A 112,294-nucleotide genomic window follows, 5' to 3' on the forward strand; every position below is an offset into this window, starting at 1 on the left:
TGTATACATTGAGTTGTGTGTATGGGGGTAGGTACATATAGGTTTATACTCCTTTTCAAACATCTAACGAGATATAAACGTAAATGTGAAAAAAACTATCTATTTATCAATGCTTTTGAAAATCTGGCAAAACATAAATCAGCCTTATATGCAACATAATAGCACACAATGTGATATCATACTGCTGTGGAGTATTAGGGCCACATTGTTTTTCTGACTTTAATCTCACTGATTTTTTAATCTCAGAATTCAGATTTTTCAATCTCAGGATTCTGATTTTTTAATCTCAGAATTCTGATTTTTTAATCTCAGAATTCTGACTTTAATCTCAGAATTCATGCTGTTTCATAAAATGCGGCGATATTGGATCTGCTCAGACCTTGAGCGGTTATTTTTGAATAAACACAATCATAGGAGAGACATCTTTTCAGTGTTTTTACAATTATTATTTAATAAATGTAGCTGAGTCACTGAAGGTTGCATGTTTTTCCTTTGTTTTATAATGGAGTAACACTCCATGCAGTACTGTAGAATGAAAATGCTCAGTAACTACACTACACTACATAACAGGTTGGTACTGTGTTTTGTAAGATATCAGGTAAAATATAGTAAATATTAGGATCAAATAAGTAACATCCTAAGTAACAAGGATTAGCTTTTAAAGCCTCCACTCTTCTTCTTCTGTGTTTTGATCTAATTAGACTGCAAAAGCCTGTGCATTATTTGCGGATCAGCTGTTGTGACACTGACATATCCTGGTCAGCCAAAATAAAAGGCCTTCCAACAATGGAGCCAAAATAATGCCACCCTCTTCTCCTGAGAGTTTTTACGTCGACGGGCTTGTGCGAACAAGGACATCAGCGCGAAGACTCGAGCAGGAGGCAAGAGGAGGTAATTAATTAACAATGGAGAGCATCATGCGTACATTGTCTATAATGAGCACACATGACACCTATACCCACTCACACACCTATGAAAACATTGTCCATGCAACTTTCATTATCTGAGGATATTTCATTTTCCACTCACCGTGAGCCACAGGTGATCGACACCTGCTTACAGGTGTTGTGTTCCCATGACTTTTCATGATGTTAAAGCAGAGGTGTCAAACTGGCAGCTCGTGGGTCACATGTGGTCCCCACAATCAATTAAATTAATCTAAAGCTTTGGTTGTAATATATATATATGTATATCTATATATATATAGATATGTATATCTATATATATATATATATATATATATATATATATATATATATATATATATATATTACAACCAAAGCTTTAGATTTATTTCCGTTTTTGTATAACTAGATTTATTTGAAGTATGCATCATTTCACACTTTTACTTTGAAACTCTGTGGAATATGATCAGGAATATCTTTTATTGCGATATCATGACACAATGTTGTGCTATAATTTTAAGCTCATATTGTTTTTTTCCCCACTTTTCCCCCCCCAGACCTCCCCCTTTTGACCAGACTGGCCCACAGGTCATTTGAGTTTGACCCCTCTGTGTTAACCCGGAGTGATCACGTGACACAGATCTGTGCTGCAGGTGCACCCATGGTAATTTGCAGTGAAAAGAATACACAACTCCTTATATGGATATCCTGGGAGTGTGTGTTTATAGGTCACATATTCAGGCTTTAGAAAATGTGGCTTTTTTGTCTTCTTATGTGTTGTCGAGTTAAAGTTATGATTCATTTTATATCGCATTTTTGGCAGTGATATAGAGTAGCAATAATTGTGCAAACATCATAAAATAGAGCGTTTTTATTTTCTTTTTTGTTCATAAAAACTACTGAAAGCGAACTGTGACGTATTCCCAAATTTCACAAGTTCAATCTGATTTCAAACATTTTGAGTACTTTTTACTGTGTTTATATAGTTGGTGAAAATTCCCATCCAATTGTCTATAGTTTGTGCTGAAAAAAAGTTAATAAGACACCATGTCGCACATTCTTATAGCCTCTGTATAGGCTGTAGGTTTTAACACAGTAATGGAAAAAAGCAGCCAAAATGCTCCGTGTTTTAAGGGTTAATGCAAACATTTTCCTAACTATGAATTTTTTCTCTACACTACTTGCTGTTTTCATCATTTTTATTCAACACATCATTTTAGCCTTTTTTTTTTTTATCCCACTCATCCTAACATATTAAGGTTGGAGCATCTTCCCAGTTTTTATCACAGTGTGTGTCTTCTTCTCGTGTTTTATACTCTTCCAGACACCTGCTCGAGCGCTTTTGTTGCGTATCCATAATGTTTGTGGATGAAGACATAAAAGAGCACAAGGCCTGGATCAAAACAGATGAGCATGATTTGCTTACGCGACCCCAAGACTCATCACACCTCCAGTGACGGAAAACACAGTTGAGGGACAAAAGCGCTAAATCATGCAGATTTTCAGGACAAAAGATGTCCAGCTGGTTGTGTGAAGGGAACAAATTATCTTGATAATAGTGATGGACCTGGCCACTGTGTGTGTGTGTGTGTGTGTTTGAGCTCAGCACATCCTTTAATCTCTTTTAAGTCATGCTGCTTAAAAAATAAAAGCATGTAAAGTAGTGAATAATTAAGCAACGAATTAAACTGTTATTACTCTTATGCCACATGTAATTTTTCGATAAAAATTATAATCAAAAGTCTATTCATAGAAAGCAATTTAGAGGATGAATGATTGGACTGATTGGTGTCTGTTCATTCAGACCTGATTGTGTAGAACAGCCTATTCTTGATATAAATGTGGCCTATATTTATTTTTCTGTTTAGATCTTTTTTAAATGATGATTAAAGTATAGCTAAGGATTTGAGATTTGATTGTCATTGACCTTCTAATGTCAAGCAAAAGGAGCCTGAGGCCCTGATGAGAGGTGTGTTGTTGTTTTTTTTATTTATTTATGTTACCATCTGTTTGTTTATCTCTTCTTTAGGTAAAGCCAAAGGAATAGGGTCTTGACGCACGCTCCAAAAGGTCATTTGTCAACAGCTATACACTTAAGGAAGAAATGTGCAATTTCAAGCAAAACCATCTTTTTGGAACCCTTCCTGACAAATGTACATTTAAGTAAATGTGTGGGTGACACCTAATGGACAAGACAGGAATTACACTCATATACAAGTGCAGTCCAAACACAAACCCAGGTCAAATTAAAGGTCACTTAGTTGTGTGGCATGCATAAAAATGTACAGTACAATATTAGTGATGACATAAAGAAACCAGTCACAACATATAAGTGTGGGTGACTTTAACAAAACATGTGACAAACTAAAAACTATTTAAATAGATTTATTACCTTGGTCTATAAAGCAGTGACCTAATTTAGAATAAGAATACATTTTGTGGTTTACTTTTTTTTCTTTCTTTTTTTTAAAAGAAAAGCAATTAACTTAAATATATACACCTATCAAAAGTAACAGTATATAATAGAGCTGGGAATACTTTGCTGTCTCAGCGTCATGTGCATAATATTCTACATTCTACTGGACAGGACATCAGGTTTTTTTTTTTAATTTAAACATTGTTGATAGCCATTGAGATATCAATGATAAATAATGGAATGTGAAGATAGTTATTTCATCAGTTACACTATCCTTGTTATTCTCAGGAGGCAACAGAAGAAAGAAGAAGAAACTATACATGTACTTTACAGATCACAGCATGACAGCAGAATTCTCAGGAGTGTTGAGAAACGTGCCGTCATCATTGTTGGGATGGACAGTGAGTCTGATCGCTGGTGTCTGAACATTCTACCTCCACGGGCAGATGGCTGCTTGGGATACCTACCGGAGGACGCACCTTTCTGATTGGGCTGAAACCGCGAGGAGATGAACCGGGGGAGTGAGCAGGTGAGCGGACTGGGCGTAGTGGAGGGCCTGGCAGGGGCTGTGGGAGAGGTTGTGCCAGTGGAGAGGGGCTGCGGGGGTACCGGCGTGGAGCGGACCAGACGGGCCGTTCAGTTCTGTTTGAGGAAGGGGGAAGGACCGGAACATACGAAGCAGGGAAACTGATTTCTGACTGGCTGGCAGCACTGCCCGAACATTCTTCCAAATGCTCCAATGTCTCCTGAAATAATAAAAAGGAACACACATATTACAATCTTTTATTTCAGCTTCTTTCTCTCTAGGAGTCACCACATACTTGATTGCCGGATAGAACCCACACATTTTATCCAGGATAGGGAGCAGCAGTGGGAGTACACTGGATGTGGCCTCACATGGCTGGGGTCAACTCAGAGTGTCCAATTAACAATGAGGATATAGGTACCTTGCAAGCGGGGCCAAAACCAGCAACCTTTCAGTCACAAGCCAATTTCCCTTTCCACTTGGCCATGGGCTGCCCACATATTACATTCATTTTTAATTTAACATTTATTTCAGGGTATCTTTTGTACAAGCTAAGTTGCTTTGTCACCAGAAATACATGTTTCTGATTTCTATGATTTCTGCTGGGACACTGTAAAAGGGGGTAGGAAACACAGACAATTCCCTGGGGGTCTGAGCTGAGTGGACGGAACAACAGCTTTGACAATTTTGTGAAAATCCCTTTCCCCATCTCTGGCATTAACCGTGTACAGGAGAGAACAACAAAACACCAAGGGGTGGGTGAGACACTCAGTGCCTTTCCATGCATGGTGGCTAGTTTGTCTCTGTGTCTCAGAATCAGAATCAGCTTTATATGCCAGGTATGTAGACACATACAAGCAGTTGTTGTCTATTATGTCATAATAATAATAACAAATAAGCAAAATGGAACTCAGCCATCTGTAATTTGATTATTTCCACATGTGGTTTTCTTACTGTGATCTGTCAAAATGGCTGCTGTGCAAATTTGTAGCCGCAGAAAAATGGGTTTATTGTCAGTTATAAATGCTAACAATTGACAGTTCATCAGTTTCTGTCTCGAGTGGTGGGGGTGGTGGTGGGGGGCGGGGTGTAGAATGGTGAAGGGCCCTCAGATTTTGGCTCCTCAAAACCTTTGAAATGCCACTGGAGTTGTGTAGCTGCACAGAACAGCTTGTTCCAGTGTTGTAACTCTGGTAGGGACTTACATCTTCATTGAGAACATAAAGAGGCATGGGGCTCCTTCTTCCAAGTGTAGTTGGTTTGGGCACAACATCAACTGGAAAAATAAATCATATATTCATTTTAGAAAGTGACATTCTGATGAGTGGTAGTAGTAGTGAGCGTGTGGAGTGGCTCTTTGAATGTTGTGTGTGACATTGACTTTAAGAGACAAACAGCTCACCGTCGTGGCCATTTTCACTCTGCTCTACATAGACAGGAGCTCTCTGAGGGACGGGTCGATGCTTCTTTCTACAGCAAGTAGCAAAACAAAACACTTATCTAACAAATAACAACAACAATTTCCCAATAAATAAATGTTCAGAGCAGTAGAGAATGCTGTCACTATTGAGCTACTTGAGATTCTAGTCACATCCTTAAGTGCAATATCTAAGCCAGAGAGGGAGGGGGAGAGAGACAGAGAGAGGGATGGGAGGTAAGAGAGGGGAAAGCAGAAAGGGTGGCTCTCACTTGGAAGGTTTCCAACAGGCACACACTGTCACCAGGGTGATGAGGAGGAAAATGCCCCCGGTGGACAGGATGATGTATAGCGAGCTCCGTCCTGAACCAGGGAGAGTGATACAGAGAGGTATATAAGGAGGGAGGAAGGGAGAGAGAGAGAGAGAGAGAGGGGGGGAGAGAGAATGAAAGAAAGAAAGGTTTGTGTCAGTAAAAACATTTGATTTTTTGTGTCTCAGCCACAACTTTTGCAGGAGTTGCAAGTTGTGTCTTTGAGGCAGTTAATTGTTTTTTCCTTCCTCTTCTTTTTAGACTGAAACTTGGCCACTGTGAGGAATGAGCAGAACATTTGGGTTTCCCCCCAAAGTCTTTAGAGTGTGCTAACATGAATAAGGTGCAGTGAAGTAGCACATTGGGCATTGAGTCACTTTGAGCTTGTGAGCAGCGCTCCTGTCCACGCAGTGGGAATAGAAATAGAAAGTGGGAACAGTACAGAGTAAATGTTAAATGTCGCAGTGTTAAAGTGACAGTAAGAGTGAAACTCAAATACACTCTGGAATAGTGTTAAATGTAACTATGAGTGTAAAACCAGTGTTGCGCTAGTTACTGAAAAATTGTAACTTGTTACTTTGTAAAAAAAAAGTAACTCAGTTAGTAACTAAGTTACTTAAACCAAAAAGTAATGCGTTACTGAGAAAGTAACTATTTAGTGACTGTAAAACGTTTTTCCAATGCTCCCATTAAATAAAGGTTGGTTGATTGAGTTCCCCTCTATACTGATTTTTTCCACTACATATCTGAGGGGGAAAAAACACGTGCTTTTATTTACCATTGGACTCTTGGAATAAAAGCCTGATATTGCTAAAAGAGACCAAAATAAACAATTAAACATACCGTGCTATTGTTTTATCAAGTTGTGCCTGGCTATGGGTCCGTCTTTCGAACTCCAACCGCTGCTGCTTGGGTGGAGTGTGTGTGTGTGTGTGTGTGTGCGTGCTCGCTGCTGTGACTCTCGGTCTCGGATGCTGCGTTAGCTACCTTAGCTGCCGCTTCTCCAGGTGCTTAAGCAGGTTGCTGTTGCTGTTGTTCGCCGTAGAAAGTATTTTTGAACCGGGACACCGTCTACAAGTTACCGAAATGTTGTTTTTCCCTCTGCTCTCCAGTTGAAAATAATGTGAAACTCATCTTATCTTCCCAGTCCTCTTCATGGCGCGTGTTTGTTTACATGTGGGACGCTAGAGGGCGACAAGTGCTTTGTTTTTCAATTCAATTCAACTTTATTGAGAACTGTAAAACCTCACCAAAAGGAACGGAGTAGCGCAGCGTTTGGTAACGGAAACGGAGTTCGTGAAAAACAACGCGTTACATTATTAGTTACTGAATAAAGTAACGGCGTTACTAATAACGCGTTACTACCCAACACTGATGTAAACACTAGAAGAGTTAAACTGAACACTGCTTCAGAGTGAATTTGGTCTCTGATTTACTCCTGTGTTGCTACTTTAACACTGCAAAGTGTACTGGGTAAGGAGTGTGGGGACCTGTGGCTGTTTCTTCATGCACTATATCACACCACAGCCATAATGAAGTCAGGATTACTGATGTCCACTGAGGCAAAGTGTCCCCCCCCCCACACCCCCCACCTGCTTTCGTTTTCTGCTCCCTTCTCATAAATAACTGTCCATTCACTGGATTAAATTGCCTGTTCCTTGCTCTCTCAGCCTGCCATGTGGTGCCCATACTGGCGCCCAGTAACAGCCGCTCTGAGCCAACTCTGCCGCACTTACAGCGCGGATTTTAACTAGTTGTATACAACAGTGTCACAGAAGCAGGCATGCGTGCTTTGTCGGGATGAGATCAGAATTCCTGGCTGACTGGTGAGATGAACACTGCTACATTATCATAATCAGATTTATTGTTATTGCAGGAGAAAAAAAACTTAGTCCAATTTTGTTAATGTTCATCTATTTTATGCTACTTTTTTTAGTGTTGTAATATAAAGAAGTGCAAATACTTTGTCACTGTACTTAAATACAAAATTGACGTATCTGTATTTTACTTTGTTATTTATATTTCTAACAACTTTTTACTTTTCACTATAGTGTTTTACATTTTCAAGTTTATAGTCTTGTGTGCAGCTTTATGTGGTTTTATTCTTTTTATTCTTGGGTACAGTTTTCTTTTATTTATTTTTATTCCAATCTACTTAACTTTTTATTTTATTTACCTTTATTTCTATCTTTATCTAAATTTAGATTAAGAATTTTGTCTTGTTTTTAGCACAATAGGGGCGCGACACAATTTTCATTTCACTGACAATGTACCTTGTACAATCTCGGGTGACAATTAAAGAAATCTTTCACATGCTGCAACATCTTGCTTAAGGACACATATAGACTAGCAGAGCCAGGAATTGAAGCCACTTTTACTTCTAAAACTTTAGTACATTTTATATCAGAAAATTACTTTTGATTAGATAATTTGCAGATTAAATCTGTACACATAAAACACATCAGATTCTCATGTAATGTATGTTAAACCTGTGTAACATGCCACCTACTGTAGACAGTGATCTTGACAGGTGTGCTCTTCATGCTGCTGATGCTGTTCTCCACCGTGCAGGAGTAAACATCATCGTCTGAGACCAGGACACGTGCGATGGTCAGCACCTTTTGGTCGTGTGAAAGCAGCAGGCGCGAGTCGTTGAGCATCACCTTGCCTCCTTTCTGCCAGCTATAGATTGGCTTTGTACCGTTGTCATGGGAGCAGTGCAGGTGGAAGTACTCACTGTACTCGAGGACAGACGATGCTATCATCTGGATGTAGGGTTTGGACACGGGAACTGAGGACGACAGAGCAAAGGTCAACATTATGCTCTGATTGATCATTCATTCACTCATCTTCTACCGCTTTATCCTCCACATGAAGGTCGCGGGGGCTCTGGTGACAATCCCAGCTGACATAGGGCAAAAGGTGGGTGTACCCTGGACAGGTCACCAGTCCATAACAGGACCACATTCACACTTATTTAGAGTATCCAATTTGACCCAAATCTGCATTTTCTTTTGGACAGTGGAAGGAAACTGGACAACTCCACACAGAATCCAGGTCTTCTTGCTGCAAAGGCAAAGAGTGCTAACCACTACACCAACCGTGTGGCCCCTCTAATTGATCATATTGTGTTCACATATGTTTAAATATGTGAAGAAAATGAAAATACTTTACTTAAAAAAGTATATTCATTGTGCATACCATCCACAGTGAGCTCAGTGTGGTGCTCTCCAGTGAAGCTGTCATCAGTGATGGAGATCTCCACTTCGTAAGCCCCTTCATCTGAGAGCTGCAGGTTGTGAAGCAGCAGTGACCCATTCTCAAACACCAGGATGCGGTTGCGGTACTCGGGCTTCAGGTTCCCTATGATGTCCGTTCCTATGGACTGCACGACAGTGATTGGTTTCTCTTTGTTCCTCTTTAGCTGCCACTTTATCACAGGTTTGTCCAAGCTGCTGCTGGAGTAGCTGACTGACAGCAGGGCTTCTTTACCCACTGTGCCTCTCACCACCTGGGCTTGGCTGGTCACATTCACTCCTGTCACTTCACCTGGATAAAATGCAAAGAGAAAGAGAGGCTCAATTCCAAAAAGATGGAGAGCACACAGAAAGGAATGCAGGGGATACAAGTGCAGGGCAGCTTCGGAGGGGGGGGGGGGGGGGGGGGGGGCAGTCACTATGCGTCCTTTGTTGCTCTGCCACACTGAAACAATCGAGGAAACATGTAAATACGCACTAATTACTGCAGCACTAATTACTACTCTTGCACTTCCAAGTAGAAACAGAAAGGAAACCTCGGAGCAGTGACAGTGACAGGGGCCTGGATGCCTTCATCAGAGATAATAGATAACATGCTGATTCAATGACCTATTATTTTACATTCACAATCCTGTTTTTAATTGTTTTAATTACATGTAAGATATTGAAGTGTATTTGAAGTATGTCACATGCAACTCTTCAGTTAATAATAAGTAAATAATAAATAAGCTATATAATGAGATTTTGTTAGACTTTGAACTCAGCTCCAAAAAGGTTTAGTGGTTTTAAATATTTAAAGTAGTAATTAAGTGTGTGATCAATTATGTCAATAATGTAAAAAATGATTAGCTAAACATTTGGATTTTACCTGCACATGCAGATGTTCCCTCCATGTTTTGAATCAACACTGTAAACCTTTTCACATTAGATCTCACAATTACTACCCTATGTGGATGAAACAACTGATTCATTATGTAAACATCACATTTTCATGTCTCAAATTCTAAAACTATGAACTACAGTAGGATGCAAGCTATACAATATTTCATATATTGCAGCGTTATATGACTTAATTAAGTTCATTTTGACACTTTTTGAAAGCACCTCTTGTAATCAGAGCTTTATCCCAGATGTTCCTCAGGTGCAGTCTTAACAAATCGAAAAACATTTGTACCTTAAAGCCTTTAGTTTGCCTCGACTGTACACAGAAACACACACGCTGCGCGTCTTTCACCCTACAGTCCAGGATGTCATGTCTTAATCACTAATCTCCCGAAACCCCCCAGGATTTTCTCATGACCCCTCATAGAAAACAAGTAATAACTAATTTTGACTTGTGCTCCAATGTTATCGCGCCCCTCCCTCAGTGTTATAGGAATAAGGTATTTACAGTGTGAGCCACATTTCAGCCTTTATGAAGGACTCCTGTCTTGGAAATCAAACACAACAAAGCTATTATGTTCACAGTGGAGGCTCCTATAACTCAGCTGTGGCCGGACACATGGAGGTCTGAACATGGGCTGTGAGGGGCATCACTGAGAGAGAGAGAGAGAGAGAGAGAGAGAGAGAGAGTCTGCACTGTTCACTATTCTTTGTAGTGAGGCAGTTAGCAGGGCATCGCCTCATTGCCGTGGTAACCATTTGGTCCGCCTGACAAGGGTTTCCAAGGCGATAAGACAAAGAGCGTGATTGTTGAAACTAGTTTCCTCCATTGAAAGGAGTGAGTGAGAGAGAGAGAGGGTTAGGGTGGGAGAAAGAGGGAGAGAGAGAGAGAGAGAAAAAGTCTTTGTCACTGGCGAAGCCGGAGAAATACACAACATCCAGTGATTCTTTCTGCTAAAAATGACCCGGTTGGGTAAACTGGACCCTTGGTACGGCCATGAAATCAGATTGCACATTTTAAAAATCAAAATCACTGTGTGCTAAACCTCTGACATCCCTTTTCCACTCAAGTTAACTTGTCATGCTCAGTTCACAAACCATCACAATTAACCTGTGCATCCCCTCCTTACACCCACACACAATAGCTACTCCAGAAGAAGTCATTTATGGGGAAAGAAGCCCCACCCATGACAGAATCGTGTCGGAACAAAAGGGGAAAAAAAACCTTGGACTAATTCAACTGGATTATTAAAAAAGATGGGGCTTGACAATAAACAATTAAAACACAATCTGCTTGTTTGCCGTCGCTGTATAGTCCAGTAAAGGTTTGGACTTACCTGTGAGGAGGAGGAGGAGGCCACAGAGTCTCAGTAGTGCAGGAATGTGCGTGAAAGTGTCACTTGTAGAAGAGGTCTTCCTCTCCACCTTCATCTTGTGTCCTGGGCAGAGTCTTTCTCCCACTTTGTGAGCATGGTTTATCCACCCTTGGCACGTCCCTGCAGCTCCACAGTCCTGCACTGCCTGCAACACTGGCCTCTGCCTGGTCACACTGAGCCCCACTCTCCTCACAGCACCCCAGTCCGAGCCAACAACAGCCAACTGTGTGTGTGTGTGTGTGTGTGTGAGAGAGAGAGAGAGATTGTGTGAGACAGAGACCATTCCACTATATCCACTATATCTAAGAGGAGCTGAAAGAAAATAGTGTTTGAAGTTTAGTTCTCCTAATTTGTTTTAAACTGTTAAAATCATTAGCTTTTTTTTCCTCCTGCAATTTAAGTAAATAATAAAATAGTTCATTGCTTACTGCGAGGACTCACTGTGCTTTTAAAACTGCACGCTGTGAGAGAGCTCACTTAAAGGTCTACAATTTCGGATTTTAGGACGACAGCTCGCCTCCCCTCTCGTTGGCCCACATTTGTCACTGTCCCAACTTCTTTCAGGCCTGAAAGCCTCACAATAAACTCACACTTTGTCGGTCGGCAGCCAGTGCTGTTATCGACCCACACAAAAACATCAAAAGTCTTGAGGTGTCCTATCGCTGGTACAGTAGCCATCAGGTGCATGATCCATACAACCTGGCCAAGAGCTGCATTAATAAAGACATCAAATGGGATTTAAAAAAAAAGAAAAAAAAAAGAGTTGTACCGATTTTGCCCTCTAGATGGTATTGGAGTTACACCAAGACACTGAAATGATGGAGATATACTGAAAAAAGATGTTTTGACATATGAATAGGATTTTAGTGCTTTACCATTCACTTCACTGCCTGTAGGTCATCATTTCCTGTAAACTGCAACATGTCACATCTCATTAAATCCACCATCAGCAACTTTCTGCAATGTTTTGATGTTTAAAGGCATGTTTTTGTTCACAGATGAGTCATTTTAGCTTCATAGTTTGGGAGGAGAGTCTTTTGTTGTTGTTTTTTTTAGAGCGTTTTTTGACTGACAACAAAGAGAGGGTTCTATGCAGTGTGGAGGATTGATGAAAAACCTTCAGGACTGTGGGAACAGCTGCTGCTACTTCCACGCCGCACTCGCCCCAAAGCTCAGCATCCTGCATAGTCAGCCATCAAAGCCAAACCTCTCCCCTCAACCTCTGCCCTCACTAAAAAGCAGCAACTCCCTCTTTCTCTCATCTTCTGACATGCTTTAAATCAAGGGTGACGGGGGGCGACACTTTTCCAGCCAAAAGCGTAAGTGAAAGACTGCACAGACACAGTCTGGGTGCATGTTTTTGTGACAGACTTCAGTGTCACATTTAATCCACAGTCAGACTGCAGCCATCCTGTGTGACTGAGACAAATGGAATAGATTTTCACCTGAACGCTCACATCATTCCATTGAAATGGTGTTGTTTTACACACAGTAATGTATCAGGTGTCTGTGCAGCTGTGGCAACAAAGCCCACTCATTTATATCCTCACTGTTGTTTAGTGTGTTGGAAAAAAAAAAAAGAGTAAAAAAAAGATGGCACAGGCATTACAACAGCAGAGCTGGCGCCCCCTGCTGTTTGGCCTGGCATATTCATCTCTAATTATCACCCAGGAGACTACAGTAGATCTTTTCTCACTGACATGCTGTCTGAGGGAGAAAACCAACCAGCCGAGCATATCTATCATATGATGCACTCCTAAAATAGTCCGCTTAAGCTTAACACGTTGAGAAAGGGAGGAACAGAATTATAATTCGTACTTTTAAAAGCTAGTGTGAGACGCTTCACGCCCCTGAGGATCTCACACAAACCCTCATGTGAGTGAGGAATCTCTACATCTTCTTCTTTGGTTGAAAACATGTTCCATCACTCTCTCAGAATTCCATCTACAGCACCAAGTGGGTGTTATGTGCTATGTTTGGAGGAGAGCAGAATATCGATTGTTCACCCACAGTCATTAAAGAGACAGGAGAACATGGCTGTGGCACCTCTGGGACTGAGTAGGAGAAAAAAAAAAGAAAGAAAAAAAGAGTCCTTATAAAACCCATACAGAATGTTTATGAGAGTGTGGTGGAGGAGGAGGAGTGTCAGCCTGCGAAGGAAGTGCTTTGAGAGCAAGACCCATGTCTGCTGTCATTTCTGCAGCTGTTGACAGAGGCATAAACCTGTGTTTGTGTGCGCACGAGTGCGACAATGAGAGACTTCTGCTCTGTGCGCCGACGTAGAGGGTTGTGTTTTTCCTGTGTGAAAATGTGCAGTTTGAGTCTGTGCTGTGTGGCTCAGATGTGCGTAGGTGGGCTGAGTGGGAACATTGGGAGACTGAAGATGCTCTAGCCTGTTTCTCATTAAGTGAACAAGACTGCCAGGGCAAACCAAGCAAAATATCTTGTTATTCTTTTGTGATATAAACAGCGTTCTTGCACTGACGCGAGGCCATTTACTGCTTAATATCCGACAGAAGCACGCTGTATGATGTGCTTATGATAATGCACTTTTATGTTTAATCATTAAAAGACTGTAGTCGTGCAGAATTGCATTACCCTTGTGTGTTTGTAAATATTAGTAAACTTTGTGTTTTACTTTACATTGCATAACTTGTATCACTTGAAACAATCAGATTCTTATCTTAAATTAACAGACAGATAAAAGCGTATATTTAAGGTGGATTTATTTGTGTAATGCCATACCTTTACAGCAAAGTTCAACAGGGTACTATTTAATTAAAGCTAATTAAAGCACAAAAGCTCTGCAAACTCTGACAATGTAATTTTCAAGTCCTTAAGTCAAACCTATCAACACAACGACAGAGCACATTGAACCAGGGTCTCATCAGGTGAAGCGGTACCAAATGCATCTAGAAAAAGAGTGATTACTGCATGCTTACTGTTCTGGAAGATCAGATTTATAGAAAATGCTTTAACAGGTGAAAAGAGAGCTTACGTGTGATCCAAACAAAAGAATCAATGTAAATGCAGTGGAATTAATAGAACAGTACATAGCTAATTTTCCTTTCATAGTTGCAATGTTTTTAATTTGTTTGTAAGCAAGTCAAATAGTAAATGGTAACAATACAAGCACACCAGAAAACAAGGCAGAACAGGGAATAATTTAAGCCACAAATTACTCACTTACAGATGAATCTAATGCGGATGCATAAAAGGTTTGTACACAGATGGCATGACTGTATCCATCCCAAAAAAGCCCCGTTTGCATTTTCACATTCACAGATCATCGTCTAAAAACTAGCACACTACCAGAAGTTTCACAAGAACATGCAGCGAGTTGCAAATTCTGGGTCAAAGACATCCGTACTGATGAGGCTGCTGGAGAAGCAGAGGAGTGTTAAAAGTTCACAAAATTCACATAACACGCCCTCAAAACTGTTCATTCTCTACTGATAATTTGTGTTGGAAAAAGAAAATGACTCCTGGGGTAAAAAGGTGTGTCTGTAAGACAGACCAGTCAACATATCAGGCCTCCGTCAGCCATCTCCCGCTCTCATGCTCCCACTCTTTCTCTTCATCCAGGTCAGGACAGAGGTGTCACTGTTCTGGCACAGATGTGTCATCGCTCTCTACTGCCCCCGATCCTCCTGTCGCTAGAAAGAGAAAATAGGCGAAGCTGTAACCGGTGCAGTCGTCGAGTATAAAAGACAGTTACAAACTCTACTCTTACGTGTGGGTGGAACATTCCATATTGGACACACATATAAACTTGCAGCGAGAACATACTTTACTAAAGTTTTCAAGTCTTGTGTGAAAACTTTCCTTGTGACGGCTGACATAAATGATGACCTCAAAACTCACTTTTCACTGTTGAGAAAAAGGGGGTCTCCTCCAAAGGGAGGTACTTAGGATGCTCGGTTCCAGTCTGACAGGCCCATTAATTCTGCTCTGAAGCATATGTACAGTGTACCTGAAGCACCTGGAGCTATAAATATATCTCCTACATAAGCATCTAAGGCAGCCAGCAAGTGGGTTAGGAAGAGGCTTTGACATAGATTCTTTGTCTGAGCCACTTCGCCGAAGAAAATTTACAAGGGCTGGGTATCGTAAAGTCGCCTCTTATATATCAGAGAACCTCTCAAATTCACGTTCGGGTAAAAGAGAAAAACATGATGCGACTGGATATTTGAGGTAAATGTGTGTGGTTATGTGTTTTTTAGAGTTTTTGTTTCAAGCACGAAAAACTTTGCCCGAGTTGAAATGAGTGACGGATTCTGAACTCTTTCCTCCTCCACAGTTACATAAAATGTTGTGAGAATGTGACTTGACCCTTTCAAGGTAAACCAGCCGTTTCCGGACATGTTTTCTCTCTCCTGGGGCGATTGAATGAGTCACTTGGTTTCGTATGTGGTATCAACCATAATGGGTGTGTTTGATTATGTTTATTTATTTTCTCTGTGTGTGTAAATGGCGATTTAGGCAACATTTACTCGCCTATGAAATTTAGAGTATCAAAAACTCCACATCTTACACTCCCCATAACTTACCGTACGTGACCTGTTGGTAGCTACAGCTCCTGATGGGAGCATCTCTTATCATCCTTACAGTCGCTATCCTTAAAGCTCTCTTTGCTGTCATTATGTGACCTGGTCTTAGCCCTTGTTCTACACCACTGACCTGTGGCCCCCTCGCTGCCGTTGAGCACATCCCCGGTGCTGCTCACCTCCTCCCCTTCTGCTTTGTCCTCTGGCTTCATCTTCTTGCGGGTCATGTGACCACGGAAGCCAGCCTGGATCTTGGCGGCGGCCCTGTTGGCCTCTGGGTCGTCCAGAGGGATGTCCATGATGTCCTCTTCCTCCTGGGGCCGACTGCACTCCTCCTGCTGAGACAGAACACATCCGTGGTGAACTTTCACATTTTTAAACGAGCATACAAGAATGTTCTCTTCTTGAAACGCTGTTGTCACATTTACATTTATTGTATGATCTCACTTTCAGTGACATTGTCCAACTTCCTGTATTTGGTCATCATATAATCTATACTGCACTATTGCAGAAACCATGTCTAAAAAAAAGTTTCCCTCCATTGAACAATAATTATAATTACTTACTTAAAGTTGTGTTTCCTTCATTACTGATTTAAATATAAACTGGAGCTCAACTTTTGCCACAGTCACACTGCAGTCAGCACCAGCAGCTCATACTGGAAACATGGGGTGAGCAGATGCGAAATTCTGGCTTGTCACAAAGTGACAGTATGAACAGTGCTGAGGCTGTCGACAAGTTATGTAAAGAGCAATTCAGATTGTGTGGCGAGCACATACAGTGTCGGCTACACCCTGAGCTGAAACAGATTGACGTTACACACAAAGGCAGCTCGCAGAACAAGCCCACTGTCATCCCACTTCCATGGTGAAGCGGCGCTGCATGTCTCCAGTGAAACCCCTCCAGTGTGGGAGTGTGACCACCCACCTGTTCAGCCAGTATTCATTAGCCTCTGTGTCTGACTAGAATCCAGCTCCTGTGCAGCAGCACACATACAGGGCAGCTTTACACCTTCCCAGGTGCTTAATTCAACAATGTTGTACTCTTCTGGTGTAATCTTGCATTATCCACTTATGAAAGTAGCTTAAAAACATTTTCTTTTAAGAAAAAAAAAAACAAAAAAAATACAGCTTCTCTGTAGAGAACCATCTATCATTTTAGTAGTATATGCACAGAAACATCAACAACACTGGCAGTGCACAGTGCGAGGACAACCACACAGCAGTAAAAGGCCACCACTAACTAAAAATTGATAAAGTGAAAGAAAAAAAAGTGAATCGGAAACTTTTACTTACATTATGACAGTCCATGTCTCACTCTCAGAGATGACTTCAGTCTTCAGGGGAGCTGACCTAAGTCTGACTTTGTCTGCCTCAATTCTCTATGTGCACCAAGCGAAGCTCTGTTTGAACGAGACTCCCGTATAATACAGATGCCTCACTGGCTAACAATCACTGTACACTCAGGAACACCCGCTCAGACACAGAGTAAGAGAGAGAGAGCGGGAGAGAGGGAGAGAGAGAGAGAGAGAGAGAGAGAGAGATAGCAACAGACAGAGGGAGGGAGAAAGACAGAGGGAAAAAAGAGAGAGATACCTCCTACAAACATGACAGCATGTGTTCCATCTTTTCACTCTCGTTAAAGTTGCTGACCTTCTGTGTTCACATCGTTGTTACCCTCCTGGAACCAGGCAGCGACATGAAGCAAGCACTGCCATAATCTACTGAATATTGTGCATTAGACTATTTCACGGATTTCACCGTTTTGAAACAAGTGATGTCAGTATTCACTGTTGATATTAGTAAGGAATATGCAAAGTGACCGAGCATCATAAAAACTTCACGAGCTGCACCGTGTTACACTGATAAACACCAAAAATAACAAGGAAAACAGATGACTAACATGGAAATACTATGCAAACGCCAGATGGCCATGGAACAATAACTGCTGACTTTCGAATCCTACTAATCGTGTGAAAATAAAAAAGTCTAAGCATCTTGGCCTGTTTTACACTAGGAGGTGTTATAAATTTATTAGAGGCAGAGCGAGCTAACAGCACTCTCCATCCCTCTGATCCCAGCTGGTAGGGCCACCCACACTCCTCTGCCAGCCTCAAAGACAAGACGGAGAGGGAGAGGAACAGAAAGTATCCATCAGTATCTGAGTTATTTATCCGACATTAACACTCCCCTCCTGATTTCCATCTCCATTCAGACAACATGTTACACTACCCTTATGGCTAATTCCAACAAGCAGACTCGCTTTATTAGATGGCTTCCCGCTGTTAATTTGCAGTTATGATAAGCACAGTAATTCAATTTAACGCAATTAATCATAACAGCTGCTCCCATTAGCTTCACCATGAGTGTATCTAATGCTGCATTTATCCACCTAAGATGACAAGAACAGCCTGTGAACGTGCTTATAAAGTGAGAGTTAAAGGCATTAAAGTTTGTTCAAACAAAAAAAAAGACTAGAGATGCTGTAGCTCGGTCAGTGTTAGAATAAAAAGCATATTCACTTCTTCTATCACTGAGTTAACAACACTATATATAGAGTAAAAAAAAAAATGCTGTTTTACGGTTTAATCGGTCAGTTAGAAACTGCTATTGAAGGTACATTATTGATACAGATGGTGCCTAGCAACTATCTGCATCATTAATTCCATGACGGCGCTCAGAGAGAGCTGGATGGTGAGGGGTTACCATGGTAACATTCTTAGTACCCCTGCCTACAATCCCTCCCTGAGTGTGTGTGTGCATGTAGCCCTGTTGGTCCACATCAGACAAAGCTAAATGTGACAGCAGTAGAAAATGTTAAAGGCCCTAATTCACGTGATAAATAGTTCAGTCGGTCTTTCATGATGTCACAGTAAGCTGTGTTACAGTCCGGGCTTTGCAGAGCAACTATGTCTTGCAGAAAATAAAACATTGAAGAGTTTGTTAGGCTACCTGAAACCAGAATAGGAACAGAGAGTGTTCAGACTGTAGCCTGGTTAGAGGCACTGCTCTATGATAAATGTATGAATATAGATCCTCAGCCTGCTGATGAACGTCGGTGAGTTCAGTGAGTTCTAACTGCCTCCATTGCTTTCAGGTCATTCACATCAATAACACATCACCCAAGCGCACACACAGATATTTACCTCGTCAGTCCTCTTGTTCTTCTCTTGCTGTGTGGTGTCTGGTTCAGACACAGGTGGTGCTTCCTCTACGTGATGACGGTCAGCAGCCGTCCCACCTGCAGTACGAGTGAGGCCGACGCTCTCCTCTTCACACACTTCATCACTTTTCTCTTGGGCCTCAGATTCACTTTGGGCAACTTTCTCTTCTTTTTCTCCCAGTGTATCATCTGACTGTAAATCCACAAGTGCTTGTGATGAACGGGTTTCTGCAGCACCATCGCTGTCCTCGTCCTTCACCTCACTGTCACTCGCTGCATGTATGTCCTCGTTGGATTCTCCAACTGTGTCTGCTGTCTCGTCGTCGTTAAAGTCAGAGTCGTTTGCTTTTGTCTCCTCCTCAGAAAAAGGATCCTCTCTTGTCTTCTCATCTTCATTTGTGTGACCACTTACTTCCTCTGGGTTCGTTGTGTCTACTTCAGTGGAAGGCTGATGGGATGAGCTGATACTTATATCATCTTCAGCCCTGTCCTCGTCCTGGCGGTCATTTAAACTAGCGTAATTTGTGACCACATTCTCTCTCATTATATCAGATGCCCTGAGTTGACTTTCTATTTCCTCCCTTTCAGAGTAAAATTCCTTTACAACTTCCTCTGTCTCAGGTTCATCATGCTGTAGCATACCAGATATACTATCAGTAACCCCCTCTAAGCCAGACTCTTCCTCGTGTTGCATTTCTTCTAATAGCTCAGTCTGTAATACATCAACTGAGCCCTTTCCCTCTGGCTGTTTCTCTTTAACCTCAGTAATCTGCTGAGCCTCTGGAACATCTTCAAAGCTAATCTCAACCAATGAATCCTCCTCAGGTGTAGCATTAAAGTCTAAAGCACTCTCATTATGAGCCAGACCTTCATGTGTTTCCCCAGCAGAGGCTTTAGTATCTGTTTCATCTTCCTCCTTGGTGTTTCGTGCCTGATCTTCTACCTCTTGTTGATTGCCCTCAGGTGTCTCAAACTGAGCCAGTGGTAATTGTACAATAGCTTCTTCTGGTTGGGGTTTAAAGCTTTCCTCCTCAATGCTGTGTGTATCCTTATCACCAGTGACATTCTCCGTTTTTCTTTCTGTCCCTCCCAGCTCTGTTGCACAAATGTCCACATGATCAGCTAGGCCAGAATGTGGAACGACCGCTGATTCTTTCACTTCACTGTTTTCCTCTCCCTCCATCTCTGACTCTGACATGGCACTTTCTTGTGTATCACTTCCACCATCTTCCGCTGTTCCTAACTCCTGAGCACACACATCTAGATTTGAAACCCCACTGAATGATAGCCTGTCAGTGGACACAGACACTGACACATCTCGCTCTATAGCAGAACTGGTATCTGTTTCTTGAGCTGCCCTGTCGGATTTATCAGCTTTATATATCGTCGGGTCTTTCTCGTCCTCTGTCCCACTCAGTTTATCTGATTGCACGTCTGCAGTCAGGGGGAGTTTGATAGATTCCTCTTCGCAAAATCCCTTCTCCGCTGAAATATTGTGATTTTCTTCTGCTGTGCTTTCAGTTAAATGATCCTCCTCAGAGAAATTAGGTTGAGTGGTGGGAAGTTGTGAGGCTTCTGCTGAATTACTTGTTTCATTTTCACTTGTGGACTCATTAGATTTTCCTCTAAAAAAAAGTACCAATCAGAATGAAAGATGAAAAAGGTGAGAAGAGATGTTCAGTATCACATGGAGGGGATTTTAGTGAAAAAGTAACTGTATGTGTATGTGATGCTTGTCAAAAACCATGCAGTGGCCTCTGCGACACTCATCTGGATCCTGTCATTGTCCTGCCTCTTGTTGATCTGTCCTGCTCTCCTCCTCTCACTCATGACACTGCAAACCTAATTTAGCACATACCACTGCAGTCAACTGTGAATTGTCCTACCGTTTGGAATATAAATTAACATGTTTGGGTCTACAGAAAACATCACACCAAACAACTTCTGAATTATCAAGGTTTTTAATTAATTTATTAATTGATTAATTTCTTCCTAATGTATTTAATCTCTTTATTTCTTTTGACTCATTTTACTTCTTTTGGCAGTAATTCCTCTTCTTAATCTTTTAATGTCTTGTACACTCTTTTTAACAATTCCTTGTTGTTGATTGCATTTCGTGACTTTGCATTTGTGTCTCTGTTTCCGTACAACACCTTGAATATCAAGTGTTTTCAAAAGAATGTCTTGCATTTTAAAAATAGACCTAAAAAGACGCATTGTCATCATCTCTTCTTGGAACTATGCTCTCCCTCATGTTCATCCTCTCCCTTTCCTCTCGATCCTGGCAGTTGGTAACACGAATGAGGGAAACTCACTTGGACGTTCGGATGTCAGACGCAGACTCTTCTCCAGCACTAACCTATGAAAGGTTAAAAACAACAACAGAGGTGAGGAAAGACTCAGAATCATATACAGAGGGAGGCTTATAGGAACTGTATATCACTTCAATCAATTCAAAACACTCTGTTTGTCCCCGAAAGGGCAATTAAAAGAGAGCACTACAGTGTAAACATGTATAACATCAATGTAAATGCTGTTGCACTGTGGGTTGATTACATACCCTACTATCTTTGAATGCATGGGTCATGCTACTTTCCTGTTTCGCAGTCCACTCGGCATGGTCCATGCCGCTCTCTACAAGCAGAACAAAATAAATAAATATATGTTTGACATGAGTCGTTCGTGACGTTTGGTGCATTTTGCCAGAGAGAATGCGTGAGTTGCTGTACCTTCTCGTTGTTTGAAAAGCACCTCAAAGTACTCAGCAGCAAATTTAGGGATGTCTTCCGGCTGGTCTCGTAACACTTCTTTGGCCAGTCCCATCAGGAGTTCAGCAAATCCTTCCGGGATCCGCAGGTGAGTGTTGGAGAATGTTGCCATTTTTCTTTTAAAAAGGATAATCTTAGATGTAGTCTGACCTGGAGAGGATGTTTCCCTCTGTAGTTAATGTACACTCTTCCTTTATTGTCTTCCTTGCTTTACAACAAAAATAATGAAAGATTATTCCAAAAAATAAATATAAGACATTTGATAAATGATACTTTGATTAATAAAATCTATACATACTTGAGGTGTTAACAATAAAACTGTGTGGAATCATTAGTCTACTTCTTTCCATCCATTGAATTTTAATTATTATTTTCAGGAGTATCTCGAAATTTTGGCTTTATTTTTATACTTAATATATTTTTTTTAAATTTCCATTTAGTACAGGCATACAGTATATCCAACATTCTTTTTTAAACAAACCAAAATAAAGGAATGCAAGCTTCCCAGTTCCCAGTATATTGGGCATATACAGAACAGTCAAATAGGTGAGTGTACTTAATTTTGTGGCTATTCAAGCAAAACCGAAACTTCATGGCTAACGGAACGACATCCTTTTAAAACGGGACACTCTGCCATAACATTTGAAACACTTGCCTGTTTCAGCTACGTTTAACTTGGTAACTTCTTCTTCGTGGGTGTTTTTTACGACAGTTGTCACCGTAATGTCACATTATTGCTTGACGTTTGTAGTTCTAAGAAATATTCGCTAGTCGCCACACGCCACTTAAACATAACCCAGGACTTAAAAGGCACACAAAATAAAATAAAAGTTACCTCGAATTACTTGCAACTCGTGTCCACCATTACATTAGCTTTTGTCGTCATGTGTTTCCAAGCAACGGTTGAAACTACGGATGCCGACAAAGCTCAAGCTCAGTGACAATCAAAAGGCACTCTTTATTGATTATGATTGAAGGTCCATTGCAAACACAGCACACGCAAATCAAACAAATGGACACAGTAACATAATAACTGTACATTACATTCACCAGCCACTTTATTAGGAAAACATGCATTTTTGTAAACAGTAATATGGCAGTAACTTAATGCATTGAGGCATGTATACAGTAAAGGTGACCTGCTGAGCTTTTAATTGAGCTTCAAAATGTTTAAGAAAGGTGATTTTGGTAGAGCTCCCGCCACATGATGAGGCTACAGTCCTCACTGCAGGCGGCCCCGGTTCGAATCCCGCATTGGGCAGCCCTTTTCTGCTTGTCATTCGGCTCTTTCACTGTACTGTCACTACACACAGGCAATAGAAAAGCCCAAAAAATATAATAAAAAAAAGAAAAGAAAAGAAAGGTGATGTGCTCCCAGTTCACAGATATTATTGATTATTTTTATTTATTAGGTACACCGTGTAATTGAGTGATATAGGCTATGAGTGTGTATAACATTATGGGGTGGGGTTGCTTTGGGTAAAAGTGTCTGCTAAATCACATGTTATGTAATATTAAAACAGGGGGGGAATAATATTAACAAAAATATGATGTTTTCCTTTATTCACTTCTCTTAGGCATATGTGATAACTGCATATTCCGAATTGGTGCTCATCTTGCGGCTGACCTCTCTGGGCAGGAGCACATGCAGTCTGTCAGCTGACCGTGAGGCCTGCAGGTGAGACCTCGGTTCATCTCCCCACCACTGGAAGCAAAGCAAAACAAAAACTCATGTTAAAGAGGACAAGATATACATATATATATATATATATATATATATATATATATATATATATATATATATATATATACATATATATATATATATAGATAGATAGATAGATAGATAGATATTTACATATATATACATATATATATATGTATATACATATATACAGTTGTTGTTCCCATTGTTATTGTTGTTGTTTTCCATTTCTCCTCCCAACTGTGTTCTCACCCACTCTTTCCACTCTCCAACCACCCCTGTTTGGCCTGGTATTCTTGCTTTTCTCCCAGTGATAAATAAAATAGAGATTCTGCATTGGGAGGCTTGTGCTGAACACCTCCTCCACAGAACAACAAATATCACTGGCACACTGAATATCTAAGATGCAGGACATGACAGATTTAATTAATAAGTAATAATAATAATTATTCACCAATGTGAGTGATGCTCTCCCTCTGATTTGAGTGTACTGCTGTTCGCTTTTACTTCAACTGGCTTTAACCGGGCTGCTCGTTTCCATTATTATGTTAAAACTTACAGTGTATACAGAAGCTATACGAATGTGCAATATAGATTGTCTTATGTCCTTTTTTTTGCAGCACAACCAAGGCAATCTGATGAAACATTTTCACCAACTATTTAGACACACCTGAGCAAAAATTACTCAAAATGTTTCACATCTGATTGAATTTGTGAAATTTGGAAATGCGTCACAGTTCAAAGTTCACTTGGCACGTTTTTATGAACAAAATGAAAAGAAATACGGTCTATTTTGTGACTTCTGCACAAATGTGGCTACTTTATATCACTACTAAAAGATGTGACATAAAATGAATCATCACTTTGACTCAACAACACATAAGAAGACGAAAAAACATAGTTTGAATATGTGACCTATAAACACACACCCTCAGGATGTCCATATAAGGAGTTGTGTATTATTCCCACAGCAGTTTACCATGGGTGCACCTGCAGCATAGATCTGTGCCGCGTGAGCACTACGGATTAAAATACAGCCACTCATGTGTTGTGTTCATCACGCCTCATCTGTGATAGAAGCGACAGCCTTGTCCCTCACCTCTTTCTGATCTCCAGGAGCCAAGTAGCCAATCTGAGTGAGCTCCGGTGTGCTGACACCTCGGACAGTGATCATTATATCAGCGTATGGAACTTCAGTGTCACTCCCATTATCTGAAAAATAAAAAATATACAACCTATCACTAAATGTCAAAACACTGACGCTGTCATTGCGAATGTGTGGGAACTTACCTGGTGTTGGTATCCTCAAAGCCACTCTTTCACTTGGTGCTGACGCTGACCCTGAAGAGTTAAAAGAATGACAGGTCTGCACTTTCAGGCTAAAATTGTTGCATTTTATATTTGATATTTTACACTATTATTTACCCATCATTAGTGAGAGGGAAGCAGGGGATGGTAGTGTTGAGCTGTAACAATAATATATTAAGAAACACATTTACATTTACAAAAACACATATGTTTATCTAAACAGGGATTTGTGAATTGCACTCACCCAGACCTTGACACAGCTAACTCCCCTAGAATGTGAGAAACACAATGATTTAGAGATGTAAATTGCATTTTTTTTGTACCTTTTTACACTCTGGGTATGTTGATGACATAATTATGTTATAATCACCTTTGCTGTGCCTGCTCTGTTTGTTCCGGTTCAGACAGAGGTAAGCAGCCAGTGCTGCCAGCAACAAGGCTACAGCAACGGTAACTGTTGCTAAAACCTTCATTCCGGTAAATGTTTCTGTTCACATTGAGCAACAACAACAGCATTAACTTGTGTAGAATTGGAATTAAAGCATAACTTTTACTTGAGATGCACAGAACTGTACAAAAAGGCTCACATTCTCATGCATTAGTTATATTAATAACCTTAATATTCTGCATTGTCTCACCTCCACTTAGATCTTTTGGCTTAGCGGGAAGAGTTGCTGAGGAATTAAGAACAAAGTATAAAAATAAGAAATATTTTCAACATTTTAAATCTGATTTCTTAATATTCTTAATTTTAAAAGTCCCCACCATTTTTTGTTTCAGTTTGGGGGGTAAGTGTCCAACGGGGAAAGCTTATATGAACTGAAAACAATTAAATAAAATTAATATACAATAAGATATCCATTCTATATTGATTTTCATACAGTAGAATGTATCTACCTTCGAGTTGCAGTGAAACAACACGCTGGGTTATTTGTGTAAAATGAGGGTCTTCTGTATTCTCTGTGTAGCAAGTGTAACTCTTCTGGAGGTCTTCAGTGGACACATTTGACAGATGAAGGGACACTGTGCAAACGCTGCTTTTGCTGAAGGTCCCGTGGCAGCCAGAGTTGTCCGGTGTTGTGCTCCAGCAACCACGGACAAATCCGGTGGAACAGTTGTAGGTGCAGTTTAACGTCAGAGAGTCACCTAATGTTGCTGTCAACAATTCAGTGCGCATCTTTATGTCACTGCAGCTCACAAGATCTGCAAAGAGACAAAGCACGCTTTCACAAAAAAATAATGCACCATTGAAAGTGCATTTCACATACATCACAATAAAAAATGACAATTAAACTTTACCTTGTGTCAAACAAAGTAACAGCAATGGGAAGTGCAGTGAGATCATCCTTGTGGCCTCTTGTTTTTCTTCGCTGCCTTGAATAACAAATATCTTGTGCTCTTTGTGAAACTTGTGCAGAATAGTACTAAAGTAAAACCCACACACATGCGACAGCTTTTGGATAAGGGTACAGGAAGTGGTAACAACAGGATAAGTTTCCATTTATTGCACTTGACTTCCTGGAAAATCAAAAATGATGTAGAAAGCATAGTATTTATTCAAAAATATTGACACACTAACATTTAAATTACCTACATTCATGTGCACTTTAACACTGCCAATACTAATTTTTGCACCTGGTGGCATCAGGGAAAGATACAGTGCATGATAATGTGGTTTGCACACATATTTGCAGGTGCATCCCTGCAGCTGCAAAAGCACTCTCTGCTTGCACAGAGGATGACAGACATTCAATGTTAGCCTGTGAAGACAGAAGGGCGATGTGTTGTGAAAATAAATTACTTTTGTTTTAATGTTATTCAGAGTACTGGAAATGAACCTTCTTTGTTTAAACTTTCCCATATTTAGTTTGTTATAACCACATACAATGGCATACGCTAAGTGAATAATGAAAACGATCCACTGACAGAGTCAATAACGAGGCTAGCACGAGCACTTACTCATACATTATGAAAGTGGAAGGTTACAGTTACAGAACATCATTGTACACCATTACCGACCAGGGTATCACATTTAGGGCTTTTGTTTCAGGTTCAGTGACTGTAGGACTCTCACTTTCATGCCTCTAAACACTCAGTCATATTGAGTTGAAACTGTTGTGGATAAAACCATACAAACAACTGAGCCAGAGTGAATTTGATTGGAAATTCGATGATAATGTTCCAGCGTAGAGCGTTGCATCTGTTTTGTTTTTTAACTTCATGGATTTTTCTGCCGCTGACACCCTCTGGACTTGCCTCAGGTAAGAATAACTGTTAAAGGGCATGTCGTTTACAAATAAGCACATTTAAGAAGGATTTATGACAGACTCCTATACAGCCGGTGTTTTATTTTATTTTCTTTGTGATAGAATCATTTGAAGGGAGTGCAGAGCCCCCGGTCAGCAAAGAGACAGACCTTGGTCTGTGCCCAAGAGGAACATACTTTTCTCACCTGCTGTGTTTAGAGTGTCCCTCAGGCCATTTGTAAGTCATCAACAATCTTTGAAATGCTTGACTTGTCGCTCCTTTGAGGTGTAAAGAATTAATTGAGAATGTTTTAACAACTCATTTTAAGACCCGTTGTTAATGTCTGTTGTATAGTTGTCTTGGCAATGTATCTGCACCTCAGAGATGTCCGTCAGGAACATTCAACCTCTACACGGGGAAAAGCAGCATCAGCGACTGCAAGGTAATACACCATTGCTGGAACCACGTAATCGTCCAGTTCAGTGCCTCCTAAACTCATCACAAGGCCACTTCTCTCATGATCTGTTTGACCGTTTGTCAAAAACATCTACTTTCCCAACATCATAAAGCTGACACACTTCACTACTGCGTTTGACGTTGTCTGTTTGTTGCAGCCATGCTTTCCAGGCCTGATCAGTTCAGAGGACAGGGTGGACTGTCGGCTGTGTCCTGTGGGTTTTTCATGTGACCCTGTCAACGGGAGCCTCTTTTTATGTCCTCCCGGACAACATTCTCCTGAAGGTGTACTGCAGTGTCTTACTTGCCCTGTAGACTCTGTCTGTTCCTCTGGATTCCCTCATAAGGTAACAGAATGATTTGCAAATCCTGAGGCAAAACATTTCTGTATCTTCATTCAAGAAGATACGATTGTAGTTTGTAATTATCAGAGAAATGAAATATGCCTTTTCTCCTTCTTTCTTTGTTGATTTCATCTCGATCTCATGTGTGCATCACAGTGTGGGCCTGGCGAAGAGCCCAGTGAAGATCACACTGTGTGTAATGACTGTGCCCCCGGCTTCTATTCCACTGTATGTACTATCCAGTGTCTGCGGTGTCCACCAGGTAATGAAAGCAACATTAAATGACTATGTGAAAGCAAAAATTATAAAATGATCCACAAATAAAAGTGTCCTCTTGCTGTAACAGGAAGTTACTGCCCGGATAATGGGATGTCACAGCCTCTTCCTTGTCCTCCTGGCTGGTCTTCCACACCTGGCCAGATTTCCTGCCACAGCTGTAATGATACATCCTTTCTGTGTGCGGGAGCTGTGGCCACCCGCTGGAACCAACCAGTGCACAGATCTACTCAACCCATCGCCTGTCGACCAGGAACATACAAAGACAGGGAAGAGTCAGCATGTGTGGTCTGTCCAGTAGGTTAGTTACTTTCATGTAATGCTTACTGTATTGGTGAGAATTATTTTTCTTTAATTTTTCTGTAATTTGCATACACACCATTAGTGATACAGAATTTAACCTCTGCATTTAACCCATCCTTTTACACACCAGTAGTGAACTCACACAAGTCAAAGGTGGTTGGGCACCTTGCTCAGGGGCACCCCAGCCCTTGAAATGTCCCAGGATTTGAACAAGCAAGAGCATATGTATGTATTTGAGTTTTTTCCCCCCCTCCTTCATCCCTCCAGGTCATTACTGTGTAGGAGGTGTAGCTCTACCTTGTCCTGCAGGGACCTACGGCGCTATGGAAGGTCTGCAAAGGCTGAGAGACTGTACTATCTGTCCTGCAGGTGGGGACCAACACTTCAGTTTCCTCCTATAAACCTACCCACGCTGCTCTGGCTTCTCAATATGTGTCTCAATAAGTAGGGTACTCATGTACATTTAATATCAATGAAATAATTATAAAAAAAATTGACAGAATATATAGAAAACAAACATAAAAACAAGTGCAAACACTAGGTAAATATGCACATAGTTGAAGGATCAGTTGAACTCTTGGTACATAGTAAAATAAAACACATATAACACAATCCACATAGACCCTTTTAAATGAAATCACAATCTATTTTGGTCAGTAAAAAAAACAGTAGCTATTTTATTAACATACATACATACAAGTATTTTGTATACCATTTCCCAAATGAATTGACCCATTCACTCTTCTTGAAAGTGGTTTATATGACTTTACCACACGTCACATTTTGCAAAAACACGATGACCTAACTTATAAATGCACTGTGTCTGTAGGTTTTTACTGTCTGGAGGGCAGCTCACAAAGACCCATCTCCCAGTTCCTGTGCCCACAAGGATATTATTGTGAAGAAGGCACTGCCACCCCTCATGGGTCACCTTGTCCTGCTGGTACAGCAGGGGAACAACTGGGTCAGACAAGTAGGGCAGCCTGTAAGAGGTGTAGAGAAGGACGCTTTTGTCCTGCAGGTAAGTCCTAGCACTGATAGACTGACTTCAATGCAGGCGCATTTTGTTGGACATTTATTCTGTTTACTTCTTCCGTTTTCTATACCTTGGGTTTTTATTTCTGTTTCTGCTTTCCTGTTTTATTTTGTTCTTCTTCCTTGTGTGTGTGCAGCTTGTTAAATCCGACTTCCTGTCCTGGCTTCCTTGTTGATTGTCTGCCCCGCCCTAATGTGATTCACCTGTGTCTAATTTGCCTCACCTGTGTCTGATTATCCCTGCCTCTCTAATATATTTAGTCCCCTGCTCCCCACTGGTTCATTTAGTTTGTCTCAGTGCACATGCTCCTGTTTTCTGTTCCCAGAGTTGGAGGTATTTTTCTACTTCAGCTTTTCTTTTGTCTTTTCCTCTTGCTTTTAGTTTTACTATTTTTTATTTTGTGTTTTTGATCTATTAAAGGCGTTTTGTTTGTCTCCAGTCTACATTTGGGTCCTCAATTTTTGTAACGACCTGTGAGGGAAGCACACAGCAAAGTAAAATACAAACATGGGAATTAAAACATGATTATGGTCGTGTGTCGGGGTGAAGTTGGTGTCAGGAGGTTTGAATAAGAGCATATTTCTGATGTGCACATTTCTGATGTGCAAAAGTCACTTGTAGGACTTATTTGTTACTTAACCTTTTAAGAAAGAACATGGAATAAAGGTCAATTTCAGCGGTAAGGTTACTGCAGGATGAACTATGCCCTCTGTCTCATCTTCTGTGTTGTGCATTTTTCTGTATTTGTGTGAGACAGGCTCATCAGGTCCTGGTTTGCCCTGTGCTCGCGGGAGATATTGCCCTGCCGGCACCTTGACGGAAGTGATATGTCCTCAAGGCACCTTCACCCCTCACCAAGGGGCAATAAGTCAGTTTCTGTTCTGTATTATTACTGTTTTTACCCTCACTACTACTCAAGTAGTTTTTAGTATTTTAAAATAAATTCACCATCAACATTTGGAAACTACTCCCTCAAGCTAAAACTAATACAGTGTTATGGAGGCGGCCATGCCTCAGTGGTTGAGTGGGTTGTCTTTCAACTAGAAGGATGTGGGTTTGAGCTCTAGCTCTGCTCTATACGTGGTGATGTGTCCCTGCACAAGACACAGATGCACTGTATGGATGTTTAAGAGAATGGGTGAAAGGCAAATCTGTGGCGTAAAGCAGCCGTGAGTGGTCATCAAGATTAGAAATGCACACCATTTGCTATTGCTGTCTAACTATAGCTACGATGATGAAGTGGAATATACAGACAAGAAGTAGAAACAGATGGGGGCCATTAGGGCAAAGAGAGGGAGAGTCCAATTTAGCAATAAAAAGTAGATGGACAAGCTTTGCCAGCATAATAAGGATGTATCACAAACTAGGTGAACAAATATTTAAGGCATCTTAATAAAGCAGACCTGCATTGTTTTCTAATTTTACACTCATACCATAACAACAACGTTTTTTATATCTGTTTTCCCCAGGTGTGAAAGATTGTCTCAAATGCCCCGCTGGTTTTTACTGTCCTGAGGGAAGGAGCGACCCTGTGCCGTGTCCACCAGGCTCCTTTAACCCTTTAGAGGGTCAGGATGAGGTGGCTGATTGCAGAGAGTGCTATGCAGGGAAGGCCTGCACACAGGTAGCTCTTAAAGCCCCTGATGTGGACTGCATGCAAGGGTAAGTTACCTCATCCTGGTACGGCAAACTCTTGTTTTTAACTCTTAACTCTTTGTTATATTTTCTGTCATATAATCCTGTTATTCCAGCATATTGGTTTTCCTGAATCCATTAGGTTTGTGTGTCCTCCTGGTTCCTCTAAACCCAATGAGCCTACCAACGCCTGTCCACCAGGAACAGTGAGCAACCGCACTGACCTCACCGACCGCTCACAGTGTCAGCAGTGCCCGGCACGATACGCTTGTCTACGAGGTGACAGTTATCTTTCACACATGTTCATCTTACCTTTTCTTTCTGTGGACACAAAGGGTGCATTGTGGTTATATTACGTTGGCTGCCACCCTTGCTCTATAGAAATTAACAATGAATATCTGTCCCAATTTCATAACGATAAACAAATATTACTTAGAATTTACTTTCCTAAAAGATTCTCGGTTTGACATTCTTTCATATTGGGAATCATTTCCGAAATATTGTCAAATTATATCAGCAGTTTTCCACCTTGATAGCCATGTTATTTACACTTTTCAGGAACTGGTGGTATCCAGAGACCTCCACTCTCCTGCTTTGCGGGGCATTACTGTCCCCCTGGAACAATGTTCCCCACACAGTACAAATGTCCTGTGGGGACATGGAACAGTCGTAGTGGACTGAAGGCTGAAAGCGAGTGTCGACCGTGCCCTCAGAGCTGGTACTGTTTGGCTGGGTCTGGAGCCCCGTCAGGTCGCTGCAGCTCTGGACACTACTGTCCTGAAGGTACATGAGCGTGACATGAGTGGTAATATACAGTAGAAACGCACCAAACCTTTTTTAATTGGATACTTTACTTTTCAAACTAAAGACTAAAAACAGCTTTTCATAAAAAATATTCATAAATGATAGGGTTGCTTCTTTTCCAGACCTGTGAAAATGAGTCATTCCTGTAGATATAACTGTCGATGTTGCATCACCAGGGACCGCATATGGCACCCAGTTTCCTTGCCCTGCAGGCACCTACAGCCTGAGAATGGGTAACAGACACAGAGATGACTGTCTGATTTGTCCTGAAGGCTCATTTTGTCAGCAAGGCACCTCCAAACCTTCACCATGCCCACCGTAAGCAGTAATTGTGTGCTGACTCTCAGCAGGAATGTTACGAAAGGGATAAAGTTAACAAGGATAATGATATGGAAAGAAATTGCTACATGGAATGAATTCATGGATTTAGCTGGTGCTATCTATCCACTTTGTCCTGTCTTACTCCAGCTCCACATTTCGCCGTCTGAAAGGTGGCCAGATGTTGGAGGACTGCTCTACTTGCCCCGCCGGATATTTTTGTCCCCTCTCAGCCACTGTCAACCCCAGAGTGTGCGGAGCTGGCAGCTACTCTGTAAGGGCCCCATGTATAACAGTATGACTGGTCAAATGACAGAACCTGTGGAGAGAGCATATTATGTTATAGTTTTGTCCTTCCATAAGCCATTCTGATCGTCCTGTTTTTAGATCAGCACCTTCCATCCACAGTGGTATTTATAGTCTTACATTACATGCTCTGTATGTGCAGTACATCTGCAAAAAGAGAAGGTACATTTCCATTAGATGTCATTTTTGGGACTCCACATTGAATGTCAGTGTTTTTTTCCCCCTGCATCGTGTTACCATCTCCACGTTTTTCTGTGCCCCCCCCCCTCCATATTATAGTTGTCCTTAACTTCAACCCGTCAACCCTTCACGTTCTCTTGTGTTTAGGATGAGGGCTCTGTGGAGTGTTCTCCATGCCTGCAGGGCCATTACTGCAGTAATGAGACCACGAGTGAGGAAGCCATGCTAAGTGTCATGGTGTGCCCCGCAGGCTTTCTCTGCTCTCAAGGTTTGGCTCGGGACCCCCAACGTTCAGCCACCCTCTGCCCTCGAGGTTTCTACTGCCCTGGAGGGGGCATTGTAAGTCGGAGAGTGATACATAAAGCAACAGAGGGAACATTTTTATTTAATATGTTCTGATTTCATACATGTTTGATGCACTTTTGATCTACTAAACTGTACCTGTGACTGTTACCTCATAGGATCCCAACCCCATTCCATGTCCCAATGGTACCTATAGTGAATTTCCAGGTCTCCGTGACATAAGCGAGTGTGTCCAGTGTCCTGAGGGGAAGTACTGTTACTCTGAGCAGCCTGAAGAGCAGTCTCTCATCAGACCTGTAAGATAATAAAGAAATAGTTTCATTTAATTATCACAGTCTTTAGTTTTCTGTGTCTTTTAGAACCTTATCATCAGTAAATATTATTAGCTAAAATATTTAATTCCTCACGGTTTAAATTACAATTTGGTGTTCCCTTTATACTTTTAGCTGTATATTTATTTGTTATTAACGTCAATTGTAGCGTGAACAATCTACTGACATAATTACTTTGTGTTCTGTGATGTTTCAGACGGGAATATGTCCTGATGGGCATTATTGCCCCACAGGGACTGGCGACCCTTATACCCACCCATGCCAGACAGGCCGATACAGGAACAACACACTTGGTCACAGTGGAGAATCATGTGTTTTATGTCCATCCAGGTATTACTGTGCCATATTGGGAACTGGCACACCTTTAGTCTGCCCTGAGGTACATTTAAAAATATCTTTTGATTTCATTCCATTGGCAGTGAAACTTTTCAAAACATATATAGAGTCTCAGGTAGAAACTGTCTGTGTCCTTCCCCTTGTCTGTCTTTGTCTGTGTCACATTATGCACAGGGTTTTTACTGTCCAGAGGGTATTTCTGCTCCAGAACCTTGTCCCGAAGGAACCTTCAGCTACCGCTCTGCTCTCAGTGATAGGTCTGAGTGCTCCTCTTGTGGCGGAGGCCAGTACTGCACCGGTGTGGGACTCACCGAGCCTTCTGGAAGCTGCCGAGAGGGCTTCTACTGTAGAGGGGGAGCCACGTCTGCTGTATGAGAACACTGTCTCATTAGGTTACTGAATAAATGTTGATGTTATTAATAATTAATAATTTTATATACACATGTTGATCCCCACTAAATTCCATAAACTGGATTGCCAGTCTCCCTGAGTCCACAAGTAACATTCACTTAAGTTAATGATAACATCTGTAACACCTGCAAAAACACCAGAGGGACTTTTTATGTGTGAATAATGTCAAATTAAGCCACTTTACTCTCATAATTGAATGCATTTTATGAATGGAAGTATTCACTACAGTGCATTTCGGATTATTTTCCACATGTGCACTGATCCAGACCCCAGTTGATGGTCCGACAGGAGGTTTATGTCCAGCAGGAAGTTACTGCCCCCTGGCTTCTGCCACTCCCCGCCCTTGTCCCCCTGGCACCTTCAGCAACAGCACTGGCCTCATTGGACCTGAGGAGTGTGTCAGCTGTCCACCAGGGTAAAATCAATCCTTTTTATTCTTTGCAATATGATTATGCTGATATAAACTGGTGGAGTGCGGTTTACTCTAAGTCACAATACTGTATTTCTCTCCTTGTCAGTTTCTATTGTTTAGGTTACAACAACACCTCACCCTCAGGCCCCTGTTTTCCTGGTTATTACTGTACTGGTGGCTCAGCTTCACCCATTCAGCATGAAGTAGACAAGGGTTATTTTACCTTGGAGGGAGCATTTAGAGCACACCCATGTCCTCTCGGCACTTTTCAAATGGTAAGAAGTTGCACATACATAATACTAGTTCCCCTTTCCTCCACTGACAATATGCTGTTGAAATTAAAGAATGAGATAATGCCACAGTCAAGTTTATTCCCTTGTCCATAAATCCTCCACAGCAGCGAGGCGCACAATCATGTATGGCGTGTCGGGGGGGCAGACTGTGTAACCAGACAGGCTTGTTCCAGGCACCGCTTTGTCCCACAGGACATTACTGTCCTCCAGGGTCCTCGGTTGCTCACCCCTGTCCACCAGTCAGTATTTGTATGAAAATGTGTCTGTGTGTATTTTCAGCAGCTCATCATTATTCTCAAGTCAACCTTAGGGGGGCCTCGAAACCTTTTTTTTGTGTGTCAAGTACAATGTTGCATGTTACATTTTTAATCAATTGTTAATAAGACATAATATTATGTGTTGATGCATTTACCACCAAAGTATAACAATCCATTTCAAAAACAGCTCTCCGTCACATTCTTGTCACATGATGGTGCATGTTGCCTTCATTAAATTATACATTTATGTGATATTTAGGATGTAGGATTACTTGTCTTTTACCCATATCTGATCCAGTGATTTTGGCTGGCATTATACCAATACTGATTCTGACTATTCCTCATCCCTTTAATACTTATCAGTGTATAATGTTTCATCTCCCCTCTATGAAAATCATTACAGTAATAGGTCAAATAATAAAATGATACTGTGTGATTTTTCAGGGTTCTTACTCTGACCAGCCTGGTGGTGATGCTGTGCAGCACTGTCGGCCGTGCGAGGCTGGTTGGTTCTGCAGCAGAGTCGGTCTCTCTGCTCCTCAGGGTCTCTGTGATCCAGGACACTACTGCACCTCTGGAGCCACCACTGCCTCTCCGGTAAGACACTTTATAACAACTCAGAAAACTTGCCCATAAACATTAATCGATTTTTTATAAAGTGGTCTGTATGACAAAAACGATTCACTTTCATGATTATGAAACATGGCTGTGCACAGTGCATCACCGACATATAATCATAAATGTGCTTCTTGTATGACACAAAACAATTAGTATTCATATTTCCCCACTTTTAAGTAATTTGATGGCAGGATTGTAATGCACAACAAACTGACTGCATAGCACAAGCATAAGTAATGTGTGTGAAATGAATGACAGCTCACTGCCCACATAAAAAAAGGCCTAAACTTTTCAATATCTTAGTAGAAATTAAAGCCAAAATGATAAAACTTGTTTATGATAATCAGATCATCACTGCAACATTGCTACAGGTGGCTGTGGCCTTTGGTGGCATGTGTCCTGCAGGCTACGTTTGCCCACAAGGGACCAAACACCCACAGCAGCAACCGTGCCCTGCAGGAACCTGGAGCAACACAGTGGGAGCCGAAAACCTGTCCTCCTGTATGCCGTGTCCTCCGGGACACTACTGCAGCAGTACAGGACTAAATAAGCCCACAGGAATCTGTGATGCTGGTATGTGTATCTGAGACATTAGTTGATGAAAAACATCTCTGTACAGATACATATAGATGTTTTGGTCTCTATTAATATGAACCACATGAGCAGAGAATGAGCTGGGTGAAGCGATGGCCATTTAATTATTTAATAGAGGAATAAGAAAGACTAGGGGACATAATCATACTTTTCTTATCAGTTTTATTTATTTACTTGTATTACCTGTATGAGTAAATACATCCATTCATACTTATTTTTATAGATGGATAATGATTCCTGTCCCTTATTTTCCATAACAAAAGTGACACAAAGGGAGAAATAAATAACTCCAATGGATTTAAGTTGAGAGAGAATGGGGATGGGGAGTCGAGTTCGACTCAAGTTGCAAATTTGAGGACTTGAGACTTACTGAACTACAAGAATCGACTAAGACTTGAGTAAAACGACTGGAAATGGCTTGATTTATGGAATATTTACAGTATATTTTCTCAAATCCCATTTTTTCACAGCGCCACTTTGTGTCTGGGCAGAGCAATTGCAGCAGTTTCAAGCCAGCAGAATTAGGCCCCTCCATTTTTGTCACAGTGAAGAAGCAAGACTGTATTGCTTCTTCACTTTTCTATGGCTATATAACAACATTGAAGTCAACAGAGCATGTTTGGAGCACAGTTCCAATAATTGTCATTTGCAAATTATTATATGCATTTTAATAATGAGAAATATTTGAATTTAGACATTCCTCTGCAAAATTATAGGATACTGTACAATATCAAACATATTATTATAGATAACATTTTTAAGTAAGTTAAGTTAACAACACAGACAAGTATAATATGAATGACAGAGCCACTGTTTTAATTACTTTACACTGTGACAATAATATAAAATATGATATAATGTTTTTATCATGCTTTCATTTTTGGAAATGTATGCACTCTATAGAATTAACCTTATCAGCCATACAGTTATTAAATCAACCATTAATATACAATTAATAGAGTTGGGTTTGGAAAAATCAGCAATGTTTTTTCAACTACCATTGATGGGCTAACAGTTCGTTTTGCAGGGCTGCAAGCTAAAGTTAATATTTAGGCTAATGTTAGCTCAAGTTTCCATTGACAAGAGTGCTCCATGTACATGACTCTCCAAAATGTATATTTAATTTTAAACTACTTAAACCTAAATCACTAAGTACTTGCACTGGGATTGTCTATCGTTCGCAAACCTGCTCTACACCCTTTTTGCTTTTGCGGCCTTGCGTACAAACCTGGCAACCGAGCGACTCTACTACGTGAACTTTCATTAGTCCATTCAAATCCCGCAAAGAAAGGTAAGACAGGAAGTTAGGTGGTTGCTACTTTAAGCTAACACTAGCTAACGTCTCGCTGTGTCAAAAGCAGATGATAAGTGCGGAAAACGTGTCGGTTTTTTTTGCCAAATATTTTAAACCATGCATGGAAACATGGCTTAATTTAGACCTGTCAGTGTTATTTACATTTTAGGCTCTGTCTGTAGTTTTATTTATTTTAATTTTATAACATGGTCCCCCAGTTGTATGCGACCACGAAGCAGTCTTTACATTGTACGAGTAACAGGGATTTTGTTACAGATATAACTGTAGCAGTTCAAAGTGACTGCCTTTTTAAACATTTCAATTTAATTAATCTTCTATATGCACACAACTTGACTTGTAACTTGCTTGATTCTTGCAAGAATGAGAATTAAGTTAAGACTTCAGACTTGCATATTATGTGTGACTTACGTCATCACTTATGTATTTACTGATTTTATAGGCTATTACTGTTCAGGAGGGGCCGTGTCTCCAATACCCTCAGATGGAGTAACGGGGGACATATGTCCAGTTGGACACTACTGTCCCATGGGCTCAGCTTCTCCTGTACTCTGCCCTGATGGAACTTACTCAAACACAACAGGTACAGAAAAAAATAACCTGAATAATTTAAGGTATCAATGTCTAATATATAAAATGCAGGAAGCTATTTGAGTTTTCTATTTTTGATTGTGTATGCAGGGGAAGAGGCCTGGTGCAGGAAAAAAAATGAGCCTGCATAATAAATGAGATATCAAAATATGTAATATAAAATGCAGGAAGCTATTTATTTTTCCTCTCTTTGATTGTCGATGAAGGGGCGGACGTGTGCAATGACTGTTTCTCAGGAACATACTGTCTGTCAGGAGAAGGTGTCCAGCCCTGTCCAGCAGGTCACTACTGTGTTGGTGGTGGTGTTGAGGGCATCCTACCTTGCCCTCCTGGCACATACAGCTCTCAGATTGGCCTCAGCCAAGTAGAGCAATGCCTCATTTGTCCAGCAGGTGAAAGTGTTGTCACATGTTTGTTAGCAGTGCTCTGGCTCAGAGACACTGGGTCGTTTTAAATGTTTAGATGAGCTGAATCTGATTTTTAAAAGTTTATTTAAACATTTTCATGCTAACAGGGTTCTACTGTGAGGACTGGGGTCTGTTTGAGCCAACTGGACCCTGTCAGGCTGGTTATTACTGCATAGCAGGTAAATGTGTATGATGTAAGCAAAGTTATTTACCATAGATTTGTTTGTATTGCTAAACTGGGTGGATGACTGAACTTCACTTAAAACTTCTCTAGGTGTAAATTTTCAGAACCCTGATGGCAACTTCAGCACTGGGATAGGAGGTGCATGTCCAAAAGGAAGTTACTGTCCTGAGGGAAACACTCTCCCTCTGCCATGTCCACCAGGGACCTACTCCAACAGGTCAGTGGGTGAAAACATTACACCCATACCGCACATAGCTTCACCAATTCACCTTTTACTTTGTTACAATATATTATGTGGGTATATCTTTGCAGTCTTCATTTGACAGACGTCTCTGAGTGTATTCCATGTCCAGCGGGTCACTTCTGTGGTACTGCAGGTCTTACTCATCCATCTGGTCTGTGTGAAGCTCGATACTACTGTTCAGGGGGAGATAAAACAGCTACAGGTACAATTGGCATGGCATGTTCAAATTTGACCAAACTGTTTCAGTTTTCAATGAACCAATTTATTGTTAATACTGTGTATTTCTATAATTAATATTTACTGCATGATTGGGAAGCCTGTAAATAGACAGAAGAGAAACAAATGCTATAAATGCATGGAATCTGAGTTTGTGTGGGTGTTTTTTTAGTGCATGCTTGTTGAATGAATCAGGATTTATCACAGGTTTTATCACATTAAGGGCTAAGCAGTAGTTATCCCACTCCATTTGTTTAATTCTCTAGGCTCAGAAGGGGGTCATTGCCCACCAGCTCATTACTGCCCAGAGGGCAGCTCTAGCCCAGTGCCTTGTCCAGCTGGAACCTACACCAACCTCACTGGACAATTTATGTGTTCCCGCTGTCCTGCTGGATACTACTGTCCAGAGAAGACTGGGAACTTCTTCATGTACCCCTGTCCCCCTGGATTTTACTGCCCTGATGGTACACTTACACACAACACTTTTAGTAATGGTTGTGTGTATTCATACATTTTCTATTGTAATCTCATAGAATATCCTTTTGTTATCCTATGTTCTTGTTGCACTCTGAATTGATAAAACTAACAAGGTACAGGCTAATTGTTTTAAAGTGTAATTGTGCATTCAGGTACAAGGCATGCCACCCAATTTCCTTGCCCTCGTGGATACTACAACCCAGAACGCATGACTCAAAGTCTGGACAGTTGTCTGCCTTGCCCTCCAGGACATTTCTGTGAGAAGGAGAGGCTGACCAAAGTGTCTGGAAAATGCAAGGCTGGTCTGTATTAGTGTCTTTGTTCATTTCTACCACTTGTCCTTTGTGCAAGCTTATTTATCTCTAGGGACCAACAACATTATTTAAGTTTATGTTTAAGCTAATTTCTTCAAACTGAATTTTTAGCAACAAAACTTTCACATTATTTGTTCTATGTGATTTATCATTTTACAAAGATGTAAAAGAGCCCAGTTTTTACTGTCAAACACAAAATGGATAGTTTATACAGATACTGTATAACAGCAGTTGCCTATTTCTTCTATTTTTCTTACTGATGATTGATATCTTTCACTCTGATGTCTTCATGCAATGTTCAGCATCTCGCATGACAGGAGCAAATCATTTTTATGTATCACAGAGACAGACGGACAGTCAACACTCTGTCATCATCGTCTCACAGTGTCACTTGTGTTTTCTCCTCCTAGGTTGGTTCTGTGTGTCAGCAGCATGGAACTCTCAGCCTTTTGATCTGGACAATTACACAAACGCAAACTGTTTATGTCCAGCTACCTCCACTGGGGGGCGCTGCCAGGTTGGCTTTTACTGCCCTCTTGGTAGCTCAGAGCCTCTGCCTTGTCTACCTGGAACCTTCTGTAACATCTCAGGTACTTGAACACGATTGTAGCTTATTCTCTTGTCGGGCAGTCCTGGACAAAATTATAGTGTCACTGTTTTTGCAGTTCTCTTTTTATGAGAGCATTTAAATTATTATACTTTTTTTTTAATGATTAACCACCAGTTACTCACAGTGAGTCTGCAATTTAACATTGACTGACTTTAGAAAGGCAAGGACCAGCTCCATGTATCTCACTAGTGGTCACTGATATTGCAATTGCCTATAATTAAATGGAGGCAATGAAGTTTTGTGACGGAAACTTACAATGTAAAAGTGTTATTAACTGCTGTATGTTAAAGCTAAATTAATATTTACTTTTAATTTAGGTTGGGTTAGGGTTGCTCTTGTCTTTGGTACTGTTCAACCTCAACAATATGCTGTAGTGCTCTGAGGAAATGGCACTGATAATGCCAGTCCCAAGCCTGGGTCGTATCCAGTAGGGTGTCCGGCATAAAAATCAAATCAAATATGCAGATCATCATTTGTTTGTGAAGTAAGGCAAGGCTGCATTTACACTGCAGGTCGTGATGTCTGATATGCTGTCTCTTTCTGATTTTGGAGGACCTGCTAACATGGCATTCGTATCAGGCCATGTTACCCAGCAGAAGCTACATTTGCCTGTGCTTGACATTCATTATAAAACTTTAAAAGACTGCAATATGTTAAGAAATGTTTGAAGTCATAGAGGGCACACTGTTTAATTTTTTTTGCTAGGGTTAAGATTGTAAAATGTAGTTTGTGATGCTATTGTATATAACTATATGGTCTTATTCAGTGACAAATTTGCATTTTACAATACGTTTCATACAAAGATTAGAACATTTTGAAAAACATGTAATATAATTTGGATAGCAATAGTTGGATAGGTTAGGTTTCCTTCTACTCAACAATCGACAATCGAGGGGAGCGATTTGATTCTGTCCCCACTGTGATTACAGTATTCTGCAGCAGGGCATGACAGTATCCAGTTTATTCATTCTGTACATGAAATTTGAAGTATTTAAAATAACAATAACAAATGCTTTTCAAAAGGTTTGGCTCTTCCAATGGGTCCCTGTTCCCCTGGGTTTTACTGTGTGGGAGGAGCCACTAAGGCCAGACCAACAGATGAAGAAACAGGCAACATTTGTCCATCTGGGACATACTGTGGTAAGACCGTCTTTACTGCTCTGTAACAATTTTATTAATAACCTGCCAACACTGTTTTAAAACCCATAATAGCAGTGTAGTACTGTGTAGTGCTTGGTGAAATTAACAGTGCATTGGTTCCACAGATAATATCATGATTGAGTTAAAATGGAAAAATAATCCAATTTGTTCATAAAATTAGTTTTCTGCTACTCAGCATACAAAGAGAGTTGAATCTACTTGTGCTTAATAATATATATATAAGCCTTTATAGAAAAGAGGACAAGGTAACCTTCTTCAAAGCATTTCTCCTCATGGACCAAAGACATGCAAATTAGTTGGACTGAAACTTTGAATTGGCTAAAAGTATGACTCAGGTGGCTCTGACACCCTTAAATTACCCTCAGGTACAATAAGAGTGTGAGTCATCTTGTATCTATTTGTGTTAGCCCACTGATAAACTATTGACCTGTGTAGACCAGGTTGTCTCCACACTTTCTCTCCAGTGCATTCTGCTCAGATTACTGCCTTCGCCCTGTATATTTTTTGCCATTCCTCTGACTCACGCCTTCAATCGCCCACTTATTAGCTTCTCATTCCCTAATGGCTTAGTCACGACTACCACACCCACCTCACCTGTTTCTTTATTGAACAATCCAATCATAGTATATAAAACAGCAAGTCATATGCATACCCACCAAAAACCCTATTAATCATAAAGAGTATATTGCAGTCAATTTCATATAAATTGAATTCTACAGAACTGAAAATCAATGATAATGCAGTAAAATAATAATATAATACATAAAAGAAAAGAAAAAGAAGGAAGAAATTAACAATTTATTTTAAGATGACCAATGGTGTATTCTTTTTTAACAGTATCATAAAAAACAAGTCTGATGAGGATGTTGGTTAGGTGTCTATATAAGTCAGTTAGGGTTGCCAGATTTTAACAAAGGTTTGTGGAAATATATCCTTCTTTTCAAGTGGACTGCAACTGATCCTCTACAGAAAGCATTAAGCTGTGAGGAGGTTGGAGTCAGACCTCCCTGTCATTGCTATACACTTTCTGTCAATGCACAAAGCAATTTCCATAATTATTTTTTTGAAAGTTGCTTAAAAATGCACTAATTGTTGAAAATTGTGTGTAAAGTTGCAACACTGTGGATCTAATGAGAATGCACTTTAAATAAGTTTTCTCATAATATCACAAAGGTCTTGCAAAACGGTTTGAAGGTTGTTGTCAACATCTATGCAGTTTCTGAGGAGTTAAGTAGAGTTGGTGACAAAAGTTGTAACTGATTTATCTGTCGCTGACATACTCCAGCGCTAAATGCCATACTTCCAGCTCTAAATGCATCACGTGATACTTCTAAATTAAATGACCACCTTCCTCTGGATATGTGCAAGTTGTGGTCTTGTTGCCCAGTTACCAGTTTTATTTGAATTGAACCGTCTTGGCTTACCCTGGTCTGTGTCTGTATTTGGATCTACAAGATAGATCCAATAGAGTGCCCAATAACCCTGCATAAACATTGGTATGCAAAGCTAAAGAATGAACAGATGACTAACTGAGTGACAGCATTCTCTGACAATTATTCTCTACAGACGAGGGCTCAGCAGAACCAGAGTTGTGTCCAGCTGGTACTTTCTCACCAGTGCCAGGTCAAACCAGTGAGGCTGGCTGTCAGCCATGTATTGCTGGCTTCTACTGTGAAGGAGCAGGTCTGCGGGCTCCAACTGGACCCTGCAGCCAAGGTCAGCCCACTCATGATACTTGAAAAAGGTTTAAAGTTGCTATTTTCTGCAAAGTTATTATTTTATGACTTCAACCTCCCTCCATCCTTTTAAACTCTTTTGTGTGTCTGGTCACTTGATAGGCTACTGGTGTCCTCCTGGTCAGGCTACTGCCACAGCTCTGCCCTGTCCTGCTGGCCACTTCTGCCCTCAGGCCAGTGCAGCTCCAAAGCCCTGCCCACCAGGAACTTACCAGGATAGAGAGAAACAGGAAGCCTGCACTGTCTGTGAGGCAGGTAGGAGTCTTCCTCACACTTCTCTAATTTTTCGGTCTGCTTCAATTTTTGATTTAGTGAACAGGCAAGCCTGCAATTTCTTTGTTTTTATGAAGTTTATAACTGGTTCACTGCTGTTCCATTTATTATAATTTTCAAGTGTGTTTAAGCAATTTTCCATCGCTGTCTGTAGAGCTTTCCCTACTGATTTCAATTTCACCCCTTTCAAGGTTACTACTGTGATTTGAGGCTGGGTCTAGCCAATGCCTCTTTGCTGAGGCCATGCCCTACAGGGCACTACTGCCCTGCAGGTACTGCTCTGCCTGACCAACACCCCTGCCCTATAGGCACCTTCAACCCAAGACGGCGCACACACAGCCCAGCAGGCTGCATGCCCTGTGCTGCTGGACAGTATTGTCCTTCTGTGGGACTGTCTGAGCCTGCAGGTGAGAAAGATGAACCTCAGCCTTTAATCCTTTAAAGCATTGTCAACAAGTCATGTGGCGTTTATAGACTTAGTCAGCATTGTATGAACTCTTTTGATAATGGTACGAGTGTATCAGATTTGATCAGATCATGTCTTTCTATTCATAGGACCATGCAATGCTGGTCATTGGTGCAGAGAGAGAGCATCTTCTCCCAGCCCACTGGATGGAAACTCAGGTTCACTGTGTCCGCCTGGTCAATACTGTCCCTCAGGTTACTGGCTTGTTCCATTTTAATAAACAGTCCATTTCTAGCCACTGCTTAAATGCAGTGGTACATCTGATACCTGACATTTATCAAATTGCAGTGGCAGTGCAGCTTTTTTAAAATGGCTAATATTGTCAAATTTATGCTGCAAGAGGGCCTTTACATTCCACTTCTGAAATGGGCTAAAATGTTTTATTCATGCTAACTACCCTTTGTTGACACAGAAAGTTCTGACAAGATAAGTCTTGTAACTTTTCATACACTTAAATGAACTTGTTCTCCTTTACTCAGGGCAGTGACCCATGCTTTATTAATGCTGCTCTAGGGTGCACTCTGTCCTGACTTGCTCTGTACAGCATGCAGCCTTTTGCACAGTGTTGTCACAATTAAGCTGCACTCAAAGTCCGCTTACAGTGCTTAAATCCTTGTCACAGTGTATGAAACCCAATTAGTGCAATATCCTTGTCACCAGTTTACAGTTTTCTGCACACTCCTTTGTGTACTAGAGTTGAAATATGAGTTGATATTTGTTTCATCTTTCCAGGCACCACTGCTCCCTTGGCTTGCCCTCAAGGAACCTGGTCAAACAGCTCAGGTGTGCACCGCCAGGAGGACTGCACGCCCTGTCCGGGGGGATTTTACTGTGACTCTGCTGCACTCACTAAACCTAGAGGACCCTGCTCTGAGGGGTACACCAGACCCTGGTTTAACTCTAACTTGTTGAAATACACCTGAGCGTTCAAACCCAGGCATCATTGTGCACAAAAGATTTACTTTATATTTGTTTTATTGTTTTCATGCTTTTATTTTATCCTACGCAGCTATTACTGTGTAGAGGGAGCTGTTACATCCACCCCCACTGACGGAATTACTGGGGGACCTTGTCCCGAGGGTTACTTCTGCCCAGAGGGAACTGTTAATGCTGTGCCCTGTAATCCAGGGACTTATGCTGCTGTTACACATGCCACTCGGTGTGAACCCTGTGAGGCGGGCTGGTATTGTGTGTCTGGCACTCTGTACCTGTGTCCTGCAGGTGTGTGGTTTCTATTTTGTATGTTCTCAGTAGTGTTTGAAATATAAATTCACAGTAGTATGCAAATTTTACGCAACTGTCAAGTGAATTTGCACAAAAACAGTCATTTTTTGATATCCTTTTGTATAATTTGTGATATGTAGGATTCTACTGCCCAGAAGGAACTGGGTTTGACTTGAGAGCCTGTCCAGAGGGAACCTACGGTCCGGATCCAGGCTCCTGGTCTGTCTCTCAGTGCAGGCAGTGTGACGGTGGCCATTACTGCTCTTCCAGAAATGGCACCGCTGTCACTGGACCATGTCAGGAAGGATATTACTGCCCACATGGAAACACCTCTCCACGACCTGTCTCACAGGCTGCAGGTAAACGCACGTGCCATATTTGCTGGACATGCACTCTGTGTTAACAAATTCTGGAAGTGCAGTGTTGTCTGATGCAATCACATTAGTGCTCCTATTTTGAATAGTTGAGAAATGGTAGCCATGTCCTCTCTCTCACCAGGAATTGGAGGACCATGTCCTGTCGGTCATTACTGCCCTAAGGCCACCATCCATCCTCTGCCCTGTCCACATGGAACATTCTCTAACCTTACCAAATTAATCTCCCAGGTTGCTCTGACTCACTACCCCATTCACATCATTTCCTTGACAATGATCAAGTGGTACATTTACACAAGACATTACACAAGGATAGAATCTGAATAAAATCATTTACTTTTGTTTAGTCAGTTTAAAGATGGTATTAATGTGAACAGAAGCAGAATAAAGTAACTTTTCATGGTATATAATGTTATACATTATATACATACAAGATAATATTTGTGATATTTTCAGATTTTCACAATTTCTATTATTATTGCTTAATATTGAAAATGTTAATGTCAGCATCACATGGCGGTAGCAAGTAGTATGAGGGAAGAATCCCCACATAAAATAACTTGCCTTACCTTTCTTTTCAGCTAATCAATATTTAATATAAAAAATAAATAAAAATCAATGTTACAATGTGCCACACCATCTTTTTCATTTTGTAATAGGCCCTCTGCTTTTATCTTCACCTAATCTCCTCTCTCACTTTGTTTGTCTCATTTCCTTTCTCAGGAGAATTGCCAACCATGTCTCCCTGGTTACTACTGCAATACCATGGGGCTCTCGGCACCATCAGGAGAATGCTTAGAGGGTTTCTTTTGTTTGGGAGGTGCAGATCGTCCTGACCCTCCTCTGAGAGACAGCCATGGAGGACCGTGCCCAAAAGGTTGTCAGATCCTCACAGTTTAGACATCTGTCTTTCTTCAAAAAAATGAAGATACTACACAAAGACAAAAAATAGAAAACAGGAACAAGTCTAAAATTAACATTAATCCAGAGCCAAACAAACAAAACACTCTTTAAAGTTAATAGGGCTTAACATAAGCAGCTGGTCTGTGGACATTAAAAATGGAACTCTGTCCACTGTGGTGCCTGTGTGGTTGCTTGAATGTGCCTCTCTTTCTTGACTATTGTCTTAACACAACCAGGTTATTACTGTTCTGAAGGCTCAGTGACTCCTCAGCTGTGCCCCCAGGGAACCATCAGTAAAGAGGACGGCCGAGCCAGCTGCAGTGCCTGTCCCCAGGGGTAAACTCACTTACTGGCTGCACTGGCGTCTCTCTGTACCATAAAAATGTATATATTAACATGATGGATTACACAGTAACTTTATATATGTATACTGCACATGTTGTGGATATTTATGCAAGACTCAAGTAGCTGCCACCAGCTAAAATAACAAAATAAGTATTTTCAATTTTGTCTGGACAGTTTTTATTGCCCTGGCAGTGGTAATGGCTCCTCATCAGAGAGTGATGAATGTCCAGCGGGTCATTACTGCCCGTCTGGGACCTGGTCCAAACACCAGTACCCGTGTCCGCCTGGATCCATCAACCCTCACACTAGGATGACAACTCACCAGGACTGCCTGCCCTGCCCTCCAGGTCACACACCATTTACTGCTATTGAATTTGAGTTACCTAAGTAGAAAGTTACATTTAACTTTTAAATGTAAACAAAGGTCATTTGAACTCAAACTGTTGTCAAATGAATTCACACAGTGCTGATTTAGCACATGACTCAGTTCCTCAGTATAGCTGAGACATAGCTAGCTGCATTCACATGCGGCACACAGGCAGTGATTCATTTTGTCAGGATAGATGGATGCAACAGCAGCATTGCGCTAGTCCCATGAGATGGCTGCAAACAGGTTGGAGTATTACTGAAAACACAAAGTTCCCATGAAAAGTTTCAGAAGTGAATTCTTCTGTTCAAAATACCCAGTAGTTTGATGGGATAAATGCTTCTCGACGCTGCTTGTCCTTGTTCTGCTGGTGCATACAGACAAATGTTGCCTCAGTCGGTTCTGATAGTGTGTTTTCAGATGTAGGACACGGCACATAAATCATTTAACATTGTTTCTGTTCATGAAAATAAACAGAAGCAGAATAATAACATTAACAACAAAGCAAGTGCTGCTTTTTGCTATTGGCTGAGATGGCTGAGATTGGCTGAGATTAAAAACTTAAAAATAAACTTAGCAGATAAATACCAGGACCCAATTGGAAGTCAAATAATATACAGTGTTTGTAAAACGGTAACTATTTGTAAAAGTAATTTTACATGTCGCCCCATTTCACCCATTTCTCCTCTCCGCTAAAAGCAGGCTTCTTCTGTGCGTCCCCTGGGAAGGGAGTCGTATCAGGCCAGTGTAGTGCTGGCTATTACTGCATCTCTGGGGCCAGGTTGTCCACACCCGAGGATGGAGGGATAACTGGCGACAGATGTCCTGAAGGTCATTACTGTCCCCAGGGCTGCTCTGTACCGCTGCCCTGTCCCATAGGGTATTACAGCAACAATACCAGGAATGTTCATGTCTCCAGCTGCCTACCTTGTCCTCCTGGTTGGTACACATACAGCACTTGTTTACATTACTATATGTTCCTCTTATCAGTCACAGGGTTTCTAATTCCATTACACAACTTATAGAGTGTAAAACCTCTCCCATAATATCCATGACTGATGGAATATGGTTCATTTTTGTAGGCTTCCTGTGTGTCACCAGAGGGCTCTCTTCCCCTTCTCATATCTGCCACGCTGGTTCTTACTGTCCAGGAAGAAATGACAGCAGTCGGCCGGCCTCTTTACCCTGCTCACCTGGAAACATGTGCCCACCTGGAACAGATAGGCAGGTTCCCTGCTTACCAGGAACCTACCAGGATTTACCAGGACAGGTGAGATGGATAACAATATTACTGTATGTCCTGCAGTTTTAAACTGTTCAGACAAAATTAAACTGAAAAATATCAACTTATTAAAATGTAGTTCTCAAATAGCACTGTTGACTAAATATAAATGATCTTTAGAAGACAAAAGCTGTTTCAAGGAGCATTCAATGGGAACTCTGGGCTCTCTTACCAAATAAGTAATATTCCAGCAGGTTTTTCTAATTTAACATCTGTTCACCCTGTTAACAGTTTACAGTGCCACCTTTATCAACACAAGCCTGTCTATCTGGATCGGTGGACATGATCTGTCATCTTAATTTCATGTTTGTACTGTCTATAAGAATTTATATGTGTAATTTATCCCTCTACAGGCAGAGTGTGTTAAATGCCCAGCAGGGTTTTACTGTCCCGGTTTAGTGAATGATGACACTGGGGATGTGTCAGGGACTCAGACTCCCACGCTGTGTCCTAAGGGACACTATTGCCCAGCAGGTAGGATACAGTAACAGTAGTGCAACTATGACAGGTGTGTAGTGTTATCAGATACTGGCGATGCTACATAGTCAGTAAGATTGTTTGTTAAAGTAACAACAAATCATGAGTTTTAACTGCATGCAAAACATTATTGAATATTCCTCTTGTTTCAAGTGGATCCAACAGTAAATGGCTTTCTCGTTTTGCAAATGGTCATTATGGAGCTGATTCAAGATAGGCATTCTTTTCCTGCTCTGTGGTGTTCTGTGTTTAGTCCACAGCCATCTGTAGATATTATATGCTATTAATCCACAGGAACGCAGTCTGGTGTTATATTTCCATGCCCAGCTGGTGCCTTCAGCAGGCAGATGGGGTTGTCCAATAAGTCGGGTTGTGAGCTCTGTTCTCCAGGGAGGTACTGCAGTTCTCCCGGACTGGCTTCTCCAACTGGGGTCTGCTCCCCTGGGTAAATATGTGCAAAATGAATGCGTACTTCATGTTTACAGACTGTGAAAGACATGACATCCTGTTTGTTTGTTTTTGTTCTATATAATTACACCTCCCTTATGCCTTGTCTCGCCCTCCGCCATTCTCATCTTTCACTATCTACATTCCACTTTCCTCTCCCAACTGTGTCTGTGCACATCGCTTCTCTACCCCTAGTTACATCTGTGTCCATGGTTCTGTTTCTGCCCAGCCAGTAGAGGGCACAACAGGAGGCCGTTGCTCTGCTGGGTTCTACTGCCCCCAGGGCACCAGCTACATGGTTCCCTGCCCTGCAGGCACTTTCAGCTCTGTGCAAGGTGACATTGTATAATTAATGATGTTAGTTGAAATTATTGATGGTGCTCAGTGTATGTTTTTCTGTAATGTGAGATGTCAAAAATTGAGATATGTATATGTTTTCCTTTTTTGAGTAAGATTTGTGGTCTTGGTTTATCAGGGGCTGTTTCCATAGAAGCCTGTCAGCCCTGTTTGTCTGGTCATTACTGTGCCAAAGTTGGCCTTTCCTCCCCATGTGGGCTTTGCAACCCTGGCTTTTATTGCACAGAGGGATCCATGACCGCCACACCCAGGGGTAATATCACAGGTAAAGGTCCTAATCCATGTGGTGCTAACAAATGCATGGCATCATACACATATTCTTACCATTGAAAGTGTATTTGTAGTATAAAAACCTGGAGCATTGCACTTGTGTTTTCATTTAATATTTCCATAGCCTTTGGCACCATATTGATGGAGAGATTGTCAGAACATTTACCAGTCGCCACTGCTTCCTGCTTGGCTTTTCATTCCTGGATTATACAAAATGGCTCTGGCCTTTTATTTCACTTGCTAACCTAATTAGTAATGACATCAAATAAAGGTCTACTGTTTCAGTTTCAGGAGATCTCACAGCTTCAGCTCCACTTCCTGCCAATTCAGTCCTGGGTCAGTTCCATGGTGATGTGTGTCCTGCGGGCCACTATTGTCCTAGAGGGAGTGCAAAGCCAAGCCCCTGTCCTCCAGGTGGGAAACAAAACAAATCCTTAAAATGTTTCTGTCAGCATGTAGGAGCGTGGGTTATGTTGAACAGGAATATAAATATAAGTATAATATATACCCTGTCATTTTCCTGAAAGACTGTTTGTCTGACCCCTCAGTTTTTATTACATTGCCTCGAACAGTTGTGTACTGTGTCATAAACCCTCCCCAAATATTATGGGAGGTTGTAAAAGCTAATTGAAATCCAATAAAACTATCATAATGGTAAGCCAGCCACAAGTTAATTAAAATAGACATATTTGTTATGCACACATGACACTTTCAAGCTATGCAATTTCCTTCTCTGTCTTTCTCAAATAAAAAATAGGAGCAGTTATTTTTACTCGCATGATAATTTGTCTTCCCCATACAGGTACTTTCTTGGGGAAATCTGCAGCTGAGTCAGAAGCGGACTGCGAGGCTTGTTACCCTGGTTCTTTCTGCCCCTCGTGGGCCCAGATTTCTGCTGAACTCCTCTGCCCCCCTGGGTGGTTCTGTCCACCACGATCAGTGTCTGGACGTCAGCCAGGTACGGTACACATCATCATGGGTTAGCTCACGTTCAGCCACTGCGGTCTCATCACTTCATCATATTTCTTTCCTTTTCTCTACAGTGTGTGATCACATGCTGTGTAGTAAGCATTATTGTATTGGCTGCAATGTGCTCACCTATTTAAGGCTGGTGCAGAGCAACAGTCTTTACTTGCTGAACATATGGTGTGTAAATGGTTGCACAGTAGTGCTTACGCTTCCACATTTTGCATGTATTTTCTTGTGAGTGGACAAAATACTGTAAAAACTGCACTCTGAAGGAAAGTAAAAAAAAAAGAAAAATACAGATGCACTATCATTAGCAATGTCAGCATGCTGTCACTATTTGTTGGCCTATAGAAACCAAACTTGAAAGAATTTTCTCATTATTTAATAGGTTTTTAAATTGCTCTTTTAACTTTAGAACTATTCCCATAATACATAAAGAAACACCCTAATCTATAAATTATATTAGGCATATTTGATTATTTTGCAGGTTAACTACTGGTATATAAGCTTTTTAGACCTTCCTGTGCTGCTGCATTGTGGCTGTCACTGCTATCCTATAAAAATTATGTAGCTGGTGTCATGACTTGTAGTGAAAATGTTGGTGTGAGCATGAAGCAGAACACATCCATTACGTAATGAAGCTAGCTACACCACTGAGGTAATTCATTCTTTAGATTATTTCAAAGGCATCCTCGTCCCCTTTTGACTTTTATTGAGAAGACATTTAGCTAATTTGAGCATGAAATGGCCCAGAACCTATTAATAGTCTCCCACTCATTGCTGTCAGAGGCAGGGTATCTGCTGCTGAGCCTGCCTTCTCTTCTCCTTTTCTCCCACAGGATTTTTGGATAGCACAACTTTTGCTCTCTCTCTGTTATTCATTGCTTTGTTTCCATCACCTGGCATTTGGCATGCTGTAGTCACCCAGCTATGTTTTTCTTTCCATGAACAAAGGCCACCTTGGTGAAACCTTGTGTTTTATTTGTATTTTTGTACATTGCTCTTGTTTTCAATGGAAACAAGGGCAGATGAGTCTGACTCTGAGCTCTTGCTTATCTGATGACGTCACAGGATATCAGTGCCCACCTGGCTATGCATGTCCATATGGTAGTGCTATCCCATCCATCTGTAGCCCTGGTACATTTCAAGCTTCACCTGGACAGTCAACTTGTAACATCTGCCCACCAGGTAATTGGAAATACACTTATATACTCAAATGTATCCATTAAAGTTGGAAATGAAAGGTGATGTTAAATGAGACGTACCACCCTGCCCAGGTTTCTACTGTATGGAAGGTTCAACTGAGCCTTTGCCCTGTCCTGTGGGCCATTTCAGTTCATCAGCTGGCAGGAAGTCCCCCAGTGACTGCTATCCCTGCCCCCCTGGCTCCTTCTGTAACAGCAGTGCTCTGACTGAGCCTTCTGGGCTTTGCCAACCAGGTCTGATAGTCTATTATCCTCTTGGGAATTAATGTCAGTAAATTAAGCTACAGAATAAAAAATAGTGTGTTTAACCAGTGTATTTCTGCACTGTTGTCAGTTTCCTCCTGATTTGCATGGTTAGTTTACCCTATACTGTAGATTTGACTGTATTCTCAGTGTCATGTCTCATTGCATTCTCTACCACAGGACACTTTTGCTCCCTAGGGTCCACTGAGTCTTCTCCTGTTTCCCAGCCTCATGGAGATGTTTGTCCAATGGGACACTTCTGCCCTCAGGGTAGCGGGTCACCAAAACCCTGTCCTATTGGCAGCTTTCTCCCAGTGCCAGGATCTCTCTTCCTATCTCACTGCCGCCCTTGCCCCCCAGGAAAATATTGCCTCAGGCCTGGAGCCTTGCAGCCCACAGGTGGGAGATTTCATCAGGTTTCCCCTTCATCAAGGACAATCACACTTGTAACTCCTGAATGAGCAAATTGTTGTATGAAATCCACATCATTTTATATTTCAGCTTTAAAACTCAACTTAGGACCAGGAATTATACATTCCGTCAGTTTAGCTTGCTTCCAGACCTCTTAAATATAAACATGTCTGATTAATTTTATTTTTCGGGGTTTCAATTTAGAGATAGTATAGCAAAACTAAATGGCAATTTAGTTTGGTTAACAAGCTATAATCATACATAATGAGGCACATAATAAATGCTTGCACCCTTACATAATGCTTTCCTTTGTTAGGTCTGTGTTTTGCAGGCTTCTTCTGCTCTGGAGGTGCAGATAGTCCCTCACCTCGAGCCAACTCCTCCCTGTTCGGCTGTCTTCATGAAATACTGAGGGCTTTCACCATGAAGACAGACACTGCCGCCTGGGCGCACAATCTGTCATTCTTCAATAATTCTAGTAATTTTGGTGAAACATGAATTTCTTTGGTTTGCAATTACATAATGAATGCCTTTGGAAGGACAATACATCAGTTTCTTTAAGCATATTCATCCAGTGAACAGAATGCCATGAGTCCTGATGAATGTCCCACAAAACAGCTTTATTTTGACCTTCTCCTAAATTATTAGCGATTAATTATTATTATAATTAATAGCTGCCTTACAGTTTTACATTGTACAGATAGTTGTTCCTTTGACTCTCAAATCTTAAAAGATTGGTTTCTCTTTGATTTCCTGTCTGCAAGACAAAGACATTAACTTAGACATCTCTAATTCTTTTATCTGCCATGTTGTAGGACATGCTGGGTGGATTGAAGTGGAAACGGTGCCACAGGCAGATTCAGACCATACTGTGGCTCGCTCACTGCCATGTGTTAAGAGTGCACAGTATGCATGTTCCACTTACAGGGGAGATATATGCCCTAAGGGTGGGTAAATCCTCTCAGTAACCCCTCAAGCATACATTTATCTTATCTTCTCAGTCCTGACATGGTTCTACTTTCTCCTGTAACAGCTGTGATGTGTGACTTATGTCATCTCTTTGGTGTGTTTAGTGTTTGTATATTTCACTGATCTAACCATTTGGGCTTTGTCAGTTACACTGCACAAGGAAATAAACTTAATAATACAGTCTCAGACTTCATCTGATAAAATGTAATTGTTTAATGATAACAGAAAATAAAAAAAACAATTTAAACACTAACCAGTTATTTAAAAAGTTGTATGTCTATACTGCGGGGCAGATATATACATTTCTCTATTTCTCTATAACAATAATGTATAAACAAAAGGACATCAAACAAACTTTAGGATAAATAAACAAAGTTTGTAATAACAAAATAAAAAAAACACATTAATTCAGTCAATGCTGATGATTAATCTATCACAAATATAAGACTGAGTAATTGGCCCAACCAGTCAATTTGAATATTGTGCTGTGGAAATGTAAATAAAATAGCATAATCAGACCAGCAAGGCACAGATTAAACTTTTTATAACAGTGTAAATAATGCCCCTTTTAGATAAGAAATATGGTAAGTCAAATCTAAACACATGCCGAATAGGGAAGTAAAATTTCAGTGTTTGAGAAAATCCTTGGTCTCTAAAGGGAGTGTGAATTACTCTAATCCTTCTGATTAGTCTTCTGGTCTAGCAGAAGTAGATTTATCTGTGATCCTTTTTCAGATAAAAATTTTCTAAACAGTGCAATTGGTGCCCCCTGACAGATAATAAATCTTGTGAAACTGATTTAAATACAAGAAAAAAGATTGTGAGAGTAAAAAAAAATAAGTGTGTAAGAAAATCCTCTGTCTCTAAATGGTGTGTGTGATTTGCTCTAATCCTCTGGATTAGTTTTTCAATCTATCAGAATTTGATTTATTTATGATCCTTTTTGTGGCTATTTTTCCAGGTTTCTTTTGTCCGCTGGGCTCTGCCTTTCCTCAGCTCTGTGAGGCTGGCTCTTATTGTAACCAGACCGGTCTGGATGCCCCAGTCGGGCCCTGTGTTGCAGGATATTACTGCCCCAAAGGCTCTGTAGGCCCCCATGACACCCCTTGCCCTACTGGACACTACTGCCCACTTGGGGCACCTCTTCCTGTTCCCTGCCCTCTTGGAACATTTAAAGGTGAGATACTGATTTATGTGGCAGCAATTGTTTGATTGATTTATAATTGAGTAATTCATTAGAGATTTCACAAAATTCTGTTATACACAAATACATGAACCCTTTTTGTTGCACACACACCATCAGGTTTTCCTGCTAATATCCTCACATGAGCTGGTGTCTATCATTGTCATTTAGTGATGTGGAAGAACATGAATTTGTCTCCCTTGAGCACTTTTGAATAATTTCAGTCAAATGCTTCCATTAACCTGACCTATAATTTGATGTGTGATTAGTTTTTTCTTTGTTTTTTTTTCCCTGTACACATTAATGTATACATAAGACCACAAACAATTCAGAAGATGTTTATTATGCAGTTATCGTTGTGTGCTACCCATCAGGTTCTCTTGGTGGTTCTACAGTAGAAGCTTGCCAAGTGTGTCTTCCAGGTCACTACTGTCACCAGAGCGGTAAAGCTGAGCCAAGTGGGCAGTGTGCAGAAGGCTATTACTGTCCTGAGGGACAGAGCTCTGCAAAACCACAGCATCACATGTGCTCAGAGGGACATTACTGTGAGAAGGTCAGCACATTAGACTCTAAGCTATTGTCATTGTTGCTAAATATTATATAATGTCTCTATACGAGTCCTCCTCCTCATATGTCTGTTTTATTCTGTAATGATGCTTTTGAGAGTATGTTACACTTACTTGAGTGGTGTTTCCTCCTGTTGTTTTTCTTTTTCAAATCTGTTTATTCACGTTTTAGTGGACATACACTAGTGATGCACATATCTTAATCAGTCTGAGACCCCCTTAACCCTCTTTGTGCAGCTGTTCTTCTTCTTGTGCTGACTTACATTAACCAGACATCCCTAACAGTTAATGCCTAACCTTAAGAGTTCCTCAGAGATGAGGTTCTGCTTCATTGTACTAGGTTTTGTCCCCAAGAGGAATACTGGTCCTGACAAACTCAGAGAAAGTCCTAAAAAAGGCAGCTGACACACACACACACACACTCTTGCATGCAGTTTCCTTGTGTTTTCCTTGACTGACTTTTTCAGAGCTATGTCAGTCTCTCACTGTCATTATTGCAGCATGAATATTCAGGATGATTCATGTTATTTCATGATACAAGGTCGAATGAACTTTAATGGTTGCTTCAGGGTAGTGTCAGGCAGACAGCCTGCCTTCCGGGCAGCTACCAGCTCAGACAAGGTCAGAGCAAGTGTGAGGCATGTCCGCCTGGTTTCTACTGTCACCATCAAGGTAAAGTTGACCTGTGGACAATTTTTATGGATGCATCAGGGAACATAAATGTATATACATTTAAAAAATATATATATATTTTTTTGAACATCAGGAATGACTCATCCAGCTCTCTGTGAGAGAGGATTTTATTGTCCGAGTGGATCAGCAAATCAGCATCCCTGTCCAGCAGGGACTTATGGAAACGCGTCAGGACTGCTTGAAGGATGGCAATGCTCAACATGTGACCCTGGGATGTACTGTAAAGGAACCGGTATGATGCACTCACTCACTTGACCCCTATCATTTGCTTGTTGTGTATGTCTCACTGGGTTATTGATCTGGCAGACTGCTGCAGTAAATTTCAGACACAAGCAGAAACAAATTATTATTATTAAAAACCTTACTTGAATGATACCTGTTTAAAGGGAGGACTTTCCCCAGTGGGCTGTGTGCCGCAGGCTTTATTTGTGTTGGAAGAGCCTCTGAAGCTGCACCATCAGATAATCTTACTGGATACCCGTGCCCTCCTGGGTTCTACTGCTCTGTTGGAACCTCTGTGCCCAAACCATGCCCAAAAGGAACATTCAGGTGCATGTCCTGCATTAAATTTATATGTGTTTATCAGGAACATTACACTTTACTGATACTGGATAGTACCAGTTCTTTTCCATGAGATTTTGGAAGATTCCATTCGCAATGGTCTATAACTTCTACAGATTTGTCAGCTGCATGTTATTGTTTCCCATCTCTGCTTCTACTACACCATGGAGCTCACATTTGTCCTCATTGTGATGTTTAATGTGAACATGACCTGACTTGTATGATGCTGTACACTGCATTAATGAATAAGCAGTTTCACATTTGTGCATTGCAATGAATGTTAATATTAATAAGAGTTAAATAAATATACCATATTATAGCACATTTGTAAACCTAGTTCTCTAGGTAATTAGTGCTAATATTTGAAATGTTAATAAGTAATCAACAAACATTCAAGCAGATAAATATCCCTGTGTAATTTAATGCACAGTAATAAAACATGACATCAAAATGACTCAGGTTAACTGTTAATGGTGGTCAGGTTGATAAGGTAGTTGGTATAGAGTCCTCTGTATAATTTAATAGAGAAAATTACAATGTGAATTACATGGCATCACTTGACCTTTTACTGTGATTTGCACTTATTAAAATGCATTTGACAGCGAGCAGAGTGGGCTTGTAGATGAGGCACAGTGTCGTCGCTGCAGTGCTGGCTCCTACTGTTCAGAGACTGGCCTTTCTGCAGTGTCTGGACCCTGCCTTTCAGGTAAGAAATAAGTGAATTCTGTCATGTGTGTGTTAGTGTGATGTATTATCTCACTTTATATGACAGAGGAGCTTTGCCAGCATTTTGTTGAAGTGTTTCTCTCCAGGTTTCTACTGTTTAGAGGGATCCCACTCTCCCAGTCCAGTGCCGAGTGAGTCTGGAAGTGTTTGTCCTGCAGGCCATTATTGTGAAGAGGGCAGCAGTGTTCCTACACCCTGCCCTGCTGGGTCTTACCAAAATGAAACTGGTGGAAAAGGCAAAGATGACTGCAAACAATGCCCCCTTGGTACACAAGACAATATACTGTGACTTGACAAAAAATGTACACAACTCCCTCCAGCTTTCTAAGGGTGTCCTTGATGTTTGAATATCTTTACCAGGCTGGTTCCAGAATTTATTAGGTCAGAAAGAGTGCAATCTCTGTCCACCTGGCTTTGACTGTACCAGCCCCACCAAGGAGAGGGCCAATGGTGTCTCCATCCCTCTGCTCTGCCCAGCTGGTTACATCTGTCCAGGGGAAAATCCAGGCCATCAGTCGATTCCCTGCCCCAAAGGCACCTACAGTCCTAACCGGGGTCTCTCCACCATTGGTAAACACCCAGAAACTTTAAGAAAATGGGGACAAATGGTAATGTCTCACTCAGTTGGCATGCTAAAACATTTAATTTAAAGACTGCTGAGGATCAGTCGAAAAGAACTTTGTGAGATAATCAAACATCTCATATATAAACAGCTTAATTTATCTTAGAACACTGACACAGTGAACACCCATCTCTAGCAGGTTGATTGATTACACCTGGAAATAATCTTGTTTTTCCTTTTAGTGTTAAAGTTAAAGCTGTTGGTCTGTGTGTGTGCAGGTGAGTGTCTAGTGTGTCCAGCTGGTCAGTTCTGTGGGTCTGAAGGTTTGGTTGAGCCCTCTGGGCCATGTGCTGCTGGCTTTCTCTGTCTGATGGGATCCACGGTGTCGAACCCTACTGACAACATAACTGGATCTCTCTGTCCACCTGGGATTTTCTGCAAAGAGGGGCAAAAAGCGGGTAGAAGGAATAAGAAAAAAAAAGAAAAGTCTTTTGGATGTTAAGATTAATGTTTTGGCCTGTGAATGTTGAATTTGATTGATAATATACTATCTTCCATGTTACGCTCTAGGTGATTGCTGGGCAGGATTTTACTGTGGCTGGGGCTCTAGTAGAGCTGATCAGGCTCTTTGTCCAGCAGGTTTCTTCTGCCCAAGTAGAACACCAGCCCCTGTTCCTTGTCCTGCAGGAACATTTAGCTCAGCAGAAGGGAAGACACACCAGGACAACTGCACCACCTGCACCCCAGGATATTACTGTCAAGGTATGAAGCATAGATTAGCCTGGAGTACTTTTCAACCTTTAATAATCTAATGTTATCTGGGAATCAATACATCGGGGCTCACATTTTTTTAAATAATTATTAACATGTTATTAAAATGTATAATTTATTTTTAATAAAAAGCTCCGGTAGATTGCAGACAAAGATTATTTAATAACAGTTTTACACCCAATCCACAAAAGTGCTCCTGGAAGGTTTTATTAATAGCAGCTAGTGAAAGTGACACCTCACTGACCATCAAAGTGACAACTGATTTTACTGTTATACAGAGTACATTTTTGTAAATGATGCCACTGAAATGAGAAGTCAAAGATGATATTGTCTGTTGCATCATACATCACTCATGTTTAATAATTATTTGTGTTGCTCAGATGAAGGTACAGTACGGCCTGCCCTTTGTCCTCGGGGATACTACTGTCCTCCAGGACTGACTCTAGGACTGGAGTTTCCATGCCCACCTGGCACATTGCAGAGTCAGCTCGGCGCCTCCGGTCCTGATGCCTGTCTGGCTTGCCCTGCCGGTACAGGAGGGAGAAGTGTTTATTCTACATCATCATTAACTATACCTATACTATATCTTATTAAACGTGATCCTAGCTTTAATGTTTTGCTGTTTCCTGCAGGCATGTTCTGCTCTCAGTCTGGACTGTCCCAGCCCACAGGACTCTGTGAAGCTGGATACTACTGTCCTGCTGGTTCAAGCAGCCCAAACTCAACTGAGGTGCTGGTCTTTATTGCCCTAAGGCATTGATATTGGTCATTGTTATTTCTTTCTAAAAACAAACAAACATAATAACAAAATTAAAAACTAATGAGAATGGTCAATTAAAAATTACTTCTACTTTATTATTGCCACTAAAGTTCTACTGGAGCATAAAAAAACATTACACTCCATTTTCTCTAAAGGTGTTTTTCCTCAATTCTCATTAAATGAATGTCAGCTTAACATTATTATAATGCAGAATCAATAAGAATATCACCACATTGCTAAGCAGAGTTATACTCCACATTACACTGAAGCCTGAATGTGATTGAGGCTCAAGGGTGTGCATCCAATTTTACACTTAGTGTGTAATAAACACCTTTTTCACCTAGAGAGCTCAGGGTTTTACTAGACTATAAGATTCTACTGGTTTACAGTAATTTCCTTTCTAAGATGAGTACAATAGTCTTTATTTTAAGTGCCTCAATGATGTTGTGTCTTTTTTGCTTTTTCTCAGGGGAATTCTACCGGGAGTCATCTTTGTCCTTCTGGTCATTACTGCCCCTCTGGCACAGGTTATCCACTCCCCTGCCCCACAGGCTCACTTTCCATTTCTCTAGGACTGAGTGAAGTTGGTGAATGCCCACCTTGCCCTCCTGGACTGTTTTGTGACAAACCTGCAATAACCGACTTCTCAGATGCTCTCCCATGTCATGCTGGGTAAACTCCTCTTATGCTTTTTTTGTTTCAAATTAACCCTCTCCAAATATGGATGTCCACACAGTTCTGTTTTTTGCATCGTGCATTTGATTTATATTATTCACTAGCTAAATGGAGTGTTCAAGAAAATCTATTTTCAGGCAGTATGTGTGAAATTTCAAAATTAGGATTGCAGATGCATTATATATGAGTTTCAGGATGAAAGAGGGCAGGTATCAACAAGATAAGATTTAAACTCAGAACATGTTGCTGGGTGTTGCATTTGATTGCAAATGTGCTCTGCAATAAATACTTAAAGGTAAAAATGCACTTTAAAGCACTTGCAGCCCTTCAGTTTGTATATCCACCCCACATCTGTGTTTCTCCTGTTCTGGTTATAAGCTAAGACAGAGATACAATAAAATGCACTTTGGGGAAATGGAACAAAAATACAGTGCAGTTTTATTCAGACGTAAGCAGAGCTGAATATGCATGATTGACCATACATGTAAATAAAATGCTACCTACATTAACGATAAACAAAGTGCATTGCTTGGAAACTGACTACAGTCGATGTTTAGACTGGTGTGTGCAAATAATCTGTCAGTCTATCATATTGTTTTGAATTCAGTCAAATACTACTAACAGGTTGCCCTGTATTGTAGAGGGCATATCTTTAGAGGCAAGCTCTGCTCAAGAACGTTCTTTTATTTCTTCTGACAACTGTTTCACAGCAGTGTTTTTCTAAAAGAGAAAGCTCATATTAAATTGACTTAAACTCAATATTATATTTATTTATTTCACTTACATACTGTTGAACGTTCCATCTTGTGATATGAAGTTTATTTTACCCTGTTTGTGCTCACAGTTACGTGTGCCTGGGTGGCAGCTCCAGTCCCATTCCCTCAAATGGTTTCCATGGCTACCTCTGTCCTGCTGGCCACAGTTGTACCGTTGGTTCGGCGAGTGAGGTTCCATGTGAGCCTGGCACTTACAGTCCTGCCCCTGGAGCAGCCCACTGCACAATATGCCCCCAAGGGACTATGTGTCCCTCCTCAGCCACTCAAGAGCCCTCTGTCTGTGCAAGTGGTGAGGACAATAGAAATGTACTTTCACTCCAATGATGATGGAATAAGCCACAGTTATATTAATGTATAACTTTTTTAGGTCATTTCTGTCCTGCTGGTACAGCTTTGCCTCAACCCTGTCCTCCAGGGACTTTCAACAACCAGACAGGGGCGCAATCTCTCACTGTTTGCACCCCCTGTCCCTCTGGAGTGTTCTGTAGCTCATATGGAGCATCAATACCACAAGGTGATCAGACACAAACATCTCTGGTGATATAATTTAGTTTAAAAAAGTTGCTGGTTACAGTAATAGAAAGTTAAAGTTATTGTGTTTTGAAGGTCCTTGTTTGCAGGGTTATTTCTGCCAAGGTGGGGCCGCAGGACCAACACCACAGAATTCTGACAATATTACCTTCAATGGCCCTTGCCCTGTTGGCCACTACTGTCCAGCAGGATGCCTCTCCCCAGTTCCCTGCCCTCTCGGCAGTATTCGCAACACCGTTGGTACATCTATTTTTTGTGCCATTGTGTGATCATTTAATTTTCAACCACTTCATATATTCAGTATGGAACTTAGTTTTTCATACAAAAGTCCTTGTGGGATCTGTGCTTACTTCTGTGTGCACTTATATTATAGGAGGTGTGTCCATAGAGGGCTGCTTTGCCTGTCCTGCAGGTCACTATTGCTCCACTGAGGGTTTGGACAAACCTAGTGGTCCCTGTGCTGCTGGTTTCTACTGCCCCTATGACTTCTCTTCAACCACTCCATACGCTTTCCTCTGTCCCAAGGTAAAAGCTTATTCATACGTTATTCTTCTCCTCTTTATATTTCCACTAAGCGTTATCAAAGCAGTTCAAGCAGTCCGAACAGTAAACCCTAATTTCGCTCGTGTTTTAGCTGCATCTGCTACATAAATATGGTACTATTATACGGCACAACACAATGTACCCCACCAATAAATTCAGTTAAGAAGAATGTGACACATTAAACTAAGACAAAGCACAAAGTGGGGCCCACTAAAGTGTAATAATTTGATTTACCTACACTTTAAAAGCTGATATGTAATGTAATGGAGTGAACAGCTTTGTAAAAAAAAAAAAAGAAACCCATATAATGTTATTTAAGTGATGATTCTCTCTGTTGTGTCTAGTTCCATTCTTTAGATTCTGGATATTTTAGATATTTCAACAAAAGGGTGCCAAAAAGTGTGACACACGGATTGGATATTGTGGTACATTTCAAGACTTTTGACAAATGAAATGGAAATCATTGTGTTACATACCAAACTGAACTGAACCAGGACCTATATTCACTCGAATCCAATTATTTTCCTTTTTTCTTTTATTAGAAAAGCTTACTACCCAAGGACTTGTAGATGCATCATTGTCATTTTCTTTATTTTAGGGCCACTACTGTCTAGAAGGTTCTGCCCTGGCCTTGCCTTGTCCCACAGGAGAATATCAGCCAAATCCAGGCTCAGATAGTTGTATCCCCTGCCGTCCTGGGTTCTACTGTGAGGAGGCTGTAGTGGGGGAACCATGGCCCTGCCCGCCACACTCGTTCTGCCCTGCAGGTACACTGTAATGATAACTTCTGAATTAAACCTGTCATTTGGATCTCTACAGTCACTGCACTATATTTTGTTTGCCTAATCTGCCCAAAGACCTTAAGTGGTCCTTTGAGTCTCTTTGTAATTGAAGCTTCTTTGTTACTTTACTTATTTGAGTGATGTCAGTCTTCTTTCTACAAGCAGATGCTGTTATCTTTGTCGAAATTACAAATATTGCAAGTTTTTTTTCTGTCCTACTGCGTCTTTTTGTCCAGGGACCATGGTGCCACAGCCCTGCCCCAAAGGGACATACACTCTTCCAAACCAGGGAGGACTTCAGGACAAGCATGAGTGTTTATCATGTCCATCAGGGCTGTTCTGCAGGTGCATAAACCCCACCCACTGGTGCATGTATGCCTAAGTGCTCCAATGAACCCTTGTTTCCTACTCACATGAGTGTGTATACACACCTCAGACACACAATAAGACACCTGCTCATCCTGCACTCATGCATGCACACTGATCTCCGTTTTGATTACACTCACAATTGGCAGAATGCAGATGTAGTTCATGTTCAAGACTCACGGATCACTGAACAGCCAAATTGGCATCTTATTATGAATGTACGTATATAATGAATATGGAGTGTGAGAGGTGGAAATGTTAGAGCTAGTGTAATTATAATTCTATTTATATAATTAAAATGTTCTTGTGTCTGTATGTGATTCACTGTTCTGGCAGGTCAGTGTTTTTTTGTGGCTAAAGTAACCGAAAGTGTATATTTTCTTTAGGTCTGGCAGAATCCAGTTTAAGTGTGCTGCAGGGTATCTTTGCGTTTCTGGGAGCGCAGATTTCACCCCTCAAGGACCAGTGTATAACTCGACCCAGTGTCAGTGGGGCATGCAATGTGCTGGACCATGCCCACCAGGTACAGTACATGAATAAACTAGAATCATGGCCTCATGGATGTGTGCCTCTGCCAGTATGCATCCTTGTTTGTCCAGACATACATGGCCATACATGAAAATGTAATAAAAATGGGCTGTCAGTTTTTTCATTTTCATTTTTACATGGAATTTACTAAATTAATATATAAAAAAAAATAATAATTATATATATATATATATATATACACAACAACTGAAACTGATGTATTATATTCTCCAATTCTTTGACTTCCGAGATAAGTTATTTGATTTTTATTTGTTGTTTACTAAAATTGCTATGTACACAAAAATACAATATCTAAAATAAAATGAAAATCCAATAAATTAAAAGGTATATCAAATGAATATTGAACACATACTTTATTTTAAGGGTTCTATTGTCCCGAGGGCACGGAGACACCACAGGTGTGCCCTGCAAATACTGTCAGAAGCTCCCCGGGAGGTGCCAGCCTACAGGACTGCTTACCCTGCCCACCTAAATACTGGTGTAAACCTGGTATGAGCTCATAATGCCCTGTTTGTGTGCATGATTAAAAATTGAAAAAAAATGAAAAGTAGGTACACTGATTTATTGAAATATAAAATGTAATTGTTTGTTTACAGGAGATCCAGTTCTTCATCCGTGTCCTGCTGGTCATTACTGTGATGGTCTTTTTGACAGTAACTTCAGTGACGGACCCAAGCCATGTCCTCTGTACACCTATCAAGCTTCCCCTGGAGCAGGCAGCAAGGGTGACTGCCTGCCCTGTCCTCCTGGTTCACACTGTAACAGCACAGGTCTGCCAAACTGCTGCTCACACTCACTTATGACAAGGATAGATGAAAATTGTTCATACAAACGTAACAGTTCCTTTTCTTTGCCATTTCATTCTACCATATGTTGTGCCAACTGCACAGTACTGTAAAGAATGTATGCCTCTCTGGTGGGTTTGAATTTACATTCTCAAGGACAGTGCAAGGAAAACTGCCATCCGAGATTGTATTAATTTCAGTATTTATCCAGACTAATATTTCCATACCTGAGATAAGAGTGTAGGACGTATGTGATTGACTGCACTGAGTTTAAAACTTGTCATAATGAAAGCTATATTAATGACTGAGCGGTAGATTAACAAATAAAAAATCATGTTATAATCTCCTTGTTCCATGCTTCATGTTAAAAAAAAATGATATTGCTTGGTTATCTAATTAATGATGCTCACAAGATGACCTGCTTATCTCTTCTCCCTCATGTTCTTTGTATGCATAAATGAAGACATCTTAAGTAATGAATAGTAAAGACCTTCACTTGAGCTGGTGTCATTTTGATAAAGTTTATGGTTCAGGTTCATTACTTGAAGTATGAGACACAGCAGATTCATTTCTGCATTGTTCTAGTGTGTGAAGCGATTAATAGATTTTTCAGGGGAATGGTTGTTTTCCCAGGGCTTAGAGACTTCTCCAACAGTCTTTGCCCTCCGGGTTACTGGTGCAGTGGGTCTGGTCCTCCCATCTACTGCCCTGCGGGTGCAAAGAGGTCCCACCCTGGAGCTGCCACACCCACACAGTGTGAACCCTGTGCAGGGGGGACCTACTGCCCTGACCCACGGGCTACAGGGACGCCAAATGTGGAGGGACTCCCTTGCAGGGCCTCCTATCAGTGTCCCATAGGTGGGTTTAGGAATAAACGCAATTTATAAAAGCATGTTAGCCACTTTTTGTGATGACTTTGATTATTTATTTTTTTTAATAAATGTCTTTCTCCATAAATACACTAATGTGGTTCTGCTTGTAATCCAGGTGCAGTCTCAGAGATGCTGTGCAGAGCTGGCTCATACTGTGGACCTCAGACTGCGGACCCACAAGTTTGTCCTGAGGGTTATTTTTGTCCTGAAGGATCTCATTCCTACAACACCCCTAAACAACTGTGAGTGCGTGAGAGCTCCAGTATTGTAAGACAAGGTCGTTAGCAAGGTTGACTTGGAAGTGAGGAGCTTTAACTTGTTCAGATGGGGAAAAACTGCAGTATTTGGTTTCTACAAATCTTTGACTTTATAAATAACACTGTTACCGTGCTCCACAGCTGTCCCTTCCCCTACTACTGCCCAGCCAACAGCTCTGCTATGAAGTCCTGTGAAGGGGGTTTAATGCCTGTCAACACCAGTGGGCTCCGAGGATCCAAAAACAGCTGCTGTAGTGTGTGTGAGGGAGGCACTTATCGTCATCATCTCTCCCCCGTCCCACAATGCCTCCGATGTCCAGCGGGATACTTCTGCCCCCCAGGTTATTCACTCACTCCCACAAAGCATTCCAGACCTCAGTGTGTTGAACAACTGATTTTATTTGGTTATTTAACTCACAATACAGTGTGGTTTTATGTTGTTTTTTTTTAGGATCTGACCACTACAAAAGTAATCACTGCCCTTTTGGGTATGTTTGTCCCATTGGATCCTCTGAAGCAATACCCTGCCCCCCTGGCTTCTTTGGTAACCTCACTCGTGGTAAGACACTGAGCGACTGTTTCCCATGTCCAGCTGGCACCTTCAACCACCTGTCAGCCCAGAGGGCCTGTTTTCCCTGTGGCAGCTCATCTACCTCACCAGCCGGTTAGACTCAGATCCGAGAGAATAAAACTGTAATAAATATGAAAACAGAGTTTTAAGTAGTGCTTATTTTTCTCTTTTAGAGGAATCTGTGTTGATCACATTGGCCTGCTGTGTCACAACTCTTTCCCCAGGTTCTTCTACTTGTACCTGCATTGGTAAGAACCGAGCATTCCAGCACTCTGATGGTTCGTGTTTATGTAGAACTGGATTTATCTTCTACAATGAGCTGGATTTCAAAAGCTCCACTACTGACAGTGAATTGGACTGTCAGCCTGAGGTCAGTAAATCAGGATCAGGATTTTCTAAGCCTTTTCAGGCAGCTGTGTTCATGTGTGGAATGTGAATAGAAAGATGTTTTGCACCAAACTTTGAAGTGTCTCAGGATAAAGCTTCACCTTCACTTTTACCTGGTAAAATGGTGTAATTATCAGTAAAGTGGTTGTTTCAAGTCCTTTGAGATCCATGTGAATTGTCTGTATGTGTGTGTGTTTTTCAGGTGAACACACGATGTGCCACAGGACAGGTACGTCTGGCAGCATCTAGAGAGTGTGTGTCCCCTTCCCTCTACTCCTGTAATATCACCTGTGGACCACTTGGAGGAACTCTGGATGTGGAGATGGGAATGTAAGTCTGTGAGATACCTTTCAATTCACTGTTTACTATTGACATCAAATACTTGTTTTCAGATTACCAAGTTAAAACTAGTAAAGCTAAATGTAATTAGTTAATTAACTATGATTTAGTTGGAAGTATTTTTTTTTTCATTTAAATTTCTCCCAAATTAAAATAATTTCACCCATATTGTTCACATTTTTTGGATCTTTTGAGTGGTCCAAAAAGTACATCATACTTTAGATTTAGTGGCTTGCAAATAATTCCCTCTCGTTTTTCATGGCTCATTTTAAGGGCATTTGAAGGATGCTTGTGTCAACCATGCCTGGCCTTTCCTGTCTTTTATTGACAACCTTTTTATTCCAGGAAATAAAAGTAGTTTATATGCTCTGTTTTTTTCTTATGTGTACCTGATCCTGACACTCCAGTTGCCACTGTGAGGGATATGTGTCAGCCGAGGAGCTCTGTAATACTTCCTGCCTTTCACGGCTGCCTCAGCTCACTGCCCAGCTCTCACCAGATGGAAACTTGCTGCTCAGCTTGAAAGAAAGGAACAGCATGATCTGGGCAAGGGTGAGGAAGAGATGATAGTTTTTTGACAAACTGATGAACATCTACTCCGTAGCACATGCAGTTTTATTTTTTCCTGTACTGCTACCACAAGATAAGTAGGAATAAGCAACAGTATGAGAGGGATACAACCCAGAGGCTTGTCACACTGTGGCATTTAACCACTCTGATTAGTTGGAGGAAATTCAGCTGTAGCATTGATTAGGTTCATGGCCAGACTCAGTCTAAGTAGGACACCTGGAAAAATGTAGCAGCTGCGGATCGTACAGGATAGTAAAGTGAATGTACATTATAAATAATGAATTCCCCTAAGAAAAAAATATTTACTTCAACAAGATGACTACCTAGTCTCATCACTTTCCATTATTTTCAGAATCTGTGAAAATGCATGTTGTGTGTGTGTGTGTGTGTGTGTGTGTGTGTGTGTGTGTGTGTGTGTGTGTGTGTGTGTGTTATGATGTGTCATGATGTGTCATGATGTGTCGAGTTAATAGATATTTGGCAGGCTTGACCTAATGTTTTGGAATTTTGTCTTTTCTATTTACTATTTTAATCCATACACAGTATATTGTCATTACATCAATCATGTTGAAGAAACAAAGTCTCTACTTTAAACTAGCACTGCATTAACAGAGTGTTTCTATGCTGTTACAGTGATAAATAATTCAAGACCATTCTCGTCAAATTTGTATCTGTTCATTTCCAGACTGTAAAGGACGTTTTAGGACCAGATATCCATGCTAGGAACTTTGGGAAAATTCATTTGGTCCAGTTTGACTCTAAAGGAGTATTTGGTTGGATTCCAACACAGAAGGAGCTTATCAATCACTTTCTGTCAGGTGACTTGATGTGACTTATCAAATAGTTTTGTCATATTATTTTATGTCTCTGATTAACATTTTTAACTCCTGCTTTAAGATTTTAGTTTTTTTTGTCATAAATAAACAGATGATAATTTTCTTTTCTTTAGAACCAACAGAACTCCTAAATACACGACCCAGAAAGAGGAGACACACAGGGGATGATGATGATGATGGTGGCATCCCAGCTGTTCTTCCTCGAATTCCCAACCCCATTGCTTGTCTTTCCTCTGGTGACATGCTGATTTTCCATCTCACCATCAACCACACTGGTACTGCTTCTTTTTTTAACATCACACTATTATTGGTTTAATCATGGCATTCGTAATCTTTTTTATTTCAAAAATATTAATATTGCTCTTCATTTATTTGCACCCCCAGATCGTCATTTGAGTCACTTCCCAGTGTATAAACAAGACCACCTATTTAATAGTAACCCCAGCTGGGACTTTGGTGCCTTCAGACATTTGCAGATACTCATGAGGCAGACACATTTCAACTCTACAAGGTACAGTTATGAAACCTAGGATACTGCGGGTTTCGCATATTTTTAATATTTTAAGTGGCGGTTTGTGTTTATGGAGTCTTCACCACTAATTTAATCTAATCTACCGTTTTCAGGTTTGCTCACGTGTTTTCAGAGACGGGGAAGTACGTGTTTGTAGACAGTGCTGTCCCAGAGTGGAGTATGGTGGTGGTGGTCAGTGAGGAAGGGACATGTGATCCGAGAACGTCTGTGTTCCAGCCCATGACCCCGGCACAGCTGGTCAGATTCGGGATCATCAAGCAGCACAGACTCAACCTTCTACCCAATTGGGGAGTAATAGTGGGTGTGTATCATAGCTCACATTTTAGTATATTAAGTTCAGTGACTAGCTCCTAATGTTTTCTCATGACAAGACTCTGGCTGTGTGCAGGGGTTCTGATTCTGCTGCTTGTTGTGGTTGTGGTTCTGACCACCACAGTGTTAGTGTTACGACCCAGCAAAGCAAAGCTAATCTGTCATTGGAAGATGAAGCCAAAGTGGCGGAGCCTGGGGGGGCCCTTCTGTCCAGTGGAATGTGTTTGCAGTGGAGACAGGTCTGTTACTGTGACCACAGGTATAATATTATTATGTGTGTACTGATGGCCCATAGATTGCAAATTGCCATTTAATGTGGGTTTAAAGCTCAAAACAGCACGACACCCTCTCAGTCTCATTCTTTACTTTGTAATTTATATAAAACTGCTAAGTTTGATAATGATATAACCATACATTGGCTTGTGTTTTGTGCTTCAGCATAGCTGTGCCAAGGATAGGTGGTGCCCTTGGCAGTAGGGGTGTAGGAGAAGGTGCAGAAGCTGAGGAGCCTGCTATTTTAAGGGGAGGTAAAGTCACTGTTTTTTACACCGCAGTATAGATTTTTTTTTCTTGAAACATGACCTAATAGTTGAGTTAGATCAACATAATGATTCAACCTAAAATATAGATTGAGATTAATACAGCTAAATTCAATAAATGAGGCCAGCTGTATTTACTTTCTGCATCACTCCATTATTCCAATCAACTGGTCACTAAAAAGGCATTTTCACCTATAAAAAAAAAACTTTGGCAACACTTTTCCATCTGGCTGATTTTCAATATTGTTCCCCAGTGGTGTGTGATAATGTTTGAAATGACTTTTAGGTAGAGTTTTCACATTGCTTATTGCATTATTCATGCAGCTTGATAGGGTGTTAAAATGTCAATTCGTCTAATCATTACAAACCCATCACGCATGACCAGGTGGCAGTTAACAGCCTATTCCCCCATTTGATTGATGATAAAGTAAATAATTGCTAATGTCACACTCTAATGACCTGTGCTGTTATCTGTAGTTCCCTAGTTAGCCCCAGCAATTTTTGTTTGAGTGCTTATAATCCATTGCTTACTCCTTCCCACACTGTCAAGAAAGGTGTAAACAAAGTTTTTATTGAGCCTAGTTAAAGAAGCTTTTCAGTCGAGGTCAATTCATGCACCATGAGGGTATCTACTTGTATCTTGTAAAAAAAGGTGACTTACCTGATTATTTCTGTTAATTTCTAACTTAATTGAAATTGACTGCTCCTATTTAGGAAGTATATCGGGGAACATTGATTTAGAGGAGTTCAATGTGAAAACACTATATGACAAATTAGAGGATCAGAACCTCCACATAGCCTCTCAACTGGCCCGACACCGCAAAGATACACAGGAGTTCTTCAGAAACATTTGTCACCAGACTGAAACACTCAAGGTGAGTTTCACTGATGTAACAGATTAGGAATGTGCAACATACAATTTGCTGTTAAAAAGTTTAATATAAAATTGTGTTTTTTTTTAGAATGTCTTTGAGAATATGGATCATAAAAAACTGAGTCTGCTTAAAGAGCTGCTAGTCCACAATGCAATGAGAGATAAACCATCCAGCAGCAGTGCAGAGGAGAGAGATACGAAAGGTAAGTAAGTAAGAAACATTGGAAATGTGCAGTTTTTAAATGCACTTGAACAATAGCATGACCCTGGTTCTCTTAAAACTGGTTACTGGCAAAACCAGTAACCAGTTTCATGTCGGACAAATATGTGCACTGAAAAGGGTCTGTTACCCCAGCTTTATTCAGGACATGCTTGAGCATTACATGTACATATTGTATGAGTTAAACTCATCAAAGGTTTGCTAATATACAAGACCAACCTTCAATCACATCAAATTCCAGGGATCACAGAATTTGATCGATATATTAACAACAAAGCTAGTGGTGACAGTGTTAGCTGACCTTAAGTGGCCTAAAACTTTCACGCAGCACACCATGTTTTTCTTTCAAATTGTTGTAGATAATTGAATGTGAGGATTAACACCCTTGTTGTAATTGTACCATTCATTTGAAGAGACTCTAGTAGCTTGCAAGCTTATCATAAAGACAGGAAACAGCTAGACTGGCTCTGCCTGAAGGTAATTACAATGAAAAACAATGAAATCCTGTTTTTGAATTATCTACGCATAAAGCAAAGCTACAATTTGACATTTTATTCAATGGGATTAAATGAGATATTCTGCATTCAGCTCATTCTTTTCAAACACTAATAGTGAACACACCGACCAGGCAGCAGTGGGAAATGGGGTGGCTGTTCGGTACCTTGCCCCTGATCTGTCCCACGATTCAAACGGCTTCCCACCTGTTACAAGACCAATTTCCATACTCCTGGACATGGTTTGCCCAAACCAACAGTCATTAGGAACAGCTTGGGGTCAAATGTCTTGCCCAGGGACACTTACGCATCTAGACCAGGAGAGCTGGAGAAAGAGGCCCCAATCATTAAACTTTTTTTCTTTTCTTTTTTTTTAAACGGGATGTGCTCTCTTAATAATCCATGAACATTAAACCAAGTGACTTAGCTTACCCTTTGTATTTAATGACCCACAGATTCACTTATCTACAAATCTGTAAATCACCTGTTGTGCTTCGAAAGACTGACACTTAAGTCATATCCTTAACTTAACTTAACTTACCGTCCCCCAGCCAAGGCCTGGACAGTGTTACTGGAAAGCGTTCTCAGGTCTGTGGAAGCACTCCTCTGTAGGCTGACAGGAGACGTTTGGCAGAGCCAGGATTTGACAGGTCTCCCATGTGGTCGTACTGGTCATCAGGATGCCAGGGAGTGTGAACCACAAGCTGGATACACACAGCCATGTGACACCAACATGTGTTACACACAGGTACCATAATGGCTTTTGCACTGTTTTTAAGCATATATTTGAATAAATACATGATTAGTTGTTTTTGCTTCCAAATTATACCTGCAGTTTTCATTGATGAATATTAACAAAGAGGAAGCTCTTCTGCCTGAGCCAGGTATCAATGTCAGATGTTGCTGCTTATACAGAAGCAATTAGGATGATGTGTCATACTAGTGAGTGGATTCTGTGTCCTGTAGTCCAACAGAGTGCAGGTCCTTGCCTTAGTGACCATGACCTTTCCAAGCTGGTCAGCATATCTCCGCTGTTCAAAACCCTGCAAGAGATCCAGCAGTCTCTACAGTGTATTGCCTCAGCTAAGCTGAGTCAGCATCTCGACAATGGTACAGACATATGATTAAAAAAAGTTTCAACTCAACACCTGAGATAGAATAACTAAATGTATATAATAAACACAAAGAGTTAAATGCACAATTCCCATTTGTTTCATCAGCTTCAGAGCAGTGTGTCCAGGAGAACTATGACGGCCAGCTCATCCCGACTGCACTGGACAACCTCTCACCTCAACATGCTGCTGTTTTCCTGTTTGGTTGTCAGGTGATGCAGTTACTTGAAAACTGCCCTCTGTTCCCTCCTGTGCTTTTGCTACTGGCAAAGTCAGTCCCTGTATCTTCATCCTCCTGTAATGAGGCTATGCTGGCTCACTGCTCCGGGGATTTTTATTTTGATGAGACCAATCAAATCCTGTATCTGTCAGAGGCAAAGCTTCAGCATGTGGGACATTTTATTGCCATCATCCTTCAGGCCATGGCTCACATAGTGTCAGGTAATTGGTCAGTGGTCAACAGCAGTTGAAAATTAAATAGTTATTTTTTTCTCACAACAACCATGTACTGTACACAGTCATAGCCCTGGCAATAATCTCCAAAACTATGTGTTTTTTTTTTTTCCCCCAGAATCCAAACCCCACATCTTTATACAAGCACTTCACGAAGCAGTTTCAGCTCTTAGCCTTTATCTGTTCAACTTATCTTTTAAATGGAGCACAGAAGAGGTAAGTGGTAGAAACCTCACACAGCATTCTGATGTCTGCACAGGTGGGAGTGGATAATCCTCCGAACCAATTTTTTTTTTCAGTCAAATTTTAATGCTATGGATTGTCAGCACAGTACCTTGGTTAAAGAATTTCTCAGCATCAGAGTTCCCACTGAGCCACATTTCACTGAGCACCTGTTAGCAAGCAGGTTGGTGACAAACATGAACCACACAGCCATGTACTGTTTTGCCCTTGAGGAAAAATCATGCAAATCAATAACATTTCTGCTTATTCTCCAATTTAGACTTGAGAAGTACAAATATTTTAAGCTACAGCAGCTCATCTCCGTTCAAAGGAGTTCAGCTGAAGATACATACACAGGTAAGACGTTTGCAAAAGTCAAGTAAGCAGTGTGTAACACAATGTACAAAATCAACTGCTATATAAAAACTGCAGTATCTCTGGAAATATGAATGGGAAAGGAAAAATGATCACCACTAAAATGTATCATGATTATACCATTAATGGTCCGTGTATGAAGAATCATAACCATGTGTCAGCTGCATAAAGATTTAGCCCTTAATCATAAAAAAAACCTGTGAAACACATTATTTTCCAATGTGGGGATGTGTGCAAACCTCTTAAACTACAATCACAAAGCCATCGTTCCAAAATGGCAAGCTATTTTGTGAAATCATTTACAACAATACACCCATAGAAACTAATCAACAAATGAAGTTGTTTTTCCATTTATCTTCAGGCACAGATCTATATTATCAGAAGTCTTGCAGAAAAGTGTTGATTTTCACCCTCTTTGCCTCTATAAAGAACTTTTTCCTTCCAAGAAAGTGGGTCAATATTGTACACACAGTTTGTGACTTTAATGACTGCATACCAATGAGCACAGAGAACATTTTTTATTTGTGTAGCTTTCATGAACCCCGTGGCAACCTTGCAAAAATGTCTAAAGCACTCAAATGTTTGTTTTCTACAGGTTTACCACCAAGAGGAACGCCAACACAGGTATTTTATTCATGTATTACAAACCAAACTGTGTTCATTTAAAAGGAGAAGTCACTGTCCTCTGAACATGACATTTAGTACAACATTTCCTATCTTCCAGATATCCTGTATAGAGGAAGAAATTGACCGCTTGAATGAGTGTTTTTTGCAGCTGAGCATGCAACTACAGAAAACAGCTGAAATGAACAGATGGAAAAGGGAGAGAGAAATGAGTCCTGGGAAACATTCTGCGGTAATTAGCTAAAATAATACATGTTGCATAATCAAGATAATTGATCTGTGTTGCTAAGTGTTTTGTGAAGGGCTTTGACATTTTCTCTGCTATTTTAGGTACAAAATCCAACATGCTGAGTTTTTTCTTTTTACTTTCTGACTACTCATTAGCCTTTTTATACATTCAAATATCTGCCCTTCCTTGACTGCTTTTCGGCCTTGACTTCAGCGAGAATGTGTGAATAAGTTTCCCTGCCTTTGCATATTTTAATCACTGTGTGAGTCTGTTCAATTTAATTCTTTTACATCTTTAATCACTTCACTCACAGAGGGCAACACCAAAAGGCATGCCAAGCCTGAGTCGTAATGGAACAATCCTGCTGGAACTGAAGAGGCAGTATCTATCACAACGCCTCAATGAGCTCCAAACCACATTGAGACAGATCAGACAGCGTCCGCAGAATGGCAGCGAGTCTATGACGGGACAAGAGGCTGTAAGCAAGTGGCACATCTCAACAGGTAGAGAGTATTCTCCTGACAAAAGTGGTCATAGTTCCACTGACGGCCAGCAGGCGGATAGTGTTCTAGCTAGCCAAAGTCAAAGTGAAGGACTTGGTGCCTCTCAACTGGAGAGTCATATTTCAGACCATCAGAGTGGTTTCGGCCTGATTAACAACCCTGAAACATCACTGGACTGCCAGATGCTAGAGAGCCCAGGTCACCTCCATACTAATGTTGCAGAAAAAGAGGAGCTCAACAGTCAGATTACAATTGACAATACGACAGATACTGACAATATATTGAAAAACTAGATCTGAATATGGATACATGCTAAAAGAATCAGTCCAATATTTTTATATTCTATTCTCTGCCTAAAATAGGTATAGGTTATTTGTGCACACAACACTTCAAACATTACTTTCTCTCTTTTTTTTTCAATTACCTGTGATTGTGGACAGAAATGATTTCTGGCAATAAGCAGTGGTGTGACAGTCTGTCATCTTGTCCAAATAGTTTCTCAGTCAGGAGTTAATTCTGGCCCCAATGCCAGGCTGCGTTCATTACCATATTCTAATTAAAACAATAAACTTCAGCTGACTGAACACAAGGTGATGCTTTTGCTTCTGTGTTGCCTCCTGCTCACAACATCTCCCTAGTGTAAAGGTGACGCAAACGTCTTCATGAATATTTAATAGTACACTTAATAATACTCTCTCTTTTTCACATGTAAGCCCTCTACCTTTCCATTTTAATCTGTTTTAATCAATTGAGATTCCTCTATTACTAGCAGACGTATTAGGTGAGACTAAAAACGTGAGCCTGCCTAATCTGCTCCAGAACAGAAGTCGATGCCATGTGTCTGCTGCTTTCCTACTGTAAGATTTTTCTGATTTGATGCCAGAGCTTTGTGTCTTATAATAGAAAGGGAGTATTACTAGCGGGGGCTGTGAGCTAAATCAAAAGGTCAGATGGAACAAGTCTTTCCTTACTATCAGTGTTAGCTAAGAGGTTGGTGCCAAGTGCCCCGGGTTGAATCTGGCTTTGCCCTGTGGCTCTGTGTGTGTGTCTGTGCATGCCTTAGATTAGCTGCAACATGCCACTGATCTGGCCTCTGTGTTTGTGCCTGATAGTGGGACATGATATCATATGACTTTGTTAAGATGCTATTGTGTTGTCTGTATACACGTCTGGCTGGTTCTTTATTGTGTTACAGCAGTGCTATGCTTGCTTTAGTTATTCTTAACCCTGTCTTTGCGTGAGGTTTTTTTTTTTAGTATGTCTGTGTCTTAAACCATGATATAAAGTTGCACATAGCCTTCCATTTTTATGCACAGCCAGTGGTTTGTGCATATTTGCACACATGACCTTGTGTGGGTGAGACCACTTGTTTGTTTGATTATTGTTTGTTATTGTCAAAATTAAAATTAACAATCGAATACATGCAAACCACAGCGATTCCGACTAACAAGCCACATTGTGTTATGAAATGTGCAATATTTTGTCATTTATTCAGCGATTGAAAAATACAAAGCGTTTTCAGTTTTAAGACATCTGATTTTAAAAATCCACCCACAGTTGGATCAAGGGTGAGCACCCATCCACTTATACAGTAAAGTGCGAGGACCATTTTCTGTGACTGAGTGTATAAATAAATGAGATGAGTATAGTCGACCATATGTCAATGAGATGGTAGATGTTTAGAGAGATGGCTGAAATACTGCTTATATTCTTCAAAGTGTAGCATTACAAGGTTTTTATAGCAACCAGGATGGGAGATTTACATCTCAATTTCCATCATGTTTGTTCCATGGCTGCTTTGAACATGATATAATCTTACAAATCCTTTAACATCTGCTCATTGCGGTACATCCTCGAGGGCCCTCTCACAACACACGTGACCAAACATATTCAAGTCAGTCGCAGAAAATTGCACTGTTTTATTGTATCACATTCACTTGCTGCCCATGTAGAAAGCCCTTGGACCTGAACACAGAGCAACACTTAAATGCCACTTATTTCAACACATTATTTATTGTTCTTTATTTATGAGTAAAACACGCTGCATACCTGTGATAATAAAGAGCCTGGTTTGACGCTTCCTTCCTGAGTATGTGGGTTGTAGTTGAGTAGACCTCCTGTGTTGTCACCATGGTGCTGCATTACTGTTGCTATGGTTTCCTTATCTCCAGGATGTGGTTCAACCAAGCCTGCCATATTTAGCCTCATGCTCTCAGGATGCCAGCCTGCTGATGATGCTGACAACACCACTGGAATATACTCGGCTGCTCTGCTGTCTCCTGTATGATTTCTTTACAAATATGCAGCTGGAACAATTTTCTTTTTTTTTTTTTACAGTTGGTCTCCAACCATGACTCCTGGTTTCCTTATTTTAAATTATAAAATACATTTTTTATGAGGGAAATCCTTTTTTAATCTTCAATTCTTCCAGAGTTAACAGAAACATATGGAGAGTTAATATTTTATGAAGTGCAAACTGAAACATGAAGATCTCTTGGTTATTCTAGATCTATGATAATACTGACAAATATTTAGATATTCTGTGCAAATGTGCTGACGATCCATAGCATTAAAATTTGACTGATTCATTCTGTAAATAAGATTAATTATAGGCTTAGTTAGTTAATAGAAGATCAGTAATGTGTAAAAGACTGTCTTTGTGAAGAAGAAGAAGAAGAAAAAGCACAGCCCATTCATACAGAAAGAAAGTAGAGAAAAGAAAAGTTAATAGATTTTCCATTCCCCAAAAAGGCATTGTAAGACTTGTCAGTGTAAGTCTATTAGATATACTGGAAGTACTTCAAGTCATGAAACAGGAAAGGAAAAAATATTCCCTATGGATTCAGCTGGTTGCCCATTTTATTGTGTCCTTATCGCACCTCTCTGCCTTCACAACAGACTCAAATCTGATGTAATTACACTGTGGCAGGCACTGCAGTCCTCATTGGCACAGGCTGTGCTGGTGTGATGAACAGCAAAGAGGTTTGCAGTGTTTTGCTGCCTCAATCAATGAGCAATCTTCAGCGAAGTAAAACGTGTGTTCTACTGCATTTAGCATTGTTTAGCCCCTAAACAATTGGAGAAATGTGGGGAAAAGAGAAGCACTTATTACTGAGGTGCGGCATGCACGGACATCACAGAAGGTTCAGGGCCGTTTGCTGTAAGACTGATCTCCACAGTATGGAAAATCATTCGCTTAGTTAGTTGTGTACTGCACAGTTTCTTAAGCCAACAATACAGATGAACCCATATATGTGCTGAACATTCATATTTGAAACCAGATGCATCCTCGTGTCCGTCTGCATATACAAGGACATACAGACCACATTTACGGAAAGACTTTTTAAAAATGCAATAAAAACTTAAATCTGTCATTTGCTCGGGTTTAGCGTTAGCACAATGTAGCATGTTTTTCCATTTTTGTTGTAAAGACTTGAGCTGCTCCACAGTCCATAGTTGTTTGATTCTCGTCTTTGTAACGTGCCATATATCTTCAGTAGAAGACAGTCGATTCTAGAAAGCCACACTGTTGTCACTCGCAGAATTGTCCTGCTGAAACAGATGGCGTTTCTGTTGCAGTATTTTCGTGATGGGAGCATATGTCTCTCCAAAAGTCCAGTATAGGCCTCTGCATCATATACAGTACCATCACAGATGCTGGTTTTTTTGCACCTTTCATTGACAACAGTTTGGATGTGTGTTTTTGATTTTGGAGTCCAAAATCCCTTTTTCCCCAAAACAAGCTTGAAATTGACTGCAGAACTTGTTTCCACTTTCTGAGTTCAGGCCCAGAGAACTTGTCAATGGTTCTGCTGAAATTGATGTATGGCTTCCTCTTTGTGTAGTTCGGTTTGCATTTCTTGCAGATTGTGTTCGGTGAAGAGTTCTTCCAAGCTTATGTGAGGTATGTTTATCATGGTAGCATGATGTTATCACTCCACCCTTGATCTTTAAGCACTGAGGACGCGCCCCCCCACACACTCTCCGAATCCCAATTGTATGCGGTCTGAGACGGTGAAAGACATAAACTGCTTTGAAATCTTGCACTAAGAGACATTGTTTATGACGTTTAGTACAAAATGGTAACTGCCAAGACTAAATCTTTGGTGGATGCTCCTTTTATACCCAATCTTCATAGCCTTACCTGTTACCTGTTAACCTGCTAACTGTGCAGTCTTTCAGAACAGCATTACTTGTGTCACCTTTTCACTCCTGCAAACAAGTAGCAAGTAGTTTCAAGTAGCTGTGTTGCAGCCATCACATCACAAAATACCATTTGGTTTGTTGATGGAAGCACTAAGATGTTCTCTAATGGAACAAATGACATACTTGAGAAAGCTTCCCGGCTTCACTGGAAATGAAGGGTTATTCTTCTGTTCCAATACTCGCAATATCCTCCACAATATCCTGTGTGTGTGTGGGGGGGGGGGGGGGGCAGTTGAAGTAGAAATTATACAGGCACTGTTGATGTGTGACAAATGACCTATCCCCAGAAAGAGTTATGTTGTCTCATAGTTATTCCTAGTAGCATTGTCTTAAATAAGACCCTATTTAACAACAGAGGCAGCTAACCTCTTTATGGACGCTATGATCTTTTCTCACATATTATTATTATTATTATATATATATATAATATTATATTTACGAGCCGGCCCCAAGCAAGCAAGAAAACTATGACATCAAACACATTTTAGGCTTAAATTGAAATGTTGTTCAGTGTACACTGTCCCTTTGAATCTGTACATGTGATTAAAAAATGCTTGGCTCATCAGCCCCTGCAGTCTGAAGCACAGCACGTGCAGACAGGCTAAATCATATCATATATGTATGACATGAGTTAGTCACTACTGGCCTACCAGAATGACAATAACGTGTGTCGTGCACATTGCAGCGTCGGAGGGAGGGAGTGACCCACGCATGCGTATCAACGCTCTGCTCCTGTGACGGCTGGAAAAACAAAGGCAGGGACCCGCGGCTGCAGGATGTCATCAGTCATCCTTAATGCGCGAAACAGACTTCAGAGAATCAATAGTGCTATTCTTTGAGCGGGGACGTAAGGGGGAGTATTCGCGTTGTTGTTTTTTGCTTTTAAAGTGTGATCAGGACTCCAGCTTTCGCTTCAGTAAGTGAGTGACTCGGCTTGTGTGAATCCACAGGTTCCTCCTCTTCGCCTCCTCCTTCCACTCTCTCCACCTCTCTCTCTGTTGTGGTTTCTGGCTGAACCTGAACTAATTGACAGCGTTTGTGGGTGAGGGAAGTGTTGCATCACCGCGGTGGCTGCCTCCCTGCCTGCCCGCCCGCCTGCCACACATCACCAACTTGTTTATTTCACCGAGCGGAGGCAAAAATGAAGTTGATTATTTCCTGCTCGATGACGACTTGCGAGCTAGCGGGTTCGTGGACGCCTGGAATCTGATGTTTTGCAAAGCAGCTACAACCATTTCACTGTGTGTCCATTTTGTAGTTTGAAAGTGTACCGCACACAGCTGTGTTTGATTTTTCTCTAACGAGGAGGAGGAAAGTTACCTGCGCGCTCCTCTGCCTCTGTCCGTGGTCCTGAAGTTGTTAGCGGTCTCAAGCGCGGCCTCCTGGTAGGAAAACTTCAAGTTTTCACTGAAAGGCAGCAGGAGAACACTGTCCACTAGCAGCTGCACAGAAGCCTTAATATGGTAACTCAAAGCAGAGTCCACCTGCACAGTCTGGCACTATTGCTTTTTGTTGGTAAGTATGATGTGTTTTAGTAGTTTGAGTGTGAATGTTGCATGCTTTATGTCACTGTTACGAGGCCTACACTACTACTACTACCACTGGGCAATTCACCAACAGTATATACCACATAATATAATTTTCATAAAAAGCTTTGATATATTATGTTAATGCTCTGTGCAAAAACTTTGAGACCAAACGTATATTGTTATGATGCCTTTTGCCTCAAATATCTGTTAAGAGGTTTAAAACCATAATGAAGTGTTTTCTTCGACATTAACTTGCAAACAAAGCTCTTAAACTATGATAACGTATTGTGTTAATTGTCAAAATTCACTATTTTTAAACTCTTTAAGACCGACCCTACAAGCACAGATAAATAATCATATATCTTGTTTATAGGTAGTGAATCTTCCAACTGGTAAGTTTAAGGACAGTGAGATACCACTTATCTCTGCATCACTCAGTGTTGTCAAGTCAAAATCAAATCAGGTTGTTTTTGTTTGTCTAGCCCAAATTCACAAATGACTATTTCCTGCTGTGGACTTTACAATCTATACATGATGCTACATCCTCTGACCCTAGACTCTTACTTGTAGTAACTTTGTCAGCATTTAAGTGAAATAGCTAGACAGAAGTTAAGTGTTTTTTTGTCTCTTTGATTAACCTTAATCTTGTTTACTCCCCTGGCTGTCTCTCTCTGCCTCCCTGTTTCTCTGTCATCTTCCTCTTCTGTATGAGTGGCCTGTAAAGGAGTTAATAAAAAAAGGAAAATGGGGTGGAACTGATGCTGTCACCATCTGCCTTGGGCCACTGTGGCTTATTATATAAGAGCTGTGGACCCAGCTTTACAACAATCACACAAAGACGTCCATGCGCATGGCTAGTTTCTGCCCCACTTCCAAGAAATCAATCCTTGTGTTTATAATCCCCTCCTCTGTCCTTCCTCTTATCATTCTGTCATGTAATGCATTTACAGTATATTTCAATCAATCAATCCACCCACCACCCTTCCTGCTTTCCCACAATACCTTGCTGTTCTCCTCCTCCCACACTTATCCACTACACTTTCTGCACCGCCTCTCCCTCCCATGTATCCCACACACTGCTCGTTGATACTAATGGGCGTAGGCCATCATTAGTGCTTACTTGCCTGGATGATTTTAGATTTGTTATCAGTATTGTGACTCAAAGTCTCTTGAGTGCTCACTAAGCTGTATAATTCAGTTTATCCCCCTTTTTTTTTTTTTAAACACCGACTTTGCATCTGGTTCAGTATTTTATTTAATGTACAGAGTGCAGGAGCTGATGGCTTCGATAAGTAATACTGGGACATATTTATTACTCCGTATAAAAAGTGTGTCCCAGTAGTGTGGGTTTATGTTGTCAGTGCTGAAATAAAGACTGACACTGCTGTCAGCGATCATGCACCTGCACACAGTTAAACACATGCATGTAGATATGAATTTAAGCTACATCATCATCACCTATGTCAGCTGAGATTGGCACAGCGCCCCCTCATGTGGAGGGTGAAGCAGTAGAAGAGGGATGGACGACTTCTCTGGAAAACACAGAAAGGAAAGCTGCTGCCCCATTATGAGAATGGAGTTACTGATCAACTCTGATTAGAATACCAATTTGCTTAAGAGCCAAGTTTTCACATTTGTGAAAGTGGCATGCTGCTTTGTGATTAGTTTTCAGACAGACTACTTTTGAGACCCAAAATGATCCACACTAACCTTAAACAGAGACTAATATAAGCTTTAGACCAGTGGTCACCAACGTGGTGCCCGCGGGCACTTGGTAGCCCGCGAGCAGCCAGCGAGGTGCCCGTGGGTTCATTTCACTTCACCTCACTTGCATGTATCCAAATGATCACTGAGTAAAATGTCCTGATATTATTTATAAAAACTGTGATAATCATTAGGAGTAAGCACTGGATTTAATGTGTATGCAATTAAATGCATAATATTCATAATTTCAATGGTAAATTGCATAAAATGTTAATATGGTAGCCCTCCATATTATTCTCTACCCTTCAGGTAGCTCTCGGTCTCAAAAAGGTTGGTGACCCCTGCTTTAGACAAACCTCATTCTGTATCTAGTAATCTACTCTTGCAATGTTCGGCAGGTGTTCTGGACAAACATCTATTTGAAGGAACAAATTGAGGTATTTCAACTTGAACATTTTGCTTGAGCTAATTATGCGCTACATTTCCTTGCTCCTCTAGTCCACCTGAGCCGGCCAGTATGTGTCAATGCCCCATCGGAGAGCAAAGCAGTCGTGGGCAGACCCATGCTGTTGACCTGCATCTCCTGTTTGAGGAGGGAGGAGGTCAAAGTAAAGACGAGGGTGGATTGGTTTTACATGCCAAATAATGACAGGGACGTCCCCAAAACTCCTGTGAGTGGCTTTTACATTAAATGATGTGTTTGTATATTATACTGTGTTTATAATAATTCATACACATTTTGCTTGCTTTTCCTCTTTCCTCAGATATTCTTGTATGAAAATAACACACCAGTAAAGCTAGACGGACCATTTAAGGACCGTCTGACCTGGAATGGGAGTAAGGATTTGCAAGATGTCTCCATTCAAATCCGTAACGTGACCTTAAATGACAGTGGTGTCTATGAATGCCAAGTGTACCGCGAGTTTGAGTTTAAGTTCTTCACGCCCTCCGTGGTCGTCGTGCAGAACATCACGCTGAAGGTGAAAGAGAAAGGTGTGACTAACTGTTTTCCACTTTTCCCCCTCTCTTATCCTGCTTTATTGTGTGTCTATCTGTAGCCAAACACAGTGACTGTGATGACATAAATCAGTTTAGCAGAAATATTCCTGTGCGTCTGGACCGGTGCCATGCATGGGGCTACTAAAAATAGCCTTTAGTCTCAAGACTAAAGCTGTTTTCAAATCTGTTTTCTCAAGTGACATGATTTATTGTATCACAAAGAAGTTTAATGTCGGTGTTAAAACTTTTTTGAATCTTCACATGTGCCATTTATATTTGGCCTCAGTAAAAGTAAAAAGCTAATTTGGTGGTGAAGTGGTATCACAAATCCTGCATTTATCCAGCATTAGCGTGTTTGTTGTTCAGGTTTAGGATGATGTAAGTGCTCATTTCATGGTTTAATTGCATATTTTATCACAGAGTGGCCCAGCTACTACGTTAAAGATGGTGATAATTATGGTACAGCTGCACTTAGTATAGACTGGAAAGATAGACACAGCCAAAATTACAGTCCTGTATGGTAGCACTAGTCTGTACACTGTTGACTCCTGTGTACCTTCTGTTGCCCTCATGCTGTACATGCCTCTCCTGTGATGTGGCGTAAAGCATTAGGACGCCTTAAGTGGATTTTGCATTTTATTATATATTTCTGACTCACAGTTTTCTCCAAGTGATGCATCTGTGTGACGGCAGTCTGCCACTAACAAGAACACTTTCCTTCTCCTCTCTCTCTCTCTTTGTGACCGCGATGAAGAGGGAATAATTGTGTGTTTTGTTTTGTCTGCCTTATTGCCCATCAAAGCTTCTTCTGTTGTCAGTGAAGGGGTAAATTCAAACCAGCTACTTTGCTATCTATTAAACGGGGTAATGTATTCTGCTTCCTGAATGCTTGGCTTGCTGAATGTATCATTTTCACCTCAGTCGAATATACAACATGTATATTTGGAACAAGTCGACAACAACCCATTTCTTTAACTTAACATCTGCTTGCACATGGTATTTAGTTCACCATCAGAGGCATATCAAGTTAGGCTTGTTATATCCAAGGGTTTGTTTGGTATTGAACGAAAGATGTGCTATTTTAGATGTGATTTTCCTTCCACGTACAACTTTATAAAAAAAAAAATATATATACTGTTTGATTTTTTTTTTTGTATTGCATATTTGAAAGCCTCTACTTCACATTTCATACAACGGTGGTATCAAATTTCACAAAGCCTACTAGAGCCAGTATGTTGTACATTATAGCTTGGGAATCATGTTACGGTAATGTTGCCTATAGTAGTGAAATGGATTTGGCCAAGACAAAACATCTTTCCTTTCCCACCTTAGCGATTATATTACACTAACAGGCTCTATTTGTAGAGACTGCAGAATCAAAAAGCTGTCATGTGTCTGGTCAGCTGGCTCTCTGGAATTTGGTACACACTCAGCGGTACAGCGGTTCACAGTGGCTCATGAATAGGAAATTGCTATCTTAAAATTGTTTTTGTTCCCTGATATCAACAACTACTACGACTCTCCCGACAATCCACAGTCTCCTGTTCATGCAAAAACACGTTTCTCTTTTGTGTGAAATGACCCCTCACCTCACACATGTATCTACACCACAAACGTAATTTACCATAACCTGAATTCAAAAACTTTTCCCTGAGAACCACTGTTACCTTGCATATCCGTATACTACCTCATAATTAAAGGTACATTGTGGAATTTTGACTGTAAGTAGCACCGTAGAGCTATGATTTATTATTTTTTTTTTAACATAGAAGAATAAACATGTGTACAAGAGCATGGAGTTGCAGTTAACATACTATTGTTTGTTTATTGATTGATTTATTGTTGTATTTGCATTAGCACAGCAACACAGTAAATGTACCAGAGCAGCAGCAAAAGTAAAGACTATCAACTCTGCACAAACATTGGACACAGACGGATGGTGCAAATGTTGCTTCTAATGCGTCCAAATCTTTGTCAGTGGATACATATGCAGTCCAGTGTATTCTGGAAAGTAACACTGACTGTAAACATAACCTTTGTTTGTTTGTTTACGAGAAACTCCACACGGTACCTTTCACTTACTAGGCTCAACTTTTGTTACAACACAATGGTCATAATACTCTGTATGCAAAACAGTTTATGCATCGTGTTTTTTTTAGGTGCATCTACGAAACTGGGGGCTCATCAGAAAACATGGCGTTATTTTAACTTCAGCTGCATAGTTAAAAACTGAGTTAGACTTTTTATTCAGTAAAAAATGTAATAGAAACATTGTTTTCTCTGTTACAACTGGGGGGATTGTGGATAGAATTGTTGCACATAGATGAACAAGCTTAGCATACACAAACATAAACCCATGAATACATAATTCTCCCCTGCTCTAGTCAACAACATTAAAGAGCGTTAAGAGGAAGAACGCACACTGAATAATACATGTCCCTTGCTGTTTTTGCTCCACAGCCAGTCGAGACGCCACGGCACTCTACTCTGAGATCATGATGTATGTGCTGCTGGTGTTCTTGACCTTCTGGTTGCTGGTAGAAATGGTCTACTGCTACAGGAAGATCTCCAAGTCTGATGAGCAGACTCAGGACACCGCGTAAGTATACAAGCATACTGACATACTGATTCAATCCCAGATAAGTGCGAGTCGGGGTGAGAGTGACAACAAAGGGTTAATTGAAACATTGTGTTCAGAAAACAAACCTGTTGTAAGCACATCCAGATTCATATCTGAACAAACTTTATTGTTTCTCTAAAACACTGCGAAGAATGTGTGTTTGTGTACTTTGTCCTGTGACCTCGCCTTCCATGGAGACGGAACTGATTGAGTTTAGGGCTAAAATTTGAGTTGTTATAAGGTTAAGGTTTAAGGTCAGGCATTAGCTAGTAAAAGTTAAGGTTAGGGATAAGGTTTTGGTAAAGCTGTTTACAACGAGAGTCCTTAAAGTGTAACTATACCACCTTTTCAGGTGAAAACCAGTGTATTTGCATATCTAGTAATGGTATGAGTTGACCTAGTCTTCACAGTTAAGTGTAAAATATTGAAATTATACATGTTTTAATGAATCCACTCACCAGCCCCTGCGTTAAAATTTGGCCATTGGCTATTTCAGTCCATGCTCACAACACAGTTTTTTTTTTCCACTCTCCTGTCTAATCAGTGCGAGGCTCACTGTCCCAGACTCCTACCCATTTTTTATTTTATTTTTTTTAAATGCAGGAGCTGTTGCTCTGTCTCCTGTCTCTCTCCACAGCATGGAACACCTAGTTAGACGACTGTCAGATTTCACTGTCAGACCATGCCCCCTCACTGCTCCACTGTCTTCTCCCAACTTCACTCAGGTCTCAGCCCACTTCTTGGACTTTTTTCAAAAATCAGACACTGGGCGGAGTTAGCTGCAGATGAGGTGGTTTAGTTATACTTTAAAGGGATAGTTGTGTGAGCCTGTTTGTGTGTGTATTTGTTTTCTCTTTAAGACCTTTTCTGACCTTCTAGTCCTCATTGGGACCGAAACCTGGTCCTAATGAGGCAGACTAAGATTATAATTGTGCTATGGTTTGGGATTATGCTTTGTTTGGGCAGTCAATTCCAGTCCTTAAAAGAACACCTGCCTGACTGTGTGTAACTGAAAGTGTTTCTTGTGTATGCTTGAATGTACAAATATAATAGCAATATAAAGTGTCAGAAACATTTTTGGTGAGAGTGTGATCGAGAGCTGGGGGCAAATTCAAAGAGTCAGACAGACAGAGAGGTAATTGAGTCTCCACTTTATCAGTTTATAGCCCAATTGTAATAATACTCTGCTGACAGGCAGGAATAATTCTAAACACTGCTGACTATTTTTTTTTTTTTCTAAGCAACCTTCTTACATGTGTTGTGGATTTGCTGCTCCATTAGAAACAAGACGCTTTGCGTCACCTCGCTGGTGCTGACAAAGACCCCAAATGCACCTGTACAGTCAGCTCCCTCCGGACCTCCCCGGAGTTGCCGATGCTGATCCAGGATGGCGTTTTTTTTGAACATGCAATTTATGTCCCGAGCAGAACTATCACAGATAACACACTGCATATGTGCTGGTCAGGTTATTATGGTTTTGTAGACAATTAATCCTTCCAAGTCCTCCTGTAGCGGCCCTATGAGGCATTTGTAATACTTCAGCATTCAGAACTGAAATGATACAGTAGGTTGCACACAATATAGGGTGACAGAATAATCTAAAGATGTCCTGTAATTCGTCAGTAAGATGTTTCTGTTTCTAATGTTGTGTACTGAGGGAGCAAAAAGCTCCACAACAAACTATTATTTGGGAGTGAAAATAAGGATTTTTCCTCATTTTGAAAGCAAACATTCGATCATCCTCCTGCTGTTTAAAAGTATGCAGTATAAATGCAAACCACAGAGTTGAGCGTTAAATCATTGAGTGTGTACAACGTTGTAAGCTTCACCCGTTTCCGCGACTGAAAGATTTAATGGCTTATGGCCGCGCGGTCATTATTGACCTCTTTGACAACACATTAGTGAGAAGCTTCACCCACTCAAAGAGGCTGTTTCGTCGTTGGCGTCTCGGCTCCCTGGACTCCACGAATATGCACCACATTTAAAACATTTTGTGATACATTAGGTATAAGTTGTGTTACTGTGGGCAAAGATGAAGTGTAGCAGCTATTTGATGATTTGTCAAAGATATGGAAATGAGGCCGGCTTTGAAACTCGCTGACTGTGTCCAAAAGCTCCTTTCTCCATAAAGACATTTGCTTCTTCTGCACAGACTCGTTGCAGCTCCACTGACGTTATTGCAGACCCTAAAATCACTTCATAGATGCTCCTCTCTCTTTTTTCTACCAATTTGCCTGCAGGACAGACTACCTAGCCATTCCCTCTGAGCAGAAAGACAATGCAGCTGCTCCTGTTACCGACTAAAAGTGGTTTTCAGTGACACGGTATTTTACATGTGATGCTGATCCCAGCCTGTGAATCCATCTCCCTCTCTTTCAACTCATCGTTTGTACCTTTAGTGGTCATAGATTTTTCAGCTCTGTCCTTCTGGTCTTGTTGCTTCACCAACCCCATCTCACTCTCCTCTTGCCCCTTCCTTTCAGGGGGCTTTCATTCCTGCCATTTTCCAGTTGTTCTCACTATCCATGTAGTAGATAATCTCTCTTCCTATTGAGAATTTGCCAAGAACAATGTGTATAATGCAGTTTAATTTGTCTTAAAGGGAGTTTTTACTTACACAATGTGCAAGAAAGACAAGATCAATGGTGTAACTTCAACAATTTAATACAAGCGAGACAGTCTCAGCACTGCTCCACAAAGTGAGAATAGTAATTGCAGTCTAGAATGTGCCATTTGTATGTACAGGAAGTAAGAATCGTGATTTTTTTTTTATAATCCTTTGTGAGTCAGATTATAGATATGAGACTAGCCGTTATGCATACAAATAATTTCATTTGGAGTAAGAGTGCGTTTGTTCTCTTGCTCTTCCACAGGTTCTGACCAATCACAATGGAGCTTCAGCGTCATGTGATGGAAACCAGGAACAGATTCTGCCCCCTAATGTATGCCTCTGTGAAGGTATATTTACTCGCAGCCAGCCGTGGGAATCCTGCCAGTTGACCACCCCGTGTATCCACTGTGTCTTTCGAGGAGCCGCTCAGAAATGTCCAAGTGCTCCTTTTTCTCTCATCGTCGAATCAAATGCTTTCACAAAATCATCAGGTTTAAGAAAGAAAAAAACGTCATGCTTCTTTTGGCTTCTCTGAAGTGTCTTACACGTTTATCAAAAGACAAAGAAAACAAACAAGCAAAAGCCATGCGTCACGTTGTGTATTTGTTACACTTACTTACTGAGATTTTGGGTCACAGCTTTATTTGTACTCACCAATATCTTGGAAAGGAAATTGAATGCATAGCTTTTATACTGTACGGATGTGCATTTCTTTTTCTTTTTTTGCATCAATGTAAAGCATATATACATAAAACCGTGTCAAGTCACACTATTTCAACTAAATTCATCTAGAAGTCTCTCCTATAGTCTCTTTTGTGCAACTCTTTGATCCATGTGCAGCACTAACATCAACGTTGGCTAAGCCTTGGTACATTCAAAAGTAGGCCTACGCAGTTGCTGGTGTTCTACAGTAACATTGCTATTGAGAGTGAACACGTGCCTATTTTCTATAGTAGAAGATTCTATTGTGTGTACAGATTGTGACTCCGTCATATTGTGCTGTTGTTTGTCGTACACAGTTGACCCTTTCCTGTGTGAGCGAGCTGCTTTTTGAACTATTAAACAGTGCATTCCGCAGTCCATGTCGACGCTCTCCTCATTTCAGTGTGATTGCACAGCAGCGAGATGAGCCCACATTCAGATATTTATCACGATGTCAGAAGAAAAATTGAATCCTGACCTTTAGCTGTTTCTGCCCTATTTTTATCATCATCTGGTACTTTTGAAAGGAAAGGAGAGGAGAGGAGTGGGCTCTAAATCAAACACAATGAACACCTCTCATCTGGCCAGCCCCTCATTTATACTGCAAAGTAGAAGACTTTTGAAATGTGTCTATTTGATGTAAGCTCAGAGCTGTGGCGCAGCGCTGTGGACCAGGCTGCAGTGAGAGAGCTGCTCCAGAAAGTCTGTGCAAGATAAATCTGGACAGTAAAAGGCAAAATGGAGCAGGAGAGAAGATGTGACAAAGACTGGCAGTTAGAGAGGAGGTGATGTATGTTGCTCTTTTAGCTAGGCATGACCCACAGCAGTGACAGATATAGCAGCAGCTGTTGTCATAGCAACCCAGGCATGCATGTTACAAGGCAGACTGCCTCGTCAAGACATTACTGCGCAGTAGTTGAGACAGAAAGGTAGAGCATTTGATTACTAACTATGCACAACATAGATAAGCCACCTGACGTCCAACATGCTTCCCTCTAAGGGGAATTGAAGAGGCTTGATGGACTTTTCCACAACAAAAGAAATGGCTGCACAAGCCAACAGGGTCAGGTAAATTGTCTGAATGGCAAAAAAAAAAGGTAACGTAAAACGTGCACCTTCTATCCATCCATCAAGCTCACATAAATTGGTTATTGATTGTGCAACACATCCCATAAACTCTGCAACAATACGACATTATAGCTTTGAGATGCAATGGCGCCGCCGCCACCTCTCTCCCTCTCCTCGTCTCTCTGTCTCTCCCACACGGTTGTAACAAGTTCTTCCCCAAGGATGCAACCCAGTAATATGGCCCACATTTCTCTAAACTACAATTCAATTACACCATCAGGCCCCAACTGCCTTGATGCTTTGGGGGGAATTTTAATTCCTATCAAGCAGGAACTCAGACAAGATGTGAACACGACCACAATTTTCTTGGCTCTGTAATGGAAGCGGCTAATCAAATTAAGTATCACTCCCGACAGAAAGGGATTCATTATCACAATAAACAAAGCAATCTGCACACGCAGGGTTTCCTCCACCATCCAGTTGTCATTTCGTTTGATGCCGCCTCGAGTTGTCGCCCAAGAATAACTCGGAAGATTTGCATCACATTTGCATACTGTCATCATAAAATATGATCTTTAATCATTAATCTGTTGAGAAAAGCTGCCATCAATGAAGGGTCTCTGTCTCCCCCTAGTGTAAAGCATGCTATACCATCAAATGTTGACATGTAAATTGAAAATGTAAATAGCAGGCTGCTTTTTTCTGTCCCTTTGAAGATCTCACGCTGGGAAAAACACATGGTTTAATTGGTTGATGGGTAGAAGGACGTCTTATTTTAAAACTGGGACGTCTCGCAATAAATCCAGATATTTAATTGTAGAGATGTATTGATCCTATGGAAGGTTGAGCTGATCAGAAAAATGCTTGAAAGTGGCTGCGAGCATTGACGCATCATCGCTATAACCTGCGTGCCAGACATTGCAGTCACGCGGAAAGACAGCTTATTGATCGTTGATCAATACTCACTTTGCTGGAGCTGCTTTCTTTCTATCTGTTTTAGCATTAAATAGTTATGATAGATGGCAGCATATTGATACGTTTCAAAGTGAGCAATTATTATGTTTTTGGTTTGAGGATACTTGTTAACCAGGAAATCTGTTTGTACTGCAAATGTCTCTGTAGGGATTTTCAAAGCATTGTAGCAGATCAAGCTGTACCTAAGAGTCTGTTATTCTCCTCCCATCCAATTTCCATTTCCTTCAGCGGCTGAATATGACTCGAGCCTTTTAAATGGAGACTCAGATTACCTTTTTTTTATTATTATTATTTCTAATTATGGATGTCTCACCAATCTTTGCACATTCATGCTGAAATACAGAACAAGGCTGTTGATTTCACCAAGCAAAAATGCCAACACCTTAATAATTCCGTTCTAAAATGTGCAAGTTTCAGCTTGATTATAGACTTCCAGCTGGAGGGAGACAGGGAGTAGATGGAGGGAGATATTTTTGGATGGCAAACAACCTCCCTGTTAGTATAAATTAAACTGGAACCCAGGTTCTCAGACCAAAGGCAGTCAACGCTACACTGTTATCTTCTGATCAAACTGTCTTGATAAAAAAACAAGCAATCATTTCACTCACTTTTTGAAACAGACATTGTGTGCCAGAGAAATGCGTTGTTGTATTAACCCTAAGAAAACAGGGCTTTTTCCATTAAAACCTACAGTATATACAGAGGCTGTAAGAAGGTGCAATATAGAGTGTCTTATATACTTTTTCTCAGCACAACCTATAGACAATCTGATGAAACATTTATTTTCATTTTCACCTGAGCAAAAAAGTACTCAAAATGTTACTAAAAATGCGATATAAAATGAATCATAACTTTGACTCAACACATATAAGCCTGAATATGTGACCTTTAAACACACAACCCCAGGATGTCCGTAGAAGGAGTTTTGTATTATTCCCACGGCAATTGACCATGGGTGCACCTGATCTCTAAGGATTAAACATCAATAACGTGTATGAGAGTTTAAGTAGGATTTTCCTTTTTATGTAGGACAATGCATTTCCCAAAAGGACGATACTATGACTAACTATTCTTTGTTCACAAACTAGCTCAGACAGATGTCAGAGGGAATCAGACAATCTAATTTGGTTAGTTAGCACACTGTTGTTTCAGTAGACGTTTACCCTGTTGCCATGACTCCTACATCCTTCAAAGACCGTGCTTATGCCGGCACGTCACTCAAGTGTCTCTATTGTCTTTGCCATATATTAAAGTGCACCCGGACACGTTTTGAAGCACCTCTGGAGAACCTTTACTTTTGAGTTTAGCATAATCGGACTTTTGTCAATGTATACAGGGCCTTTTAGTAATTATTCCTGAGTGTGTCCACGTTGTCGTTCTATCAACCTTGCTCTTGCAGGTTTGGTTTGCTGTCCGATCCCTCTGTGGTGTCATTGGTGTAAAGGATAGCAGATAAAGGTAAAAATAGATAGCAGCCCCTGACTACTGAATGAAGGATCTTCTCAGGAATATTCATTTACTCTCTTGTAATCCATCAAAGCCGCTTCTTAACTGAAGGAGTCTGCTGGGTGTTTCACTTTCCTCCCCTCATGTCTCTTGTAGTGGATTATATCCTTGTCTTCTTGTCATTTTGCTGAGATGTGTGATATTGGTACAGAGCAATATTCCTTACACCTGCCATGCCTTTTTTTTTACTATTATTATAATCTTGTGTTTCTCTTTTGTAACTCCCAAAACTAATTTTGTTTATTTGTTTCCTTAAATCCAGTGCAAAGTCAGCAGCAGGTGCACTATACCAGTCCTGTAAGTACCATATGGAAGACTGTGGTTGCCTGCTACATTATCAACCTCAGTGTTTTATACATGTGAATGAAACCCTGCCAAACATCTGCTCCCCCGCATAGAACACAAGTTTGTTTGCTCAGGAGCTTCAGTCTTATGCCGGAGCCTTATATTGAATGTTTCCTTTATCTGTTCACAAATATCACTGAACTCAAGCTTTTGCTTTGTCATTGTTAGCACACATCATAATTGATTGATTGATACTTTGGGGGGTTTTGGGGGGGGGGGGGGGGGTTGGGGGGGAGGAGATAACATATCCAAAACCCCAGCTGTTCAAACCCCCCCTAATCAAAATTGAATCCGTGAATTAAAGAGGAACCCTTTCACTGTGTACCTTCACCTCTCCTTTCTCCTATCCATCATCCCATTCTCTATTTCATTCACCCGCATTTCAAACAAGAGGCATCTTTGATTAGCAAGACAAAGGGGGTGCCTTAAATAAAAAGACCATTTACAAGTCAGCCTCGGAAGCGAGGCAGTGACTGGGCCATGTTTTCTAATTTGTGATGAGAGGATGGAGCTGGCCCGTCGCACAATGACGTCTCCGCACTATTGTTAGTAAAATGAACACCTGGCTGCCAGAGAAGTGCTAAATCACTGCTCTGTGTTTAGCCACGCCTGACACACACAAACGCACACACACACACACACACACAAAGTGCCACAAAGCAGAACATTACATTGCAGGCTGGATGAATTGAAAGGTACAGTACTGTAACTGTGCCTGAGGGGCGAGTTTTTTCCTTTTAATCAATCCTCCACTCATTATCAATTAGATAAAGGTGTATGACATTCTGCTATAGGCTATTAAAATGTTGTTTCAAACCTGATTATAGTGAAGTGCTGTATACAACGCTCAAATTATCATTTCCTTTGTTGATGTTACATTATTTTGTTGTCAAAGGATTACGATAGATAGTATGATGGATGGATGATAGATGGATAGATAGATAGATAGATAGATAGATAGATAGATAGATAGATAGATAGATAGATAGATAGATAGATGGATATATATATGGATGGATAGATAGATAGATAGATGGATATATGGATATATGGATGGATGGATAGATAGATGGATATATGGATGGATGGATAGATAGATAGATAGATAGATAGATAGATAGATAGACCAGTCAAATTTAGCCTCCAACTCTTTTAGTGATACATTTGTTAAATATTACACTTTCCAGAGTATATTTGTTTTTAACGACACTTGGTGTTCAAGTGACTTTTAAGTGTTACTTTAACACTGCATCATTTATTTTTCTATGATTGTTTCTGAAGTGCTGTGTTGACTTGATTTAGGAGAGACGTCTGCAGGCAGATTGCTATGGTAATGTTGACCGTTTTTGTATTCAAATCCTACGCCTTCCGCCTGAAGGAGCACAGCGAGCGGACAAATCCATAACACTGCAAAATAGTGGAGTTATTGTGTGTCGTGCGAGGAGCTGACTGGTGAGTGACTGTTCAATGGTTAATTATCGCCATGCAAGCTACTTTAAGGTCATTTCAGGAGGTTATGTTTTTTTTGCTCCCTAGCTCGTGATTGACAGGGCAGGAGAACTCATACACTGGGTCATAGTAACATTCACGGTTCAATCTAGGCTCAGGTACATTTTGTATTCCGTTTCAGCAACTGAGGCCCCACCCTGACAGCATTTCAAATGAAATCCATTTTTATTTTTTCTGGGACAATGCAACCCTCAGGTCCAGCATTAACAGTGCTGCGTTTAATTCAACTGCTGACCCTGCCAAACAAATAGACCTTCCTTTGTGTGCGCCTGAAGGCAGGACTTCAAACTTGGTTTTTTTTTCCTCTAAGATGCAATTATCATGGAAAAAAAAAATCTTTCTGAAATGTGGAACAGGAAGCACGGTCTGATATGGTATTGTACAGTTTAGAATGTGAGCAAATTCATACGTTTCAGGTTTTTACAAGGTTTACAGTTATTTACGTTTCCACACAGCTTTACCTCAGCCTGAGCCTGGCGTCTTAATTGGTTCATTAATCCAATCCGAGTTATTTATAAAGCATGTGAGACAAGTTAACATACATGTGATGTCAGAGTGTAATCAGGGACAGAGTGCTGTGTAAAGGAATACCTCACTGATTTGCATTTAGCTTTGTATTACTAGAATAGGGGTAGTATGTTTGAAAAATTGTGCTTCCCCTGAGTTGAGAATACACGTGTGACATCGGCTCTGGAAACATCCCAATAATCCCAATATTTTTGATGTATAACAAACTTTAATATCTGGCATGAGAGACAGCACTTGGGAGGGAAAACATCTGCTTTTACTGAATCTAATGTAGAGTCTGTGTATGAGTCCACCGTACGATGAGGTTTGAAGCGTGCTTGCGTTTGACGATTATGCTGCAGGTGAAAAAAGGGGAGGGTTTTTAACTCATTGCTAGACCCGCTGCTTTATTACTTTTGTGCACCACCCAAGGCAGCTGTTCCTGATAACCCCTGACTCTACTATTTACAGACAGCTCCACCATGTATGATAAATGCCTCTATCAAGGGAAGCTATTACCGGTGATTAGAGTTTTTGTTGTACATTAAAGACATATAAGGTGAAGATGAGTGTTCAGCTTTTGCTCTGTTTATGATGCGTTAAACACATTATGCAGAGGTGGAAAGTGTATTACATTTGCTCACGTTACTGTAATTAAGTAGGTTTTTTTGTGTACTTTTTAAAGTCATTTTTTGAATTTGTAAATTTCACATACATACTGTATACTGTACTTCACTATTAAATCACATCTGTTACTGAGTAAAAACAGGTGAATGATGAGGACAGGTGAAAGAATGATGAGGACAGGTGAAAGAATGATGAGGACAGGTGAATGAGGTCCCTATTTTATTTTGTCATTTTGTCTTTCATTTGTAAAAGTTTTGCCTTTAATTAAAAACAATTCATGCGAGATTTGTGTCCCTTTGTCCAAGAAAGAACCAGTATTTTTACCAGTACTTTTCGTTTCTAATTGCTTATCCACTGCCTTTTAAATTGACTGTTTAAACATTAATAGCTCTGAATATGTAATTGTACCCTTTTGTCTCACGAGTGAAGACAGTTGGAATTACTTGGGAAATCAAAAAGAAAATTTCAAACTCAAAGTCTTTTGATCTTTGATCCCAATATCATCAGCTTTCAACATAAACAAAGAGTTAAGCCACCCTCAGTGATAGTTTTTAAGGGGTTTGTATATCGTTATTGCAGTGGATTAAAGCCCAGGTAATTAAATTATTCATTACCCGCTCATGCCAAAAGGTTCAGTCTGTGGAGGATAAATTTATAGAGTGGCAGAGAGAAATAACAGCTGCTCTTCTCAGGGAAGGTTGCATAGCCTTATTTCAGCGATAAATCCCAAGACCAAACGGGCACTAAAGTCAAAACTCCTCCCCACAAATCCTCTGGGATCAATTAAGACAGGGTGCAGTGGAAAGAGAAAGTTTATTCAGACTTATCTTTTAAAAATGCTCCATCATTACCTACATGAGGAAGAATTATTTCCATAGTTTGGCGTCTGATTAATTTGTCAGGCTCATCTGACAGACTCCAAATGCATGCGTTGTCTGGGACTTTACTAATAATTTGGAGCAGCAGCTAATGAACACATTCAATCAATAGCCAAACCACACAGTAAATAGCCTTTCACATCCCTGCAGCAGTCGACTACCAATGGGAACGGCTGACCTAATCTGCCTCGATGCGGGTCAAAGGCCTGGAAACAGGAGGAAGTGTTAGTTATAGATGCAGGAAGTTTTATGTCAGTGGAACGATGGTGATGTTGAATCAGCGCTCCATCCGCAATCAAAAGACTCTCTTAATCACATGGAGTCAGACATGAGACAAGCTGTTCTGTTCTGTGGTTGTCTGTCGTTTGAGAATGAAGTTGTCTTTTTTTAATGTGAGCTGCGTCGCCTGCGTGAAGTGACTCACACGCTTTTATAGAATTAAGAATCGTAATAATGTAAGGAAATTGCAGTTGCTATCGAGCATGATGAAGTCCTCAGGAAGTGTGACCTTTCAGATCCTGAATAGCATTTTGTGAATCGTAGTCTTTAATGCTGATATGCCCATATTTGAATTGTGCCTGTCTTCACGGTCCTCAGCCGTGTGAGAGAACAGTCGCCAATAAAAAAAACCTCCTTATTTCAAAGTCATTGGCACTTTTCCCTCAAGTAATTTAAGCGATTATTGCAGATATCAAATATAACTGAAAGTGTCATTTGCAGAATATAGTTTATAGTACTTGGTAATTTGGTTTTGGTTCACTGCAGTGTTTGTTATATTGCTTTTATTTATTCTTCCCTCTCTATGGTCCACTTGCACTCACAGGTCAAACAAGCGATTGTTTTCATGTACTGGAATAACTGAACTGTTGTTTCCTGTTGTCAGGAAGCAGAGCTTGTTTGAAAAGAGCGCTTGGGGTTTGTTTTTGTTTAGCTTATTTTTTGGCCATTCATGCTGTTACTTCCATCAAGTCTTCTTACCACCTGTAAGTCACAAACCATGGTTCTACTTATCAGCTACAATTCTTTTGATGAAAACAGAACTCTGATGCTGTACTGGCCTTTCAGACTGTTTCCTCCCGACAGCATAGCTACTCAAACCATGAGTATTTTGTGCCATAACCAAACCCTAACCACATAACATTGTACTGTAGGACATTATAATGTCATAGAAGGGATGGCATGTGTCATCTGTGACTGGAATAGTTTAATTAGAGCCTCCATAGTAGGTAAACATGACATACATCTCCCTTCTGTGCAGCTGTACACAGTGAGTCAGTTATTACAATTCAGCAAATGAAGGACAAACATTTAGTACATTTCATTGCAATCAAAGCACCACAAAAGTCATCACTGAGGTCATTATGATTCACCGTCAGTGAAAACTCTTTGTAACAGACACGAATATGAGAAGGAAATATCAGCCTGAGAGATTCAGAGAAAAGAGCAACAAGCAGCATCATTGACACTCATCTCTCCCACTCTTCCCACTTTATTTTCCCTTAACAGCACCTTTCTTTTGCACCTCTCAGCGGTGTAGATCAAATTTACTTCCCCTGGTGAATTTGACCTACGCTACACCATAAAAATTACTTAACCAAGTGAATTCGATCTAGGTTGAATTGGATGGAGTTCCGTGCTGTGCAGCTATGGAAACCAGCAAAAAAAAAGGGGAAAAAAAAGAAAAGGTGTGACTTAATATCACAACAGACCTTGACTGAGGCTGGGCTTAAGATAAGAGAAGACAAATTGCTTTTCAGCAGCTGTCTGAAACCAATTAACCTGTGGACACTCACAGATATGAGTTTTACTGTTTCACTGAAAACCGAGTATGACGTTAAAGCAGAGCCCCCTTTTGTAAGTAATTATCTGTTAGGTTAAACGACGAGAAAAATAACAAAAATCCATCTTTTGACAAATGTGAGTGCCAAACTTTTTTTGTTATCACAGAGCCAACTGTGGCTTCTGAGAGCAGGGACATATAATTATGGCGGATGTTTTTTTTTTGGACAAATAAAATATATAGAAAGCTGATAGCGGCTTTTGAATGAATATAAACTTATTATCTTGTCAGGTGCAAAATCAGTACAGAGACTTCCTGTGTTTGCTTTTATTCTAAACATGTGATTCATTCCACAAGCACAAATAAGTCTGTCTCTGTTCACTGACCGTGACTGATCTATGCAGGGAGCGGATAGGAGCTTATAATAAAAACAGGGGACTGTTACAGTGGCAGGTATAGAAGTTGTCTATCTGGTTTCTGCTTATTTCGGGTCAGTTTAAACACACATACAGGGACACGCACACACACACACTGCTTGACACTATTTGTTCTCCTGTAATTAATTTTCCCGGGGAAAAAGACTTATCTGGCAGCTTTTCTTGTTTTAAGCTTGTTGTAGCCACCACACGGAATAGTCTCCCTAGTCACATAATTAATTATTCTTGGTGCTTTTCTCTCCTTGCTGGGAGAAGCCAGAGAATGAACATACATTTCAAAGCAATGAAAAAAAAGAAGGAGTAGATACTGTTATGTCTCAATAGACTTGATACACACCCTTTGAAAAAAAACAAAAAAAATAAATACAATGTGGCCTTGTCGTCAGATACTGTGATGAAAAAAAAGTTACTTTCTACTAATTGTGTGACTTTCCTCGTCTTTATAAGCACTCGGAGGATTTCACACTAGAGTTCTGTCATTCACAGAATTGCACGTGCATTCACACATTATTCATACCCATTCACAAGCTGCCACCCGGATCTATTTTAAGTGACTTGCCCGGGAACACGAGGTAGGCATCCGCTTTACCTCGTGAGCCACAGCTGCACGACTGTGTTCGCGTGTGTTGATATTCCGTGATTTCAAAGTGAATTACCAGTTGGTCTCATGAAATCTGTTCAATTGACTGGAAACCTTTCCACGTTCTCTGACTGATCTATTTTTATGTCGCGTCAACTGACAGATTCTTGTCAGAAGTATGAAGGTGAATGTGAATTTAGATCTATGGCCCTACCATTTTCAGATACACACAGGAATGGGGGCGATAAAGCAGGTAAAGCCTGGTAAAGGCTGGTCGACCGCGATCCCAATAGACCCGTCTGATTGCTAACAGCTCTGCAGATTGAACAGTGGGGGTCGCTTGAAAACCCTAATGTTCGAGTCCAAGATTGAGCAGCTGAGAAGCTGTGGATGAGTTCAAAATCACTGATGCACAAGAGGAAATCTGGGGGGGGGCATGCAACAACAATCCAGGTGCTCATGAGCAAAGCATAGAACAGGTAAATGCAGCTGCTCGAATAGTAGCTGACGTTATGTTGCAAATACAGTATGTACGTTTCAAAAATGCACATTCACTGCATTTTAAAATAGTGTATAAACAATTTAAAATGAAGAAAAAAGTTTTATTTAGAACTGTTATTTAGAAAGTATGGCTCCATATTGAAACTGCATGACTGTCCTCAAAATACTTTCCACAGTCATATGTTTTTAAATTGACTCTGCAGTGGGACAAAGGAAGTACTGTACATCACTACCATAGAAACATTCATTTTAATTGAGTCTAACTTTAATCTTAGGCAGCACCTCTCCAACACCGGTGCTCATTAGTGGGAGAACCTGTGTAGCACGTCATGTTTTGGCAGCATGAGAGGAAAAGTCATAATGAACAGTCATTATGGAATGTAGACACCAACAGAAGAGCGGAGATTCAATGTCCTCAAATGATACTATGATAGAAGCTGCAGATTCTTTTTTTTTTTTCCACATACGGAGACTGGCCTTAACATTTCAAAATGAGTTCTGTTCTCTGTTTGTGCTGCAAACAATACGACTAATACTACTTTTTTTTTATCATTTTCTTGAAAAAAAACCAAAAAACTGTTACCGTATAGTTAATCCCTAATCATAATCTTAGGTATTTTTCTCACCTAATAGACCACTCGACTCGGTACGATTGGGAGTTGCAACATTCAGCATTTTGAATAACGTATTCCCCTCCTCGCCCGAGGTGGCGTTGCATCAAGAATTACTAAAGGAGACAAATAATGAACAAGCTTCCTGCATTTGGTTGCGCATTCACACCTACCCAAAACGATTTAGTTCGATTTATGAGGGCTGGTGTGAGTGCACCCTTAACCTAAGAGCAATCCAAGCCCTACAATTCACCATTTCCTCATAAATGGGGTTCTGGGACCAGGTTTTAGTGTCCATGAGGACCACAGATCCTGACAAGGTTAGTTTTTAGACCAGAAAAGGAGGTGTAAAGAGGTAACAAATACACATGCAGGCCAACAGAAGGATAGGTGATGCCACAAACAGCCTGTAGGCCTTTGAGGCTGCATTGATCTGTACCCTAAATACAATTTAACGACTGCAGCGCTAAATATTTCAAAAGCATCTGTTTTGTTCAGATCCACTCATTAAGTCTGCTGCAAAAACACAAACTGCCAAGTCTTCTTTATACTCACAGCAGTGTTTGCAGACACTATATGCTCACTGTATAAAATCCCCACGGAGTGTCATTGTACTTGATTATGACTTAATGCATATAGCTCCAAAGCAATTTCAGAAGTATTCCCTGACAGCAGGTTACCTCAGAGCTTTCCTATGTGATGTAATTTCCGCACCCCCCCCAGCCTCTATATGGGCCTTTTCATTCCTCCCTTGGCCCCCCGCCACTTCATCTTTTATCTCCCACTTTCTTTTCTCCCCCTATCTCTTTGAATCCATCTCCTCATCCTCTCCTGCCTCACAGCATTCACAAGGCAGCGGCAGAGCTGTGCCGCGTTCCAATCCAAAAGGATGCCCAAGCCTCATGACAACACACACACACACACACACACCGCTTTACAATGAGTTAGCTGCAATATTAAACTTCTGATGCGTGAGTTGACTAGATAGACAGCGTATAGTGCATGGATCAGGATGGTAAAGGAGGGAAAAATGGCGAAACACACAAAAGATGACTTCCTACATAAAGGTGAGAGTGGCTGTCATTTCACAACAAGACCGAGTGAGAAAGGGAGAGATAGATTGAAAGAAAGCCAAAACTTAGGATGGAGAGTGTGAAGGAGAGAGAGTTGGCATGACAGTTTTGAAGTGAATAGGCTTCATGGAAAACAGCACTTGTGAACATCAGAACCTGTCCTCCAATGAAACGTACATATAGGTCGTATGCAGGAATTACGATGTCTACGTTTTTCAAAAGCAGCGCCCCTAGTGGTTGTATACATGACAGGTATCTAGTAGTTTCGCTGAGGTCGCCACTGGCAGTCCGCTCAGTGGTGAGAGCACTGCGCCCCGAGTGTGGTCGACAAGGGTTCGATTCCCTAACTATACCACCTTTTTAATATTTGTTTTAATTTTCACTGCCTAACCCTGTCTTTTTTGCCCTAACCTCAGTAACACCTGTGCGTATTCGAGTTGAAAAATACTTCACCAGTGTAGTAAAAACATACCTTTAGGTCGTATTCAGGGGTTGGAAAAGACGACCCATAGTTACGTTTCAGTTGGAGGACAGGTTGGAACATCAACCTACACGTTGCTAAGGAGACGTCTCGCCTGGTCCAGCCTCCTCATGTAAATGCAGATCACAGACTGATGTTGTGATTACTGTAATAATCCTATAAATGCACAGGGAAATGTTGCCGCGGGGAAGTCGTCCTGTTGTGAATCAGTGAATAAGATTGAGGGTGAAAAGAGGAATTTTGTACTGCAAGCAGATACGTCTGAAGTAGCCTGTGCAGCCATTACACTGTCGTGAAAAGCAATGCGTGGCCTTTGACTTGGGCTTTGCATGCTTCACTTCCATTCCCCCGGTGGAATGTGCAGAGTAAAATGTCTCTGTGGGACCGTGTTGTTCGACATGTTTAATTTCTCCATCTTTCATGTGCTTCTTGTTTGCTGACACATCTACGGAGGTATGTGCTCCCAGGCCCTTCTCTTCATTATTCTCACAGAGTGGTGCAAAATAATGGTCACAGTCCCTGACTTTGATAATTGCCAGAATAAATTTAAAACATTTTTCTCAAATAGCATTCTTCACAGCTCCACCATGACCTTTTCCCACCAAATAAAATATTTAGCTGGAGCAATGGATCCACTTGTCGCTAATTAAAGAAGGGCACTGTGGTCATGTGCAGAGAACAGACTATGGCTTTGCAGACGTGTGATGAAGAGCAAAGGCCGTAGTAGATGGCAATTAATCAAGTTGAATAAGGATCACCATGGATTTTCTTTTTTGATGGTTTTGATGGTAACATAGAAAACACTAGCAAATCAGTTGATCACAGTGTAAAATATTCAGTACTTTCTCAGCATCTGCACTCTGCACCATTGTGCTGTCAGTGCCCAAGGGGGTGTGTGCTCAGGTCTGAGAACATGCATGCAACACACTCTGATGGACACCCTGAATGACAGACACAGAGAGAGGAAAACCTTTATTGATTTTTTCATGGTCTACCAGCCCTCTGATGCAGTGTCTGACCAGGATCTGTCCAGTTTGTCCAGATGGCCATTTGAGACAGCTCAAAAACGTGCATCCGACCATCCATCCAGTTTCTACCGCTTTATCCTCCCCGGGGGGGCGCTGTGCCAATCTCCGTGGACACAGGGCGATAGGCGGGGTATACACCCTGGACTGATCCAAAAATATACACGCATTTATCAGGAAATATCAGGAAACAAACCCTGCCAACTTATTAACACAACTGCATGTCTTAGTGTCTCCATTATAGCACGGAGATCGTGGTTTCTGGCTCCAACTTGATTTGTTATAGATGTTTCTAGCTTTAGAAATCCACCAGATAACCTCTGTGATCTGATCTTTGTGACAGCGAACAGTAGTGCCACTTGGGAAAGATACAACAGTTAAAAAATGGTTCCCTGTTCTGTATTCACTCTTCCCCACTTCCCCTACCCTCCCCCCCCCTCCTCTCCTCTCCTCTCCTTTCCTCTCCTCTCCTCCTCTCCTCTCTCCCCCCATTTCTGTATTTTCAAACCCACCAGTCAATTAAGGCAGTTTGGTTCTCCTGTGGAGGTTCTTCCTCTGCATTGTCACCAACTGTTTCCTGATTGGGAGAACTATTGGATTTCTCTTGATGATATTGTAAAGGCTTGGCCTCACACTGTACAGTGATAAATTCTGCTAAATGCACCAAGTGGTAATGAGACACTGGCGCTGTTGTGGTGTTGAAACCACTACCACTCAACTAATAAATGGACATGGCACACTGTAAAAGCACATCCTTTTCATCTGCACTCAGGCATCCATCGCTCAGTATCACACTATCCATGTCACTGCCTTCACTGGGTTAGGTACAGTAAAGGAACACGCACCACAAGCTCCATTTTTTTCTTCTTGCCACTAAGGCAAGTCCACTAAGAGGCAGGAGATGCTCCCCACAGCTCTTCTTGACATAGATGAATTTTTGCTCCCCCAGTGTCAGTGGGTGTCCTGGATGAATCAGATTATTCTTGGGTGTTGAATTTTTCTTTTTTTTATACCCCCATTAGGTCTGATCATTAGCATCCTTCTGTCTCCATCCCTGTATCCAGACACGTGTGATTTCACACTTTGATACCTTTAAACAGATCTAAGAACAACAATTCCCTCTTGACCTTACTTTTCTCACATCCCTGCTCATTGTCCTGTCTCCTGCTCTCTCACTCAGGAGGAAACCTCTACACTTGGGATAATGATCACATCATAGACTCACTTCACTGCTCACTGGCTGCCAATTATAGTCAAGAGTTGGCTTCTTTAAAATAAGAATTCCTCATTCCCCTCCAGCTGAGGGCACTTTAATTCCTGCTGCCTTCATTACCCAGGGTTCTTAGTTTGTCGACATGCTTTCCTTTGCTTTAGTCCACCTGCGTGTCTTCTCTTTCATCTCTCCTTATTTTATTCATTGCTTGGTTCTTGCATTCTTTATTGGACCAAATGGTCTTGATCGGGGTGATGCCAAGCATATACAAACTCTGTAACTTAATATCTGTTGCAGAAGTCAGACACAGTGGGGAAAAGAAATCCTCAAACTGAAGGAATAAAAAGAAAATGTACTCCTTTTGGCAGAATCTGCTCCAAAAATAATTTGTTCAATTTAAATGCCAGTGAACCTGGAGCTGAGAAAAGTCAGATTTAACAAGGTTTTCAATTTACTGCTCTGCAATTTAATCGTTTGTGTCAGGACTGTAGGTTAAAAGGTATCATATACTGTTGATTGATGTAAAGCATGTTTCTCTCAGTCTCTGGGAGTGGAAGGGCAGAGGTTAACACAAGGTGAAATGGTTAAGAAATGTCGTACATGTGCACTTTCTGACAAAACCCCAAAACCTTCAAGACAAATCAACACACCATACAGTACGTGTGTCTTTGCACATTTGTCATTGTTGACTTGTAGCATCCTGTTTGGTTTAATGCCGTCTCTGGACATTTCATTGCGTGTGTGTTTAGGGCCATTTCTGGCATATTTACTGACCTTTTCACCTTGTCGAGAAAAAAACGAGAGCACATTTCTCCGATTTTAGCCTCACGTCATTAGCTTCCAGTTTGTGTCCGGATTGATTTTTTTACAATTCTTAAATGTCTTCATGGTCTTGCCCCACAGCATCTGTCCGACCTGCTTCAGCCACACGCTCCCTCATGCTCTCTCAGGTCGGCAGATCAGTCATTGTTAGTTGTCGCTAAGACAAAGAGGAAGGTTACGACCACGCATTGTTCATTCTTAAAATTCATTTTCTCTCTTTGGCTTTTAACTCAATGTGAGATGTGGGCGTTTGCTATTTTTAACGATTTTACTTTTGTATTTGTCATGTCCGTGTACAGCACTTAGGCCAACTGTGTTGTCTTTAATGTGCTTTTTAATGACGTTGGATTGGATTGGATTGTCAGGACCAGTAGTCCTCATTGAGACAAAAACCTGGTCCTTATGTATGGCAGAGGAAGTGGTTAAGTTTAGGGTTAACATTTGCTTAGGTTATACATTCACTGGTTATAGTCAGGGTGTGTTTGGGTTTTACTCTCACATCAACAGAATGAGGGTCAGTGATCTTGGAATAAAAGTGAAACATACAGCAAATGTGCTCTATAACTGAGGTTGTCTGTACGTGTGTGCTGTGACAGATGCATCAACAGCTAGTTGTGAGCATGCAGTTCACACAGAGACTATCGGTGACTAATATTGTCGAGTGGACCAGATTGTGAGATTGTGAGTCCTGCCATTAGTTTGTAAAATACACTAACAAGGTGGGGAACAAAGGTTGTGTGTGAATATGCAACTTTACAGCAAATACCAACCGCAAACAAAGGAAATATGACTTGAGTTTGGATTCCATGGAGCTGTAAATTGCCATCCATTTAGCCTCTGGATTATGTGCAATCACTACGAACTCACTTAGGGGAAAATGTTTTTCATTTTTAAATCTGTCTGCAATCAGCGGCAAACAGAGCAAAAGCATATGAAAGCTTCAAGCTTCTTTCACTGCAGGCAAACGCCCGTTGTACTCAGTCATGGGTGGTCATATGGCTAATAAGCTTATTTGTGAATGCAAAGGCAACTGCACAGAGCCTCATCAAATACTGTCCATGTGCAGCTTCACAGGGAGTGGCCCTGAGCTTTGCAAATTACCAGACTGGTTCCTCTTCTGTCCACCTTATTCCTTCTTTATTACCTTGTCTTGACAAAGTGACCCTTTGCATGAGATTTTCTTTATGGAAACTAGGATTTTAAAGTTCCCACTATCAATTCTCTCTTTTTTACCCTACCTCCTTCTTCCTATGCTTATATTTCATTCAGTAAATCACTTTATTTCCCCTTCTTTCACGTCCCCCTATCTGCTGCACTGTAGCGTGTGATAAAATGTGACAGTGGAGCAAGATGGAAAGTTGGCATGCACACTCTGCTAAAGCGCCACTAAATCATGATAGGCAAAGTTCAGTCGCACATTACACAGGTGGGAAAAAAAAGGTAAGAATTAAATATAACTCTTTCCTGATGGAAGCAGCTTCTCCCGACATCTTTTTCTCATACCTTCTCGCAAATGCTTGTTGTCTTTTAATGAAGTTATTTCCGTTGCACAATTTTGTCTAATTTTCCTTTCGTAATTATCAGGCCTAGGGAAAAATGTGGAGACTTCCTCTTCCCAACTCTCAGCAACAACACTCTAAACACACCATTTTCAAGGTTTATTAAAAACAAGTATACAAAATGTCTGCTGGCAGTGTGACTGTGAGTGGTTCAAGGGAAGTCCGCTGCAGCTGGGGCGATCAGGACTCTTATTCTGGAACCTACTGTGCACGACCAATCAGCTCCCAGGATCCACCTCGACACTCACACACGTCATTCACTCAAACATGCACACCTGCAACCCATCTCACAATCACGTGCAGACACACGAGGACAAAGGAGCCACACGTTTGAATCCCTTTTTCACGCCGTACCTCTTCATATATGGGTTTTATTTTGGTCAGCGTTGCAGGTAAACAGAAACTTTGAGTACTTTTCTCACACAGTGCATTTACATTCAAACCACATTCATGTCCTGTGGGTTTTTAAAGTGTTTTTCTGGCCAAGCAGCTTTTTTTAAAAGTTGGCTATAAAAACATAACAAAAACAATCCAGTTTTCAATTAATTGAGTTGGTTTAGTTCAGGTCACGGGTATTCACGAATAAATGCAAGTACATTTGTGGTGATACATATTAAACACACATTCTTCTAAATTAAATAACAGCATTCTGCATAAAAGAAAATGTGTAGGCTGAAGCTCAAGCTTATTTTGCATAAGCTTATGTTCCCTGTCAGCATGTCATTTATGAAACAAAAACCTTTGTAATCAAAACAAGAAAATACATTTGCACTGTCTTCGTGTATGTATTAACGCACTAATGTTTTTGAGTTGAAATAGTGTTGCTCATACTTTTAATTCCTCTGTGCAGCTGTTCCACAGATCCACCACCCTGAGCTGATAAACAATTGTTCTGGATGTTTGTTCTAAATGCTGTTTTTTTTTTTTCCTCTGAGCTGATCGTGACTTTCTCTCTCTGTTTGTGAAAAGACTTTTGTATTGTATGACATAATGTATCCATCTACATGACAAAGTAACAGCAGTGACTTTGGTTTTACACCATGTTCACGTGTTTTTTTTTCTGTACTTTTCATTTAACAAATGAGGATCTGTGCAAAGCTGCAACAATGCTGGTCTCACTTTCTGTGAGACTGCAAACTCTCTATCGTCACAAGAACACAATATGAAGCAGGTCAAATAAGTTACAAGTTATATGTGAAAATAAACACAAAAGGTTTATTTACCATGAATATTCATCCAGTATAGGTTTGCGATGTTCGGGTCTAAGCTGTAGTAATAATAATAATAATAATGATAATAATAGTAATAATAATAATGATAATAATAATAAACTTTATTTTTATTTTGCAGCTCAAAGTGCTTCACAATAAAATGAAAATAAAAAATGAAAAAGAAAAGAGATGCAAATGAACTATGAACAATGAAATGATTAGGAAAAGGCTAGAGTCAAGTGGTTTAAAAACCCTGTTTTGGAATATAAAGGAGCTAGTTGAAGGCTCTGGCAAACTGTCCAGGGTGTGACCCCGCCTATCGCCCTATGCCCCCTCCCCCCCAACCCTCCTGTGGACGATAAAGTGCTAGAAAGTGGATGTTGTAGCCCATGAAGTGCTTTGTATACAAGGAGGAGGAGGAGCTTAAAGTCAACTCTAAATGTTACAGGGAGCTAAGACTGGTCTAATATGCTCTCTCTTCCTGGTTAGTGTCCCCATGGTGTCGGTAAATAATGTGTTTTACAGTCAGAGTGTCTGGATACGTTTGCAGGTCAATGGCACAGAACACGCTTGAGCTGTACAGGCAATACTTGTCAGCAGAACCAATTGTTGTTGTTGTTGTTGTTTTTGTTTTTTTCTGTGGGATTATACATGATCGGCTGCTTTTTACTTCCCACCCTCCCTGGAGTAAAAGTACAGTATTAAAATACGGCTGTCTTATTTTTCCCTCCGTCTCACTTGTCTTCCCTTTAACTCCTCTGCGGTGCAAGTGCTGTCACCAAAAGCATGCAGTCATTGCTCTATCTCTCTCTATCTCTGCCTTTCGCACTGTGTCACTCGGCAAACAATATGTCACGTTCTAGTGCCGGTGCTGGCCACAAACTGAGCCTTCGTGTCAAGCGTGAAATGTCACACAAGCTTATTTGGTGATAACCAGTGGTAAATCATACAGTCTTTAAAGGATGAGGTGAACTTTAAAGCCATGAGTGCTGGTGCATAAAATATGACTCGCTTTCAGGACCTTACTCTGTGTTTGTGCATGTGTGTGTGTCTGTGTGTGAAGTGTCGTGCTCCTTGCCAGACCTGGGCCTTTTCCCAGCCTACCTTAAGCCTGCATTCACTTACTGCACTCATGGCTCTGCACTTTAGCCAGGTTAAAGCAGAGCACAGCACAGGTTGTATTTTCAAGCCCTGTTCAGCTTGAGACATACTCCTTACTGGATCCCAAAGTGAATTTAGTCCCTTCTCTTGACATAAAGATATTAAGCATTGCAACATTATTTTGTTAAGAAAAGTGCTCTATTATTAGGGCCACAGGTAAGAAAAAATAAATAAAACAGCATGAATTCTGGGATTAAATGCTGTTGATCTCAAAATGCTCAATCTCAGAATTCTGACGTTGTATTTCTTTTTATTTCTACTATAAAGATAACATTTTTTATTTGTTATTTATATGTTATTGTTTTTATTTGTTTATATATATTTATATTTATATTTATTGCAGAAATCCTTGAGTGATTATGAGACATTTCATTAGCATGACACGAGGTTGAAGTTGGTGTGGAAAATAATATAAACAAAGCACACATTGTGAATTATTTAGCATTCTGCCAATGCTGGCTGTAAATATGTGTTTGTGCCTTTTCACCACAAGCCGTGAGACTGTCTAATCTGTGTGTGTGTGTGTGTGTGTTGTAAGCATATGCATCTTTATACCATATGTGTGTGAGTGGAATATGATGACCACACATAGACATATTATAAAAATAGATTTAACCTTTCTGATTGAAAAGTGAAGCATGGGGCGTAAGTTACACAGTTAGCCACCAGCAGTGATAGGGAGCAGTATTTCTGATAAATGTATTTAAAATACAATACAATGACAACATTTTGTCATTTGTCATTTATTGAGATGCTTTCATATTTTGTGTCGAATGAATACTGGGACAGCACGCATTAATTAACATTCCCATGTAAATGTGCCAGATTGTAGCCATAAGATAATTTATATCTGTAGTCCCTGGGAAGTCTGATGTGACATGTGAACACGGAAATACAGTACTGTGAAAAAGAAAAATGTGTTCTCAATCACATGTATGCAGTTTTAAAATGACAACATTTTCACACTTAAACAACATGGAGTGGGAACATAATTCATGTTCTGGTAAAACCTGTCTTTGTCCTATTATTTAATGTCATTTATTCAAGACATGCTTGAGCATTACACACACATTCGGTTTGCGTTTAACTCATTAACTTGTTCTAACATGAGACAAACTTTCAGTCGCATGATTTCAATTCAAATACCAGTGATCACAGAATCTGACAGACAACAAAATGGTGGCGCCCTGAGACTTCTCCACAGTACTATATATACACACACACAGTAATACACAGTACTCTAGCCTCAAGTACACATACCAAACATAATAAAAGCAACAATAAAATATGCCATTAAGAATAGCAGACCATTCTATATAGTGCTTTAAAGATTGCAGACAACAGTCCGTCAACATACTGTACAATTAGGATCTCTTCTGTTACCATAACTGCTCCCTGCTGTAACCAGAGAATTTAGTCATTGAGTTTCCTTCACTCTTGTCAGTTTGTCTGTTTTCGTTCTCCGTTATGTTCCCCCGTGTCCTTGCAGTGATTTGTCCTCTTTATTCTCAGCTGTGTTTATGCTCAGGTTCCCGCCTGCACGCAAGTTTTGCTTTGTTGTTGCTGGAGCATCTGTATCTGTATTTGGCTCTATGAAGTGGAAAAACAAGTGTCATTATTTACGTAAGCCCATAGACTCTGGAGACAAAACCACATTAATTGGAGAAACTGATGCCTTCATGCTGGTGTTGCGCGTGCTTTGAGAAATAACAGAACTGAAGCAACTGACTTGTTGAACCTAATGTTAACTTCTTTGTTAGTTTTTGCTGTCCCTTTTGTTCTTTTTCTTATCTGCAAGTGCACAGAGAAACTGCAGTCGATGTCCGTGTTTGTGCTCTCATATTACCACCATGAGTACTGTACTACCAGTAAAGCTGATTTGAATTCTGAAAGGAAAGGAAAGGAAATCAGCTTTATAGTCATTAGACAACCAAAACTGCACGACAAAATTTCAAGTTTAGGTGGAGGGTTGATCAGCGCCGCTGCCACAAGGGACCAACCTGACCGAATGTGTCTAACATTCTAACATGTTTTAAAGGTGGGAGGAAACCCACACACAGCAAACCACTACGTACATAAACTATAATTGCCTACACTGAGAAATATTAATATGTTGACTTCTTACTTCTTAATGTAATCACAAAAAACCATGTCTTAGTGCTGGATCAACAGTGGCACCTATGCTTTGTGGGTAATGCTCGTTAAAGCTCAACCTTGCCATTGCTGAGCCGTCAGTGACAAAATCAGTCGTCAGTGGATACGATGTAGATTTTGCCACTTTCTTAATTTCCATCCCTCAGCAACGAGAACAAAGCTCTGTGTTGATTATAGTACACTGACTGTATTTGTGGTGAAGGAGTCAGTCAATTACCTTGGCTGCATGCGTCCTGGACTGCATTGAGTGGAGAAGAAAATGTACTTACCAAGGTCAATCAAAGAAAAGACTTGCAGACGTGAATTGGTTTTCTGTTCTTTCACGGTACAATAACCTTTCATTGTATTTTAGCAAATAAACTTCAGATAGTTAGGTATTATGGACACTTGCTGAATTGTGTATAAATTGCTTAGGCCTTTCTGAAGTTAGGGGCCAAACATTGTCCAGCGTTATGCAACGTTTTGAACATTTCCACGTCATTCTTGCCATATCACTACTGCTGCCCTCACTTTCCTGCAGGGACGACAGTATATATTCCCTGTAATATCCTTGACTTGTCTCTCCTGTGTGAACGAGCAGTTGAAACACAAAAGTCTGGTTTTAAAATAAGAATAGTATAGTAGTATACTATAGTATAAGAATCATCGCGACAGAGGAATAAAGGCACAGCTAACGTCATGAGGGAAAGAACATTGATACTTGCAGTTGTATTTTCACAAGCAGGTGCAGGCGTAGAATGATTTCCTCCTGTTTTTTGTCCTTGTCCTTATATGAACAGACTGAGGCAGCTGATCTGTGTTGGTATATAGAATAAATCAGAATAACGTGAAATTACATGGTGCATTGTTTTTTTTTCCGTCCTTGACACCAGGTC

General features: G+C 40.7%; 6 protein-coding genes across 18 annotated transcripts; 3 read left to right on the forward strand and 3 right to left on the reverse strand.

Moving 5' to 3' along the window:
• Nucleotides 1-1,762: 1,762 nt before the first annotated feature.
• Nucleotides 1,763-11,520, reverse strand: hepacama (hepatic and glial cell adhesion molecule a). Its single transcript, XM_058633016.1, has 7 exons — nt 11,052-11,520; nt 8,777-9,124; nt 8,085-8,366; nt 5,537-5,627; nt 5,250-5,317; nt 5,053-5,123; nt 1,763-4,067 (listed from the first exon to the last, which is right to left on the reverse strand). The coding sequence occupies exons 1-7, from the start codon at nt 11,371-11,373 to the stop codon at nt 3,705-3,707; spliced, it is 1,545 nt and encodes a 514-aa protein (XP_058488999.1). The 5' UTR covers nt 11,374-11,520; the 3' UTR covers nt 1,763-3,704.
• A 2,279-nt stretch (nt 11,521-13,799) lies between these two features.
• spa17 (sperm autoantigenic protein 17) lies at nt 13,800-22,477 on the reverse strand. 4 transcript variants are annotated; one of them, XM_058635021.1, is made up of 7 exons: nt 22,403-22,477; nt 21,529-21,683; nt 21,360-21,433; nt 21,115-21,158; nt 18,783-20,424; nt 15,771-15,975; nt 13,800-14,746 (listed from the first exon to the last, which is right to left on the reverse strand). In XM_058635021.1, the coding sequence occupies exons 2-7, from the start codon at nt 21,677-21,679 to the stop codon at nt 14,691-14,693; spliced, it is 2,172 nt and encodes a 723-aa protein (XP_058491004.1). In that variant the 5' UTR covers nt 21,680-21,683; nt 22,403-22,477; the 3' UTR covers nt 13,800-14,690. The 4 variants fall into 4 exon arrangements, with proteins under 4 accessions (XP_058491004.1, XP_058491003.1, XP_058491005.1 ...); XM_058635020.1 differs by having other exon boundaries at nt 21,529-21,717; nt 22,403-22,476; XM_058635022.1 differs by having other exon boundaries at nt 15,817-15,975; nt 21,529-21,775; nt 22,403-22,476.
• A 69-nt stretch (nt 22,478-22,546) lies between these two features.
• On the reverse strand, nt 22,547-26,007 carry LOC131462949 (uncharacterized). Of its 3 annotated transcripts, none has more exons than XM_058634533.1 (10): nt 25,880-26,007; nt 25,478-25,783; nt 25,346-25,399; nt 25,219-25,254; nt 24,951-25,067; nt 24,825-24,849; nt 24,698-24,738; nt 24,563-24,613; nt 24,372-24,484; nt 22,547-23,272 (listed from the first exon to the last, which is right to left on the reverse strand). In XM_058634533.1, the coding sequence occupies exons 1-10, from the start codon at nt 25,923-25,925 to the stop codon at nt 23,141-23,143; spliced, it is 921 nt and encodes a 306-aa protein (XP_058490516.1). In that variant the 5' UTR covers nt 25,926-26,007; the 3' UTR covers nt 22,547-23,140. The 3 variants fall into 3 exon arrangements, with proteins under 3 accessions (XP_058490516.1, XP_058490517.1, XP_058490515.1); XM_058634534.1 differs by having other exon boundaries at nt 25,478-25,803; nt 25,880-25,965; XM_058634532.1 differs by having other exon boundaries at nt 25,478-25,965.
• A 2,746-nt stretch (nt 26,008-28,753) lies between these two features.
• On the forward strand, nt 28,754-36,034 carry LOC131462907 (platelet endothelial aggregation receptor 1). Its single transcript, XM_058634473.1, has 18 exons — nt 28,754-28,786; nt 29,036-29,227; nt 29,682-29,736; nt 30,000-30,110; nt 30,712-30,904; nt 31,020-31,156; nt 31,436-31,660; nt 31,858-31,999; nt 32,150-32,273; nt 32,633-32,824; nt 32,947-33,084; nt 33,317-33,499; nt 33,631-33,825; nt 34,134-34,282; nt 34,386-34,554; nt 34,677-34,811; nt 35,274-35,426; nt 35,819-36,034. The coding sequence occupies exons 1-18, from the start codon at nt 28,754-28,756 to the stop codon at nt 36,032-36,034; spliced, it is 2,742 nt and encodes a 913-aa protein (XP_058490456.1).
• A 1,383-nt stretch (nt 36,035-37,417) lies between these two features.
• si:ch211-286b4.4 (zonadhesin) lies at nt 37,418-75,421 on the forward strand. 5 transcript variants are annotated; one of them, XR_009240957.1, is made up of 80 exons: nt 37,418-37,936; nt 38,151-38,336; nt 38,459-38,530; nt 38,626-38,752; nt 38,848-38,981; nt 39,262-39,459; nt 39,625-39,774; nt 40,197-40,376; nt 41,420-41,536; nt 43,124-43,273; nt 43,396-43,548; nt 43,758-43,973; nt 44,122-44,226; nt 44,765-44,909; nt 45,042-45,253; nt 45,397-45,615; nt 45,755-45,861; nt 46,354-46,507; nt 46,770-46,869; nt 47,053-47,225; nt 47,948-48,184; nt 48,328-48,515; nt 48,881-49,001; nt 49,299-49,449; nt 49,647-49,786; nt 49,927-50,073; nt 50,364-50,492; nt 50,881-51,036; nt 52,119-52,235; nt 52,325-52,486; nt 52,676-52,894; nt 53,223-53,393; nt 53,722-53,853; nt 54,837-55,052; nt 55,433-55,611; nt 56,194-56,296; nt 56,391-56,549; nt 56,704-56,866; nt 57,481-57,584; nt 57,691-57,870; nt 57,965-58,174; nt 58,445-58,624; nt 58,737-58,928; nt 59,318-59,467; nt 59,570-59,667; nt 60,167-60,369; nt 61,217-61,437; nt 61,516-61,662; nt 61,755-61,919; nt 62,053-62,204; nt 62,821-62,989; nt 63,241-63,349; nt 63,757-63,893; nt 64,283-64,408; nt 64,516-64,689; nt 65,338-65,562; nt 65,692-65,818; nt 65,975-66,174; nt 66,285-66,497; nt 66,629-66,774; nt 66,994-67,121; nt 67,538-67,682; nt 68,386-68,518; nt 68,650-68,811; nt 68,921-69,047; nt 69,161-69,369; nt 69,457-69,619; nt 69,819-69,907; nt 70,634-70,794; nt 70,882-70,996; nt 72,059-72,255; nt 72,343-72,391; nt 72,474-72,617; nt 72,728-73,060; nt 73,191-73,288; nt 73,372-73,478; nt 73,575-73,651; nt 74,265-74,293; nt 74,372-74,525; nt 74,836-74,974. XR_009240957.1 is itself a non-coding variant. In XM_058634875.1 (80 exons), the coding sequence occupies exons 1-80, from the start codon at nt 37,717-37,719 to the stop codon at nt 75,316-75,318; spliced, it is 12,717 nt and encodes a 4,238-aa protein (XP_058490858.1). In that variant the 5' UTR covers nt 37,418-37,716; the 3' UTR covers nt 75,319-75,421. The 5 variants fall into 5 exon arrangements, 4 of the variants coding, with proteins under 4 accessions (XP_058490858.1, XP_058490859.1, XP_058490860.1 ...); XM_058634875.1 differs by having other exon boundaries at nt 74,394-74,525; nt 74,836-75,421; XM_058634876.1 differs by having other exon boundaries at nt 53,223-53,384; nt 74,394-74,525; nt 74,836-75,421.
• Nucleotides 75,422-79,921: 4,500 nt separating this feature from the next.
• On the forward strand, nt 79,922-89,771 carry scn3b (sodium channel, voltage-gated, type III, beta). Of its 4 annotated transcripts, none has more exons than XR_009240956.1 (6): nt 79,922-80,746; nt 82,963-83,135; nt 83,229-83,457; nt 84,266-84,327; nt 85,924-86,062; nt 88,324-88,407. XR_009240956.1 is itself a non-coding variant. In XM_058634859.1 (6 exons), the coding sequence occupies exons 1-5, from the start codon at nt 80,692-80,694 to the stop codon at nt 88,385-88,387; spliced, it is 660 nt and encodes a 219-aa protein (XP_058490842.1). In that variant the 5' UTR covers nt 79,925-80,691; the 3' UTR covers nt 88,388-88,407; nt 88,957-89,771. The 4 variants fall into 4 exon arrangements, 2 of the variants coding, with proteins under 2 accessions (XP_058490842.1, XP_058490843.1); XR_009240955.1 differs by lacking the exon at nt 88,324-88,407 and adding an exon at nt 88,957-89,771 and having other exon boundaries at nt 79,923-80,746; XM_058634859.1 differs by lacking the exon at nt 84,266-84,327 and adding an exon at nt 88,957-89,771 and having other exon boundaries at nt 79,925-80,746.
• Nucleotides 89,772-112,294: the final 22,523 nt, after the last annotated feature.

This window comes from Solea solea, chromosome 7, assembly GCF_958295425.1.
Source record: "Solea solea chromosome 7, fSolSol10.1, whole genome shotgun sequence".
NCBI lineage: Eukaryota > Metazoa > Chordata > Actinopteri > Pleuronectiformes > Soleidae > Solea > Solea solea.

Excerpts from the sequence above, each read along its gene's own strand:
- hepacama (XM_058633016.1), bottom strand. The coding sequence starts at position 11,373 with ATGGTCTCTGTCTCACACAATCTCTCTCTCTCTCTCACACACACACAC. Across the intron at positions 8,367-8,776 it reads CACTGAGCTCACTGTGGATG|TTCCCGTGTCCAAACCCTAC; the intron begins GTATGCACAATG and ends TGTCGTCCTCAG. Across the intron at positions 5,628-8,084 it reads TGTCAAGATCACTGTCTACA|GACGGAGCTCGCTATACATC; the intron begins GTAGGTGGCATG and ends TCCCTGGTTCAG.
- spa17 (XM_058635021.1), bottom strand. The coding sequence starts at position 21,679 with ATGGCAACATTCTCCAACACTCACCTGCGGATCCCGGAAGGATTTGCT. Across the intron at positions 21,434-21,528 it reads GCTTTTCAAACAACGAGAAG|AGAGCGGCATGGACCATGCC; the intron begins GTACAGCAACTC and ends TTCTGCTTGTAG. Across the intron at positions 21,159-21,359 it reads ATGCATTCAAAGATAGTAGG|GTTAGTGCTGGAGAAGAGTC; the intron begins GTATGTAATCAA and ends AACCTTTCATAG.
- LOC131462949 (XM_058634532.1), bottom strand. The coding sequence starts at position 25,850 with ATGTATGTGAAATGCACTTTCAATGGTGCATTATTTTTTTGTGAAAGC. Across the intron at positions 25,255-25,345 it reads CCAAACTGAAACAAAAAATG|CAACTCTTCCCGCTAAGCCA; the intron begins GTGGGGACTTTT and ends TTAATTCCTCAG. Across the intron at positions 24,850-24,950 it reads ACAGAGCAGGCACAGCAAAG|GGGAGTTAGCTGTGTCAAGG; the intron begins GTGATTATAACA and ends CTCACATTCTAG.
- LOC131462907 (XM_058634473.1), top strand. The coding sequence starts at position 28,754 with ATGCACATAGTTGAAGGATCAGTTGAACTCTTG. Across the intron at positions 28,787-29,035 it reads AAGGATCAGTTGAACTCTTG|GTTTTTACTGTCTGGAGGGC; the intron begins GTACATAGTAAA and ends CTGTGTCTGTAG. Across the intron at positions 29,737-29,999 it reads TGAGGGAAGCACACAGCAAA|GCTCATCAGGTCCTGGTTTG; the intron begins GTAAAATACAAA and ends TGTGTGAGACAG.
- si:ch211-286b4.4 (XM_058634875.1), top strand. The coding sequence starts at position 37,717 with ATGAGAATTAAGTTAAGACTTCAGACTTGCATATTATGTGTGACTTAC. Across the intron at positions 49,787-49,926 it reads CACTTTCAGCTCTGTGCAAG|GGGCTGTTTCCATAGAAGCC; the intron begins GTGACATTGTAT and ends TTGGTTTATCAG. Across the intron at positions 73,652-74,264 it reads AGCTGAAGATACATACACAG|GTTTACCACCAAGAGGAACG; the intron begins GTAAGACGTTTG and ends TGTTTTCTACAG.
- scn3b (XM_058634859.1), top strand. The coding sequence starts at position 80,692 with ATGGTAACTCAAAGCAGAGTCCACCTGCACAGTCTGGCACTATTGCTT. Across the intron at positions 80,747-82,962 it reads GGCACTATTGCTTTTTGTTG|TCCACCTGAGCCGGCCAGTA; the intron begins GTAAGTATGATG and ends TTGCTCCTCTAG. Across the intron at positions 86,063-88,323 it reads GAGCAGACTCAGGACACCGC|GACAGACTACCTAGCCATTC; the intron begins GTAAGTATACAA and ends ATTTGCCTGCAG.